This window comes from Triturus cristatus, chromosome 1_1 (assembly GCF_964204655.1).
Source record: "Triturus cristatus chromosome 1_1, aTriCri1.1, whole genome shotgun sequence".
NCBI lineage: Eukaryota > Metazoa > Chordata > Amphibia > Caudata > Salamandridae > Triturus > Triturus cristatus.
Window position 1 is genome coordinate 107598837 of NC_140579.1, and position 144179 is coordinate 107743015.

Sequence of the window (144179 nt, forward strand, 5' to 3'; positions counted from 1 at the left end):
CTCCTGCCGCACATCGCCTCTCTGGTCCACCCGGATCAGGCGGAGTTTATGCCCTCGCAGGCCACGCGGCATAATATCCGGCGCGCCCAAGTGGTGATTGCTGAGGTGCGGCGGTTGGAGGTCCCGGCGGCCCTTCTGTTGGCGGACATGGATCGGGCATTTGACTCCCTTAGCTGGCGCTAGTTGTTTCTGCTGTTGCAGCGCTTAAGTTTCGGGCCGCGGTTCCTGTCGTACGTGCGGCTCCTTTACACGGAGATTACAGCCTCGGTCAGGGTGGCGGGGGCGTCCTCGCGGCCGTTCCCCGTACAGCGTGGGACGCGCCAGGGGTGCCCCCTGTCCCCGTATCTGTTCGCCTTGGCCATGGAGCCGCTGGTGGTGTGGGTGCGAATGGACGCGCAGGTCTCCGGATTTGAGTGGGAAACTGGCCTGGCCGACCGGATAGCCCTATACGCTGATGATGTCCTCTTCTTCCCGACGAATCTCGATCATACGGGGCCTAGGTTGCTCTGGATCATGCAGATATTCGGTGAAACGTCGGGTCTTTTTATGAACCCCCGGAAGTCCACGCTGTGGGTGCTTGGGGGCCCGACTCCGGTGCAGGGGTGCGTGTCCTCGGTGCGGATGGCGGAGGGGGGGCTTCAGTATCTGGGGGTATTCCTGTCACCTTCCCCGGTGATCTCCTGGGGGCGAAACGTGGTGCCTGTGTGGGAGCAGGTCTGTCGGGATATCAAGCTGTGGGCTCGCATGCCGCTCAATATCTATGGCCGATCTGCGATTTTCAAAATGGTGGCTCTTCCCCGCCTGTTGTATCAGCTGCAGAATCATCCTTATACGATTCCGCTGGAATGGTTCAGTAGGGTGAACTCGGCCTTGGGCCAGTTTCTGTGGGAGGGAGGTGTAGTGCGGGTGGCCCCTACGAACTTGCTTCCTTTCACCTTATACCGGGGGTCTGGCTGCTTCAGATTTGCTCTCGTATTACCAGGCCTCCCATCTGCTGGTGTTGAACGAGTGGTGGTATGGGAGGGGGGGGACCCTGCGTATGCGGTGGAGCGGCGGCTCATGGCCCCACACACACTTCACACCTTGCTTTACTCCGCTGTTCATCGGGCGCGGTTGCCACCGGCGACGCAGGTAGTCTTCCACATTTGGCGCCAGGCGCTATGACGCATTGGGTGGTGGGGTGTCCTCACGTGCGAGACCCCCCTGTGGTATAATGGGCGGTTGCCGCAGCTGGCGACCCTGTCGGGATTTGAGGGGTGGGATCGGATAGGTATTTCCACCATAGGCGACGTTGTGCGTGGGTGTGTGCTGAAGTCCTTCCGGGAACTCCAGCAGGAGTTCGACATGCCGCAGACGCAGTTCTATCGATATTTGCAATTTCGCCACGCATTTTCCCCTAGTCTGGTGGGGTTGGACTCCATAGCTGATTTTAGTCCACTCGAGGTGAAGTTGTTTATGGGAGACCTGCAGGATAAGAATATCTCCAAGATATACAGATCCCTAGTCATCCATAGCGCCCCTTCACTTCAACAGCTTAAAGGGAAATGGGAGGATGACGTTGGGCCCCTAGATGAGAAGGATTGGACAGATGCACTAGCTTCGCCCCGGGGTGCGGCTATAGCCATGCGACTCCGTCTTATACAGTTTAAGTACCTCCATACCCGGTGGAGGTTGTGGCGGGCGGGCTTAATTGACTCTCCGGAGTGCCTGCGCTGTAGACAGGAGGAGGGTTCCTTCTTTCATACTGTGTGGCTTTGTGGGTCCCCGTCTCGATTTTGGCGAGGGGTTTTGGCTTGCTTATCCGAGGTGTTGGGGTGGGATCTCCCCGCGGACCCCAAGCTGACGCTCCTACACATCATGGAGGACATTGGTGGCAACATATATAAGCGGCATCTCCTGTTACTGGGGCTTACGTTGGCCAAGAGGGATATTGCCAGGGCATGGAAAGCGCTGAATGCCCCTTCGCTGAATGTGTGGAAGAGGGGCTTAGGCTTTAGTATGGGCCTGGAGCTCCCTATCTTTTTTGCTCGAGGGAGTCCTCGCAAACATTATAAGATCTGGAAGAGGTGGGCAAACTATAGGGGTCTCCCCCTGGAGCCAGCCCCGGAGGAGCGGGAGGAGGGAATCGCCTAATTGCCCCCGGGTGGGGGGTTACAGGTATGGAGGGGGAACTGACCTGTTAGACCTGCGCCTACACGCATCACGGATAGCTGAATATAGTAGGGTGCGTTCCGGGGGTGGGAGTTGGGGAGTGGGGGGCAAGTTTTGGGGTTTTTGCTTTCATCTGAAATGCATTTCAATTATCCTATTCTGATTAAAATATCAATGGCAGGATTGTTCATTGCTTGGGCCGATACCTCTGGACTACAGGGGCCGGCATCATATGTGTCTGTTGGCAAATAAATAAAGTTTTCAAAAAGAAAATGTTTTCATTATGAAATGTTTTAAGGTTTTCAGAGAATTATGCAGAGGTGACGAACATGTAGTTACTCGAGGGGGAGAAGAAGCCCCTCCCAAAGATACTCCAGCGCATTATATGGCAAAGAATGTGGGATTGCATACTATAATTTGGCTTGAAAATTGGCATAAAATGACTTATGGCGAGGTAGAGCTGACTTTTCCACGATATGGTACTTTCTGGTTGGAGTTGTTGTATCAGTTGAAATCTGTGATGTCTTCCTTGCAACCTTTGCCGAGACCAACTCAGTTTGAGGCATTGCATGCATGGATCAGAGCAGCATATGACAGGAAAAGAGATCAAAGTCAAGAAAGAGTGAAGAAGTCTATCAGGGCATTCCAGGGTGCAAGGTGGGATGCGCTAGAGCAGAGGTGGAGAGCAGAAACAATTGAGGGAGATAGATTGTACCCACTACTAGAGAAAACGGACAGTGCTAAAGTAAAGAGTGTAGATGAGGATGATAGTGATACAGAGGACAGCTTTGTAGAGAGGTTGTTATCCGAAAGACCGCCTCCGTTCAATCCAGATTCTCATGAAAGACAGTCGCCTCTAGCGGAAGGGACTAGTGGATCACAGACTCAGTCAGAGGTGAGAGTAGTAGGGAAAATCTCGACAGGAACAGAGGACACGAAAATTCAGTCTGTAACAAGCACGGAGGTTGGGAGGGTGTGAGGTTACCGGATGCTTTAAAAGTTTTGGTTACCATTGGACGCATTATTTGAGTTTACGATCCAGACCAAGAGAGAGTTAGTAGCCTAGCACAGTCAGCTGCAGGATCAAGGAGTATGGTTGAGCGAAATGGATCAGTGAGTGGGATGGAGCAGACTCAGAGACCTATAGAATGGAGCACACCATTGCCAGCCACCGCAGATTCCTCTAGAGAACAGGTGGATGCAAGATCCATAAAATCAAGATAGTTGGCCGAGTCGAGATCAGATTTGGGAATGTGGGTACCGCCTGCGAGGAATCAGTGCGAGAGAACTACAGAAAGTGAGAAGCAAGGTAGCTCAGGAAACCGAACAGTCTCTAGGAACGTGACAGAAGAGTGTAGATCTCGAGATCAGAGCAGCGAGTATGACGAACGGAATGGGGCAGCTTGTCGAGAGGTATTGAAGGGTGCCCTGAAAGGGAGAATGTTAGATGTAGTGAGATTGAAAGCAGAAGTAGATGAAATAATAAGTGGAAATTTGCCCCTCGAAAGGATATACATGTATGAATATATATATATATATACACATGTGCAATCTTATATTATGTGTCTTTTTAATAGTATTTTTCATGAGCGGAATTTTACTGTTAATGATATTTATGATTGTTTACATATTTATTATACTGAAATTGGTTTCACTTTGTATATTTTCTATTGCACTGTATATTGATATATTTTGCACATCTTGCACCATTTTGCACACTAACATTAATCAAATTTTTCCTTGCTGCTATTGCACATATGCACTTTATTCTGTTGTTGCACTGGACTTATGCAGTAAATGAGCCTCTTTTTTATTATGATTTGCTGCTATACTTTATGCTTTGATGGATTTATCCTGAGAATACATTTATTACATAGGACAAATGTAAAATATGTGTACAGACACATAAGAGTAAAACATTAAGGTATCTGTATTTTAACAATATTTATGTTGAACACGATGAGGGTTTTTTTTACTGATAATATTGTATATGAAAAAACCCCAATCACACATTTAAGTGTACTTTGCAATGGACCTCGCATAATTCATTGTATATCGCAAGTCTTTTTTTCATGACTATTATCATGTGACGCAGAAGGGTGGACGTAGGCGGACACTAAGCAAACACATAAAAATTGTAATGGCGATTTAGAATTCGTATGTGATCAAGGGCTCCTGAAGCCCGAAACGCGTCATGCGGGGGTTGTAAATCGTAATAAATACTTTACCTGAAGTTCAGCGGGGTCTGAGTCTCCTTCTTCGCTGCCGCCGCTGTGTGGAGGTCGGAATTGGTGGGAGTTGGAACTTTTCGATATATATATATATATATCCACATTTGTAAAGCGCGAACACTCACCCGTAAGGGTCTCTAGGCGCTATGGGCCGTCGGGAAGATTAAGAAGATTAAGCAAGCTATTGCCCAGAGTCACATGGTGCTGGGTTAATCCGCCGCCAGCACCGGGGATCAAACCGTGATCCCCAGATTCCGGAGTCAGTCGCCCTGGCTGCAGCGCCACACCTCTTCCCATGATGAGTTACTTTTTGTAGCGAAGAATGTGACTCGCAAAGCAAGAACTGCACATGAGAAATTGTCAGTTGGCCAAAAAGTATGTGGTGGATCTGTCTAAAATGAAGTCATTGCAGAGAAACCATAGGTTGTAGTATAGCAACCAAGAACTGGAAGAGAAAAGTGTCATGGGATTGAGGACCCATATAAAAGATTTGATTATAGCAATGCGTGCATGAATCATGCTTGATAAATGGGAAGAAACGTGGTCCAAGAAGAAAAGTTCTAAATAGATGGTAGGAGAGACGCCACCTCCGGGTGGAGGGATGGTAGATGTAGGGAATTTACGAGAGGTACAGAATGGAGGGTACGTGCATGTGCCTTGGAGTAGGGGGGATTTGGCTGCATTCACAAACGATTTCCCTCGGTTGAGGGAGAAGCCATTTGAGTGGTACAAGCAGGTTGATCGTTTTGTTAAGATCTCAAAAGTGTTGTGGATTGTTTTGAACACGTTGTTTGACATTGTGGTTCCAGGCAATTTATGGTCTGCATGTAAAATTGCTGTTGAATGACCGACTTCAGAGCCCGAAAGAAATCCTATCACGAATGGTCCGTCACCCATAGTTATGAAGAAGTTTGAGCAAGTGAATACGTAGTTAAAATCGAACATTTCACCCCAAGACATTGATTGGGTTAAGATTGATCGGACAGTCCAAGAACCACAAGAAACGGTGCATGAGTACTATGAAAGACTCTTGCAGGCCTTCAAACAGTACAGTGGATTAGATGCCTTAGATACAAAATACATAGGACAGTTTGTTTCGACGTTTGTGTTGGGATTGAGACCAGAGGTTAGTCTCATGATAAAGCAACATCTTATTTGCTGGCAGAACAAGCCGGTGGATGAGATCTTGCGGTATGCCAGATACTGCAGTGATGATAGATTCGAAGCACAGGAAGTTGAAAGATAAATTGATGCTTGTTCAGATGCAAACGGCTCAAGTTCAGCCTAGCGGAGGGACGTTAGTAAGGAAGCAGGGAAATAACCACAGAGGAAATCAGAATGTCCAAGGTCAGGGAAGACTAAAACCAGTTGATCCTAAGACAGGAATGGATGTGGCGACATTGAAGAAGACCACTGCGTGTCATCTTTGTCACCAGATTGGACATTGGAAACGCAAGTGTCCCTTGAATCCAATCAACCAAGTGCAGCAAGAAGTGGAGATAGCTTAGGTACCCGTACCTGAAGCAGTCCCTACTGTGACTAGACCAAGGTCGATGAAAGGGGGGACTTTTAGTCTGCAGGTACAAGTTCCCCAGCCACCTAGAGTTCAATATGTTCAGCAAGGAGCTCGGACTTATCAACAGAAGCCATTGTTCAAAGGGTATGAGGAGTTCAGCCCAGACCCGTTGGCATGACGGTGCCTGAGAGGGGAGGAACACTGCACCCTTGGAGCAGTCTTGGAGGTAGACCAGAGGGGACCATTTGTAGAAGCAGACATTGGTGGTCACCCTACCACCTTTTTGGTTGACACTGGTGCTACCCGGTCTACTGTGAGATCAGCAGTAGTCCCTAACCTAACCCTCTCGGGACAATCAATCCAAGTTGTTGGAGTAGCAAATAAGAGAATGACCAGCCCACTGACACAGCCAATTCCTGTGAGAATAGGAACTTTCCAAGATCGATACCAGTTCGTGGTGTGTGGCTCGAGTCCAGTTTGTCTGTTGGCAAGAGATCTGTTGTGCAAACTAAATTGCACCATCTACTGCACCCCGAAGGGAGTTGAAGTACAGACAAAGGATGATGATGCAACCTTTAATGTTGCTAATCAGCACCTGTGCATAGAAATGAACCCAGCGCTGACAGTAAAGGAACTTCCACTTGACTTGAGGGATTCTGTGTCACCCAAGGTGTGGGACTTCACCGGAGAGGATATTGGGTTGATTAAAGGTGCAGAGCCAGTGAAGATTCAGGTCAAACTGAACATAGAATTCCCTAGGACGCCCCAGTATAATTTGTCGACTGAGACTATTGCAGGGATCAAAACTGTAATCGAATCTATGATTAATTGGGGAATTCTGAAGGAGATCATGGGTAGCCCATGTAATTCACCTATCATGGGACTACAGAAACCGAGTGGGAAATTCAGGATTGTGCAGGACCTGCGAAAGGTCAACACGATAGTTGTCCCATGCTGTCCGGTGGTACTGAATCCATCTGTGATCCTGTTTCAGATTCCCTGTGAAGCTGAGTGGTTTACAGTGATTGATCTGTGTCAAGCATTCTTCTCGATCCCACTCCATGAGGAAAGCCAATTTCTTTTTGCTTTCCGGCTGGAAAACCATGTGTTAACATGGTGTATTATCCCCCAGGGGTACACAGAGAGTCCATCGATCTTTAATCAGATCTTGAAGAAGAATCTTGAGAGTCTTGTGTTGCCACATAACTCAGTTCTGGTGCAATACATCGATGACTTGCTCATTGCCTCAGAAACAGAAGACGCTTGCAGAATTGATACCATTGCTTTACTGAATCATTTGGCAGAGAATGGACACAAGGTGTCCCCAAATAAATTGCAGTACTGTCTGAGTGAAGTGCAGTATTTGGGTCACAGAATTAAGAAGGGCAAGAGGAAGGTGCCACCGGATCGCATTGAGGCAATTATGAACATGCCTGTGTGTGACGCAAAGAGAAGTCAGAATGTTTTTGGGGATGGTTGGCTACTGTCGCCAATGGATTCCCAATTTTTCCTTTGAAGCAAAGCCTTTACAGAGGCTGACACACAAGGATGTGAGTGATCCGGTACCATGGGACGACTGTTTGATGTCATATTTAAGGCTGAGAGAGGCTATGTGTCGCGCTCCAGCTTTGGGAATGCCTGATTACAACAAGGCTTTCACGTTGTTCTGTTGTGAAAGAGAAGGTTGCGCATTGTCAGTTTTGACATGGAGGTGTCCGTAAACTAGTTGCTCACTTTCAGCTACTTTAGATCCAGTAGCTTCTGCATTGCCCGGATGTCTCAGATCCGTTGCTGCAACAGGTGTCAGTATCGAAAGATGTGAGAGCATTGTGATGGGGCATCCGCTTACTGTTCATGTGCCACATTCTGTTGAATTGTTGATGACTAGGACTAAAACCCAGCACCTCACGAATAACAGATTAACACGCTATAAGCAAGTTATACTTGCTGCAGAAAATTTGACTTTGAAGAGGTGTTCTGTTTTGAATCCTGCGACATTGATGCCTATTCCAAATGCAGATGGTGAAGATTGTGAGGACCATGATTGTCTTGATGTGACTGAACTATGCACCAAACCGAGACCAGACATTATTGATGAACCTCTCCCTGACCCTGAGGAAACTTTCTTCGTGGACGGTTCATGCTTAAGAGACGATGTTGGTCGATTAAGAGCAGCGTTTGCTGTATGTACCATCACTGGAGTGGTTGAAGCTGCTTGTTTAGAGGGAGTACACTCCGCACAGGTAGCTGAAATCATTGCTTTGACCCGTGCCTGTTTGGCTGCTGATCAGATCCGGATAACAATCTACACTGACAGTCAGTACGGGTTTGGTGTGGTTCATGACTTCGGACAGATTTGGTCACAGAGAGGATTCATGACATCTTCAGGTTTGTCCATTAGAAATGGGGAATATGTGAGACAATTGTTGGAAGCATTACTATGTCCCAAGGAAATTGTGGTTCCCAAATGTTCTGCTCACAGTAGAGGGAGTGACTTTGTTTCACTGGGAAATTACTATGCAGATGAGGTTGCCCGTTTCTGTGCAGAACAAGGATGCATATTTACAGGAGGTTATACTGGAGAAACCCAAGAAAAAAACAAGCTCTGCATGATGTTAGCCATGGCCGATACTTGGGAGGAACTAAAACGATTGCAGGATGAGGTTACCAACCAAGAACGAGATGGCTGGATGAGATCAGGATGTGAGAAGGGAGACGTAGATGTGTGGGTCTCGAGTGATGGTCGAGCTGTGCTGCCGGAAAGTCTGTTGAGCCCAATGGCAAGATTGATACATGGTGCAGTACATCTTGGCAGGGATGCAAAGGTGCGAGTGATAAGACAAACGTGGTATAATCCGAAGTTTCGTGCGGTTGCTGAAGCTGTATGTCAGAGGTGTGTCACATGTCAACAGATGAATGCAGGAAAGAAAACTGCTGTAACTTTGAGTCACATTGGGAGGTCAGGAGGACCTTTCAATAGAATGCAGCTGGATTTCATTGAGATGCCGAAGTGTAATGGGCTGAGGTACATCTTAGTTGTGGTGTGTGTCTTTTCAAGGTGGGTGGAGGCTTACCCAACACGTACATGTGACACACTCACTGTAGCTAAGCTGTTGTTGAGGGAGCTTATCCCTAGGTTCGGTTTTCCGACCTCTTTGGAGTCGGATAGAGGGAAACACTTTCACAGTGAGATCATGAAATTGCTCTGTCCTGCCTTGAATGTGGATCAGAGGTTACATTGCAGCTACCGACCAGAGGCTTCTGGGATTGTGGAGCAGGTTAATGGAACTTTGAAAGCACGGATGGCAAAAGTGTGTCTTCGACATCTCTGAAATGGTCTGATGCACTGCCCTTGGTCCTCATGAGCCTTCGTAGTGTTCCAGATAGGAGAACGGGGTCATCACCTCACGAGATCCTGATGGGGAGGGCAATGCGATTACCAACGATACCTGCTACTGCTCTCATTAGCATCACAGATGACTTAATTCTCGACTACCGTAAGGAACTGGATGACGTAGTCTGTTCTGTGTCTCAGCAGGTACAAGCAGCAACTGTTCCAGCCGCAAGTGACCTGTGCCCGGAAGATTGGGTGCTTGACGCAAACACGTGAGTAAGAGTTGCCTGGATGTTCGTTGGTGTGGCCCGTACCAGGTAATACTGGTCACGAACATGGCAGTGAAGTGTGGAGGGTTGCCGAACTGGGTGCATGCCTCCCATACCCGCAGAGTTCCAGCACCCTTGGAAGAAACAGCCCCTCTCGTAAATGAAAATCCAGCTGAGGTGGCAGGGCCATCTGAGAGGGCAAGTCAAGCTGTGAGGGTTGCTGATGCAGTTGGTTGTGCACTGAATCGAGCTGAAAGGGGTTGTGTAAATCAAAGCCCTAATTTTGACTTGGACGGAGAAAGTATTGCTGTGGGTGGAGTAGAGTCAAATTCAGCCGAAGAAGGAAGTAGTGCACAGGGTACCCAGAGGGAGAGCAGAAGTGCCACAGAAGCAGAAGAGGTTTGGCCCGTGAGCCAGAGGCGGCTGAACCTGATATTAGCACCCGAAAGAGATCTTGCCCCAGTCTCTCAAATGTCTTAATCTGAACAGAGTGACGAAGAGCAAGCTCGAGGTGGTCTGAGAAGATCCAGGAGAACAAGAGTACCGTGTCAAAGATACGCCTCACCAGAGGGAACGTACGCTGTGACTGATGCCAGGAGTGGTGACCTTGGGGAGGCTGAAGTCCTTGACACTGGTCAATGATTTTCCGAACCTGAAAGTGGATGAGCTGCTGTTGGTTCCGGGAGTGGAGATCGAAGGAATACTGACTCTCACTATTCCGAATTCACCACTTCTAAGCAGAATCCGTGAACTAATTCTGGAGACGCTGGTTTTCCCAACCTTTTATTATGTACCACCGCATCAGGAACTAGTGTTGCTTCGTCTTGAACTTTTGCAGCGTGTTTTAGAGATTTTGGGAGCTGATCTTATTTTGGACTGAAGGTAAACTTGGTTATATATAAAAGTCTATAAAGAAGAAAACCTATAACGAACTGAAATTGCAGGGGGATTTCCAGCTCTTGAAGTATCATTCGAACTGGTTAGCAAGTGACATCCGGAGGAGAAAGAGACTCTTAATTGCTGCTGCTGAAACCAAGAACTTTGAGAACTTTGCAAAATCATGGATGCTGGAAATGCTTACCGTAGATCTAAGTTAGTAATAGGTACAGTTATAGGGTTAGTGTTAGGTCCTATAATCGTGATAGTTGTAGCCTCATATATCGTTTCACATGAGCAGGAAGAGAAGGTACAGGGAACACCTACACCTACCCATTCTAGCCAAAAGGAGGTCACTATAGGAGCTAAAAGAGCTTTACTAATCAAAGAGAGTAGTAGATTTCACATAGATCTGTCTAGAAGTGATTTTAAGCTTAATGCATATGCGAAGCTGCTATATGAGTATGTGGATGCGATGGATGCAAAGGATTGCTATGTGTGCATGCAGTTACCTTCCTCAGTGGACGAAGGTATCAGATACCATCATCTTCCACTGACGTATGGAATTTCTTGTAGTTTGTTGCTTAGTATCTTTTACGAAAGAGGCAAGTTTGAGTATTTCTTTTCCAATTACGATGCAGTACTTGCTGAAGTTCCGGCTTACAAGCATTTGAATAAGTACGATTACTACAAGTCAGAAGATAGACTCGGAAGTATTTCATACCATCTTTGGAACTGGATACAGCTTATGCTCATTGGCATAATTTGACCTGTTCATGGTCAGATATAGAGAAGAAATTTGTAGATCAGGTAGAAGATAGATATAGAAAACTCACTGAAACACGAGATACAGGAGATAGTCCAGTAGATTGGACTGATGAGGAAAGATTACACAGATCCAAGGGGAGTTATGGTCCCATAGCATTTGACAAGGAGCAGAGAGGGAAGCTGTGTGTGAGAAGTTATCAGACCTACTATTAAAAGGTTTCTGTAGGACAGAGTACGTGTGATCATGTCTACACTATGGAAGATATGGCTAAGAACTTTTTGCAAGGCTCAGTGCAAGTGATTCCAACCGTTTAATATGTGTGTGGAAGGAATGCTTATGTGAGGTTGCCTGCGAATTGGTATGGTACATGCTATTTGGGAATTATTTTTCCGAAAATCTACCATGCTGAAGATTTGGAGCTTTTGGAAACTGGACAGCATTCTAGAGCAAAAAGAGCTGCGAGTGCAGGGATGGTGATTGGAGATATCTTTGGAGCAATGATACCAGGTTTGGGTGTGGTCTTGAATGATGTGAAGATCAGAAGACTGGCGACTGTGGTTGATGAGTTGTCAATGAATACAGCAAAGTCTTTGATACTGGTGGATGGAGAGATGTTATCGATAAGGACAATGGTTTTGCAGAACCGCCTTGCTTTAGATGTATTATTAGCAAAAGAGGGCGGAGTCTATAAATTATTGAAAGTTCAGGAATGTTGTACGTATATTCCAGGCAACAGCAAGGATCTGGAGAGATATATAGACAACATTACCACGATCCATCAAGAGATAGAGGATTTGACCGAAGAGGGTGTGTGGGAAAAAATCGGTAAAGGATTTGGTCACGTGGGAAGTTGGTTTGCGAATTTGGGAAAGGGCTTCCTTGGCTTTGTGTTAAAACCCCAAATCATTATTGTGGTTTGTGTGGTTTGCTTGTGGGGATTCATTAGACCTTATAAATGGTACAGTGGAAACAGAGTTGAAAGAGCTCTCAGAGCGAGTGAAATGCGAATGGCCAGACTGCAGGACAGTCAATATCATAACCTTAAGAATACAGCAAGACTCCAGCGGGGAAGGATGGCGACAAGTACTGTTTAGGTCGGTTCTTTCTCCAAGCGAATTGTGAAATGGTGTGATGACATGTCATCAAAGGGGGGGAACAGATAGAGCACCGCGTTATTCTGAGATTTTTAGGGGTGCATCATATTCACTGTTAGTCCGCACCCACATATTAATCGAAGTAGTGTTAAGGTGTGACTTAGAAACGTATCACTAGAATCTGCTTAACATAAGTGTGATTAGAAATGAAATCATGCTTTTCATGAAGAGTAATGTCGTAGTTCACTGCAAATGTATTTTAGTCCATGCATGATTGGGTTTCATGTAATGTGATGTATTAGGTTTAACGTGCACCATATTAAAGTTTGCACGTGTAGTCTACTTACTCACGTATAAAGAGTCACGAAGTAAATGCTTATAGTATGATTATAGAATTGTGTGTTTAAACAATGTAGAGGCCTGATCGCATAAACGTTTAAGAGAAAGGCCTGTTCGTTTCTTATGTTAGCTAAATGTTGTAGGCCGAAAATGATTTCCCTTGGTAAAGGCTTTGGGTTTCAGGATGTTAGAAAATCTTAGAGAAGTTAAAAGTTTCTCGTTCTCATGTTTCTGTTACAAGTGCAAAGACACTTAGCTCGTTAGAGAGACTAGGCTTTTGTTTTAGGAGTTAGGATGGTACGAGAAGCCAATATGGGAGCACACCGGAATTTAGGGATGATAATTTCAGCAGAGATGGTGTCTGGGACCCAAGGTCAAGCTAACCGTTGTTGGATGGGATACAAGTTTCACTGGAAAAGTACTGGAAGAAGACCTGTGTCGCGGTTTTCGTGATCTTCTCCTCGGGATGGCACTGATGCTAGGTATGGGTCCCCCTCCCATCCGTCCCCAGCCCGGAGAATGTGGAATACCCTCTGACTAGGGAGACGGGTGAGCGAGGGAAAACGGGATAGGAACAGCCGAGAGAGGGAGACCTGGAAGAAAGAAGCACTGGGTGAGAAGAGGAGCGAGGACCCCTGCACCCCTCCCAATCACCCCCTTGGAGTGTTAAGACCCTAGTACCTGGCTCTCCTGTCTCTCCGAGACCGAGGGTCGTTGAGCTGAACAGGGAGGCTTCGTGGATCACCACGACGAGTCGAACCAAGGTTTTGGGGTGGCGCTACCACTTGAACGCTCGGAACTCCGTAAGCGGAGGAGCGCCAAACAGGGAAGGGTCTCTTCCCTCCCTTCATGAAGTGTGGGCTTGGCGGGTTCCGCTCGTGTCCCTCCCGACAGTCTGGGGAGACACGACCAGAAAACAGTGGAGAGATGGCGGGAGATCCCGTCGGAGATGTCCGCGCTTCCACTCTATGCTCCCTGATCCGCCGGGAGCAGAGGAGCGCACTCCGAGGGACGGTACGCCCGGAACTCCGAGGGCTGACTTGAAGAGTCGTTCGCCTGGGAATCCGAGGGCGGTGCTGGGTTGAGGTGTGCCCGGAAATCCGTGGGCCGTGATGGGGAGAAGTATGCCCGGAAATCCGTGGGCCGTGATGGGGAGAAGTATGCCCGGAAATCCGTGGGCCGAGGTGGAACTCCGGGGTTCCGTCGAGGGGATGGCTGCGAGGGTTCAGGCGAGCCGGGGGACTGGTCTTGCGGCGTTAGCGTGGTCCACGGCGAGCACAGAGACACTCACCGAGCGGTCCGGGCTTCGGCAACGTCACTGGCACTGGATGGAGGAAGCTCCGAGGGCCGCTGGAAGTTCCGACGATCCGCTGATGCTGGCGGGCTGGAAACCGCGAAGATGTCGCACTGGGGGCCGTTGCAATGATTGTGAGAATCATAGGCAACGGCCCCGTGGTGGCTGTGGGCTTTTATGCGCGGAGGGGAGGTGCCGTGATCGCGCGGCCTCCGCGCCTCTGGGGCTTGTAGTTCTTCGCGCTGGCGCCGGCGATCACGGATCATGACAACCTGGCTGAAGAGGTGTGCCGTAGTGAGTGTTCTATGTTTTGGGGATTTTGTATTAGGGACAGTGCCCCGAGGGTTGGGCAGTTGAGGCTTAGATGGGAAGCTAGAAGGAGCATCTTAGAGTGAGCTCTGACTAAGTGAGTGCGCTTCTAAGGAAGTCTTCACTTCTGACACCTTTTTACTCTCTTGCCTGGGATGGAAAAATGTTAAGTAGGGATGTCACCTTAGACCTAGAGTAGGGATAGACTAACTGCTTTTCCTTTTAGGCTTATGACTTCTAATTTAGAGAATGGACTAATTACGCATTTCTGATGTTATTGGAATTGATTATTCTTGTTATTCTGAGTCGAATGAGCCTCCTGCATAGGATCTCTTTTGTATTAGTGCCCATTTATTTCCTTCACCTTGTATTGAGGTGCTTGTATGTGCAGTTATTCTTGATTGTGATAAAATCCTAAAAATTGAGATTCGGAGTCAGTGGTCCTTTAGACATTGAATTCAACTTGGCGATTATGTACTAAGAAATTAATTTCCTCCCCTCTACACTATTTAGCAGATAAAATGATCCTGGCGACCTGAGAGGATTCTTGGTGATGGTAAGGTAGATAATAATCCGGCATCATAATTATCCTATGAGGAAAAATGAGTTATCGGTTTTGAGGTAAGTAATAGGTCTTTTGAGTTAGGGTTCTGGGGTTAGACTCAGGGGTCTCCCAGGGTCAGTGATGCACTGTTGCAACCTCAGCGGCACTGGGGAGGCCGGGTGCAGACTGTTGAGGCCTAATGTTATCCTATGGAGGATAGGGGGGTTCCGGTTGGTGGCTGCTGGCAAGCAGGCCACAGGGTTGTGGGAGCAAAGCTCCTAGGGTTAAGTTCAGGGCACGTTGGGGACCAAGTTATCACCGAAGGGGCACTCTCAGCGGCACTCGTGCGGCCGGGTGCAGGGTGCTGTTTTGAGGTCCGATGCTCTGTTGTTTTCAATGGGAATTCTCTGGGACAAAGGAACACTGCAGGCTCGGGGATGAGGATCTTCCTTGTGTGACCACCACTTGGAGGGGTAAGTTGGCATGTAGAGGGTTGGAGGCACTGCTGGGTTGGGCACACAAGGCCGTGGGGCATCGGGTGCAGGGGTGCCTTGGGACGTCGGATTTTCTGACCCGCTCTGGTCACGGTAGGGGGGGTCCTCTGGATTGAGGCTGCAGGTGCCGTCAGGAGGCTTGAGGCAGGTCAGGGGTCACCGGATCTCGGGTCAGAATCGCCGGGGGGACCTCCTCGGGGTATTTGTTCACTCGAGCTCAGGCCGGATTCGGCAGGTGCAGAGTGTGCTGGATTTGTGGTCTCTGGCTGGCACCAGGAGCTGCAGTTCAAACACGTCCGGTGTTTACGGGAGAAACAGCTTGGTCCTCCGGGGTTTGTGAGGTTGCAGGCTGCTGAACACACCGGGATTTCGCAGGAGCAGGTTCGAGGGGAGACAGGCCTGTAGGGCTGGGGCCAAGTCAGTGGGCGTCGTCCTCTAGTTAGCTCTGCACGGCTCTTCGTCTTCTCTTGTAGGTAGGCTGGATCTGAGGCAGGAAGGTTCAGGGTGCCCAAATACTAAATTTAGGGGCGTTACAGGTAGGTAAAGGACAGGGACCAATGGGTCACTTCCCTGGGGTGGGTACACCCCCTATTCTGCCACTCTCCAGTGGGAGGGGGGCAGGTGCCTGTCCCTGGTTGGCTGGTTCCCCCGATCCTCCAGATGGTGGGGACTCGAGGTTGTGCTTCACCTCACCATGACGGTGGAGTTGGCAGAGGTGGGCACACCTCTCTTCCTCACTTGTTTTTCCCGCCGGTTCTCTCACCCAAAGTGGGGGGTAGAACCAGTGGGGACCAGTTGCTGAGTACAGCAAGTGGTCTGGAGAAGCTCACAAAGGCGGCAGGCCTTTGAAGCTTCTCCTTTGTGAACTATATGTCCATCCTGGGGGAGGAGGCTTGGCACCTCGTCCCAGGCCCCCTAGAGCAGTAAGCTCTCGACCCAGGGGTGCAGAAACATGTCTGGTGGTGGCAGCCTGTGCAGCCACTCAGTCAGGTCACTGAGAGTTGGTCGGGTTTCAGGGGGCATCTATAAGGTGCCCTCTGTCATGCATTTTACATTAAATCCCAAAATGTGCTGAGAAGTTTGATACCAAACTTCCCAGTCTTCAGTGTAGCGATTATGGTGCTGTGGAGTTCGTAATGACAAACTCCCCGCACCATATACTCTTAATGGTAACACTGCACTTACAATGCCCAAGAATGGACTTGGGCACTGTAGGGGCACAGGGCTCATGCTCTTGTGCCCTCACCACTGGCGCAGTGCACCCAGCTGGAGGGGTAGCTGATTCTATGCCTGGGCAGTGGTTTGTGGGCATGGCACAGAGGGATGTGTGTCATGTTGACTCCTTGTTTTGTTCTGCACCAAGACAAGCAGCCTGCAAAGGCAGTGTGTGTGTGTCAGGGCATAGGGCCTCTAGGTGTGGCACGATAAGCACTGGAGCCGTTAAAGGCCTTCTCTGGTCACAGTGCCCTGGGTACCTGTGGTACCATTTACCAGGGGCTGACCTGTGGCCAGAGAGGCCAATTGGGTTTAGGCTTCAATGCAGTTTTAAGGAAGGAACACCGGCCCTGGGTTCCTGATAGGCAGGAGCCCAGGGCACACTCAGTCAAAGTACATCAGCAATTCAGCAAAAAGTGGGGTCATACCATGCAAGAAAGAGGGCACTTTCTCACACTAGAGCCAACATGATGAATTACAGCTAATGAGACATATTGATGGCAGTGCCTGCAAAGGCTAGCCATTATACATTGCAGTAATTTTTCAAATACATGTGTTATTTATTAAATGTGCATTGTAAAGCTTGCCAGGGACCCTGAAAAGAATTATGCATTTGGTCCATGTTAAAGATCAGATCGCTGCTAGGTAGGTCATGGAGAGGAAAGTCAGGGGAAGCGAACGGAACTCCTAACCAATGCAAATAGCAGACACCGTTCGACCAGTAGGGTGGGAAGACCATCAGTTTGTGTTTTACATAACAATTCACCTCATTTTCAAATAAAGACACAAGACTGTACAAGACTGGTTTGTTTTTAATAAAAGTTGTGTAGCTTTGCTCCATAGAATTGCACATTATCACAACCACGCATCATGTAGAAAGAAGGGGGTGGGACTACCAATAAGGCTGAATATACACACATTTCTTCTCAACAACAAATTGTCTCCACAAGACTCAAACTGATACGCCTCTAAAAAAATATATCGCACCCTACAGAGATACAGTGCTCCAAGTATAAGCATGACACACACTCCTGCAGGTGATTTGACGTAACTGTATCGTGGTCAGGGATACATCAATTTGGGATTTTACCTCTGAAATGAAGGAGGCACTTTGTGTGCTCAGCTTAGATTTTTGACGGTAGAAAACTTTCGAACATTGGATGTAAATTTCTAAAACCGTACCATGATGTGGTGTTGGTCAGTTTCATACCACTTACCACAAACTAGCACAGTGTTGGGGAAACCCCAAAAAGGTCCAGTCTCCTAAATCCCCTACTACCTTCTTTCCAAATATTAGCACTTCTTTTACAGACATCAAGACTCACCTACTACATGCCTACTGCAGTGCAAGCAATACACATCTTAGGGCTAAATGTGATTGCTTCATTTGTTGGAGATAAAAATTAATTGAAACACCTGTAAACGTGGGAATCAGAGAGACTTTGAGATCTTGGGTTGTCCTTGCTCTTTAAATCTTGCAGCAAAGCCAGGTATTTCCAGTTCTGCACATAAAACTGAGAGGAGTGCATGACCTGCACCTCAGATTGTATGACACGTTTGCATACATGTACAGTTTTCCATTGCAAAGAATGTTAAGCAATCTGCATTTCAGCCTCACAACAGGGAAGGATTCAATCATGTGAATCTGTCAAATATAAGCTGGAGAAATGTAGCTACAAATCAGTAACTTTTCTTCTCTTATTTCAACATGGCATGGCCTAGGTGTGGCATGTGTCCCTCGTCTCTCTTTCCCTGACACTGATGGGCGAAACAGAGAGCCTTTTCAGTACATTGCCTAATTTTCACACTCTTAAGAGAATTCTGTGTTCAGAATGTGGCAGAGTAGCAAAGTAGAAATCCTGCCTCAACTATATTTCTCATCTGTGCTGAATCAACCATCTGCAAGAAAAGCGGCTATCCAAGATTTCCATGGCAGTTGTTCCTTAGGTGCTGTTGATGGAGGCATGCAGTGCCTTCTCATGGGTAGGTGACTGGGTAACCATGCACCTTGAGCACCAAAAGGTCCACGAAGTACAGAAGTATTGTTTCTAGGCTATGTTTCTCATTTCAACCAGATGCACCCATTGTTGCACTTTAGAAAAGTGTAGAAGTGCGCGATATAGGGCACTGCCTGGAAAAAATGCATAACCACATGTTCAGACAGCGCGTTTTTGGTCATGTTAGTGGTATAAAAAAAAACGAGCCTCGCCAGCACATTACATAGCATTTCAGTTTTCTTTTTCCAAGAAATTAATCATTAAGCAAATTTTGCTGGAAATGGGAGATCAGGCACTTGGGAGTTTAGTTGGTCTTTTAGAGCAGTGTGTGGCAAGATCATACCTCCTTCTGTAGGTGCACATCTCTCGGATGGGCTGAGGTGGGCAAGTTTTGGCTCCGGATGGTCACATTTTCCCATGGGGAATGAAAACCTTCCAGATCTGTTCCTTCCTTTGCTGCAACATCCCATTTTGGGATAATGAACCAACCCCCGTGCATTCACTGGAAGGCGATGCATGCCAACACTTTGTCCATGAGCAAACCAGCAATGTTGAGGGCTGCGGGCATATAACTGCTCGGAGACAAACCTGAAAGCATTCAGGCCCTACAGTGTAGCAACAGAGTCTTATCAGTCACAATCACCAATACCATTAATATTTTACCTTGGATTAACTCCATTTATTCTGGACTGAAAGTCAGACTCTTGGTAAGAATCTGCACTTAGGGGTATGAGCTTCTAAACTATTCTATTTGACAGCATAAAGAAAGGTGAAAGGAAAGTGATTTACTGTTCTGTTTTATTAGAAAAGTGTACCTTCACAAATGTAATTCAAACAAGAAGTAATTTGTTCTTATTTATCTTGAACTACATTTTCAGCTTGTAGTCCAAGTCAAAACTGTTTCTCTATAATTATCTCTGCTATGCACACATATTGTATACAACAGAGAGGCTTTGGCAATAGTCATTTTCTTCCATTTTGATCTACAGTCAAATGGAACAGCTAACCTTTTGTACTAAAGCCAATGTAGATACGAGATTTTGGTGCCACCCAAGAGCAAGTGTTTTTTTAATCTCTGGGCACTGAAGCGCTGTTTCAGGTGCACATGTACTGCATGAAAGGGGTATAACAAATGCCTTATCTGACACCCTAAAAAGGACTTTTAACTTGTTTAATATTAAAAAGCACCGCAATGTAGAGGAACTTGTTCCTTATTTAAAAAACAAAAAGAAAATAATTTGCCACCAAGTATGGCACACAAGCAGAAACTACTTCAATCAGACTGACCACAAGTAGATGTGAACACACCAATCGCACTAGATAATAAAAACACTGTCTATTAAGTAAGGCACTTAAGGGCTTATTTAAAGTTTGGCGAACAAGGTACCCTGACACCCACTTTGTGAGTACCCTGTCCACCAAACTGATGGTCTGCCCGCTCCATTAAGAATCGGGCAGACAGTTATGTTTCCATTGCTGGAAACCTTACACCGGTGGACTGACGGCATCTGAGCTGTTAGTCTAACACTTTTATGCCTATTTGAGCAGACGGCCCAAGGATCATCTCTATTTTCCTGGCAGCCCTAAACAGAACAAAAATTTAAAAAAATGTTGACCTCCACATCCTGGAACAATGGAGTTTTTAATTGCTTTTCGGCGCTGGGCTTATCAGATAAGATATTATAATTGAAAGCAATTATGCCGGCTTTGAAATTGCTTTATACTAGGCTGTATATATAGCTTTCTGGAAAATAATTCTATGCCACACGGTAAATTTGTCTGTGAAACACTTTTATGCAAAGGTTAAATTAAGTTTCTTTTTCCAGATAGTGTGCTAGGCTGCTCTATAATTTTAAGAATTAGGTGGCATGTTCCATCACTACCATTGCCAGGGTGAATGGTCGTAAATATAGGAATTCTTCTAGGAATAGGTCCACCGCTCTTTCCCATTCACAAAGAGGGAACACTCTTCGCACTTGTTTCGATTACTTATGGAATATTTCCAGTTCTACACATTTTGCCCATGGTGGGATTCTGCATACACATAACATTATCCAAGATAGTCTTTTTTTTAATAACTCTGTGTGAAGACACCTGTAATAGCTCCTAAACCTATTGTGATTTCAAACAGTAGCAGTGAAAGCTACATCTTTTCTCTACAAAAGGCAACCGTGTGGTGCGTGACTTTGAACATAAGACTACTTTCCCTCTCTTAGGCGGTTATCCTCACTCTGAAAAAACTCATTAGTTTTGACACGGAATTAAACTCAGCAGAACTACTCTGAGGAATCGCTTGACTGTTCTAACAGGATGTGCATCAGGTGGTCCATGTTTGGGCTTATGCCACTATGTGGGGACCATGCAAGAATCTAATTGTGACACTTCTTTTGCAAGATAGCACCATTTTCTCTAAATCAGAGTAGGATGGTCAGTCTCCTAACTAACCATCTTCAGGCGTTTGGCATATTCTTTAGTAACGTGACAAGCTATTTAAAAGGGTAAACAACGTTTACCACGAAACTTTTTCCCTGCAGGGAGTCACAACGCGGTTGTTACAACGAACGCGTTGTGATTTCGCATACCATTACTCCGCAAGTCGGAACAACGACTTGCGGAGGGGGGGTGGGGGAGGTGTTGGATGTAAAATCCAACACCTTCCCTAGTGTCCGCACAGACTGAGTTGGAATAGTAAATTATACTTCGAGGTACAGTATACCCTTCCCTGAGTGGGTCTCCTGCATGGGAAAATCAGTTCTGTGGATTGCTTTACTCCTTTTGTTTCTTTTTAGTGGGAAGGACCTTTGGCTGAGGGTGAGATATGAAAAAAGGTAGGCACTGCTGTCTCTTGGAAATGAAAGCTTTAAAGAACGGCAGCCTCAAAGCTCTTCGTGTATCCGCTCCTTGTCTTCGTCGCTCTTCAGCTTCAGCTCCTCAGGAGTTATCTTGCCATCTTGGTTGCGGTCTTGGTTGCCAAACATGTCTGCGATGGACTTGTCATGATCGGCTCCAGGCATCAGGCGGCCTTTTCCTTCAGCCACTTGGTTCAAGATAAATGTGGAGAACTGCAAAGGAAGGAAAGCAGGTATTTAGGACAGGATTCAAGCCAAAGCTGATGCAGCACAATAATAATGTTTTCTTTTCTGGAGGCGAGTGCTGAATGTATCGGCTTTATTAACAGGCGGCTGTCTCAAGTTTTCAACAATGAGCATTAAAAGGTTTTTTTAAAGGTATCGCTGAATACTGATTATAGCTTCTGGAGGACTTCTAATGGTCTTTGTGTCTTGATTGAAATGTATTGTGTTATAAAACTCAATAAAAAGATATTTAAAGAAAAAGTTATAAGGGTTAAAGGTTGTGCAGTCACTTTATATGATAATGCAGAGAATGGACAGGAATAACCCTTCCCAGTCACCTCCTCAATGGGAATCTCTCCATTCTTGTCCAGATCCATGGCCTCGAAAAGGTTGGCAGCGGGATCTTCCAGCCAGACGAACATGTACCCATCGGGTACCCCTGCTTCGGTGTGGAGTAGTTCAACTTCGAAGTGGAGCACAGCGCTGCCGGGCACTCCGCGAGCTGTGGTGGTAGAGTCAGAGGAGGATACCACGTGATTAGACGGCAGTGCATATTACTTATCCTACGTCGTCTCTTACACTGTGCATCATTCCATCCAAACTTCTAGAAGTAGTATTTCTTTGCATTTATTAAGGCTTCATTGTCCTTATAAATTATTTTTAAAAATACAGCACTTCAGTTGAAATTGCATGAATTAAAAACAATATAAATACAAACAATAAAGCAATTAAGATGTACCCAACAGCCTTAAAACAGGCACAATGGAGACTCCTTCATATCAATGCATTTTACAAATTAATTTAATGGACAGCCCAACTGTAATAAAACAATAAAGAGACCCCACTTTATGTAAATATTCAAATACATAATTGACTGTACATAGGCCTGCTTCTTTAAACAAGGTTTTTAAAAATTTGTTTTCCTTTGGTGTAAGAGTAAAGGGATACAAAAGTGAAACACATACCAATTAATGTAGGGACCTTTTATCACATTATGAAGCCTGGCTATGTATTTAACATGTAAACCTTAAGTAAAAGGCCCAATCTAACAAGCATTGGCATAGCCAATAGGTCTCGCCTTTAAGTCCTTATACGTGTTCAGTTGAGGCTGGAGGCACTGCAAGTTTCTCACAGCGCCCTTCTGTGGGTCATAAAGGAGTTAAGAATACATGCTCCTCCAATGATAGGCCTCTCTGCAGATCACACACAGGAATGGTCATGTGGCCCAACTGGAAATGTGATACTATGCGAAAGCGTGGGAAAGAGGTACACAGCAGCTGAAACACTGACACTGCGAAAATAAGTGAGTGCCTGTGGTGTGTGGGGACGGTGAGGTGAAGAAGATAAAAGGAAGTACATGCCGGAGAGGGTGAAAAGAGGGTGCTGAAGAAGAAATAGAGGAGGTGTGAGCTATGCAAATGGAGCATTTCTCATAGATGTGGGGTGTAGGCAGGGCTTCAAGTGGGTCGGGTCCTTCTGTGTGTCTAACCCGGTAGTCATTTAAAACGGACATTAAAACGTTGATGATAAATTGGCTTTTTCGAGGCAGACTCAGAAATTAAAGCCAACTAAGTTCGTTGCAGAGGGTTGTTCCCGAGTCAGTGGAAGCTATACAGGTTCTGATTGGGGTAGCAGCTCAGTCAATGGCCTCCCTACTTTTTTAGATTTATAGTGAAAAGGTAGTGATTAGGTACGTCACTATGATCACTTGAGTGTACAGCTAAGACCATAAGTCTGTGATCTTCAAGAAAACTCAGTGATTTTCACAGTTTGCAAGCCGTGTATCCCATGTGGAGTGTATCACGTACTAACACTTTTACCAGCTGAGTAACAGCCCACCTCATAGTCGTCCAAGTAACATTCTACTTACATAGCTAACTAGAAAAGTTTCATGAGTATTTGTATATACCTCTTCTGTAAGCATCCCGGAACGGATTCTCTGTCCAAGGCTGACACGAAAGTAGGCTAAGCTTCAAAGGCCTCTAGAAACAAGGCCATACTCTGTATTCCAAGCAGACATATATGGGTCATCCAAGATAACATGAAGGAGTTCCTTTCCTATAGCACTGGTATATCTTCCTTTTAGTCACTGTGTGTTCTGCTCAAAGAAAACTTATCAGCATGATTGATATCGTAGTAGAACGTCCCAGGCTCTAGCTAGCAGCTCTGGGATAAGACCCCAGCTCACGGTTTAGCATTGCCAAGCTGCAACAAAAAGAACTGTTATAAACGCAAGTGGCTGTAGATCAGATTCAGCTAGCTCGCAGAGCATGCAAGGAAGCGATGAAGGCAAGCATGGTCAGTTGTAGAACGCAATGCTACCACTAGCATCGTCCAAAGTGCGGTTGCCAGAACCTTGGACTTCTGCGGGTGCGCTCCTTACAGCAGGAGCAGCTACAAAGAGGGACTGGCAGGTGGAGGGAGCCTGGGACTGGTCCTGGGGCTGATATTGCATGTATGCAGCATATACTTGTGAGCTGTGCTTGAGTGCTAGAAGTATATTCAGATCATTGCACAGTGAGCTTTGAGCAGAGGTAGGTGGGGGAGAAGAGCATGTGCATATCTATCAATGTGTCAAAGGCCGCGCTGACAACAGTTCATAACACAGATCAAGCAGTGCCCAATGCAATTAGCGGTTCACATAATGGGGCAGAAATGTTACTCCGGTGCATGGATGACCATTTCACAAGTCGCACCCAGATGTTCATAACGGACAGCCAGTCAGCAATTTAGGGACTAATAAAAAGGTGGCCTTCAGGTGCAGATAAGGAAAATGCTACTTACCAGTATGCATCTGTTCTTGGCATGTAGAGCTGCAGATCCACACACTTTTTTTTAATTTTTAATTGGCATTTTCAAAATACAAGAACGGTAACACAACCGAACAATCCAGCCCATCGGTACTACATAAAGCATGATAGCTCAATGACAATTTATACATGATAAAGCAGTCCCTAGCCCAATCCCGTCAAGCACGTGCCTGAAGTTTGTAACAGTGCCCAAGTCCTCACACGTGTAAATTTCACGATGGAATTCTGCAAGAACAAACTGACCAGTTCATCTAGTACTTCATGTAACAATTCTGCCATTTCTCCAGGCATATGGTCCCCAAAGTATTCACTATACATGTTGCAGGGGTCGAAGGGACCTGACCCACAGTGCTTTGCCCCAAGTTAAACCCGGCTAATGGTTATGACATGCATTCACACCCAGGGCTTCCCCAGCTGCTTCATCTTGTACCCTTAACCACGCCAAGAAGGGGTCCCAGATGTCACGAGGCCGTGAGGTAGTTGGCATCAACTCCCAAAATGTACTCAACTGCACATTACCATAGGTTACATCTGCGCAGATCCACACACTTAGCATTAGATCGCCATCTGGTGTTGGGCTCGGATGCTTGCACCTTGTTGTTGACTTGGAAGAAGTCTTTGTAGTCACAAGATAGGTGACTCCTCCCTTGGACGATAGTGCGCATGGGCATCGACTCCTTAGATTGTTTTTCACCATGATGGGAAATGATGGAGTTAGTAGAAAGAAAAAGATGTCCATGGGTGTATATCCAAGTATGATAGAACTGGAATAGATACAGGTCCCGGGAAGGTGTGTGGGCATGTGCGGATCTGCAGCTCTACATGCCAAAAACAGATGCATACTGGTAAGTAGCATTTTCCGTTCGAGGCATATGAGCTGCAGATCACACACTTGCATAGACTGTACAGCAGTATCTCCCCTAGCGGTGGTCACCTGTATCGGTTGCGGTAGTTTGAAAGAGAGTTTTAAGAGCAGCTTGGCCCACAGAAGCTTGCTGCTTGGCTTGCAAGTCAACACAATAGTGTTTAGTGAAGGTGTCTGCTGTAGACCATGTTGCTGCCTTACAAATGTCTTCTAGGGGAATGTTCCCTAAGAATGCCATGGAGGCCCCTAGTTTGCGTGTTGAGTGCGCTCTAGGGGGAATTGTCAGTGTGCGTTTTGCTTTCTGGTAGCATATTTGGATACATTTAACGATCCACCTTGCAATCCCAGCTTTGGAGATGGGGTTACCTTTATGCGGTGGGGAGAAAGCTACGAACAATTGTTTTGTTTTATGAAAGCATTTAGTTCTGTCAATGTAATAAAGCAGGTCTCTTTTTCATCTAGGGTGTGTAGAGCTCTCTCCGCCACGGAGTCCAGGTTTGGAAAAAACACTGGTAACTCCACAGATTGGTTAAGATGAAATGGAGAGATAACTTTAGGAAGGAATTTTGGATTTATTTCTGAGAACCACCTTGTAATGATGTAATTGTAAGAATGGTTCCTGTATGGTTAAAGCCTTAATCTCACTTACTCTTCTAAGAGAGGTGATGGCAATAAGGAAAGCTACTTTCCATGTGAGGAACTGCAGTTCGCATTTATGTAAAGGTTCAATGAGCCTGGTAAGAACAATATTTAGATTCCACACTGGAGAGGGTGGTAACATGGGAGGAATGATTGTTTTCAGGCCCTCCATAAAGGCTTTAATTGCAGGGACTCTAAAAATGGACAAGTGTTGTCTGTTTTGTAAATAAGGAGCAATTGCTGCTAGATGTAAACGTATGGATGAATATGCTAGTTACATCTTTGCAAGTTCAGTAAGTAGCAAATGATATTCTGGATGGAGGCATCCAGTGGATCAATATGGTTGTTGGTGCAGTAAATGGAAGATCTTTTCCATTTTGCAGCATAGCAAGCTCTAGTAGTAGGTCTTCTGGCTTCTTTTATAATGTTCATGAAGTCTAGTGGTAGGTTAAGGTAACCGAACTCTAGGACTTCAGGAGCCAGATCGCCAGATTCAGCTGACCTGGATCTGGATGTCTGATTTCTCCATGGTTCTGCGTTAACAAGGATGGGGACAGGTGTAGTTTTTGTTGTGGAACTAGTGAGAGGTCCAACCATGTTGTGAACCACGGTTGGCGAGCCCATGTGGGAGCTACTAAGATTAGTTTGAGAGACGGTTGTCGGAGCTTGCGTACCAATAGTGGAATCAGTTGGAGTGGCGGAAAAGCGTACGCAAATCTGCCTGACCAGTTCATCCATATCGCATTGCCCTTGGACAATGGCTGTGGAAACCTGGCGGCAAAGGTTGGGCATTTTGCGTTTTTGTGTGTGGCGAACAGATCTAATTCTGGTTGGCCCCACATCTGCAAAAAAAGGTAGAAGAACCTGGGGATGTAGTTCCCATTCGTGAATCTGTTGTGTCTGTCAACTTAACAGATCCGCAATTTGATTGTGAACTCCTGGAAGGTGTTCGGCAAGTAGATATATATTTTGTGGGACGGCCCATCTCCAAATGTTCTGTGCGAGCTGGGACAGCTGTAGAGAATGTGTGCCTCCTTGTTTTTGAATGTAGTACATGGCTGTATCAGGACAGCTTTGTTTTGTACATGTACTTGGAACGATTTTAATGCTAGAAATATTGCTAATAGTTCCAGGTGATTGATGTGGAGCACTTTTTGTTGAGTGGTCCACTTGCCTTGAGTTGTATGTCCGAGGAGATGCGCTCCCCATCCTGTAAGTGATGCGTCTGTCCTGAGTACTATCTGTGGAACAGGTTCGAGGAACAGCCGCCCATGTTTTTTGTGTTCCAGAACTGCAGAGAGCGATGTGTGCGGCTGTCTACCAACACCAACACCAGATCTGTAAGTTGTCCTTGAGCCGGATTCCACTGATGTGCTAGACATTCCTGTAAGGGGGGCATTTGAAGTCTTGCATAAGGTACAATAAAAATGCAAGATTCCATCATGCCTATGAGTTGCATGAACACTCTGGCTGGGAGAGAGTGTTGGGCTTGAAATTTTGTGATGAGGGTTTGTATGCTGGCTATCCTGGCTGGACTGGGATATGCTAGAGCTGTGGAAGTGTTTATTGTGGCCCCCAGATATTGGTGTATGTGAGAGGGCTGGAGATGCGACTTGGTGTAATTGACTGTGAACCCCAAGTTGTGTAATGTTTGGATGGTTTGGTGAGTGTGTTGAAAACATTGGTTGAATGACTTGGCTTTTATTAGCCAGTCGTCTAGATATGGGAAGGCATGGATCCAAGGAGATATTCAAGGTTCTTGCTGAGTTAACTTCAGACGCCAGGACACTCCCCAACCAGGCGCCTTCCGCTGACTCCTGCGAGGCTCTGAACTCCTTCTTTATTGACAAGATCTTGATAATCAAAAATTCTATTCCTCACTCTACCTCCCTGACCACTGTCGTAGCCCCCTCCATTAATGCTTCTACTCTGACCTGTTTCCCCTTCCTCGACTCCGAATCCCTAGAAAAACTGGCCACACGTGTGAAATCTGGCTCCCCCCAAGACTGCTGCCCTCCTTCAGTGCTTCGCCAGATTTGCCTCACTTTTCCACACAGTGTTCTTCCCCTACTCAATGCCTCTCTCAGCTCCGGAACAGTCCCCAGGTCACTCAAGGAGGCTATCCTGGTTCCTCTGTTGAAAAAGCCTGGCGCGGACCCATCGATTCTCGCAAATTATCGGCCCATCTCCCTCCTGCCTTACCTGTCTAAAATTCTAGAAGCACATGTCACTGCCTGCCTCTCGCAATTCATCGAGGAATCCAACTTTTTAGAATTAAATCAAGCCGGCTTTAGACCAGCCCACTCCACCGAGGCTGTTATTCTCGCCGTGATGGATAACCTCAGAATTAACGCCGACAGAGGTCTCTCCCAGGCCCTGGTCCTATTGGACTTGTCGGCGGCATTCGACACGGTGGACCATGCCATCTTACTCCACCGTGTCGAGTCAGCAGGAATCCATGGGCTTGCTCTGACCTGGGTTAGGTCTTTCCTTGAGGGAAGATCTCAAGCTGTCAAACTGGGCCCTTTTACAGCTTCCAGCACCCCGTTACTCTGTGGCGTCCCCCAAGGATCCTCTTTGTCCCCCCTCCTTTTTAATTTGTACCTTCAACCCCTTATTCACTCCCTGGGTAGGTGGGACGTCACTGTGTTCAACTATGCGGACGACTTACAAATTATTTTCCCACTCACCTCCCCTGACGCCACCACTAATTTCCAAATGGTCATGCTACACATCCAGCATTGGATGAACCAAAACCAACTGAAGCTCAATCCAGGTAAAACTGAGCTCCACCTTCCCGGGAGGAGCGCCGCCCACTGGGGCCCTCAGTATTGGCCTTCTGAGCTCGGCCCTCCGCCTTCACCAGCTGACTGTGTAAAGAGCCTCGGAGTCATCATTGACTCTCAGCTTACTCTCAAGGCCCAGGTGAGCGCTGTAACTTCCGCCTGTATGTTCCAGCTCTACCGGATACGGAAAGTTTCCTACCTTTTGACCCCGGAAGCCTTGCTACAGGTGATAATAGCCCTGGTGATGTCCCGTTTGGACTTCTCCAACTCCCTGTACCTCGGCCTCCCTAAATCCTTGCTATCTAGGCTCCAGCTCATTCAAAACCAGGCCGCAAGACTCGTTTTTAGAATCCCTAGATGGCAGCCAGCCAGACCCTTGTTACACCAACTACACTGGCTGCCCATCAGTGAAAGAATAGCCTTTAAGGTCTGTTGCCTGGCTTTTAAAGCTCGGTCAGGCCTCTGTCCTGCTTTCCTGAAATCTCTGGTCATCCCTTACTGTCCCTCCCGCACTCTGAGGTCCATTAATCTCCAGCTCCTAGTCATCCCTCGCTTCAAACTTTCTAGATTAGGCGGCCGCAGCTTTTCTCACTTGGCTCCCAAGCTGTGGAACTCTCTCCCTCCCCTCCTCAAGGCTGAGCCCTCTCTCCTGCCTTTCAGGAAATCGCTGAAAACTCTGCTCTTCTCACATTCCCGTTAAGCCTCTCTGCACATCCCCGTGGTCTATCAGCGCCAGGAAACTTAAGGTGACAGTGCGCTCAATAAATTCCCCTTAACATTAACATTAACATCTGTTGTCTTCTCAAATGTGCTGCTACCACCACAAGACATTTTGTGAATACCCTGGGTGCGGTGGTGACTCCGAATGGAAGGACTTTGAACTGATAGTTTTGTCCGTCCACTATAAACCTTAGGTACTTCCTGTGAGCAGGATGTATGGGAAAGTGGAAGTAAGCGTCCTTGAGATCTAGTGTGGCAAGGAAATCGCCTTGTTGCAGCAGCGGGATCACTTGTTGGAGAGTGATCATGTGAAAATGATCCGAGTGTATATACAGATTGAGGGGTCTGAGGTCGAGTATTAGTCTTTTTTGGGTATTAGGAAGTACAGCGAGTAAACCCCTGTTCTTTGATGCTGTAAGGGGACAGGCTCTATTGCGTGCTTTTGAAGCAGTGAGAGAACCTCTTGTTTGAGGAGGGTAAGATGGTCTGCGGACATTGGATGCCGTTTGGGTGGTATGTTTGGGGGGTAGTTTTAAGTTCCAGGCAGTAACCATACTGGATAATTTGTCTTGCCCACCTGTCTGTTGTGATGGAATTCCAGACAGGTAGGAACTGTGTTAATCTGCCCCCGACCGAAGTGGATGGAAGTCACTGTTTTGTAGTGGTGGAGGTGCGAGTGTTGTTGTTACCTCGACCTCTCCCTTTGTTATTCCCTCTGTATCCACCTCTAAAATATCCTCTATTGGGAGATGTTTGTGTAGTGGATGAGGTGTCTGTGCCCATGTTCTTGGAGGCTCCTCTATAAAAGGAGCGACGAAAGGAGCCACGTGTTTGCGAAGACTGTAATGCTCCCATGGACTTAGCAGTCTCTTTTTTCATCTTTTCAAGGGCAGTGTCTACAGCCGGGACAAAAAGTTGTTCTTGGTTGAACAGCTGGTTGAGGATAATAGTCTGGACCTCCTGCTTAAAGCCCAAGATGCGCAGCCAGGCATGTCGTCTGAGGAGTACACTGGTATTGATGGATCTAGAGGCAGTGTCTGCCGCGTCAAGTGCGCATTTAATTGACGCGTTTGATATTAGCTTGCCCTCTTGGATGAGATCATTTGCTTGAGTTTTATATTGTTCCGACAAATGTTGTAGTAGGGTTTCCAGTTGGTCATAGTGGGCCTTATCATATCTAGCCAGCAATGCTTGTGTGTTGGCTATGCGCCAGTGATTGGCTGCCTGCGCAGCTAACCTTTTGCCAGATGTGTCCAGTAATTTGGATTCTTTATCCGGGGGTGGTGCGTCCCCGGTGATTTGTGAGTTGGACCCGCTTTCTAGCATTGGAAACTACTAGAGAATCCAAAGGCAGTTGTCCCTTAATGTAAGCAGGGTCTTCAGGGGCAGGTCTATATTTTTGATCGATTCTAGGGTTAATAATCCTGGGATGTACGGGATCTTTGAACGCTTCTCAGGGGCATGCTTAATGACTCCCTTGATCATTGGTAATATTTGCACTGTCTTTTGGGACTGTTTGAATGTATCTAAAAGGAAGTCCTCCTCTGCTGTGTCGGAGTGCATTGTCATGCCGTGATAAACGGCAGCCCTATTAAGCAATTGTCCAAAACCAATATTATCGTCTGGGGGAGATGGTTTTGAGGGGTATGGCTGGGGGCTTGGGAGGTCTGGTAGATCTGTTGGGACAAGGTACTCCCAATCATCTTGTGGTGGGTCGTCTGGGTCTGTGAACGGGTCATTAGGGTCACCCCCCACCCCTAGGTCATCATCATCATCATCATCATCATCATCTGGAGGTGGTGTATGTGGTGGAGTAGTCACAGGCAGAGGTGGTGTAACAGATTTAGGGAGAGGAAGTGTGTTAGACGGAAGTACAGGAGAAGAAGGAGGCATATGAGATTTAGCAGAGTCCTTCTTCTTCACAGGCACTGGAGGGGCATGTGCGGTGTCTAACTTCCTCTTCTTGCATAGCACTGCTGTGACATGTCCTGTTTCAGGATTAATATAGATCTTTTTCTGCCTAGGATCGATAGGATCTGGATGAAAAAGTTCCTCTTCCTCGGTGACCGCTTTCGGTGTCGATTTTTTCGGTTCCGAGCGGGGCTGGAGTTGAGTTTTATGGTCTTTGGCCTTGGGAGGCGTGGTAGAGTCCTTAGGCTTGTCTTTCGGTTCCGAGGATCTTGGTTTTGGAGCCGAAGCGGGATCTTTAGGCTTAGAAGCGTCCGAAGCCGGTTTATCCACAGGCCTCGAGGTTTTCAGGGCTGGTTTGTCTTTCGATGTGGAAGGCGTCTGAACCGATTTCGGAGCCGAGTGTTCCTTTGGCTTCGGTGCCAAAGGTGCCAGCGGGACGATTATGTGAGGTTTGCTCGGTCCCGAGCTACCGGAAGGCTTATCTTTTTTCTTCGGAGCCGGGCCCGGAAGCGGGGCTTCTGAAGTGTGTTTTCGGTCACGACTGGGCCAACAGGCGAAGTCTTGACCAGTGCCTTCGGTTTTGGTGGTGGGGTTGGGCATGGGGCAGTAGTACTCACTCGTTGACCAGGAGTGATGGGGTCGTCTGAGTCTTCTGCCTCTGACACGATTTCGAGTTCTTCAGAATCTTTTTGTGGGACATCCGGGCCTTCGTCGAAGATGTCCTCTGGTTCCAAAGCTGATCTCTGCGCCATGATGTGTCGTCGAGCCATTCGATCTCGAATAGTCTTCTTCGATCGAAAGGATGCGCAGGCTGGACAGCTTGACTCGTAGTGTTCTGGTGAGAGACACAGGTTGCAGATCTTATGATGGTCACTGTACGGGAACTTTGCTCCACACTGGGGGCATTTCTTGAATGGCGTCCTTTCCATGAGCCGTAGGCCTTACGGCGTTGATAGGCCCAGCAGCCTGCGTTGATGACCGGAATCGAGCCGATGAAAGGCGCGTCAAAGATAAAGATGTTCGAAGTCAATCCGAAAAGTTTGTGGAATTTTTACGCGTCGAAAAAGTTTGAAATGGAAATTTCAAACCGGAGCGCAAAAGTTGCATCCGAACCCAATGGAGGAAAAAACAATCTAAGGATGACGTCGATGCCCATGCGCACTATCGTCCAAGGGAGGAGTCACCTATCTTGTGACTACAAAGACTTCTTCCAAAACAACAACAAGGTACAAGCATCCGAGCCCAAACCAGATGGTGATTTAATGCAATTTTGTGATCTGCCGCTCATATGCCTCGAACAGTTGATTTGCATACTGCACACAGACCCCCAAAACAGAAGCAAGTTGTAGCTCACGGGATGATAAGTAAACAGTACCCACGTGTGCAGTGAGGAAAATCACAGGCTGAACCCAGATGCGTGTAACCGACTGCTATGGAAGCAGCAAATTAATTTACAGGGCGGTAGCCATTCACAAAAACAACAAGCAGTGCCAAGTGCAACTGAGTTCATAAACTGAAGAAGGTGGGGCCAGGTTTGTAGGGTAAAAGCTCAAAATGTACAATCAGATTCTTGAGATATTCTGTAGCATTACTGGCCAGGATCTCAAGCGGACGAGCACACAAAGGCAAAACCCGATGCAGAGTCTTGTGGGGGTTACACAGGATGACTGGTGCCAGAGTGCGGGGTAAGGGAGTTGCAAATGAGAAGGCGGGCTGAGATGAGAACCTGTGGCTTGCAGGTAAGACACCACATATACTTCTATGCCATTGGCACATTCACTAACTGAACTCCACTGCCACTGCTGACTGACTGAGATGAGGGCCTGCGACAACTTCCACTTACCCCCATACTCATCTCTGCAGCAGGCGCAGTTCTCAACCGAGCCATTTTACTGAAATGGGAACCGATCGTTGGTAAGAAACAAACTCTCGCTCACTACATACATGTATGCAGGTGCTGTCACCCACCAAGCTGTCTTGCTGACAGGTGGGGTACCTTCGGCCGCCACCCCGAAGCCCATCGCCCACCACACAATAGTATGCACACACACCACAAATGAATGCTAGTCCAATTCACGCTTTTGCTGAGATGTGAACGCCTGGCCAGCAGACTACACAGATTCGGGGCAGGCGCAGTAATGGGCATGCCCTGTGACGCCACCCGTATGATCTGTAGGGCTACACAAGCACATAAATACATCAATCCATTCATTAAAAACGATTACGATTATCAGGATAATAATGGAGGGGTGACAGATTGTAGGTATAGGGAGTGAGCGGTCAAGGGATCGAAAAGAACAGGAGGAAACAAGGGAGCGATAAAGAGGCGGGGAAGGTGGGGGCATAGGAGAGCATGTGGACACCGCTCCCGCTGCCTCAGCAGAGCTCCAGACGCTGTTACTGGTCCCTTCAGCACGCCTACGGGAGACGGCCGTGACAGCGCTGAGCTAAGGCTAGGCGGCGCAGGTGGGACCTATATCTGGATGGCGGACCCTAATGGGCATCGCGGCAAAGTGTGTCAGGCGTGATGATAAATTATAAAAAGTTGACTCCTAAGCGCTAGAGTCAAGCGGCAAGTGCCTTGACGCAGGACAGCTCCTAGAGCACGCACAGGGACTCCAAACTACGAGCGGGTGAGTATGACAGTCTGTAAAGAACCTACATATGCTTTGTAGGAGCAGTTTGGGATCACCGCGTGACTGTACAAGCTCCCGTCATATACCTGTTCAGCGCCTCGTCATCGATATGAACGCTAAACTAAACAACGTCATCCAATAAATAACACCAAGCGAACGGTGCATCTGAGAGCGTCACTGCAGAAATCTAGGGGGCACGTCTTTCCAAGGGAACCTGAGCTGCAAGCATCCCGCAGCGGAAGTTTGGGACGGAGTTCTGTCAGTACTCACCTGGGAGACAGAGAGCGGGGAAAGGGAAGAGCGGCAGTTTTATAAGGAAAGCTTTAACTGCTTAAGGAACAAGTGCGGCCACGCGGCCGCTGAAGGAATGCGAGGTATGCAGCTGGCACCCGGCTGCGCTGCTGTCAGTGCAACATGGACGTCACGCTGTCAATCAAAACAAGCGCGGCCCAGCGGCCGCGAAAGTTAATAATGAGCCCTTGTGCATGTACGGCATTTACCTTACGGGAGCGAGCAGCGGCGGGTGCAATAATTGCAAACAGATGGCGCCGCTGCTCGCTCCCGCAAGGCAAATGCCATACATGCGCGAGGGGTCATTGGAAACAGTGCAGAACATGCACGAGTTTCCACAAAGCCCCGGAGTGATTTCAAGATGTCACTCCAAAGCAGTGTTTGCGTGCTACGTAGGCGAGACCTAAAAACAATAAATGTCTTAATATTGAGTTTGCTATATATAATAAATAATCAGCAATCCCTTATTTATCCTAAAGTGTAGCCAAAAACCTCAATTTGTTTGTACTCCATATTCTCTGTAAACCGAGCATAAATGAACACTCCTACATTTTCTCCTCCAAATACACCATGTTTATTGATAGTTGATGGCTTGGTAGTTCAATTATGCGAAACACAAAATAATAATAAAGACAATCAGCTTGTGTGAGCCTCCTATACTGCCATTCACTAAACTGACACCCCTATAGATAATATTTCACAACCACCCTGCACCTGTGACACTGGCTGCAGCTAAGAGGCCTGTGTAGGGCAACCCATGCAATGCAGCAGGCCTCGTTTAAACAGCCACCGCTTTCCAGTCCTATCTGCCCTATAATCATCTCAGAGGCAAGTGACGTTGCACTACAGAAAGGGTTTACACTACTATATGGTAGTTTTCATATTGACTTGTCTAGTATTCATGCCAACATATCCTCACGGTTCGTAGATGTAGAGTACATCTATGCTTCCCTACACATACTTACTGTGACGATATGTTCTTAGTTGGTATGGTGAAATTAAAAAACACACAATATTGTGACACCTTGCCTTCAGAGCAGTCACTCAGTGTGAACTCTGTAGTGGTGTGAAGCTCTCCTTTACCATGAGGCACTTAGGGTCTTCAACCTGACCTCCAAGCAGTCAGGGTGTTCTGGTGTTACACTATGCAGGACAGCCCGCGAGGAAGCCTGACTCTTCACAAACTGGCTGTCTTAGGAGCCTGTGATTCATTTCAAGAAACAGAAATTGTAGCTCCAACCTTTGACGAGATTGGGGAGGGAGGGGGTGCACACTTTCAGATTAAAGCTCCACTCTTTTCTTATACCACAGTAGAAGAGTCTTTATCACCCAGTTAGAAACCTTCATTTTTGCACAAAGTATCTCCCATAACAAATTCATTCAACACCTTCCTGAAAAGGCTTCCAGCTCCCCAAACCCCTTCAAAGTGTTTTCCATCTACACCAACCCTTCTTAAGCAGCCTCTTACCTCGCAAGGTAATGGTTTGTTGTTTCAAGTATTTTGCGGCATCAGGGATCATGTCCTCACCTACTTCGGTCAATGTGTTCAGTATATCTGAACTTTATAAAACACTGAGCCACTTTGTGGTAGAACGCAATAAAGATTTACAGGCAAAGAAAATGACAAGCCTGGTCCCCACTTTCTAAATCCAATTTGACGGTTTTCAGTATTATTTCAAAATTGGCTTACATGAGAATTGTACAAAATGAACTCGAGCTAGTGCTTTAAAGCATGAATTACCCAATGAATTGATGGAAGTGAAGAATTCAGATTTTTCACAGAAATCACGAAGACGGACATGCTAGAAGTGGAAAACGTGTTTTGATAAGAAAGCCAAGAATCTGCTAGATCAGATGTATGGGCGAATATATTATTCGACAGCTAATGGACGAGCAAGTGACTCATACAGGTATTTTTTATTTAAGATATTAAAGTGAGGAAGAAAGTTGGGGGCATGTGTGTTCTTATGTACAGAATGATGCTTATGAGTATTATGGGTCCAGTGTTTAGATATCTTCGGGCTTGATGTATCTAAGGGTTTTACCCACTCCGTCTGTGTGAAGAAATGCGTTGAGACACTAGTCTGTTAATCAAATGATGAACTTCTTTCTTCCGTCTGTGAATTTCTTTGAATTTATAATTGCCTTTTTAACAACAACAAACTCTCAATTAAAAAAAAGAAATTCTGCAATCCTTGGATAGATTCTCATCTTAGAATGCAGTCTCAGGCCTGGCTGCTTTCCACATCTCACAGTTGGTGACAGAGTTGGTACATTGCTTCTAGACAAAGGTACCTGCCTAGCTAGTGTATAGACTGTAATTCGGCCTAATGTCCTGAATGATTGTGTGTAAATAAAAATAACTGTGTTCCAAAAAGATCAAACTGTGGACCTACAAGCCCCTGAAAATCCCCATGAGGGAAGGATCCTCCAACAAGTTCCTTTAGAACATCTCTTTTCTTGAACTGTTTCTTCATAAATTGTTCGTTCTCTACAGCACTACCCCTTATCTCACAAAAAATAGCCTCCAGTTACCACCGTAATAATTCGCCGGTGGAGCATTATATTACGCAAGCAGCTGTGCAAACTTTAGTGAATCTAGGCCTAAGTTTATCTACTGGACATTTGTAACCGGAAACCAAAATGAACCGGAAAGATCTTACCTCCATTCTCGCCATGGCCCAGATGTGGTGGGATGATGACGGTGCGTCGCTCCCCTACACACATGTCCATCAACGCAGTGTCCAGGCCTTCAATCACTTTATTTGCCCCTAGAGTCACTTGCTGAGCGTTTTCATAATCGTGACTGCAACCAAAAGAAGGAATACTTTTAAGACCATTCTTCCACCCACTTTTATCCAATTATTTTTCTATCACTGTCTCCCAAATTAGCTGTTTGGAATGGAATACTGAATTGGATTAAAACAAATGTGGCGAAGAAGACTGTTTGGCGCATTCTCTACCATCTCGGCAGGAAGTACTTGTTTGTTTTGTAAAGGAGTGTGTGGTGATTCAAGACTACATTAGTCGCAGCAATGCCCCAAATGTGCACTGAATTGAGATGTTGCAATTCAATCCTCCTACATTGACTTGGTCTGCACTATAAACCTTTCGTAACTCAACCAATTCGCGACAAGAAGTGCAGGGGCACTGCCCGTGATAAATACTTTTTCTTCAGAGATATGAACGTATTGATACAAAGATTTGTGTGGCTAAAACGTGCAGTTTGAGAATGTTTCAAACTGTGTGCGAATACTAACTTAATATAAAGTCAGGGCAATGTGGGCCGTCATTTGACTGCATTTTTGCAACTCAAACAGCCCCCAGCATATCATTGTTATATATGATGGTGGATTCTTGTTCCTTGACAAATGCTTCCCTGGACCACCACAAAGGCCTGAGGAAGAGCAACAAGGATATAAAGAAAGAAAGAGCCTGGAGGGAGTAAAGAACAAGCATTGGCATAACCCATAACTCTCGCCTTTGGGACCTTATAAGTGTTTAGCCATGCAACACTTGATGTTGTTGCACCAAGGATATTGTGCTGGATAACTAAACACTTATAGGGTCCCAAAGGCGAGACCTATTGGCTATGCCAATGCTTGTTAATGGGGTTACAAACCAGGACTAGAAATCCCATTACACAAATAAAAATACCTGGAATAGATGACCCGGTCGAGCATGTAAGTGGGAAACCTGAGATCTCAGGAAGTGGGAGATGGAGAGGACGTGGGGAGGCTAAGCGCGATGTAGAAGGGGATGAGAGAAGAATGTGGCGGGTGACCAGGGGTCCTGTATTTGCCAGGACGGCCCCGGTTTCTCACCATCTGTCCCGGCAGATTTCAGGAAATTTAGCTCATGTTTTTAAAGAGGGTCAACTGAAAACGGTGGGAAGTGCTTTTTTTTATATTTTACAAACCAGGGATAGTTAGCAGTTGTTTCAAGAAAGCCATTTAATTAACAGGCAAGCTGCTGGGTTTAAAAATTGCATTTTATGTATGTTCTTACTGCCTGTTATGTAATTTTCTGCTGAGGAGAGCGGTTATATTGTGTTCGCAGGCTTGAAGTAAAATTGTAGTCCTTCCTCTATTTTTGTGAAATGTCGCCGATTTTTGGCTGCAAAATTCTGGTCACCCTAGAATGTGGGGGCATTGAGAGGTATGAAAGATAAGAGATGGAGGGGGGGGAGGGGGGGAGTCGGAGATGGGGAGCAAGAGATGGTTAGGGGAACTGAATGATGAAGTGGGGGAGTGACAGATGGGCAAAATGACAGATGTGCAGAGACAGAGAAGGAACTGAGGGCTGAGAGTCGAAAGAGGGCGAGGAGGGACTGAGATGTGGAAATGCAGTGACAGGAGGAGGGACAGTGCATGGCAGAAGGGGGAAGGGAGGAAGACTGGTACTCTATAGAGAGGCAGAAGGGAGTTGAGCGAGGGAGAAAGGGAAAGTGTGAGCTGGACTGAAGGTCATGAGTAGCCGAGAGGGTGCAAGAGAAGGAGACCGAGACGCGTGGTTATAAAGTGTGGCGGCCTCGGGGAGCTGCGCATCTATAATAGGCCTGCGTGGCTGCAGACAGAATACAATTAGCCATGCACTGTGCAGGTGAAGTCCGGGGGCGGGGGCGCTCTAATTACCTGGCCCGTGTACACCGGCACCATAGCTGCTATCGAGCCCTACGAGGGGCTCCAGTTCCGAGGCAGTTAATGAGGCCGCAGCGGATAGAGCCGCGTGTGTGTAAAGAGTGGCACTCCAGGGAGGACACTGTGCAGACATCCTCGGGGGCACCCAGTGTGGCTGGGAAATGGTTTGGGGCAAGGAACCAGGCACTGTAGGGCTTCAAGGGCAAACAGAATACGGATAATTTGAACGCAAAGTGACGTAGTGGCAGTGCTACTCGGGTAAAAGCGTCAAGGGGTCCAGCGGGTACACGGACCAGAAGCATAAGGCACGAAGGAAGGTGATTGTTGGCTTTTAAGGACTCGGGTGTATAAGGTGTTGAGCCCAGTTACAAATACGCAGATGCAGTAGGGAGCATAGTGTTAAGGGACAGGAGCGCGCTGGAGGGAGGGAGGGAGGGAAGGGCGGGGGGGCAGGGAATACAGGAGCTGGAGAGACAAGAACCAAGGGCTGCAGATACCAGGGAGCACGAGGAACAAGCACGATGTGGTCACGAAAGTGAAAGAGGATCTCTTATCTTTATGGGGCCATGTGTTTAAACACATGGCCCCATAAAGATAAGAATCCTTTTACGACGCAAGGAAGGCAGACAAGCCTGTCCAAATGGGACGGCTCAAAAAGCCAAACGAAAACATCACAAACAGCTCTTTTCCAATGGCTGGTCACCATTTAGCATAAACGGTGATGCCAGTCAATGGAAAAGAGGGGCGGGGCTTAATGCCCTTTACAGAAAATACCCCAAATCATTAAATCTCGCCAGCGAAACTGCGCATGTGCGCAGCCCACGCCAGGCGAGACCTAAAAAGCGAGAGGGAATGAGGAAGCGGGTTGGACTAGCCTTTCTGGCAACCAGACAGTGCCCGAGGGACTGGTCTCAGAGGTTTGTGTTAAGCCTGTTTTTTTGGCTGTTTATGATCCGCTGGGCCGGTTTTTACTAGTGATTTTCCTGATATTTGAGCAAACATTGTCTGCAACAGGCTCAAATCCTAGTAGTATTTAACACCTTGCACAACACCTATACAGCGTGTCTTTACAAGTTCAAAACAGCACTGACTTACAGCCATTTAGCTGTCTAATTCACTAATGGGGACCACTTTTATTTTGGTGGCTGGGCCTATTTTCTGTCCTCTCAGTCCGACCCTGTGAGGAAGGAACCTTGTGAATCGCACCATCCTCTTCAAAAGGTTTCGATGTCATCCTTCCGGGCAGCAGTGTCTTGTGGTTAGCTATAGCTAACTTCAGGCATCTGGTTGGCGGTTGGGAAATGGGGAGCAGGATAATTAAATTTTTGGGGACAAACTCCAGACCAGCCTAGGAGAACAGAGCCCCTCGACACCCGCAGATTGTAGGAGGCCAAACACACCTTGGACGGCCAACTTACGAAGAGAAGAGCCGCGTGCCGTCCAGCAGGCTGCAGTTGTAATGGTACTTGACAAAGTCGCCCTTCTGGCTGGTGACGTTGCAATCCTCCGGTTTGTTGGTGACGGTGATCTCAACTTTGTCCGTTGGGTTGTGGAAATCGATGACGTCAATGTCGAAAATGAGGACGGCGGAGTGGGGGATCTTCTCGCCTAATACAGGAAGAAGAAAAATCAATAGATACTTGAACATGTTTGTTTTCCTATGAAGATTTATGCATGGCTGTTTATTCGCTAGTCCCAGCAGTACACAAACAACAATGTGCCATGAAAACAACTAGGCCCTCCCTCTACGTTCACATGAGCGTGCACCAAGGAAAACACATGCCTCTTGATAGATCAGGGGTGTCCAAATTTCACTCCGGAGCAGGCTTGGCAGAAATGTTTGAGGGGTCCCGAGCACAAACTGTCACGGGGCTCCTTTCCGATTTACAATCCAAGAAACACCTAATTACATAAAACGGATCACTTGGGAAGGACACAAGACGCGCCACCTGGTGATGTGGCTGCATGAAGACACAGAGAAGGAATAGGTGAAGTGTCACTTTTTTGTAATTATTATTAATAAATGTTTGTTGTAACAGAAGCACACAGGTCATAACTAAAGGGGGGCGGAGTGAAGAGCCCGGCTGCCCTGTGCCCTCCCTTGTGACTGTCTAGTCCAGGAGATCCGCAGCTTGACAGAAATTCAGGATACCCACAAAAGATACATGCACCTACAATTAATCTAATGGTGATTGTGCTTAAATACTGGCACAGCGCTGGTCTTTTGGGCTAAGAGTGACACGTCTGCTGTCAACGGCCGATTTCCCATCTCTCTCGTAAACATAGTTACAACGGAAACAGCTCATGATGGCTGGTCATGGTGTGTCGCTGCTGCACCATGTCTTTCAACTCTCTCGAAGGACCAAGGGACAGGGACGGGGCAAAAACTCTCTCAAATTCAGGAAACAATGTGGCCCTGGTGATCGGAAGCGCTCTCGGCTTTACTCATAATGTAGCATTTACTCCAGCAGTTTCATTAAGTTTTAGCAGTGTTAATGTCAGGTGCTGCCGTTTCCAAATCCAGTGGTACTCAACACTGGGGATATGAAGTGGTGTGTGGCCATGCCAAAAATCCCACCAGTGACCAGTAGTTCTCATAGATGTCAGCAGCGAGCGCTTATCCAGCTGTGACATCTAACTGGCTAACACAGTACAGACAGAAGAAACTGATTTTAGTATTGTGCATATTAGTGGCAGCCAGACCAAAAGGTCTGACATCATAGCGCTAATACTGACAATGAGGCCCCAAGAACATGATCTTTACTGGGCCTCCATCCTGCCCATCACTGTGTCCCTGGACACCTTTACGTCTGAAGGACACTGGGGCAACGTGCACTAATATAGCACTTCTGGGCACTCTGGTGCCCTTCCCTGTGAGTTTTGGTGATGTCCTGTTGCACAGCCTTGGAGTCCTCGTGGGGTAATGCTCCAAAGCCCTTTGACTCTCCGGTCATGGAGGCAACAAGCTGCCCATCCCTCAGGGTCATGGAGGCAACAAGCTGTCCATCCCACAAGGTCATGGAGGCAACAAGCTGCCCATCCCACAGGGTCATGGAGGCAACAAGCTGCCCATCCCACAGGGTTATGTTGGCAACATGGAAGCAACAAGCTGCCCATCCCACAGGGTCACTGGTGGGTTCATGTTGCCAAGTGCTCGTGGTTATACTGGCGTCACGCTCTCCAGCCAGCTGGGTATTTCCTTGCTGGCCATATCTATCAACTACAGACAAACTCCAACCCCAGCTGGCCACCAGTCCGTCCTAGCTACTTTCTCTTACTACCTGTGTTGGTGATGAGCGGAAACATTGAGCGCTAATAAGGGTCGCAAGGGTACCATGCTGCCCAGTCCCTGGGACACAGTGGTACGATGCCGCCTTGAGCTCTAGGTCTGGCAACAGGCTGCCTACCTTTCTAGGGAATGTCATCCATTCTGATCATGGGCCACCAAAGGGGCCAGCCCTGTGGACGTTGGTGGCCCGTGCTGTTCGGCTAGTCATGATAGCAAACCCATGCTACTGCTTCTTTCGAAGGAATTGACCAACCAACCGACCAACCCAAACCAACCCAGCCCACCCCAACCTACCTACACACACACCCATGCACCCATCCATCCCACCCTTACCTGCGCCTTCCTCTCCGTAGCCAAGATGTGGAGGGATAACGATCCGCCTCTTCTCGCCTATGCACACGCCCTGCAGACCTTGGTCCATGCCTGGGATAATGTACCCCATTCCGATGTAGGTGTTGTACGTGGTGTTCCTCGAGTAGCTGTGGAGTACAACAGATGTCACCACATTAGATCACTTACTGCAGAACAAGGAAACTATTACTTACCTGTAACCAGCCTTAAGCCAGGTTCCCTCCAGACCGGTTGTAGCATGGGTAAAAAAAATGCACTGGAATGTAGCCCTAATTGACTACCTTTGGCTGTGTTTAATTGAAGCAGTCCATCCATTACTTTTGTTTTTTAAGTGAGGCACCTTAAGTACAATTGGATGCCCAGGGCAGTATTATACATTTTGCCTTAGGGCCGCATCAGGCATGTGCCCTCGCTCTGTGCGTCCCTAGGACACAATGGTATTACAGAAGGGGCCGCAGACACTTGTATGTCCCCTTCTGCAATACTAATAGCTCTTGTGCACATGTAAACTCAGAGCTATCATGAGAGGGTGTTGCCTCATTTGAATGGGGGCATGGCCCCATGTAAGTGAGGGAATCACTTTGCCTCTGAGCCCGTGCTGTATTACAGACGTGGGCGCAGATGCAAAGATACCTATAGGAGACGTACTGAAAGTGTGCCACAAAAAGGTGGCACACTTTCAGTGAGCCTCCTATAGGCAGCCCTGCTGAAGGATAATAGGTCCCATGACCCCCCACCCCAGATATTCCCCTGCATGCGGGTGAAGTCACTCACTGCATCCGCCTGCAAGGGGATTTCTCTCCCCTCTTGAAAGTGTGGGTGGCATGCTGCCGGCACTGTAAAACACAGAGCGGCTGTGAAGCAGCTGCTCCGTATTTCACTTGGATGTGCTGCCTCCAGGGAAGCTCAAGTTCGCTGCTGCCCTGAGGGCAGTGCGTGATCCATAATAGGAACACTTTGCCTGTTTGCGCCAGGTGCATCTTTTGAAAGATGCACCACGGCACAAACAGAGAAAGTGCACCAATATATATGTATATATATATATATACTGCCCCAGATGTGGGCCTCCCTGTTTGCTTGACCTCCTTGAGGTGGTCTAAGTCGGCTGGAGCCGGTCTCGAGTTGCCCGTTTATCCAGTCTGGACAGATCCTGGCCTACCTTCTCGGTCTATACTATTCCAATTGGAGCATGACTTAAGCGAATTTGCATATGGCTGGTCTCTGAATAGAGTGGCACAGTGGGCAAAGAATGAAGGCCTGCAATGTGTGCCTCTGAGATCTATCGCCAGTGGGAGAGATTAATCCATGCCTTCGCTCCTTTCACTGACCTGATTTACACCCCTCTCGCCCTCACTCCTGGACAATTTAAAAAAAACGTAAACAAGAAGAGAAATTGCTGTGATGACCAGATATCTGTAGTGGTCAAACACACTGCTAGACCAGAACTGTGATTGGAAAAAAAGGAATATGCTACTTACCAGTATGCATCTGTTCTTGGCATGTAGAGCTGCAGATCTATACACTGTGCATAGATCGCCATCTGGTGTTGGGCCCGGATGTTTGCAGTTTGTTTTTCTTCTTGGACAGTGTTTGGAAGTCACGAGTTCGGTGACTCCTCCTTCGGTCCGTACTGCGCATGGGCTTCGGCTCCATCCTCAGATTGTTTTTCGCCAGCAGAGAAAAGATGGAGCGTAGTGATAATAGTAAAGAAACCCATGTGTGTTGTATCTAAATAAGATAGACTGGAACGGATACAGGTAGCCGGGGAGGCGGGTGGGCGTGTATAGATCTGCAGCTCTACATGCCAAGAACAGATGCATACTGGTAAGTAGCATATTTCGTTCGAGGCATATGAGCTGCAGATTATACACTGTGCATAGATTATATAGCAGTACCCAACCCTAGCGGCGACCACCGGTATCCGTTGCAGTGGTTTCAAACAGTGTCTTTAATACAGCCTGGCCCACACTAGCTTGTTGTTTGGTGTGCAGATCTACACAGTAATGTTTTGTGAAGGTGTGCGGTGTTGACCATGTGGCTGCTTTGCAGATGTCATCTAAGGGTATGTTCCCTAGAAACGCCATAGAAGCCCCTATCTTTCTTGTAGAGTGGGCTTTAGGGGGAACAGATAGCGTGCGTTTTGCCTTGTGGTAGCAAATCTGTATGCATTTTACAATCCACCTAGCTATCCCTGATTTTGAGATGGGGTTGCCTTTATGTGGTGGAGAGAACGAGACAAACAGCTGTTTAGTCTTTCTAAAAGATTGCGTTCTTTGTATATAGTAAAGTAAAGCCCTTTTAACATCAAGTGTATGTAGAGCCCTTTCTGCAACAGATTGAGGTTGCGAGAAAAAAAACGGTAATTCCACCGATTAATTGAGATGGAAGGGGGAAATGACTTTGGGCAGAAATTTTGGATTTGTGCGAAGTATCACCTTATTGTGATGTATCTGTAGAAAAGGTTCTTGTGTAGTGAACGCTTGTATTTCACTAACCCTTCTAAGGAGAAGTGATAGCTACAAGAAAAGCTGTTTTCCAAGTAAGGAACTGTAGCTCACATTTATGCATTGGTTCGAAAGGCGGTCCCATCAGCCTTGTAAGAACTACGTTTAGATTCCACACAGGTGAGGGTGGTGCTCTGGGTGGAATTACTCTTTTAAGGCCTTCCATGAAAGCTTTAATGGCAGGCACTCTGAAAAGTGATAAATGCTGTCTGTTTTGCAGGTAAGCAGCAATTGCTGCTAGGTGTAAACAGATGGATGTGTATGCCAGGTTACACCTTTGTAGATGGAGCAGGTAACATATGATGTGCTGTATGGATACATCTAAAGGGTTGATTGTATTGTTACGGCAGTAAATAACAAATCCTTTCCACTTTGCGGCATAGCATGCTCGAGTGGTAGGACGTCTGGCTTCCCTGATAATGTTCATGCAATCAGGGGGAAGGTTAAGGTATCCAAATTCTAAGATTTCAGGAGCCAGATCGCAAGGTTGAGCTGAGCTGGGTCCGGGTGCCTGATCTCTCCATGGTTCTGGGTTAGGAGGCATGGGGACAGGTGTAATTTTTGGTGTGGTACCACTGAGAGCTGTAGTAGTGTGGTGTACCACGGCTGCCTGGCCCATGTTGGAGCTACCAGAATGAGTGTGAGGGAGTGCTGTTGTAGCTTCCTTACCACTAATGGAATTAGCGGGAGAGGCGGAAAGGCGTATGCAAATTTGCCTGACCAGTTCATCCATATTGCATTGCCTTTGGACAATGGGTGTGGGTATCTGGCGGCGAAGCTTGGGCATTTTTTGTTTTCGTGGGTGGCGGAGAGGTCTACCCCCACTTGTGAAAGAATGGGTGAAGAACTTGTGGATGCAGTTCCCATTCGTGCATTTGCTGCGTTTGTCTGCTGAGCAGATCTGCCATGGTGTTTTGTATCCCTGGGACATGTTGTGCCAGGAGAAAGACTTTTTGCAGGATTTCCCATCTCCATATGCTCTGTGCTAATCGAGAGAGCTGTGGAGAGTGTGTCCCCCCCTGTTTTTGAATGTAGTACATTGCAGTCATATTGTCTGTGCGAATGAGGACTGCTTTGGCTGAGATTTGTTTCTGAAATGATTTCAGGGCTAGAAAGATCGCCAATAACTCCAGATGGTTTATGTGGAGTAACTTTTGTTGTGGCGTCCATATACCTCGCACTGTGAGGTGTAATAGATGCGCTCCCCAACCGGAGAGCGATGTGTCCGTTGTTAGAGTTACCTGAGGAACCGGGTCCAGGAACGGTCGCCCTTTGGAAAGATTTGTGGTGTTCCACCACTGCAGAGAGCGATGGGTGCGACCGTCCACCAACACCAGATCCGTCAGTTGTCCCTGGGCCTGGTTCCACTGGCGTGCTAGGCACTCTTGGAGTGGACGCATGTGGAGTCTTGCATGAGGCACTATGAAAATGCAAGATGCCATCATCCCTATTAGCTTCATAAACACTCTTGCTGGGAGAGAGTGCCGAGGAATGAATCTTCGACGCAAGGCTTGTATGCTTGCGATTCTGGCTGGATTGGGATAGGCTATAGCTTTTGAGGTGTCTATAGTGGCACCGAGGTATTGTTTTGTGTGAGACGGTATCAGCTGGGGCTTTTGGTGGTTCACCGTGAAACCTAGCTGGTGAAGTAGTTGGATGGTAGTGTTTGTATGTTGCACACATTGGTTGTAGGACGTGGCTTTTATTAGCCAGTCGTCCAAGTAAGGGAAGACGTGAATGTGTTGTCTTCTGAGGTGTGCCGTCACTACTGCTAGGCATTTGGTAAACACTCTTGGTGCAGTTGTGACCACGAAGGGGAGAACCTTGAACTGATAATGTTGGCCGTCCACTACAAATCTGAGGTACTTTCTGTGAGAAGGGTGTATTGGAATATGAAAGTATGCATCTTTCAAGTCCAGTGTGGTGAGAAGATCGTTCTGGCAGAGGAGTGGGAGAACTTAATGAAGAGTTACCATGTGAAAATGGTCTGAATGTATGTATGTGTTGAGAGGCCGGAGGTCTAGAATGGGTCGTAGAGTCTCGTCTCTTTTTGGTATCAGAAGGTACAGAGAGTAGACCCCTAAATTTTGTTGATTGATGGGGACCTGCTCTATAGCCTGTTTTTGCAGGAGGGAGATTACCTCTTGCTTGAGCAATGTGGTGTGTTCTTGCGACATTGTACGGTGCCTTGGTAGAATATTTGGGGGGGTGGATGTTAATTCGAGACAGTACCCTGACCGAATAATTTGGGTCACCCATTTGTCTGATGTTATGGTCTCCCAGGAGTGAAAGAAGTTTTGTAGTCTGCCCCCGACTGAAGTGGAATGGTCTGGGGGGAGCGGGGGAAAGTCATTGTGTGGGCGGTGTGGCAGAACGGGCGGTGTTGGTTTTGCCCCTGCCCTTATTATTGTTTCCTCTATATCCACCTCTTTGATAGCCCTTTGTGAAGGTAGTCTGAGGAGGGGACTTGTAGGATGTGGAGGCGTTATCGGCAGAGTAGCCCCTGCCAGTGCCTCGAAAGGAGGAGCGGCGAAAAGAGCGTCTAGGAGGGTGGGACTGTAATGCTCCCATAGACTTCGCCGTATCTGTATCTTTTTTCATTTTTTCCAGGGCTTTGTCTACTTTTGGGCCAAATAAGTGTTGCTGGTCAACAGGGTGGTTTAGTATAGATGCTTGTACCTCTGGCTTAAAACCTGAGATTCTGAGCCAGGCGTGGCGGCGAAGCAGAACACTGGTGTTTATAGCCCGGGAAGCTGTGTCTGCTGCATCAAGTGCACATTTAATAGAGGTGTTGGTAATGGTATTTCCCTCTTGTATTAGTTCATGAGCCCTATTTTTATATTTTTCTGGGAGATGTTGCATGATATCTCCAGCTCATCATAGTGCGCTCTGTCGTACAGCGCCAACAGCGCTTGCGTGTTGGCGATACGCCACATATTGGCAGCTTGCGAGGCAGTGCATTTGCCTGACGCGTCTAGGAGCTTGGACTCCTTATCGGGTGGTGGAGCTTCACCCGATGACTGAGAATTGGACCGCTTACTAGCTGTGGATACCACTAATGAGTCTAAGGGTGAAGGTCCTTTAATATAGGCAGGATCTGTGGGGGCGGCCTTATATTTTTTCTCTATTCTGGGGTTTAAGACCCTATCCCTGACTGGGTCTTTGAAAACCTCTGCCGCATGTTTGGTCACGCCTTAAGCATGGGTAGTATGACAGTAGATTTATCTGCGATGCCAAAGGTATCAAGTAGGAAGTCTTCCTCAACTGGATCAGTGTGTAACTCCACCCCATGATAATGTGCCGCCCGTTGTAACAAGTGGTGGAACCCCAAGGAGTCCTCTGGTGGAGATGGCCTGGATGGATAAAGATCATCCTGAGGTACATCTGGGACATCTGGATTATGATAATCCTCCCATGGGTCTGGTGTTCCCGGAGGGGTGGGGTCTTGTGGGGCATCTGTTGGATCGTAGTATGGATCCCCTTGGTCATCAGGGTCTGGAGACGGGGTTGGAGAGCGATGAGGCAAGGGTGGAGAAGGTGGAGGGGGCGGAGATGGAGAGGGTGGAGGAGGTGGAGGTGGTTGGGAAGGTACTCTGAAAGGGGATGTGGCAGAGTCCTTCCATTTTGGCGGTGGAGAAGGAGCTGGTTTGTCTAAATGTCTTTTCTTTGAAGACAAAGTCAAATGTCCAGTCTTTGGATCCTTTGTTAAAGTCTTTTGTAGAGGATCTGGCGTGAATAGTTCCTCCGACACCGATTGATCTGTTGGCGCCGATGTTTTCGGGGCCGACGGCTTCTTTGGTTTATCTGTGCCATGCTTTTTCGGGGCCTCCGATTTTTTGTTCGGTGCCGAGGCAGGTTTCGGCGCCGAGGGATTTATGTTTGGTCGGCACCGAGAGGCCAGCTTTTGACACCGATGGCTTCGGAACGGAGCTTGGTGTGGTTTTCTTCGGTGCCGAAGGGTGTTTTTCGGCACCGCTAGTAGGCTGGCTCGAGCCCGAGCCGCCGGAAGACTTATGATGCTTCTTCACCGGGCCCGAAAGTGGGGTGATGGAAGCAGTATGTTTGGTTTTGCCTAGGCCCGGAGGCGAAGGTGTAACCGGAGTCTCTTTCGGTGTGGGCGCGGGAGGGGGTAGAGTACTCACGACCCTCTGCACCGGTGTGATCTCCTCCACGTCGGAGTCGTCGGCCTCGGAAGCGCTGACGAGGTCGTCTTCCTGTTCGTTGTGCTGCTGTCCCGAAGCTTCGATGTCTTCTCCGAAGATGTCAGGTGGAGCCGAGGTCGAGGAGTGCGCCATGGTGCGTCTAGCTCTTCGATCGATAAGACTTGCAGGCGGGGCAGTCTCGGGCCTCGTGTTCGGCAGAGAGGCAGAGGTTGCACACCTGATGTAAATCGGTGTGGGGAAATTTAGACCCACATTTAGGGCACTTCTTAAAGGGAGTCCTTTCCATCGGCCGAGACCGGAGTCGAGATAGGCCCGAAGGCCGCCGCCGATGCCTGGAATCGAAGAAGTGCCGAAGAGAGAGATAAAGAAGGGTGGTTAGTCTAAATATCGAGTTTTAAATTTCGACCTACAAGTATATCGAGTTGTTAATATCGTAGGTAAAGAATATCGAAGTCAAGAATATCGATGGACAGAATATCGACCCCAAGGTAAGTATTATCGAAGTTAATAATTTCGAAGTCATTAATATAGATGTAAGTAATATCGTAATCAAAAATTTGGATGTCAATAATATCGATATTTTATTAGTGTAATGTATTTTATTATGTATTTTATTTGTATGTTAAAGATTATTGTAATGTATTTTAATACATTTAAAAATAAATGTTTAGAGATTAATAATTATTTTAAATATAATTTAACGTTTTAGTATCAGAGCGGGTTGTGGGTTTATATGGGAATAGGGTGGGAAGTAACTTATTTTTAATTAATTAATTTGTATTGTTTAATTGGTATTTATGATTAATTAATTGTTAATTAATTACTAATTGTAAATTAAATATATTAATTGATTAATTAATTGTTAATTAATTATTAATTGTAAATTAATTTTATTAATTGGTTAATTATATAAGTTATAATTAGTTTAATATTAATATTTATTTATTGGTATTGTTAATTAATTGGTAATTACTAATTAATTGGTGATTTAATTTTATTAAGTGATTAATTGATGATTAAATTAATTATGTGAATTTTTCTGTGTAGTGGGTTGTAGGTTTATAGGGGAATAGGGTGGGATGTAATTAAATTCAAATAATTACTGATAATTTTTATTTATTTGTAATTAATAATAATTAATTGTTAATTAATTATTAATTGGTAATTAATTGTTATTAGTACGTTAAATATAGTAAATATAAATAATTTATTATTTCATGTTATTTGTTGTTATTGCTAATTAATGTATTGTTAATTAATAATTAATTTGTGAATAATTGTAATTTGGTAGTTAATATGTATAAATTAGTAAATAATAAGTATATTAATTATAAAGAATGTATTATTAATTGTAAATAATAGATAAACTGATATTTAAATGTATTGTGTATTTTGTATGTGTAGTGTGTTGTGTGTTAAAGGGGGAATAGTGTGGGATGTAATTTAAAGTTATTTATATAAATATTTATTTTAAATAATTGGTATTTAATAATAATTATTTTGTAAATTAATTATTAATATGCTATTTTTTTATAACTAACTATTTAATTGGTTATTATGTTTATAGAATCCCTATGCTATCCAGTGCTTTCACAACTGTTTTACTATCTGGAGTGGGAATAGTAATTTTTACCCCTACGCTATCCAGCGCTTTTCCTACTGTTGCATTCTCTGTAGTTGGAATAGTAATTTTTTTCCCTACGCTATCCAACACTTTCCCTACTGTTTCACTTACTGGAGTGGGAATAGTAATTTTTACCCCTACGCTATCCAGCGTTTTCACTGCTGTTGCACTCTCTGGTGTTGGAATAGTAATTTTTACCCCTACGCTATGCAATGTTTTCCCTACTGTTGCACTCATTGGAGTGGGAATAGTAATTTTTACTCCTAAGCTATCCAGCGTTTTCACTACTGTTGCACTCTCTGGAGTGGGAATAGTAATTTTTACCCCTACGCTATCCAACGCTTTCCCTACTGTTGGACTCACTGGAGTGGGAATATTAATTTTTACCACTATGCTATCCAGTGGTTTCCCTACTGTTGCATTCTCTGTAGTTGGAATAGTAATTTTTTTCCCTACGCTATCCAACACTTTCCCTACTGTTGCACTCTCTGGAATGGGAATAGTAATTTTTACCCTTACGCTATCCAACGCTTTCCCTACTATTGCACTCTCTGGAGTTGGAATAGTAATTTCTACCCCTACGCTATCCAACGCTTTTCCCTACTGTTGCACTCTTTGGAGTTGGAATAGTAATTTTTACCCCTACGCTATCCAACGTTTTCCCTACTGTTGCACTCTCTGGAGTGAGAATAGTAATTTTTACCTTTACGCTATCCAACATTTTTCTTACTGTTGTTTTTGTTGGAGTTGGACTAGTAGTTTTATTGTGTCTGATATTTAATATGTTTTGTATTATTTTAGCTATTGTAATATATCGTTAATAATAACAATTATTCACATTAAAAATATTGATTATTATTTGCTATATGTAATTATTAAATATTTATTAATGTTATTGTTTTATGTGTATAGATGTATTGGTCATTTTTAAAAACATGTAATAATTTATACGTTACAGAAATTATTATTGAAATTAATTATTAAGTAAGTATATATATTATATATTATATGTATATGTTTAATTAAAGTTTTATTAAATTATATATATTAATTATACATTTTAAATATTATACAATATATTTAATTATGTTTATTTAATTTCTAAGTATAATTTGGTTTATTTTACATATATTTTTAAAGTAAAAGAAAAACGATATTTTTAATAACGATATTTTTGACATCGATATTTAATTTTCGATATTTTTGTACTTACCATGTTGTAGATAGGATGTCGATATTCTTGACATCGATATTTTTGTTGCGATATATTTGTAGGTCGATTTTCTGTCTGTCGAAATTATGTCATACAACCATAAAGAAGATGATTTTGTCTGAAGAATCTTGATGGACGAGGATTTTTCGTCGAAGGTCGAACTGGAAAGGTTCGAAGCCGGAGCACGAAGTATTACATCCGAGCCCGATGGCGGAAAAAAACAATCTGAGGATGGAGCCGAAGCCCATGCGCAGTACGGACCGAAGGAGGAGTCACCGAACTCGTGACTTCCAAACACTGTCCAAGAAGAAAAGCAAACTGCAAACATCCGGGCCCAACACCAGATGGCGATCTATGCACAGTGTATAATCTGCAGCTCATATGCCTCGAACACTGTATTTTTATTTGCATTTGCTTTGGGGGCATTTAATGCAGGGAGCCATGTTTTGAGAAAGCACTTTTCAATTGTACCTGGTGATGTTGGTTGGGTACATAGGTTTCCATGAAGGGATTATTTTTGAGAAGTAAAGCTCTACTCTGTTTCTATACCTAACAGTTTGTCAAGTTGAGTTGCTCAGCAGCAGTTTTCCCACAATTATGTCTGTTCCTGCTCAGATTGAGTGTTGCTAAAATTCTAATTGCAGAAGTACTACAAAGGAAAGTACGGCCAAGAAATGCGAAATAATTTTGAAAACACAAGACACTGAAAAAATATTGCCTCAAAAGCCTCAAACACTGGGAACCACTAAACAAGTGCCTTGATAACCATTTATGGAAATGTGTATACCTGTGGAGAGGGTTGCATATTTATACAGGAACACACTTCCAGTTTACACATTTGTTCTAAACATATACTTAAATAATGCAAAAGAACATTGTATGTGTGCGAAGCAGGGATATCCCATCACCATTTTATATTCTTAGAAATGGGTCTCCATTACAGAAGTGCATCCCTGCTCTGAGCATCTATACCGGCGACACCTCATCCCTGCACTGAGCACTATAATGTTGACACTTCATCCCTGTGCCAAACATCTATACCATTGACACTTAATCCCTGAGTGGAACATCCATACAGTCAACACTTCATCCCTGCGCCAAGCATCTATACTGTCTACACTTCATCGCTGCAGGGAGTATCTCTACTGTCAACATATCATACCTGCACTGAGCATCATACGGTCGAGTCTTCATCCCTGTACCGAGCATCTCTACTGTCGATCCTTCATCCCTGCACCGAGCATCATACTTTCGATCCTTCTTCCCTGCACCAAGCATCTATACCGTCGACACTTCATCCCTGCACCGAGCATCTATACTGTCAACATATCATACCTGCACTGAGCATCATACGGTCGAGCCTTCATCCCTGTACCGAGCATCTCTACTCTCAACAATTCATCCCTGCACCGAGCGCCATACTGTCGATCCTTCATCCCTGCACGAGCATCTATACCGTCGACACTTCATCCCTGCATGGAGCATCTATACTGTCAACATATCATACCTGGACTGAGCACCATACGGTCGAGCCTTCATCCCTGTACCGAGCATCTCTACGGTTGATCCTTCATCCCTGCACAGAGCGTCATACTGTCGATCCTACATCCTTGCACCGAGCATCTATACCATCCACACTTCATCCCTGCATGGAGCATATATACTGTCAACATATCATACCTGCACTGAGCATCATACCGTCGAGCCTTCGTCCCTGTACCGGGCATCTCTACTGTCAACACTTCATCCCTACACCGAGCGTCATACTGTCGATCCTTCATCCCTGCACCGAGCATCTATACCGTCTACACTTCATCCCTGCATGGAGCATCTATACTGTCAACATATCATACCTGCACTGAGCATCATACGGTCGAGCCTTCATCCCTGTACCGAGCATCTCTACTGTCGATCCTTCATCCCTGCACCGAGAGTCATTCTGTCGATCCTACATCCGTGCATCGAGCATCTATACCGTCGACACTTCATCCCTGCACCGAGCATTATGATGTCGACACTTCATCCCTGCGCCAAACATCTATACCATTGACACTTAATCCCTCCATGGAGCATCTATACTGTCAACATATCATACCTGCACTGAGCATCATACGGTCGAGCCTTCATCCCTGTACCGAGCATCTCTACTGTCAACAGTTCATCCCTGCACCGAGCGTCATACTGTCGATCCTTCATCCCTGCACGAGCATCTATACCGTCGACACTTCATCCCTGCATGGAGCATCTATACTGTCGACATATCATACCTGCACTGAGCATCATACGGTCGAGCCTTCATCCCTGTACCGAGCATCTCTAGTGTCGATCCTTCATCCCTGCACCGAGAGTCATACTGTCGATCCTTCATCCCTGCGCCAAGCATCTATACCGTTGACACTTCATCCCTGCACCGAGTATCTATACTGTCAACATATCATACCTGCACTGAGCATCATACGGTCGAGCCTTCATCCCTGTACCGAGCATCTCTACTGTCAACAGTTCATCCCTGCACCGAGCGTCATACTGTCGATCCTTCATCCCTGCACCGAGCATCTCTACCGTTGACACTTCATCCCTGCACCGAGCATCTATACTGTCAACATATCATACCTGCACTGAGCATCATACTGTTGAGCCTTCATCCCTGTACCGAGCATCTCTACTGTCAACACTTCATCCCTACACCGAGCGTCATACTGTCGATCCTTCATCCCTGCACCGAGCATCTATACCGTCTACACTTCATCCCTGCATGGAGCATCTATACTGTCAACATATCATACCTGCACTGAGCATCATACGGTCGAGCCTTCATCCCTGTACCGAGCATCTCTACTGTCGATCCTTCATCCCTGCACCGAGAGTCATTCTGTCGATCCTACATCCGTGCATCGAGCATCTATACCGTCGACACTTCATCCCTGCACCGAGCATTATGATGTCGACACTTCATCCCTGCGCCAAACATCTATACCATTGACACTTAATCCCTCCATGGAGCATCTATACTGTCAACATATCATACCTGCACTGAGCATCATACGGTTGAGCCTTCATCCCTGTACCGAGCATCTCTACTGTCAACAGTTCATCCCTGCACCGAGCGTCATACTGTCGATCCTTCATCCCTGCACGAGCATCTATACCGTTGACACTTCATCCCTGCATGGAGCATCTATACTGTCGACATATCATACCTGCACTGAGCATCATACGGTCGAGCCTTCATCCCTGTACCGAGCATCTCTAGTGTCGATCCTTCATCCCTGCACCGAGAGTCATACTGTCGATCCTTCATCCCTGCGCCAAGCATCTATACCGTTGACACTTCATCCCTGCACCGAGTATCTATACTGTCAACATATCATACCTGCACTGAGCATCATACGGTCGAGCCTTCATCCCTGTACCGAGCATCTCTACTGTCAACAGTTCATCCCTGCACCGAGCGTCATACTGTCGATCCTTCATCCCTGCACCGAGCATCTCTACCGTTGACACTTCATCCCTGCACCGAGCATCTATACTGTCAACATATCATACCTGCACTGAGCATCATACTGTTGAGCCTTCATCCCTGTACCGAGCATCTCTACTGTCAACACTTCATCCCTACACCGAGCGTCATACTGTCGATCCTTCATCCCTGCACCGAGCATCTATACCGTCTACACTTCATCCCTGCATGGAGCATCTATACTGTCAACATATCATACCTGCACTGAGCATCATACGGTCGAGCCTTCATCCCTGTACCGAGCATCTCTACTGTCGATCCTTCATCCCTGCACCGAGAGTCATTCTGTCGATCCTACATCCGTGCATCGAGCATCTATACCGTCGACACTTCATCCCTGCACCGAGCATTATGATGTCGACACTTCATCCCTGCGCCAAACATCTATACCATTGACACTTAATCCCTCCATGGAGCATCTATACTGTCAACATATCATACCTGCACTGAGCATCATACGGTCGAGCCTTTATCCCTGTACCGAGCATCTCTACTGTCAACAGTTCATCCCTGCACCGAGCGTCATACTGTCGATCCTTCATCCCTGCACGAGCATCTATACCGTTGACACTTCATCCCTGCATGGAGCATCTATACTGTAAACATATCATACCTGCACTGAGCATCATACGGTCGAGCCTTCATCCCTGTACCGAGCATCTCTAGTGTTGATCCTTCATCCCTGCACCGAGAGTCATACTGTCGATCCTTCATCCCTGTGCCAAGCATCTATACCGTTGACACTTCATCCCTGCACCGAGTATCTATACTGTCAACATATCATACCTGCACTGAGCATCATACCGTCGAGCCTTCGTCCCTGTACCGGGCATCTCTACTGTCAACACTTCATCCCTACACCGAGCGTCATACTGTCGATCCTTCATCCCTGCACGAGCATCTATACCGTCGACACTTCATCCCTGCACCGAGCATCTATACTGTCAACATATCATACCTGCACTGAGCATCATACTGTTGAGCCTTCATCCCTGTACCGAGCATCTCTACTGTCAACACTTCATCCCTACACCGAGCGTCATACTGTCGATCCTTCATCCCTGCACCGAGCATCTATACCGTCTACACTTCATCCCTGCATGGAGCATCTATACTGTCAACATATCATACCTGCACTGAGCATCATACGGTCGAGCCTTCATCCCTGCACCGAGCATCTATACTGTCAACATATCATCCCTGCACCGAGAGTCATACTGTCGATCCTTCATCCCTGCACAAGCATCTATACCGTCGACACTTCATCCCTGCACCGAGCATCTCTACTGTCGATCCTTCATCCCTGCACCGAGCGTCATACTGTCGATCCTTCATCGATGCACCGAGCAGCTCCGCCGTCAATGATTCATCCCTGTGTTGAGCAGCTACAGTGTCAACGCTTCATCCCTGCGCCGAGCAGCTACACTGTCAATGATTCATCCCTGTGTTGAGCAGCTACAGTGTCAACGCTTCATCCCTGCGACGAGCAGCTACACTGTCAAAACTTCATCCCTGCACCGAGCAGCTACACTGTCGACACTTCATCCCTGCACCGAGCAGCTACACTGTCAATGATTCATCCTTGCGTTGAGCAGGTAGTGTCAACGCTTCATCACTGGGCCTAGCAGCTACACTGTCAACACTTTATCCCTGTGCCGAGCAGCTACTGTCAATCCTTGCGCCGAGCATTTATACTGTCGACACTTCGTCCCTGCGCTGAGCATCTTTACTGTCGACACTTCATCCCTGCACAGAGTATTTATACTGTAAACCCTTCACAACTTTCCACGAATGATAATCAAGCTGAACCATAGCATGCATTGTTCCTTCTAGTGGATATTCAGTTCTCATCACCCTGTAGTGTTACAGCAATTACAACCGACGTATTTGTGCATCTCAGATATGAAGGCATTCCGGGAAAGTGTGTTCAAAATAGATGGCATGACCAACCTTCTATGAGATACAGAAGCATTTCAAAAAATGAAACCTCAATTAGTTTTAATCTTCATCTTTCAAAATACGCTTCCCCATTACTTCTGCTTGTACGTTGAATCTGTAAGCGTGGGAGATGGTTATATGCTCATCGCCCGGTTTTATATTTCATTCACACTATATTCATCTGTATTTATGTGCTGCTAATCTTAGCGCTATGGATCCACATTTATTTTTTGATCCATGTTAAAACAAAGTTGCGACTTTTTCACCCTTGTTTAGCAGGTTGCCATGTAATCTGTATTAGCACACCAGGCTAGCAATACGGGTTACTCTTTCTTGCTTCGATTTACTTCTGTTTTACCAATTTTACAAACAAATGCAGACTGGGAAGAAACTCGCTTCAGCCTGGTTTGTCTGTAGTGAACTATAAAAACGGCAACTACGATTGTATTATTTTTCCTTTGACATGAGCAAATTGATCAACGCAGCAGAGATTGCATGAAAAGCATTTGTTGTAGCAAAAAGTAAAACATAAGCAGTGCGCATCTTTAACGCCGTCTTGTAAGGCTTAGATACTTGTGTAATGTGCAAGAGACAAAGTTGTGTTGTAAATGCGGAACTACCAGCTGAGGTGTAATAGGTTTTCCAAATTGGTCGAGCCCTGTACCTGGAGTCAAACAGAGAACCATCCATTAGGGTCCCATTGTAGTGATATCGGACAAAGTCTCCGGTGACTGAGGTGCGCTTGCAGGATTCCGGAATCACCTGGTTCTCGATAGAAATCCCATCTTTGGGGTTGTGAAGGTCCACCAGGAGCACATCAAAGACCAGGGAGGCTTGAGGAGGGATGATAGTACCTGAGAACAACGTGTAAGAGATTAGGATGCAAAAATCAACAAGGTGAAACCAATCTTCTCCCAAGCCTTTCCCTTATCAGGACTCCCGTCCCTTCTTATGGGCCTCCACACCACACAACCTTACATCAACTACCTTTTCTGGCAGCAGGTGATTCCACTAAAGAGAGGTTTGTGATCGCGAAAATCCCAAATCAATAATTCCCAATGTTCAAAGGCCTGCACTAAAGCAGTTGTATAAAGGGAAGGTTACTTGATTTCGGTCTATAAGCAGCTTTAGGCTCACACATTAGACATTGCCATTCCTGCTCAACCAATCACCTTCTACAGCAGCTGCGATGAGGACCAGGCGCAACCAAGCAAAACTGGAGAGCGCTCTTCGATCAAATTAAGTGTGTAGATCACAAATCACTAAGCAACATAATAGGCTTTTTGGGTACAACTCAGCCAAATATTTCTGAGATAGATGAGTACTTTTCCAGAATGGAGCCTGCCACATGCGCCCCATCACCTCGCCCCGCCCACCCCCACAGCACCCTGCCCACTCCCAAGTCAACAGAAGTCACAAAATCTGAGCTTATTGGTCTTTCTTTGGCTAAAATGTCTGGAACAAATCTAGGGTTAAAGTAGAGATCTAAATTTGTCTAATGTCATCTGTAGATATCACCCAGTTCTAGTGTTTGGCCTAGAGACAGCTTTAGAAGTCTCAGAAACCTCATTTAAGCAAAGATCATTTATGAACAAAAAAAATAATGCATAAATACATATATCCTACATACAGCCCTCTTCATCTATTGATCTGGTTAACTGTAATTTCAATTTTGCTTCCACCTATCATATGGCCCAGCAGGGGGAAATGGGCAGCCCACATCATAATTTTTTCCTGATCAAAAATATCCATCTAAATAGAATGCCACTTCTGTCCCAGTGAGTAGGGAGCCAATACCTTACCATTGCTTTTTTCTATCCAATCTTGATCATTTTTTATTTGTATATTGTCATTCTTGTCTTTGTTAAAGTCTATTCAGTTTACAGAAATTCAAAGCCTAGGATGGCTTTTTTGTGCCAATAAGAATGATATTTTCCTGTGCAGTCAAAACTAAAAAAAATAAATGTCAGGTATCCATATAATAGAGTTGCAGTGCTATTACAATTGAAGGTTATTATTTTTTTGTTATTTATTATGTTTTTGTTTCAAGCATGTGGCTGCCACGTTTAATTGATAGCAATGTTTCTTTTTTATTTGTATGGCACACGCTTGAAATACACAAATTAAAATGGATGTAACCATCAAACCAGCTTGCCAAGATCAGATCAATTAGCACGGCCAGTGCTTTTTTAAATTTCTACTCAAGTACTTGTAGTCCTGCACTTAGAAAACTACAAATCAAAAAATCGGTGTGATGAAATAAAAAAAAAAAACAGGATTTGATCGAAATTTGATTTGAAACAACATGAACTTGTTAGGTAACATCCTGCGATTACGCTAAATATATAACATATGCATTTTGTGGATAGGCAAAACATATGTACTCAACTATTCTTAGTGGCCAAGATTTCCATCTATTCTCTGAAGAAGAAAAAAGTCTCTTAAAAGTAGGTTTTATTAGTTTTTTGTCCGGGAGGCCGAATTATTTTTTTTTTTTCATGCTCTTTTTAAAGTTTGCATTATTTGTAAAGTATTCTAACATCTGTTGTTGTGATGTTGGAGCAGGCAAAGTTTGCATAGTGCCAACCCACTCTTATGTCTTACCGTAGCCCTTCTCGCCATAGCCCAGGAAGGGGGGCACGATGATCTTCCGTTGCTCTCCCACGCACATCCCCAGAAGACCTTCATCCATGCCTTTAATCAACCAGCCAGACCCAACATAGGTGTCATAGGTGCTTGAACGGCTGTAGCTGCGAAGAGAGAGCAGAAATTACACGTCTCTGCCAGTCCCCTCGATACATTTAAAAGCAAAGTCTAAATTGGGCAGACAATAAATAGAAAGATGGGATAAAGCTGGAGACATGTGTGGATTTGCGCTGTTATAGTTAAGAAAATGGGCTGAATTCATAGGCATGCCAGGATTGGCGCGTCAACTTTTTGAAGAGTAAAGCAATTTAACAACGTGCCTCCAACATCTATAGGAAATCTGAACAACCACATGGCTAAGATTTTGGGACTATATATAGTTAGGTGAGAGCCCAGGTGGAATCCTCTTGCTTTGCATTTTTAAAATACAATGAGCAAATCTGGGGAAAACCAGTAAAAAGGAACTGGAAGAGGCCCTCAGTGAGAGGAGGCAAAGATATTGTATAGGAAAAGAAAATGTACATTAGCTTCTGATGCTTCAAAGCTCCATGTCGTATTTTTTTTTTTAATGCATCAACTTACTGGCTTATTTTGCAGGGTTTTTTTCCAGTGTTGAGCCTAAAAGATCCAAAACTGGTTAAGCTGGTGCATTAATCACGTGGCATCAAATGGCATGTTTCTAGATCCTGTGCTCACCACAAGGTGATTTTATTTTGCATAAGAGAAATGCATACTATTTTAACATGTAAACTATTATGAACAATACATGTGCTGTAAGTGTCAAGTCATAGCATTTCCACAAATCACTAGCCACGTAGTGCTAGATTTATCAAAACTTTGCAGCAGTTTGATTTCCTTTTGGTGACTGCACCGGCTCAAAGTGTTGATTTCACATTTAATTTCCAGAGAGAGTGCCCTGAAATATTGCCTAAAAGGACCACAAAGCAGGGCTGCTTTGCTTGAGTTTGCTTCATGGGGATGTCCTAAAGGCAGGGCCGGACTGGGAACTACAACCGGCCCTGGCAAAGTGCTCAGCTATGCTGCAAAATCGGCCCTGTTACAAAACCTGCCCCCAGGAGCCCAAAACCGGCCCCCACCCGTGCGGCGCACCGGGGAATTGCCCGGTGCCCGCTACGGCCAGTCCGCCCCTGCCTAAAGGGAGGTACATGGGGGTTTCTAGGCATCCACAAGCCTTTTGAGTCAAAGGTCCTGCTACTAACAATGGGAGACAGGGCTTTGTGTCAAAAAACAACGCCACCTCGAGGCAAACGCTTAGTAGGGAAAATGTTTTTAATTCTCCACACTTTTAAACTGTCCTTGTGTGTTGCATTGTACAATATACATACAAAATAGGAAACGTTTTGAAGTTAGCTTAAGCCTAGTATTTTGTACTAGAAAGCTAACCTTCCAGTACAAAACCTATGTAACACTTGTGCACACACCTTCGGATAATGGTGCAATGGGCTATGTGTGGTGCTAAACAGCCTGATTGTGTGACAGAATTTGGGAAAAGTGTGGGGCTGTCCTGCTCTCTCCCTTTCACACAACAAAGCAACTTTGGTTGCAAAAAAAAAATAGTACATTTGCCCAGCAATATCTCCACCTATAAGTCGATGTCACAGAAGGGCGCCAAATGGTACTATGTCGACGCCCACCAGCAACAAACAAAAACAAGCATTGGCATAGCCAATAGATCTCGCTTTTGGGACCTTATAAGAGTTTAGCCATGCAACAGTTGCATAACTAAATACTTATAAGGTCCCAAAAGCGAGACCTATTGGCTATGCCAAGCGGGCGTGTGGCCGCGAAAGTGAAAGTGATCGCGATAGCGATCACGATCAAACATCAAAGCGGCCAAAAGTGAATGTAATTGCGGAAAAGCACGGCACGCGCGCCCGCGCACAGGCACTGTAGCTCTAGGCTGGCCTGGTAGCACTTTTTGGAGCCTTCTCAATAAGTCTCGCCAGACCAGCGCATGCGCTGGGTCAGGCGAGACCTAAAAAGAGAGAGAACAAATACTACAAGTCCGGACCCAACCACTCAATGGCAGAATAATGCACAGCATAGTGGATCCAGAAAAGATTCACGCTGCAAAATTAGGTTTAAAGAAGCTCTCCTTTATTAATGGCCTATTTTCAGGCCCGTTTATGGAACGGGACGTGCAATCAGTTCAGGATGGTAAGATGGCTCACAAAGTTAAGTACTTGCACGTGTGATCCTGAGGTCATAACTTCGAGCCCAGGCAAGGCAGCATTTAATTATTTTGAGGTTGGTAAATTGAGTGCTATCAAATTTGGCAATATTAAGATCTGTGCTATTTAACCCTTCAAGGCAATGTTCTGCTGGCAGAGAACAATCAGAAGTGAGGTGGTGAGAATCAACATGCTGGGAGAACTTTTTCATGAACTAGGTACAACTCCTTTGTCGCACCTCACCCAACCAGAGGAAATCCTCAGGCCATACCTGGAGTCGAAGTAGGTTCCATCGAGCAAGGTGCCGTTGTAATGGTACCGCACGTAGTCACTGTTTTGCACTGTGCGGTTGCAGTTCTCGGGCTTGTGAATTGTTGCGACCTGCAACTTGTCATCCTTGTTCCAAATGTCAACCAGGATGACGTCAAAATACAGGGTGACATCTGGGGGGATTAGGTCCGCTGGAAGAAGAGACAGATGGGACAGAGAGGTTACACACTGAGCCCTCACCGTTGTCTGAAACAGTTGCCATCCCAAAACATAAACGGTGCCTGCCCCACTTCTTGAAGAATTGTGTCCACTTCTAAAAGCCACATCTGGAGAACAGAGTCCAGTTCTAGAGGCTCTAAGTGGAGCATCATGCCTAATTCTGAAGGTATTGTTTCCATTTCTGCCTTTCAAGAGGAGGAAAGGGGCATGCAGAATAGACAGGAAAACAAAAGGGCACCCAATTTTAACTTCCGTCGCTGCTGGGAAAAAATTGAAGTAAATAAATGTGTACACTGGAAGAAAGGAGATATATAGCAGATGCAATAAAACGTTGAAGTTACCACTTAGAATAACATCAGGTGTCTGTATGTGTATTCCACTGGCCCTAGTCTGAAATTTATAATCCAGCATTTTATACTTGCTAACTACCCACCTAGTTGTCAAACAGAAAAAAAAAGACTCCAAATGATGACGAGATTTTATCCACAGACGGTTAGGTGCAAAGATTTGCTAGTTTGCATGAGCAATAGAGTGAATTAGGAAAAAAGGATTAACAGCATTGTTACCACCACATCATCTGTACATTACCAGCTGTCAAGATAGGCATGTGGTTATCAAATCAAATGTATGATGGACAATCTATGAACACTGTTGTACATGCTTACTTATCTTAATATGGTCTCTTGTTTGTAGCCCTTCCTTTGTGTCCTCTCCTTCCTATCCTTCCAGAATACCTGTAAGGTTCTTTGTGCATTACGTGTAACCTAGCTGCATTCCAGACTAGGCAGTCGGTGGTCTGGTCAGCTGGGGAGGTGTACGCTTATCCTGTGCTCCCTGAATAAACCTCTGTTTACCCTGTGAAGATTCCTTGCATCATTATAGTCTTTGCTTACATCAAACACCAAGAACATGCACAACTAAAAAGTGGCCACACGACATGGGCGACACGGTTTGTGAGGCCAGAATATCAAGTCAACGGCGCCTTGCACACAGGGACTTACAGTTTCACAGCTTGCATGAGTATAAGCATACAATTCCCACTGTGCAATTAATCTAAAAATTCAGGGCAAGTCGCTTAACAGAAGCAGTAATAATTAATAGGTTTCTACCAGTCTGGCTTCCTTCCTCATGGTCAATGTACAACCTCCTCCCAGTCTACCATTAGTAAATCAACATTAATAATTGGCTCAAAGTAATGAAGGACTTGTGTAGTATCCGTCATAGTTGCATTTCACATTGGTGCACACGCCAAGGCCACTGGGTCTACGTGCGCGATACGCGTGTACTTACGGACTCCAATGCTGCCATAGCCCAGGTGAGGGGGTACAACGAGGTGACGCCTCTCGTTCACACACATTCCTTGAAGGCCTCGGTCCATGCCGGTGATAAGGCGACCTACTCCCACAAAGCCGGCCACTGCGTTGCCACGGTCATAGCTGGAACAAAAGACAAGCTTTTACAATGCAACAGGTCTCGCACTGACATTATTACTGACACAATTGTAAATGACATTGTTTTTTGGTTTCGTTTTTCTTTTGTAAAACAAATAAAATGCATTGTAATTTAATATGATTTAATTAACAATGCCAATTGCTCAAAGTCTCGATACACGCCTGCCAACTCACAGCATTTCTTCATAGAAGCATAAAAAACAAAAATAAAATAAAAATCACCTTAAAGATATTGTGAGCCTGTCAACACGTGCTCACAATTCATTATCCCAATATTAGAACTTATTGAACAAGCATTGTGAAAGCAGTGGGAACTATTAAATAAAACCCACACAACCGTTATATTTGGCACCCTTGAGCCACGTGATTTTCGCTGTAGTGTATACCATAAGATTTGGCATGTCAGTCAGAAGTTAACCTGAGAAAAACTGACATTTTAGAACGGATTTTCTTTCTGTATTTCTTCATAAATAATATCGGTCTAATCTATTTTAGTATGGCTGTTGCTCAACAGTACAGAGAAAGATCCTGTAACGAAGCGTCTACTACTTGAAAATAAAATATTAACTGAAACCCTAGAGACAAAAAAACGCTAGACATAGAATACAGGTACAAAAATAGTTCTGTCAAAACCATAGCACCTGAAAGCTAACCTCCGATACTAAAGGCATGAAGAAAACCTCTGACGTCAAAGTCCATTCCTATGAAGCCCATTTGTCGCTTTGCCGCGCCTCATAGCCCTAGGGCGCGCTCAGCTCCTACTCACGATGCGCGCATTAGCACAACCACTGCAGAGAGTCGACAGCACCGGCCACAGTACGCACTGAGTACACACAGACACTTCTCACTGTCCCAACACTGGCCTCAGCACAGCTGCCGCTCCCAGCACGGCCAGGACTGCCCAGACTCCGCTCTCAGCACAGGCCTCTGAGGCCGGTACCTCTGCAGGAGCACAGAGCCCCGCACCCTCACTTTTAATCGCATGTATACTGCTGGAAGCACAGACGATACCCACAGCAGCAACTTACAGCACTTACGCATGCACTGATCTCTTGTTGTGTACATACAGAATCTCACCACAGACCGCACGAGCATCTTTCCTGGGTGTGTGCCGACTCCTCTGTATGCACAGACACCTACCTACCTCTCCGGGCACAGACTCATCTCTCAGCAGAGACGTCTTACTGCGTGGATCCCTCGGTCTCTCTCCCTCTTGCCCTCTCTCCAGACGCCTTTACACGCACAGACACCAACCCCAGAACAGGATTATGCTCACACCTCTCTGTCTGCACGGACACCACTGTGCACATATCCTTCTCGCTGCACGGACGCCATCTCTGCACTAACCCTCCGTCATGGACACCTCTCCGTGCACGGATATCTCTCCCAACTCTGGAGCACAGCGCTCTGGTTGGTTCGCCGGGTCCAATGGCCAGCAGGAAAAAATCCAAATTAAAATCTATTGCAATATTGAACGAGTAACGACGCCCCCCCTTCCGTGTGCGCCCCCACCCTTCTGCCACCAAACCAACTTTGGGAAAACTCGGTACAAATGTCCCATCCTACTTTGAGGCTTGGTGTGTTAACTTGTGGCTATCAGAAAAATAAACAGAGAAACAAACCATTTTTGAAATAAAAAATAAACTAAAAACACATTATGTTTGCCTATGAATGTCAACATCTGTGTATGAATAATGAGAAAAGAAATTAACTTCTGCGCACGAGCATCTTTCCTGGGTGTGTGCCGACTCCTCTGTGTGCACAGACACCTACCTACCTCTCCGGGCACAGACTTGTCTCTCAGCAGAGACGTCTTACTGCGTGGATCCCTCTGCCTCTCTCCCGCTCACCCTCTCTCCAGACGCCTTTACACGCACAGACACCAACCCCAGAACAGGATTATGCTCACACCTCTCTGTCTGCACGGACACCACTGTGCACATATCCTTCTCGCTGCACGGACGCCGTCTCTGCACTAACCCTCCGTGCTTGGACACCTCTCCGTGCACGGATATCTCTCCCACCTCCGGAGCACAGTGCTCTGGTTGGGTCGCAGGTGGATGGCAGGAAGAAATCCAAATTGAAATCTAATGCGATATTGAACAAGTAACAACGCCCCCGCGCCGTGTGCGCCCCACCCTTATGCCACCAAACCACCTTTGGGAAAACTCGGTAGAAATGTCCCATCCTTCTTTGAGGCTTGGTGTGTTAACTTGTGGATATCAGAAAAATAAACAGAGAAACAAACTATTTTTGAAATAAAAAATAAAAAACGAAAAACACATTATGTTTGGCTACGAATGCCTATGCATGTTACATCAATATATGAATAGAGAGAAAGGAAATTACAGATTACCAAATCCGAATTTAAATAAATGCAAACCTTTGATAGAAAACAGACAAGCGCATTACCGAAAGTGAAAGAGGACCGCGCTGCAGCCAGAGCATGGGGATCTCTTGTTGTTCTTGTTTCTAATTATAAACACATGGCCCCATAAAGATAAGAAAGTGCTTTGCGACAGCAGCAAAGCAGGCCACCGAGTCCGGATCGTAGGCTAAAGGGCGTGAACCTAAAACCCTCATTTCCAATGGCAGGCCACCGTTTAGCATAAACGGTGACGCCAGCCAATGGAAATGAGGGGCGGGGCTTCAACCCCTCTTCTCAAACTCCTCTTTAACAATAAATCTCGCCGAGCGAGCTGCGCATGTGCGCAGCATCGCTAGGCGAGACCTAAAAAACAGTATTGGTTTACCCAGGTTTTCCTGATATAGGCGGGCCTTCGGCTCTATAGACAGCGGTCCTGGATCAAAGGAAAAAGAGACAACTAGGAGATTAGGTTTTCCTGTGCAAGCGCATAACATGGTAGTGTCATGTTGAGGTAATCCAGCTCCATCTGATCCGCTGTGCGTGACCATGAATGAAAATGGGTTATCTCCTCGGGTGCGAGATGCATACCTGCCAACTCACATGGTGCCAATGTGCAACACACGATAACAGCTCCCTTCACACAGTCTCCTGGTGAGGAGCTGATATATGGTGGCAGGGAAAAGAACCTGAAAACCACTGTAAATAGTGGTTTTCCAGCTCGTTTGACATTCATTAATGAGTGTGAAAACACCCTAGGACACCGGCCTAATCAAGCCTTTTTTTTAAGGGGGGAGGGGGAGGGTACTTGGGGGCAGGGTGGGCTTCAAAAGTGCCTCGTAGGTAGTTCTCGGCACAAGGCACTGCCCTTTCCTCACACGGTGAGATTGTTCTTCAAGTTGGCAGGTATGGAGATGTGTCCTCAACAGATGCAGACAAAAATCAAGCACAACTCCAGTCCTTAAGAGCGGTGCACAGATCTACTTTTCATCATAGTGAACATGAATATTTATGCAATAAATGTACATATTATTGATCAAAATGAGAATCATTTGAAAATTTGAATGTTTAGCCTGGAAACCTGATAGGTGGTACACGTTCTCCGTTCCAGTGCTTGCACTTAACTCCCTGGGGACTGCTTTGTAACTATATGACTTGGTGTCCTTGGTATGCGTCAGCACATTACACCCAGATATTTTGGTTTTGACAATGCTTATTTTTAGTATGTTCACGTTTTTTTCTCTACTGCATGTTTTTCTTTAGCGCATATTTTGTGTGCTTTGCATCCACCAGAGACTGGGACTACAGGAAGAGTTGCATAAACATCACTGTACTGAATATAATACAAGTCCTTAATGTTGTGCTAGGGCTGCCAACAGGCGAGTATTTCACCAACATGGCTGGTATTTTTATGTCAAGTCCAGGGGGAAAAAATTCAAACAAATAGAAAATAGCATAAGCAGCTGTTTTCTCCGCTGAAATATAAAATGTGAAAAAGTCCCCCAAAAAGGTACCTTTTAAAGTGTTTGAGATGTCTAAACTAGTCTGAAATGATGATCAAATTAAAATAAGGCAGAATAGTTATTATTAAAAAAAGATCATTAACCAACATTGGCCCCTGGTGGCTCACGAGATTGGCATCACAGAACCACCCATGCATGCATTCAAAAAAGGCAGGAATGTGAGGGATTACATTGCTCCCTAGCAAACCAAGGGAGAGCCAGACTGCACTCTGCAACATTCCACCCGTCCTAGGGCATTTCAAATGTGGACTGTGCAAAGCTTGCCCTCTGACCAGAGAACTTAAAACATGTACCTAGAACAACTACACTCTTACTATGCAACAACACACAAAGTAAAAGCACGTATCCTACAGCACTGCAGTAGGATACGCTGTAAGGTCCGGGGTGCACCCCTAGTGGAACATTTTGAAACCTTTGGGCTCGTCGGTAACAGGAGACAGGCTCAGCTACTGCGGGGACATGTAGGAGATATGCAAATGCCGGAGTAGTGCAGTTAGAACTCACAGGATATGAACATGGTTAAATATAACTAACAATAACCAAACGATCTGTTTGTAGTATGAGCAATGTCACATTTTGGACAGATTGCTAGCGCTCGTGATCTCTACATATGGTGATCACAGATTAAATTACACTGTGCATCTTACCGAAGAATAACTATTGAAACGTGTATTGAAATTTAATTTGGGGGCAGGCCCACTACAGTAGGGTTACTGGCCATATTAGGATCCATCACATATCCGTGGTTTTAAATTGCTCGCTTTCAAACATGTCTGATGACTTCCATCTTGATCCTTTCATTCTCACATGAGCACCAACTTCCACTTCCTTCTCCTTCCTTGGAAGTAACCGCTGGAACATTTTATGTTGGACACTATGCCCCTTCGTTTATATATGTTTTTTATTTATTGAATATAATTTAAAAAACAATGTTTAATGACTAAATTGCCTCTTGGGTGCCTTCTCAGAAAAGAGTTACCATTGTGGAATGTGCAAAACGCAGCACCATTTCTCTTGCCCTCGGCTCAGGCCACCTTCCTGAGGAGAGAATGGAAGCGGAAAGCCCTGCCCCGGGGCCCTGCGCAGGTGCACCTCTACGACGCCCGATTATAAGTATTACAAAAAGGATAACAGACAGTTAGTGAAAAGGATGTGATACGGAGGGACATAGGAAATGGTGGATTCACCACAACTCTGGAGCTGTGAACAGCCAGTCTGAGCACAAGGTGTAAATCCTGGAAGCGTACCTAAATACTCCAGTGGCGACAGTACATTTTGTGGGGGGAAATCTCACTTACATGTCCATTGGCAGCCCCCGAACTCCAAGAATCGGAGGGACGGTACCCTCAATGTAGTTGCAATTTGAGGAAAGGCACCAGAAGCAATAGTTTTCAACCCCCTGCGAGAAAGTGAGGGGGAGAACTAACACTTAGAACATGCGTGTAAGACCATGAGCTTACTTCCTTTTGTTGAAGGTACAAGGTTTCAGAAATCTTTCGGAAAGTACAGAGTTTCTCAGACTTGTCGTTGACGTGAAGTTTTCCACATTCTAGGTCAGTTGTTCTGCGGAAGTAATTGAATCCTCTACTAGGCGACACCATTGGGTGGCGGCCTATCAGGTTTACAAAACTCTGCCCTATTGAACGTACAGCCTGTGCCTTTCATGTAGGTACAATGGTGATTCCCAGAGGAAGGAAGCGGTGAAGAAGAAAGCTAAAGCTATTGGGACTCACATCACTTATTTGTGGCAGACACTTAAAACCGGGGCCTAGCTTGATCTACATTGTCTACCGCGTGCTCATAGAGCAATCGCCACATCTGGGTCTGATAAAGCAGTGAACTAGAGGATGCTGGGATATTTACATCAGGTTGTATGCATTAGAGTATGATGCACGGAGAGGAAAGACAGAAATGTGGCGCCAATGGTTTATAATGATAATGCCCCTTGTGGCAAGTACAGAGGGCCTTGAATACAAGGCGTGTGGGCGCTAGCAGCCAACGCAGGGACTTTGAATGGCGAGTCATGTGTACCTGTGCAGTTACCAAAGCCGAGACAGGCTAGCCTGCTCTGTAATGTAGGGCCCGATTCACAGAACTAACTTAAGACAAAATCCTAAACTTACTACTTTTGGTATTCACAGAAGGCATTTAGTAGTAGTAAAGTTAGGATTTTGTCTTAAGAAAGACTTAAGACAGACTTAAGACAAAATTCTAACTTTACTACTACTAAATGCTTTCTGTGAATACCAAAAGTAGTAAGTTTGGAATTTGTCTTGAAGTTAGTTCTGTGAATCGGGCCCGTAGTAATTACATCCACTCTTTGAGGAACCCAAGGTAGAGTGCATTCCTGTGTTATAGGCAAGAAAATATGAGCACAAGTGACTGTTTCTGTACATATTATACAGAGAAGCGAAAGTATTGCGGTGCCTGTGAGCAGCCGTGTGCGGTGCTTAACTGTGGCAAAAACTCCGCACAGAAAAGATCGGCGCCGTCGAAGGTCTCCACCCGCAGGTCTGGGAACAGTATTGCGTGGTAGGAGAATTGCACTGCTTTACATACTACAAAATGCGTGGTGAATACCCCCAATTAAATGTGCTCGGACCCTGCCACTTTCAACTATTGGCTCTCTTTACTCGGCCCCTTTCAGCCCTTGGCTTGAGACCTGTCAATCATGTCTTGGCTCAGCCCGCGGGAGTGTCCATCTTTCACCAATGTCTGATGGCTGTCGGGGTGCATCCTTCTGCCCCCTGTCCAGCACCGGCATTCACTTGCATGAGACACTACTATACAAGTGTAGCGCTCTCCGGCCACACCTCGCAATGTCTGTGCATGTGCCGAGGCTGCAGACAAATGGGTTGGGTGGGATCAGTGATGAGTCTGGCAAGAAGATGGCAGTAGCAGACAGCCCAGCGCGCCCACTGACTGGCCCCAAGGATGCACACTGCTGAAGACAAATGGGTTGGGTGGGATCAGTGATGAGTCTGGCAAGAAGATGGCAGTGGCAGACAGCCCAGCGCGCCCACTGACTGGCCCCAAGGATGCACACTGCTGAAGACAAATGGGTTGGGTGGGATCAGTGATGAGTCTGGCAAGAAGATGGCAGTGGCAGACAGCCCAGCGCGCCCACTGACTGGCCCCAAGGATGCACACTGCTGAAGACAAATGGGTTGGGTGGGATCAGTGATGAGTCTGGCAAGAAGATGGCAGTGGCAGACAGCCCAGCGCGCCCACTGACTGGCCCCCAAGGATGCACACTGCTGAAGAACCAAGGGAGCGCTCAAACGTCCCATTAATGTACCTCAGAAAATCATCCAGTCCGCTTTGTTCCTTTGCATTATGGTACTTGTAGTCCTGATTGTGCCGTATTCGGGATACAAGTAAATTACAAAGAAAAAAAAAACTTGGACTGGAAGCTACTTAAGTGGAGTAGGGAACCTTGAAAGCTCCGCCCCCTTCTGCATAGACAGACTGCACGGCCAGACGCACGCCATCTTAAGAAGGTGTCTTTGAATGTGAATGCAAACAAAGACTGCTCGGGCACGCGCGTTGCATACCGGCCAAAGGTCACGCACTCTTAGCATTCTTAGCCGCTGAGAAACCAACACGCTATCTAGAGATCGTCCACACTGGCCGCTTGGAAAAACCAATCTTCCCGCGCCCAGAGGTCAGCTTTCCTCACGGCAGGACTCTGCAGGTCGGGGCGCGCCTACTTCCCGACAGATGTTTGCCTGGGGGACACATGTTTTAATCCGGCATTTTCATCAGCACTCACAAGAGGAAAGGAGGACTGGGCATGTCTGTGTTTGCATGTGTGGCTTTGAAAGATTCCTGTCCCAACAAGGCTTCTTCTGTGAGAAAAAAATGGAAGCCTTGAAGCCAGGATACAGGCCCAATCCCAGAGGCCTCTGCGGTGTTATGTTTGGTCTGGCGTTAGCCAAGATCTTTTCATTTTATTAAAAGTACATTTGTATAATATACTCTCTTATAAGGGCTTTAAGCCAGCGCTCTTCATCCATTGGTCTGTTATTGTGTCACTCACATCTTTCTTCTGCACTCCAGCATAGGACAGTGGGTCTGTCCACTTCAGACATTGACTTCAATGGGAGCGAAGGCGCTCTGCCCCAGGAGCACATCTGCACAAAATATAGTTCCCTTTAGTGCCAGGGATTAGGACGATTATATCAAGGTGTTCTTTTTGAAACCCAAAATATTGTTTGCTTTTAGCCAATGTTTTGTGTTTAGAATATGATCGATTGTCAAACAGCTCTCTCAGCAAGAGCATTTTACAAAAACAAAACCAAAAAAGCATTGGCAAATCCAAATGGCTGGCAGTCAACACCAGACCTGTTAGCTTTTTCAATGGTGTTTAATATATGGGATGCAGCACACCCACCCAACATTAGAAGAATATTGGTAGTTACCAAGACGTTTCTGATCATTTCGAGAAACAAGGCCACAAGTTCGATTAGGCATGGAACTTCAAAGCGTCTTGAACACTGTGCAGTGTATAACATATGAAAAACTTGTCATCTCCCACACCCACTTTTAATTCGGGACTCTCTTAATCCTTCTGATGAGAGGAGTGCTCCGGTTGCAGATATGTAGAATGAATGTGGATTCTATACTGTGAAAGCAAACACGCCAATATGCAGCTCTAATTGCTTGCAAACACACATTTGCTTCTTAATGCAAATTTCTGTCAAAGATAACTTTATGCAAAGTATTGTACTGAGCAGGCGGATTCCAGCTCTTCCCTCGACAGTACACCAGCTCTGCAATAAATAAAAATAATATTTAAAAAAAAATCTTAATATTGGGATTTGACTATCTTCATGGAAAGAAATGTATACAGAAAGTGTATTGCAAACCTAATCTCTCCTCAATCTGTTGAAGTGACCATTGGTTTTCAACTCTGGAAGCTGCTTTCAGTGTGTTAGCTCAGGTGGGTTGATAGTGATGCCACAACTAACTTGTAATACCTTATTACATTAGAGTAGTGATGCCACTTTCATATTACAGGTGAGCAGTGATGTCAGACTGTAAGAAAGATAAAGGTATACAGGTACCGTATACTTCTATGAATTAAATAATGCTTAATGTTGGCTTTAAGCTATATCTAAGAACACTCCATGTACATGCAAATAAGGACACTTCACTGGGGGTTTGCCATGGTGTACTTTTTGGGACCAAGAGAGGAAACTAGTTTAGACCTTTGTCCCGCCTACTTTCTCCCACCCTACTACTTCTGTTGACGGCACAAAAAATACCTGTTCATCTTTACCTGATATTTTGCTGTAACTTTCTTTTCCTTTCAAGCACATACCACAAAAAGAAAAAAAGATGCTGACATCTGAATGCGGAAAACAAAAATGTGCACATGCTCTGTTCAGTGAACGAAAGTGAAGGGGGCCTATGCGTAAAGTGGGCTGATGCAATGTCTCATGTAGTGGTGGGCGGAGGCAGAAAGTGAATGATAGTTTAACAGACCAATAGATGAAGCCATTGACCAAAACCCCCTCCAAGTATGAAGATTATACATTATTTGGGGGATAGAGGGTGAATAGTAAGGCTATACAGTTAATGGTGTCTCAAAGGACACACCTTAACACACAATGCTCTAAACCTGGTCTTCAGCTATTCAGGCATCAGGTAAGGCGATGGGGTCTGAAAGGGTTGCAAACCTCACGAGAGAAATACCGTAATGTTGTTAATATCAGCACGACACTGCTAGAGATACCCAGTTTCAGAGAATCCTGGACTGCTGAGTATTCACTTAGGAGCGCTGCCAGCCAGTGCCCCCCCCCCCCCCCGCCCAAGGCTGTACTGTGAATACAGCCAGCAGCTGGCTATCGGCCGTCTAGAGAACTAGGGCCCGACAGGGACCCCCGAAGCTACAAACAGCACTGGTAGACGCCTCCCGGAGCATCCTGTCTCCTTGGGGTACAGTCGCATTACTACAGGGTTCTGCGTGAAGAACACGGCAACAGCTGCCCTTCTGGGACACCCACCCCAACAGCTGCGGCGAGTTTGGTGGAGAATAGAAACTAGAGGTCAATCCGAGACTCTTCGGGGAGCACTGCCCCCACAGGTGAACTCTGGGCACTGCATACAGCAGCCTTTCCAAGAGTGAACACACGAACAACATCAGTCTGGGTGAGAGAAACGAATGGATGATGACTGTCACTGAACAAAACTCCCCATCACGGAAGCAGGTACGTGGTCAGAACTCTCCCCCCCAAATCACAGCCATGCATATGAGACTGCAGCCCGCAGGTGGCTCAGAGATCCCCTGGCGAACAGCGCCCCCACCGGCACAGTCAACAAATGCAGGAGTTTCTAATGAGAAGAGAGGCTTGAAGCCCATCACAGGCCCGCGCATAGCTCCTTTTCCAGGAGAGAGGGGCTGGGGCAGCACACACAGGCTCTGCGCACACAGGGTATACTTTCATGAAGAGTGCAGCGCCCCCACCGGCACAGTCAACAAATGCAGGAGTTTCTAATGAGAACAGAGGTTTGAAGCCTATCACAGGCCCGCGCATAGCTCCTTTTCCAGGAAAGTGAGGCTGGGGAGCACACACAGTCTCTGCGCACACAGTGTTTACTTTCATGAAGAGTGCAGCGCCCCCACCGGCACAGTCAACAAATGCAGGAGTTTCTAATGAGAATAGAGGTTTGAAGCCCATCACAGGCCCGCATAGCTCCTTGCCCAGGAGAGCGGTGCTGGGGAGCACACAGAGGCTCTGCGCACACAGGGTTTACTTTCATGAAGAGTGCTGCAGACAAAGCCCTCTTTCCGAGGTAAGGTGCTGCTGTAAGGTGTGAATACTGCAGTCCGCCCGGACACTTCGGTTAGAGTTCACTCCCCGCTGACCTTTCCTGAAAACTCTTTAATAGACTTTTGCCAGCCCCACGAGCGTGTCTGGCCACGCCCATACCGTCTCTGGCCACGCCCCCAGTGCCAGCACTTTTGTTCTCTCAAGCCCACAGTCGATCCAGCTAGATTCTCTCTCTGTCCTATCCTCAAGGTGCATTACGAACAGCTCTATGAGTGCCGCAAGTCATGTAAAACCTTGCTTCTAAGCGCTATGAACTTCTCTCTCTGCTGAACCACAGGGACAAGGCAAGGACAAATACACTGCTCCAAGCATAGGTGGTGGGTAGGCCCTCCTATGTAAACTGTGCTGCCAAAGAGAATGACTACACTCCCCTCTAACACTATGCACTCCATGTGCCCTGTGAAAGTGATAGGCTCTGGAGTCTGCATAGAGCCCTATGCTACTTACAGAGTATCTGCTGCACAGGCCCGTCAATAGACTGTGAAGTCTGCATAGAGCCCTATCCTACTTACAGAGTATCTGCTGCACAGGCCCGTCAATAGACTGTGAAGTCTGCATAGAGCCCTATGCTACTTACAGAGTATCTGCTGCACAGGCCCGTCAATAGACTGTGAAGTCTGCATAGAGCCCTATGCTACTTACAGAGTATCTGCTGCACAGGCCCGTCAATAGGCTCTGGAGTCTGCATAGAGCCCTATGCTACTTACAGAGTATCTGCTGCACAGGCCCGTCAATAGACTCTGAAGTCTGCATAGAGCCCTATGCTACTTACAGAGTATCTGCTGCACAGGCCCGTCAATAGACTCTGAAGTCTGCATAGAACCCTATGCTACTTACAGAGTATCTGCTGCCCAGGCCCGTCAATAGACTCTGAAGTCTGCATAGAGCCCTATGCTACTTACAGAGTATCTGCTGCACAGGCCCATCAATAGACTCTGAAGTCTGCATAGAGCCCTATGCTACTTACAGAGTATCTGCTGCACAGGCCCGTCAATAGACTCTGAAGTCTGCATAGAACCCTATGCTACTTACAGAGTATCTGCTGCCCAGGCCCGTCAATAGACTCTGAAGTCTGCATAGAGCCCTATGCTACTTACAGAGTATCTGCTGCACAGGCCCGTCAATAGACTCTGAAGTCTGCATAGAGCCCTATGCTACTTACAGAATATCTGCTGCACAGGCCCGTCAATAGACTCTGAAGTCTGCATAGAGCCCTATGCGACTTACAGAGTACCTGCTGCACAGGCCCGTCAAACCTAAAGATTCCACTCCTGCATTGGCCATTATGTTTCTGCATAAGACTTCAGTTCTGCACAGGACCCTATGTCATTGAGGGTGTAGCTACTTCATAGATAGATTCTGTGACCCACCCAGACACGGTTTCTGCATAGGTCCTTAGGTTACTGAGGGACTGTCTACTGCATAGACCCCGTGAGAGTGGAAAAACTACACCACTGCATAAGGTCTTATTTCCCTGAAAGACATTATTTCTGCACAAACCATGTGACATCCCTTCACTTCTGCACAGGGCTCTAGGTCACTGAGAGGCTATGCACTGCATTGACCCCACAAAGCTGACGGACTCCACTTCGGCACGGTGCCCTATGCTACTTAGGACCGATCACAGCCCCTTTGAAAACAAACTCCCTTCTGCATAGGCTCCTATACCACTGAGAGACTACCTATTGCAGGGACACAATGACGCTGAAAAACTCATATTCTACATAGAACCCCTATGCCACTAAGAGACTTTATCTCTGCATAGACCCGTGACACAGAAAGTCTCCATTTCTGCATAACGCACCATGTCACCTTGGAGCATCTGCTGCATGGCCACCTCGCCGCGGACACAAATTAGCATAATGCAGAGCTCCATTAGACTGAGACAAACGTACACAATGCTGGGGTCACCACAAGAAACAAAAAAATAGCTGATACCTTAGATATTCTGATAAAACATGCATTTGCAAGCAGATTGCAAACGCTTAAAATTAAAAGGTCCAGCTATTCTAATAAACGTGCACGGTCTCCTAAATAAACGTAGATGCATATAGGCGGTTTGACGCACACAGCTGACGAGTGTATCATCCAATCAAAAAGGGCGCTTTTGGTTCAGGGAAATAAAATGGTGCTCTTGTGACATCGCTTCAAAAAGATCCATATATCACCCTTTCTTAGTTCAACGCTCATCTACGTGTCCTTTTGGTGTTTCAAGACAACGCCGCTCGCGGAGTCAAGCTGCAACTTCCAAGCCCATCATAAAATTCAAAACTTGGAAGGAAACCACTGGCTATGAAACATAAAGCGCACGCGCGCTACAGAAACAGGCCTTTTGAAGAGGTGGGATCTGTTCAGCAGCCGGAGCCGCCTCCGGGCCGGGGTCCCCCGAGGCTTGACGCCGTGGAGGCTGCTGGGGTGACACGTCTACAGATCTGGCCCCATAGCAACTCGAACCCCACCCGCCCCATCTTATCCCGGCATACCCTCATCCTGCAAACCGGAAACTGTTGTGCAGAGCTCGCAGAACGCGTGCAACACCCCATGTACTGCAGGCAACGTGTAGCGCTGTATTGTATACGTCACATTTAGAGCATATAGATCTCTTACAGAAGAGAGACCCATCGAACTATTTCACATTGTGGCATTAACCTTGCAAAAAAAATCAATGCATTGGAACGCAGGTCGAACGTCACATTTCAGCAACTTCAAAGTGAGAAACCGAAGGTGGGACCAGTTCTGAGAGTTTTAAAGTTCGGCCTGAGAGCCTGGGCAGGTTCATCCCCTGATAACGGATTTAGTTGCCATGCAGAAACTTTGACGGTTTCTCTTCCAAAGCTCGCGTGAATTCCTACAGAAGGCCTTTTCTTGCTCCAGTCGGATATCTCACGGTGCCATTTTATTTGAGGGGGTGCCGTGCCACGCTCCTCCGCCTCGTCTATAAACCGCTTGAGCATCCAATGGCGCTCTGTTCTTGAATTGGTCGCATTGTCTGTCCTAGCATCCGACATGCGATGTCTGTGCGGGTCTAGCTTCACCATCAACTTCGGCTGCCGTGCACTAAGGCCCCAGAGTAGTCGGGTTTAGCTGCCACGTATGGTGTCGTGTGTGTTTTTTTTTATCAAACCGCAGTGATGCCCTTAACAGGACGCCCTTCCATATAACGCTTTAGTAGCCAGACAACAAGTCTGCAGCACTTGTATACACTGCTTTATCCTAAAAGTCTGATCACCTATAAACCGCTAAATCTTGTCTCATACACACTGCATCTGCCATCTGTAACCCCATAGTTTTCCTGTTTTACGCCTCCTTTTACAAGTCGCATGCCTGCGGTTTTCTAAAATATGCTTTTAGTTTTAGAAACCGCCTTCATCCGTTTTGCGAGAAGTTTGCCCGCTTGGAGACCTCTTTGCATCCGTGCGGCGTTTGCTTTTCTCTGAGTTGCTCTGGTCGCCATCGCGTATATCCTCCATGGCTATAAAGCGCTTTGCAGCCGCGCACTAGGCGCGTTCCTATAGTCCGCGCGCGGAGCGCCTGGGACAGAGGCTCTTACCTGGAGTCGAACTTCTTGCCGTCCTTGAAGGTGCCGTTGTAGTGGTAGCGGATGAAGTCTCCGATCTGCACCTCCCGCGGGCAGACCTTGGGCACGTCGTAGCGGTCTATGATCACGTCCTCCAGGGCTCCGGGGTCCCCCAGCGCGTGCAGGGCGGCCAGGCTGAGGAGCAGCGGCAGCAGCGGGGCGCACGGCATTGGGGCAGTGGTGGCTGGGGTGGGGGGCAGTACTGAAAGGTTCCGGGTCTGGAGGGGCTGCGAGCTCTTGTGGAGAGTGGGAGGGTGGCCTGTGCGCTGCTCCTCTGCCCTGCTGCTGTGGCTCCTCCAGTCTCACTCCCACCCTGGAGCATATCTAGGAATTCTGCATACGTGTAAAGTGGGCGTCGGGCTGCCGGTGATGCAGCCATTTAGCTGCCCTGCGTGTTTGGAGGGGGGAGGACCAGAAAAGCAAACACAGTCTGTAAAGTTCAGCCCATCTCGTCTCGCGCGGGTCGAGAGCCTTACAAATTCCAAGATTTCAGGATGTCCAGTTTATTATTTATTGCCACAATTAAAGAAAGGATTTGTGGTAGGAAACTATGACAGCCTGAGAGGTGCTCTCGAGCTGGAAGGGGGTTTTAAATAGCTCTGCTCCCGGGTCCTAAATCCCCAAAAGGTATGCCATTCGCGGATTCATTTTGGAGAAACCTTAAATAGTTCCCCATCCTTTGAATGAAGCCCAGACCTCACCCTTCTGTGTGACTCGAGCTTTGAAACGTAGACTCACTCCTGCGAAGCTTCAATGGGCCCTTTAGTGTCGCAGACATACAATTCGTACTTTTTCTCCCAATAGAACATATTTTATCGCCAAAATCTCAAATATCGTCACATATGTTAAGATATGGTCAGTTAGCGCCCTCCTCCAACCGTATTAAAAATACAACCTCACAAAAATGACACTGATTTTGCAGAGCGGTACAAAAGGGGGTGGTGTTGGACGGAGCGTCAGAACCAATCAAACACTCACACCCAGTCAAGAGATCTGGGTTTGATCCATCACCGTTCTTTAGCCCACTCTGCCACCCCAGTTCAGACATGGCCATATGCAAATCAGTCTGACCCTGTGCCTCATGGGAACAGTCCAGCCCTGAACTGCCAAGCCATGTCTTCCCTGGACCGGAAACAAGCTTCCTAGGACCAGTTTCTGGCATTTCAGCCGTCTTCAGCCAGGCTTGCTTGAATCCAGTGGCAAAGTGAGCAAGGGACTCACGTCTGAGCATACCCTGCCAACTTATGGCGAACAAAGCGGTACAAAAGGGGGTGGTGATGGACGGATTCAAGCAAGCCTGGCTGAAGACAGCTGAAATGCCAGAAACCGGTCCTAGGAAGCTTGTTTCCGGTCCAGGGAAGACATGGCTTGGCAGTTCGGGCTGGACTGTTCCCATGAGGCACAGGGTCAGACTGATTTGCATATGGCCATGTCTGAACTGGGGTGGCAGAGTGGGCTAAAGTACGGTGATGGATTAAACCCAGATCAGTTGACTGGGGGTGAGTGCTTGCAATGTTCACCACTCCGTCCATCATTACCTTTGGTTTTTGCATGCCAGAAACCGGTCCTAGGAAACTTGTTTCCGGTCCAGGTAAGACATGGCTTGGCAGTTCGGGCTGGACTGTTCCCATGAGGCACAGGGTCAGACTGATTTGCATATGGCCATGTCTGAACTGGGGTGGCAGAGTGGGCTAAAGAACGGTGATGGATTAAACCCAGATCAGTTGACTGGGGGTGAGTGCTTGCAATGTTCAACACTCTGTCCGTCATTTCCTTTGGTTTTTGCAGATTTTGCAGAGGCGCCCACAAAGCGCTAAGCGGCGCAAACAGAGGTGTCCGTCAACTGTCTGGAGCTGAGCTGTTGTTTATAGAGCGCAAAGTTAATGCAAACGCAGCGTCAAAACTCTGCATCACACTATCCGCAAACAAGGGGCACACGGATACTGCACGATATTCTTAGGAGTAAGAAACATAATTACTACAGGAGTACACCTTGTGTGTGACTTACTCTTTTCCTGTTGCAATTACGCTGAAATGTGTCTCACCAATGCTTCACTGTGTTGTTCTCTTTTGCTCCTCCGCTGTGCCAGATACAAGTTGCAGCCCTGCTTCTCAATACCGCTTCATCCACTTGATTGTCATTGCTGCTGTCCACTGCCTCAGGTTCCAAATATTGCCCTTTCACCTCTTGACACATCTCTCTAGACCACCACAGTCATTTGTCACAATGCCACTCTCACACTTACTCCATATCAAGTCCATGGATCCTGCTGCACCCGCCCGTCTGACCAGAATTTCGCCTGCTTCCCTCCTATCCACTAAACTCCCATGTACTAATCTTTCATCCCTCAGGGTCCCACTGCGGCAGCTCATCCTCCACTCATCCTCCTGACTACCCTCCTGCGGCCGCTCATCCTCCTGACCACCCTCCTGCGGCTGCTCATCCTCCTGACCACCCTCCTGTGGCCGTTCATCCTCCTCACCACCCTCCTGCGGCCGCTCATCCTCCTCACCACCCTCCTGCTGCCGCTCATCCTCCTGAACACCCTCCTGCGGCCGCTCATCCTCCTGACCACCCTCCTGCGGCTGCTCATCCTCCTGACCACCCTCCTGCGGCCGCTCATCCTCTTGACCACCCTCCTGCGGCCGCTCATCCTCCTCACGACCCTCCTACGGCCGCTCATCCTCCTGACCACTCTCCTGCGGCCGCTCATCCTCCTGACCACCATCCTGCGGCTGCTTGTCCTCCTGACCACCCCTGCGGCTGCTCGTCCTCCTGACCACCCTCTTGCGGCCGCTCATCCTCCTGACCACCCTCCTGCAGCCGCTCGTCTTCCTGACCACCCTCCTGCAGCCGCTCGTCCTCCTGACCACCCTCCTGCAGCCGCTCGTCCTCCTGACCACCCTCCTGTGGCCGCTCGTCCTCCTGACCACTCTCCTGTGTGTGCACATTGTAAGAGTCCAGACAGTATTTCGGTCAGCATTCGGGATAACATTCTGGAGTATACAATCACAAATAAAAGCCAAGCTATAATAATATTAACATCTACATCAACATCAATTTGTGAAACGAACATGACTCAACCAATGGATCAATCAGGGGTAGCAAATCACCATTCTTGTGATAATCAAGACTTAATGCGTGAGATAGGTACACAAGCCTATAGTGACACGGACGCCACTTGTAAAGAAAAACCCAAAAATCATTCCAACATATAAAGCAATTCAATAAAAATGAAGAATTCTGTAACACAGATGATTTTTGCGACTCATGGATGGAGTCACAATCAATATTGAATAATAAAGAGATATTACATGTAATAAGGACAACATCTAAACCTATTAAACAAAGAATGAATATCTCAACATCAATGCATCAATCAGGAACACAGAAAACAACAGAAGTCTTATCAGGCACCTCAGCACAGGTAACATCAAGTGGAAGAAACCAAGTAAGCAGCTATGTTAAACAAATAAACAACCCATTTAGTAATGAAGCAACGAAACTGAAAGGAGAAATAAAATCCGAGCAAATCAAAGCTACTCATAACATCTTAGTACCACGAAATGGTTTATTGGATAAAAACCCAACAGAGTGCTATCAAAGGAAAAAACTGACAACTGTACTAAAAGACAAACAGCAGCCAATAATTGAGATATCAAGTTCTTCTGAACAGACGGAGCAAGAACACAATGAATCATCCGTCAAAACACACAATAAAAAGAAATTAAATCCGGAACAGAGGGCACACACGGACATGGGTAATACCGTGGAAGAAAAAAAAAAGTACTGCTAACCCGGAAAATTATAACATCGAGTGGAGCCATCCGGTAGATAACAAAGTCACTCAACATCTAATAGAGGGAAATCAGGATTCCGATCACAATCTGGAATCCCTCACAAATCTACATGCTGCTCTAGTGGAAACATTAAAAACGTCAATAAAAACCCTGAATATGCAGTCAGATAAACTCGATATCCAAATAGACTTAATGAATATAATTGCCGAATACATTTCAGGTATAAATAATAAACTTGACAACATGACGAGTTTATTAGTAAATACTCAGGACGGAAATGAAATGCGGGCATCAGGCTTCAACTGCCCTTGTTGTCCCGTATTGGAAAAATTAAGGGACTTACCAATTATACTAACAAGCATCTTAAACGAATGCAAACGTGCGAATTGTCTGCTCGAAAATAATGTACCAAACGGCAAAACCTGTACAATTGGAGGAAAAAATACCCAAAACATTGCCTCAAATAATAACATAAACAAAACAGAAAACGATAATGAGAAGAAGACAAGAGAAAGAACCCCTCAAAACGCTGCACAAAGCAAAACAGAACAGATTAACCTACAGCAAATTGGAAAAAAGCCAAAATCAGGAGACTTAAATGTGGATTTTATTACAGTAGACCACCTTATGTTAGAACCGACTCCTTGTACTGCAGTATACCAACAACGCTATTAGCAGAGGAATACAACAAACAACCTTCCAGTCGCATTAACAAAACGACAAAAAAAACGAGCGAGGAAAGCAAGAAACCGTCTGCACAACAGTAAAACATTAAATAAATATGCACTGGATAACTACCCAATTTTTTATTTCCGCGACGGTAAACAGAGATCACCATTGTCAGCAGGGAAACATCGAAAACAAAATTAGGAAGCAGAAGAAAATCTATCAGACCAGTCAGGATCAACTGTAACATCATACCGAACGAACAAAGCTTCGCTGATAGTAAATGGTCTAGCGGTGACAAATAGGAGTCTCGAGTGTAGTGCCCTTGATTCAACCACAATACATACACTCAAGGGGAGAAGTATAAATCTAAGCCTCAAGATTAGTGACTTCCACTTAACCACAACAAATAAACCCAAGGGGAGCACAATGGAACAACAAGAGGTCATTGGAAATAAAATAAAACAACCCGTTAAGTCATCAAGGCTCCCCCAGAGTCAGATTTTGATCGCACAAGCACATGGGGATCTTCTAAATAGAAAAATTAAAAAAGATCCTAAACTAGGGGTATGCAGACAAGGACCCCCAAGGGAAACGATAAATAACTCCAAAAATGTTAGAGGAACAACAAGCCTCGACCAGAAACTGACCACTCAATCACAAGAAAATGACTTCCCTTATAGGAACTCTAGCTCCAATATACAAGGTGATAATGGCAACACCAAACAAGATAGGCAAGTCGTTGTGAAGATAGATCAGAGTTTAGGAAACCCTAAGGAAGATCTGCTATTGATTAACATAAAAACGGAGTGTGATGATCTAAATAGGAATAAAATAACAGAAACGGAAAGAAACTTAAGGCCCTGTCAGTCGACAACATCCTATTCGCGAGGCCAAAATAGCGTTAAGAAAAGCGTTAAGAGAGGAGATAGAAAAGTCAACTCGAAGATAGATCACTCTTTAGATAACAGCAAGAAAGATCTGCGACTGATTATCACAAAAAGGCAGTGTGATGACGCAAATGGGGGGGGGACATCAAAGAACCAGGAAGAAATCAAACAAATGAGCAGACATTACCTTCTCATACGCAAAAAAGAGAATAAATTAAATTTAACAAATAGGATTCTATTTATGCCACAAGATCATTCACAGGGCCCTCAAGATTATCTGAACAGAGGAAACATCTTACGCTTAATGGCAGAAATTCCAACATTACAGCATTTAACGTCTGCAGACTTAATAGCAATAGAATTTGTTAATCCTGGAAATAACTTAGGAAATGAAGGCACCTTAGCAATATGGAGGACCGAGGGAATAGTAACAGACATTTTACAAGAAATTACAAAATTTGAGGACTGGGGAATATCGCTCTCCATCTCATTAACACAACGTTATCCGTCTCCATTTCTAACGTTAAGCACTGCCCAGACCAAAAATGTAATGAACAACATAGTCCCTTCGGTATTGCGTGGTGCCAAAGGTGCTGATGGCATAAACCCACATCAACAGAGAAAAATAAACTTAAGGTTGCCCACTCCCGGGTGGAATGGACGATGAAGCTATTGTACAACAGGCAAAACAGAGCTTTCCCCTATAAAAATCCTATCATGGAACATCGCAGGAGCAAAAGGAGTCCTACAGGACAAAGGAAAAACAGAGTCCTGGGATAACTATGAAATAATTGTGCTCCAAGAAACTTGGTTGACAGCCCCAGTAGATGTCCTAGGTAGGATAGGCCACCATGTGAATGCAACGAGAACACAGCAATACGGTTGAGCTAAGGGGGGCCTCGCCATTTACATCTCAACAGCATTAAAAATCCTGTCAACACAGCTGTCATTAACTACCTCAGCCATGCAAATAATAAAAATGGACCTGGGCACACATTCAGGGGTAAGCACCATCATCCTAATCAACATCTATGTGCATCCGAAATCTGAGATAAAAAAAGATCTTTTTAAGAAAGTTACTGACGCCATCACGGAATTCCGTCTCACACAGCCAACTTGGGAGATAATCCTCACGGGAGATTTCAATGCAAATCTACTACATCCTCAAAAAGACGAAGATAATATCATTGCAGCAAATGAGATCTGGGCTGTAGAAACGCAGTCGTTTCCCGTCCAAAACCGAAACGATAAACTAGGCCAGCGATTTATAAGAAACCTTGAGCATCTAGGCATGCGTACATTAAATGGGAGGATAAAACAGGACAAACCGGCCACCTGCACGTATATTGGCCCCCGCTCGAGTTCAATCCTGGACTACACAATAGTAACCCTTCCCCTTCTAGAGCATATAAATAGTTTTCAAATCAAATGCTCCATCGATAGTGATCATTCGGGTCAGCATATCGAACTTAAAATAACATCTCTTAAACCACCAGGAGCTCCAGCACTAGAGGGGGTCATATCAACAATCAATCTGAAGTGTCTGAGGTGGACATGTACCACACTACCGCAACTAGCTTTAAAAGCCAAAAATTTAATGACAATTCTTGAGACAGAAAACAAAACGACTATAGAAACATGGACCACCTTTTTGGCAAGCCTACCCGATGCAGGAGCGTCCACTAAACAGACAAATAAAAACCGTGCAGATAACAACAGTCATCTCAGATACACATTACGAAGCTTAAGAAAGCTCCTGAGAAAGGCACTTAGAAAGGCTCAACAGCATAGCCCACGCTCTAAAGCATGGGAGGAGGTACGTCTTTTAAAGATAAAATATAAAAACCAAATTTGGATCGCTAAAAAAAAAAAATGAAGACACAACTTTTGGACAAAACTATTACATAATGCAAAGAAATCTGACACTAGAGCTTTCTGGGGGCAGGTGAACACTATGAACAGAACCTCCAAAATCATAAACATGACCTGTGTTGCTGAGCAACCATGGGTACAGCACTTAATATCCACATTTTCGATAAACAATGCGGATCAGCCGCCCTCCGCTGCAATTATCACATATGAAAAGCAAAAAGAAGATACATTACAATCTACTCTCGCCCATTCTGAAGTAGAAATCTTACAAATTATAAGAAAAAGTCGGCTTGATAGTGCACCAGGTCCGAATGGTGTGCCACAGGCAATCTACAAACAAGATCCTAATTACTGGGCAAGTAAGATCTGCAGGCTGTTCCAGGTGATTGGCACTACCTGTCGTATCCCAGAAAGCTGGAGAGGCGCAATTATTAATCCGATATACAAGGGTTGGGAGCGCGCGGATCCAGCAAACTATCACCTGATTGCACTGATAGATGCAGAGGCCAAATATTACGCATCTCCGATCTTAACCGATTTGATTAATTGGTCCGATGAAAATAAAAACATCCTGTTAAATCAGTCAGGCTTTCGACGTGGCACGGGCACAATCGCAAATGTACTAGCAATGGGGCTAATCGCCGACAAAAGTCTACGAAAGCGACAGCCATTACATCTATGCTTCGTGGACTTTAAAGCGGACTTTGACCGTGTTAGCCGACACATATTATGGGCTAAACTGAAGCACCAGGGCTTACCAGACTCAATGTTAAATCCAGTTATAGATCTCTATACTAATACCTGGATGCAGGTCAAAATTGCCGATGGCCAGAGGCTCACAAGGAAGATCTATACTAACGAAGGGCTAAAACAAAGTTGTGTATTGGCCCGCATTTGTTTAATTTATTCATGGCCGATTTAACACCAAGGCTAGACGGGGTCAATTCACATCCACCTCGGCTGGGCATACTGCCTTTAACACACTTGTCCTATGCAGATGACATCGTACTTCTAAGCCAGACGAGAATCGGACTGCAACGATCAATCAATGAGTTAGCTGACTTCGCTAAAACAAACCAGATGGAAATAAATATAAAAAAAACCAAGGTCATGATCATAACACATTGCCTGCCTAAAAAGCCAAAATTTTTAATCGACAATACAAAGTTGGAAGTAGTCGATAGCTACAAATACGTGGGCATATACCTGGACCGAAGGTTTTCATTTGCCACGCATTACGAAGCAATTCAAAAAAAGGGAACCGCTTTACTGTTTGCATTCGGCAGCATATCAAAACAGTTAAAAGGCCCATTGTTTACTCCACTACTTGCAGTCATGAAAGCAAAACTACTACCAACTATTGCCTATGGAAGCGTGATCCACCATGGAAATAGTGCACCAATTCTAGACAAAATTCAAACACGAGTGTACAAAAGAGTATTTTGCTTGCCATGTGATGCCTCACCAGCTCAGGTACGTCTAGAGTTCGGATTACAACACCAAACACTCTACAAAAGGTACGAGACTATCACATTTTGGTACAAAATATGGCTAAATCGTGACCTAGAAATCAACTCGGCACTCTGGGAAGCCTTGCAAAACGACCAAACATCACAGTACGCAAAGTACCTAAATGCTTCTTTGAAAGTAACACAGTTGGCTGATCTCTGGCAACGGAGGCTACCTCTGGCATCATTCCAGATGATCATGAAAAAAGCGGCAAAATCGCATTCACTAATTGAAGACAAAGCAACCTTAAGTCGGCGTGCGCACACATGGATGGTTTTACAATCCTACATGAGGTCTGAGCCAGCGGCATACCTGGGCCTTGCTTTCCCCCTCATTTAAAAACCAAGTACCTGGAGCTGCGCATGGGGAAATTGCCTTCCAATGCTGATCAACCTATCTGGAGGACCCCCGGCCCAAAAGACTGTAACCTATGTGGAGCATTAGCACAGGATTTTACACATATAATATGCATTTGCCCGGCGTTAGAATGCCACCGCCGGGATTTGCTTAGGAGGAAGTTCAACGAAAGTGGCATCCGCACCTGCAGATCAGCAATACTAAAAAGTCTGGACTCAAAGGACCCACAATTAATTTGTCAACTAATTAAGTTTTTATCCTATTTAGGGAATTTAACAAAAGAATAATATGTTTCAACCATAATTTAACAATTCCTCCCTGTTTTTAAATCTTTAAAAAAAAAAAAAATTGTACTAATTGTTTATATATATTCTATTATAGCACGTGAAGGAAATATATTTTTATGTTTTGGTATATTGTAAAGGTTTTAATTAACTATACAATAAAGAACTTCTTCTTCTTAACACTCTCCTGTGGCCGCTCATCCTCCTGACCACCCTCCTGTGGCCGCTCGTCCTCCTGACCACCCTTCTGCGGCCGCTCATCCTCCTGACCACCCTCCTGTGGCCACTCATCCTCCTGACCACCCACCTGCGGCCATCCTGACCACCCTCCTGCGGCCGCTCATCCTCCTGACCACCCTCCTGCAGCCGCTCATCCTCCTGACCACCCTCCTGCGGCCGCTCATCCTCCTGACCACCCTCCTGCAGCCGCTCATCCTCCTGACCACCCTCCTGCAGCCGCTCATCCTCCTGACCACCCTCCTGCGGCCGCTCATCCTCCTGACCACCCTCCTGCGGCCGCTCATCCTCCTGACCACCCTCCTGTGGCCGCTCGTCCTCCTGATCACCCTCTTGCAGCCGCTCATCCTCCTGACCACCCTCCTGTGGCCGCTCATCCTCCTGACCGTCCTCCTGAGCAGCCTCCTGCGGCCGCTCATCCTCCTGACCACCCTCCTGCGGCCACTCATCCTCCTGACCACCCACCTGCGGCCAATCTGACCACCCTCCTGCGGCCGCTCATCCTCTTGACCACCCTCCTGCGGCCGCTCATCCTCCTGACCACCCTCCTGCGGCCACTCATCCTCCTGACCACCCACCTGCGGCCAATCTGACCACCCTCCTGCGGCCGCTCATCCTCCTGACCACCCTCCTGTGGCCACTTTGGCCGATATTACCCACCCCCTTTTCTCCCAAGTTTCTCATTTCATGGTACCTCGTATTAGCCACTACGTTGTTTACTGTTTCACCCCTTGACCTTCCCCGCCCCAAATCACTTCTTTCCTGATTTCACTCATAGTGCCAATATCGGCAACAGTTATCACAAAACACATAAGTACATAAATAAAACACACGACACTGAATGTAAGTGGAGAAATATTGCTGCAGGTTTATTAGCATAAGCAATATGCAAACATGGTGGGTTATTCTTTTTCCCTCCTGTTCCCCGTTTCTGTTATCACTGTTTATGTTCTTGCTGCCTTTAATCAGATTTTTTAACATATTTTGGACAATGTGTTCAAGACATACATAAAACATCAAGCGTAGCAGTCCTAAATGCGGATATCACGCTTAATTGAATTATGCAAATATGTCGTAAACATTAAACTGAGAGTTGGAAGATTGAGGCCGGGCCCTTCGGACATTCCCCTCTTCTGCGAGATCATTTGTTGGGGACTAAAGGTCAGCGGAAAGGAAGTTTCTGTGTGTGCGGTCTTTGCCGCAATTGCCATTTGAAACTGGACACATTGCTATTGTGTTGTGTAGCATCTCTATGGCTTTTCCTATATTGTTATGGGGCCCATTTGCGCATGTGCAGACCACTGGGGTGTGCAGGGTTGGTGCAGTGCGTTGTATTTGTTGTGATTCTTGGTGTCTTGACTGAGTGACGGGAGAGATGCTTTTATCGTGTCATGGGGTGCGTGCATAACATTGTGATGGAGGTGGTAGTGTGAGAGCACACACAACACAATTAGAATTTGTTGAGGTGTATAATTTACTTTTTCATGCTTGGCTTCATGCTTCCGGTTACTAAATAGGCAGCCATTTACCTGGGTGATCTTTGGTCTAGGTGTCCAGTCCTAGGACAGGGGGACACAGCCCTTACCCAGCTTTCATCAGTGATTCAAAATATCCATTAAAAGAAGTAATACAAAATGATCATTAAAAAACATTCAAATCTTACAATATGTAGAACTGACGCTCTCTCAATTTTTATCATCTTTCATTTTGCGGTTATTATCAACACTTGTTTTCTTTTACAAATGTACAATGCAATTAGGACTTCTGCAATTTTTATATGCATGTAATTACACAGGACCACCTCCACATCAGTGCACCTCAGCACCAGCGCAGCCCCACCTCAGCACCAGTGCAGCCCCACCTCAGCAATTCAGCACCAACGCAGCACCACTTCAGCATCAGCGCAGCATCACCTTAGCACAGCACCAACTCAGCATCGCTCAGCACCACCTCAGCATGACTCAGCACCACCCCAGCATCACTTGAGCACCACCACGGCATCAGCACAGCACCAGCACAGATAATGCCATCAAACACGTTGACGCCATAGAACCATAATCCGCACAGTGGGCTGCCACACTAGATATTGATTGTACATCAGGTTCCACCCCAACATTACCTCATACGGATATAGTCACTTTATGACAAAGTGTAGTGTCTTTTTAAAACTCTCGTCTAATAGTATTTGTTATTGAGTTTGTTCATTTGTTTATTTATAGTGTGATTTTTTTTAATTTGAACATAAATATACTATGGGGACGCGCTACACTAGTATCAGCACACGCCGTGAGGGGAACGGCTGGAACTCTCCTTTGCTGCCATAGTTTTCCTTCCTCCTGCAGTGCTGTTAAAACCTTCGCACATCCCGTGCCAGCACCGTGAGGGGAACGGCTCGGAGACGAACTCCACTTCCCAGGGAGCTGTGCGCCGAACGCGCCAAGCGTCATCAGTGGGCATCAGAGGCCCATAAAAGCGACGAGCGCCTCCCGCTGTACAGGACGCGCTACACTAGTATCAGCACACGCCGTGAGGGGAACGGCTGGAACTCTCCTTTGCTGCCATAGTTTTCCTTCCTCCTGCAGTGCTGTTAAAACCTTCGCACATCAGCAAGGTTGGGTGTCAGAGGCCCATAAAAGCGACGAGCGCCTCCCACTGTGCGGGACGCGCTACACTAGTATCAGCACACGCCGTGAGGGGAACAGCTGGAACTCTCCTTTGCTGCCATAGTTTTCCTTCCTCCTGCAGTGCTGTTAAAACCTTCGCACATCCCGTGCCAGCGACGTGAGGGGGACGGCTCGGAGACGAACTCCACTTCCCATGGGGCTGTGCGCCGAACGCGCCGAGCGTCATCAGTGGGCGTCAGAGGCCCATAAAAGCGACGAGCGCCTCCCGCAGCGCGGGACGCGCGCGGGCTCGCCCGGGCCAAGGGCGGGCCCGTCCTTGCCCGTCACTGCCCGGAGGAGCCTGGGCTGGGCCACCCCTCCAATCCCTGCATTTCCGGTCATACTTCTGCTCACCACGCTTAAGGTACTGATTCCTTTTTCGAACAGGTATTGTTGCATTTTGGTTGTGATGGCCTCCAAAGCCCCTCCCTCCCGTATAGAGGGGAAACGTGCATGTGCAGCAAAGCGCTCTGGCCTAAAGTTGCATCCTCCCTTACCGGCTCTCCCTACTTCCATTGACCTAATGCTCCAGAAGGCGATTGGAGTTGTTACCTCCGAAATTGAACAGACTGAGAGGCGTCTTTCTATTACTCCAGAATGTTTCCATCTTAACCAGTCTCCCTCGAACGACTGTGCAAATTCTATTGACTTGAACTGTGGCCAAAATGAGGTTTTTGCTGTTTCTGATTCGCTCACATCTTTAAATCCCGCGTCTATAACTGAGGGGTCTATTACTAAACTAAGGAAGGAAAAACCAGCTACTCGGGGGGTTCTAAAGGAAAGAAACACAGAGGGAGACCTGCCCAAGGTTCTACGTCCACCTTCTCCAAATCTCCCCAATCTCAGTCCTATCCCCCCTGGGCTCACGCCCTCCTTGCGGACCTACTTGCCCAGTGTCGATTGATGGCGAGGGAAGAGATTGCCCCCGTTTTACTCAAACTCCAAAACTGCACGTCCATTAATAACACATCACACAGGTTCATCCTAACCAGGTACTCAGGCCTACCCACCCAGACTCCACCCCAAATCTTGGCCTTTGCCTACACAGAACTTAATTCCGCCTCACGTAGTCCCTAACTTGATCCAAGATCGACCTTTTCTAAATCCTGTAGCCCTCAGTAATAATCACGATGCTACTTCAACTGATGGCCAGGGAACGGTCGGTTCATCCTCTCATATTTTACATAATAATATCCATCCTATTGTACCTCAAACAGTAAGGCAAGACGCAATACCAATCAGACATGCAGTTGATAATTCTAATAGCCTTTTGTCATCTTTTCTAGGGAATGCAGGGGGGGTCAGTCACTTGCTCCCACAAACCCGTCTTCCCACAATCAATCTACCCCCGGAAGCTGCTCCTTATGTATTAATACTGGCAGGCTTGCCCGAATTGAAGCATGGCAATAGAGAATCTCATCTGGAACTACGTAACAAGAGTTTGTTCTGGCTGGCGAAAAACAAGCAATTCCCATACAGCAAGGCTGATGATATTCTGATGGTCAGGCGGGTTGCTTGGGTGGGTCCCCCACACAAGTCTATTCCTGGGGATTGTGTGATTATAAATTTTAGATCCCCAGCACTCATTCGAAGAATATTAATGCAACATCCAACAATAAGGGATTCTTCTTCGAAAATTTGTGCTCTCACTCTTGATTTCTTCTATCCTTGTCCCTGGAGGACGGGTGCCCCCTTTCCCCTATTTAATCCTGAAGGTCGCGTTCCGCCCTCACAGCCCCTACCTGCTAATCTGCAACACCATACTACTCTCTTTAACTTACCCGTATCAAATCGATATGCTCCACTGGAAGACGTGGATTGACTCATCAGGCCAGTCGATCTGTTCCCAGATAGCCACTCTCTAGGCACATTGGCTAATGACGGGGACTCTATTGCTATTTCTCCAAATTCAGACACAAGTAGGCCCGATGCTCTCGGGGGTCATCCTTATTTTCTATCTTCCTCTGTTGCAGGCTCCCAATTGGTGAAGGGTATTATAAAATTAGTGAACGATAAGGCTAGCACTCCTCCTCCCCCCGCACCTGTGGAGTTAAGTTCCTCAAATACCAGTGGCCTTGAACCATCGGTAATTGCTAACAAACTCTCCCTTTTGTCATGGAATGTAGCGGGGCTCCGCAACAAGATGGATTTACCAGACTGGGGTTCCTTCATTGATCAGTTTGATGTTTGCTTGCTCCAGGAGACTTGGCTCAGGGAGCACTTTTACAGGTTTGGTTTTCTTTCTGTTAACAACCTGGCTTCAACCGCCGAAAGGGGTAGACCTTTTGGGGGCATGTCTATCCTAATCGGTTCTCACTTAGGCTGTACTGTGTCTCATGTAGATGTTTTTTCCCCTGACATACAGTGCGTTAGACTCTCGTTTTCCTCCAAAATTACTCTGACCCTTATCAACGTATACTCTCGGCCTACTCATTCTGGCAAAGAATCGCCATTATTGGATACCTTAGACAAATTCATTTCAACAGTACAGGGCGAGACTATTTTGATTATTGCTGGAGACTTCAACTGCCAGTACGAACCCTTGCCCGGTCTTGCAGAGTCTATCACCTCTGAGGAGGACTCACTCTGGTCTATTCCTGACCTCCAAGTTCCACCGATTAAGTCCTGGTCACCTCTTGCCCTCCAGTTGAACTCTATTACTCTGGCACACTCTCTGAGAGCTTGTAATGGCCTCTCCCTATCAGACTTGGAGGGTAGACCAACTTTTAATCGTCCCGGCCAGTCCTCTCGTATTGATTATGTTCTGGTAGAGACTAGGACCTGGCCGAGGGTAATAGACTTCAAGGTCCTTCCCTGCCATGACAGTGACCACGATGCCCTTGCTCTTGATCTAAGTCTTCCCGTGATGGGCTTAATCACAGAGGAAAGAGCTATTACCCGTGGCACCCCTCTTCTTTCAAATGACAGAAGAAGGCTTAAATGGCCAATGGTCAAAAGATCTCCCGACAAAATGACTATTTTATATCAAGCTGTTTACCAGGCACTTTCAGAACTAATTGCCTACTCAGATCAGTGCTATGATTTGTACACTCAACAGATATATTACATCCACTTGGGCTTAGTGTCCGCCCTTGCTGATACACTAAATCCTCCATTGGTCAAACCAGGAAAGCCCAAGCAACTCCTTACCTGGTTTGATCATAATTGTAAGACTGCAAAGGGGGCACTTTTGGTTGCTATCAAATCTAAGAACAGATCACTGATAAGGCAAGAGAGATTGCACTATAAGTCAGTGCTAAATGAGGCTAAACAGAATTGGGACAACAGTAAATGGGATGCTATAAAATCTGCACTTGGGAACCGGGACATGAGGGAATTCTGGTTAATAATCAGAAATGGAAGTGAGGTAGGCCGTAAAGCAGACAACCCTAATATTGCCCCTGAGAAATGGATTGAGCATTACCAACTCTTGTATTCCTCTCCAATTGTCCCTAACCCTACTCCCAATTACTCCTCTCATCCTCTGTCCCAGAAAGTTGAGACTTTATCAGTACGCTCTTTACCTAGCCCCACTCACACACTTACTGAATCCTCCTACTTTAGAGTCACTCTACTAGAGGTTGAATCTGCTATAAAAAGGCTTCCAGCTGGCAAGGCGCCTGGGCTTGACAACATCCCTGGCGACCTCTACAAGGACCAAGTGGCGATTTGGGTCCCATATCTCTGCTACCTATTTAATGCTATAATTATGGGAGCCAAAATTCCGGACACCTGGGTGGGAGCTGAGATCATTCCAGTTTTTAAAAAGGGTTCTCCCTTACTCCCGGTCAACTACCGTCCGATCAGCCTGATCGATGTAAGCCAGAAACTCTTTTCACGTATAATACTCGATCGGCTACAGATCTGGATGGATGACCATTCGATTCTTAGTTGTTATCAGGCAGGTTTTAGGGATAAGATATCTACGATAGACCAGCTACTTAGGCTTCTACTTCTATATTAGAAAACCGTTAGAGTAGAGGGTGGCAGCCTCTACTTAATTTTTGTAGATCTCAAATCTGCCTTCGACCTGGTACCTCGTCATATTCTAAGGGCAGTGATGGAGGATATGGGGGTCCCCGCTAATCTCCTCAACATCATTAGGCGACTCCACTTTGACAACTTTGCACAAGTTAGGAGCGGCAAATGGGGTGCTTTAACATCTAGATTCCCAGTCTCGAGAGGAGTAAGACAGGGCTGTGTTTTGGCATCCTACTCTGTTCTGTCTCTTTGTGAATGCACTCATTACCCACCTCAAAGAGGTCAAAGACATCGATGCCCCAAAATTACTTAATGATCAGGTGGTTGCATTAATGTTTGCAGATGATACCCTCCTGCTATCTAAATCGCCTATGGGTATCCAACGTGCCCTGGACAGTTTTGCCAACTTTTGCCACATAAGGGGATTGGAGATTAACACACAAAAAACTAAATGTATGGTCTGCAATCCTCCTAAGACCAGATGTTCCAATCCCTCCTTGAATGGTAGAGTTCTGGACAGGGTCACTGTGTTTGAATATTTGGGCATCACCTTGACTGACAGAATTGAATGGGGTCCACAACTGGCCAAAGCCAAATTAAGACTGGCACAATCCACAGGTGGTATACTAAGGCTCCACAGAGAGTCCTCCACAAAGCCAGTCGCTCCTATCGTGGAAATATATAGTTGCCAAGCACGTGGTGCTATTTTGTACGGCGCTGAATTGTGGGGCCACTCCTCGATTTCTGACATCTGCAGGACAGAAAACGCATTTTTTAGATCATTGCTGGCTCTACCTTCTAGCACCCCTCTTATCCCTATCAGAATGGACTTGGGCATTAGATATATTGAAGAACTTGTCTCCTTACGACCTTTATTGTATTGGCGAAGACTCTGGGTAACCCCTGAACTATTGCATTTTAGACTCGAAACCCAAGAGCTGTTGTCACTCGTGGGAACCCATAAATTGCCCTGGTTTGCTTTTATAAAGAATGCAAGTGTGGAACTGGGCATCCCAGGTTTTTGGTCCAATCCAGCCTCATTTTGTGCCGAGATGTCTCGTGCCGACTTGGTCAACTTACATCGTAGGCATAGCATCTCGACCATTCTTTGTAATCCTGGGCTGGGTCCACTCACACTCGACTATCTTAATCAAAAAACCTATTACAGAGTAGAGCCATTTCTCGAAGAGATTGTGCCGTTCACAGCGAGAAAACTGTATCTACAGTTTAGATACGGTACACTCCCATTAAGGGCTTTCTCTTATAAATGGTTGAATGATAAATCCATGGAATGTCCGGCTTGTGGGGGCAAGGAAGAGTCTGTCGCCCATGTATTTTTCTTCTGTAAAGGGTACAAATTAATACGACATCGCTGGCTTGTTCCACCTTGTAGAAATCTTGGGGTTAGCAATTACAAACAGGCACTCAGTATTTTACAAACTAACACCTCCACGCCCATAGTTTTCTCGGTCTCACGTTTCATTAATGCCATGTGGCGTAGCAGGAAAGCCTTTCTATAAATTCATGAGACCCCTTTTCTTCGTTGTCAACTCAGGAAAATTTATTTTTCTCTATCTTTTTTAATTTTTTAATTGTAAATAATCTGCATAACTCAATTTTAAATTCTGTTTTTATCTTTGTGTATTTGTCATTGACTTGTCTGAAATTTTGTATCTTTGATGGTCTTTGACCGAAATAAAGATTATGTGACTGACTGACTGACTATGTATGAATAACTGTTTTTTAATTTGTTACAATTGTTTTATATGCTTTAAATAAATTGCTACATACCATTTCCAATATTTTTCTTGTGTACTGGCGCACTGCTTTTTCAATTGGTACTGTATCCCCCATGATTGAATGTGTGTGATATAGGTGAGTGAATGAGTAAGAGTTCTCTCAATATTTGCCAACCAAAGGATATGTTGCTATTATTGAACCCTTGTCCTTTGGTGCACAAAGGGTCCCTCTCATTTTTTCAAGAGCCTCATCGGAACAGTCCAGCCTGAACAGCCAAGCCAGGTCTTCCCTGGACTGTAAACAAGTATCTTGGGACCGGTTTCGGGTTAACACCCCTCATCAGCCAGGCCAGCTTGAATCCAGTGGCAAAGTGAGCAAGGGACTCACATCTGGGCATACCCTACCAACTTAGGGTGAACAAAGCAAACACAAGGAGATGGCTGAAACTTTTCAGACACTCGCCCCCAGTCACAGATCTGGGTTTCATCCATCATTGTTCTTTAGCTCACTTCGCCACCCCAGTTCAGACACAGCTATATACAAATCAGTCTTGACCCTGTTCCTCATGAGAACAGTCCAGCCTGAACTGCCATTAACACCCCTGCACCTTTCCATACACACATGGAGCCTGTTCCACGAGACAGCTTTCTGCCCTCCTGGAGAGACGTCCTAACAACTAAAAGGAAGGAGAAAAATGAGGGATTGCAGGCCAAGGAGGTGTCACCTCCTTCTTGTAGGAAGCCACTTAGGTGTTAGCCCCAAAAAGCTGGCTTTAAAGGTGAAGACGCCTTTGGATAGCAGATGCGGGACACCAAGTGGGAGGGCTGGCCCATTGTTGGCTCGGGAGCAGAGAGTGAATACAAGTTGCCAAACCGGTTTACCCAAGGGCATGTAGCCCTGAGGTAGCCACACCCCAAGGGTGGGCTTAAAAGGTCTGTTCACCAGGAAAGGGGTCTTGTCGTCCTGGGAGTGAAAAGAATGATGCATCTTGGGATAGGCAGATACCACACTCCCCAGGAAGTGGGCACCAGATGGGACAGAACCTGGTAGCCCATGGGCTACCAACCTCATCCTGCCCTGAGGGCACTTTCCAAGCATAAAGGGGGCACCCCTGGCACCCAGACCTCAGATTTCTACTGACTTGGAAGAAGGAACGAAGAAGGACTGCTATGCTGCACCAAAGGACCAACAAAGAGAGGCTGCACTGGCGAGGACTGCACCTGCTGCACCTGGTGGCTAGTGAATAGAGACTGTCTGCCGTGTCCTGCTTAAGGATAAGTCCTCTCCAGAGCTCAGTCAAGCCAAGAGAACGCCAAGGGCCAGATGACTGGCCTCCTGTTTGCAGCACAGGAACACAGCAGCTGAAGAAGCCTGCTGGGGCAAGTTGGTAGACCAAAGTCTTCAAGTTGCTACCACCACTACCGTGCAGCACCAGGGATCAAGACCCGATGCACAGAGTTGCAACCAAGTTCGTTGAATGCAAAAATGCTGCCGGAGAGCTGCTGGGACCCTCAGAAGGTGAGTTATCAAGACAGAAAGGATTGGCCTGTGACCGGGACAACAGGTCACCGGTAGTCTAGTGGCAACTGGATTTCGACCAGACCATTGATTACTTTTTGGGACGACGAGCCTATAAACAGGATTCCCTCACCATCTTCATGGACTGAGTAATCCCTGCAGGAAGACCGCCTGTCTACCGCGTCGCATCAGCAAACATCCTTAGAGCATCTTCAGCATCCTTCATCCCTTGCATCAGGACCACTCCATAAGAATCCATTCTAACACGGATAAAGTGCCTGAGACTACTGAAGGACCGCTTCACCTGTGAAGGTAACTGTTCTTGAGGAATTTGCTGGTTCTCCTGTCCAGCTCCCTGCTGGAGTTGGTCACCCCAAGTACTTCTAACTGACCGCAGTTACACTTGCCTAAGTTTTCCTTGAAAACATTTCTATGTGTCCAATTAGTTGACTTTGCGGTTGAGAGAAATTACACTGATTTATTACTGCTTGTAAAATCTGTTGGCCAGATTTATCAAGCTTTTGAGTCACCCTTGAGCCATGCAAGGGGGCGCAAGACTGAAGCAAAACCTAAGTGAGATTTATCAAGCAGCGCAAGCCCACCTAGTGTGGTCCTGCGTTGATTGATACATCTAGAATAATGCAAGTCAGCGCAAATCGCAGTCTAGCATTACTCTGCCCCAGAAAGGCGTTACATGGGTGAAGTGCGGGTGTTATCATGCATTCATCCATTGATTTTGGTTCATTCCCAGATTTACCATTAGTGGTAGACCTGGGAATGCGTCTAAATTCTACTCCTCACCAGGTAAGGCGTAATGAGGAGAAATATCTTTACTTCTCCGTGTATTTTCCTCTTTCCACGTGTGCTGCATTCTGCAGCACACGTAGAAAGAGGAAACTGTCTCTCTCAGGATATTTTCTTGTCGGGCAAGTGTCCCTTCCTCCACAAAATCAAACCTACCTACAACGCAGGCACCCTTGCACCATGACGCAAGGGTGCCTGTTTTGGCGCTTGGAAGCCAAAAGTGGCCCAGCACTAGGAAAGGACAGGAAAGCACTGTATAATGGTGAATGCGGAGCATTCCTGCCCTTTCGCACAGTGCAGCAAGGTGGCTTGCTGCATTGCACTGCGTGAAAGAATGATAAATCAGCCCCTATGTTTCGGAAACCTTCGGTGGTTCTTTTTTATTCTAGTGTAATTCTTATAAAAACACAACCTATGTTTATAAATTGGTGTCTGATTTCTAGAGTGTTTTGTAGTGTAGTTCCTATTTCCCTTATAGGCTCTGCGCATTGGAATAATATACACTATAGTTTTTGCATAGGACTAAGGTGAGTTTGCCTCTATTGAGTACATTAAACTTAATTACTTAGTGTGTGCCAGCTAACTCAGAGGTCACTAGAAACTCCTTGAATAAACAAGAAGGGATTAGATTCTGACAACCGCATAAACATGACAACTTTGTTTCCTTTAGAATCGGAATGCGTCGCAGAATCGTGGAAACAATAGATAATAGTTTCACTCAGTCAAACGTGCATGCTTAGTTTCTCCAGAGTTACCCAGAAATAGATAGACGGGCGTTTCAATAAAAGGATTTATTGAACAGTCTTGTTTCTGGTGTAAGAGATATGAGCTGGTACAATCATTAGACAGTAAGCAAGATATAATACACACAGCGTAAGCAGTAAGAAGAAATAATACTGCAATAGCATTGTCTTTTAGCTATGACATATATTCATATATACATACATAAATAACACAGGCTAAAAAGTGAATACTCATCTGAAGCTTCTAAATAGTCCTACCCCAGTGTACCTAACCTAAGTATAGTACGAGGTAAGACGTAGGTGCTGTTTTTTTTTAGTATGGTATTACTAAATTTAGTCCCTCTAGAATGAGCGAGGTGGGAATCTCTATCCGGATCTCAAACTCTAACACCCCGCAAATGGAATCAAAACACTGGAAGCTGGATTCTCTGCGAGCAGGGATGACAGCGTCTGGTCAGTGCATCAGGCCGGGATATGGTCTCTATCGAACTTGTCGTGGCGAACCGTGCAGTCAAGTCGTGCTGAGTCGTGCCATGGTTTGCCATGGTAAGGGAAGCATATATAAACCTGGAAGGTGCTTAGGAATGCTAGCATTGACGTAAAGTCGGGCAGAGGAAGACGTCCTGGATGAACCCCTAAGGAATAGTAGTTCATGCATAATAAATGAGTTCTTGGAGAAATCAATAATCCTAGCTATTTCCAAGATTATCCTAGCCAAACTTGAAGAATGGGCCACCAAAACTAAGAGAATGCCACTAGAACAAGGGGGCTTTCGGGAGGGTCATTCCACTATAGACCACTGTTTTGCTTTGTGGGCTATTACTCGAAAGGCTCTGGAGGAAAATCCTAGATTGCGCAGTTGTTTTGCAGATTTCAGGACAGCCTTCGATTCTTTTGACAGGGATATTTTGTGGGAAAAACTTGCTGCTTGGAATCTACCACCATACCTTCTTGGGGCTCTTCAATCCTTGCACTCTGGCAATTGGGCTCAGGTGGAGTTAGACAAGTCAGGACGGTTGTCCCAAAGAATCTCTATCGACAATGGCCTGTCCCAGGGGTGCGTTTTAGCACCCTTACTCTTTAGTCTATTTTTGGCCGACCACCCAACTGTTATTTCCCAATCAAAGTCTTTCTCGCCTAAAATTGGGGACCAGCATATCGCTTGTCTGCTTTATGCAGATGATTTGGTATTATTGGACTATACTCCAATTGGTCTGCAGAGGAAACTTCATGCATTGGCCTCCTATAGTAAGCAGAACAAGCTCTGCATTAATCTGGAAAAGACTAAAATTATGATTTTCGGGGAAAAAGTGCAGAGTTTTTCCTGGTATCTAGATTCACAGGTGGTGGAACAAGTGGATCAATATAAATACCTGTGTTTAACTTTTAGGAGAAATCTGAATTGATGCACGCATTGGGATGCCATTAAGCAAAAAGTCCTATTGCAGGCAAGCTATCTATCGGAATTCAATGGTAGATTCGGGGGGCTATCCCATATCCCATTACTAAAGGCCTATGAAGGGAAGATTCCACCGTTAGGCCTGTATGGAGGAGAGGTATTTTCTCTTGATTCAACCTATGAATGGAACAGACTGGATGGGGTAGTGCTTAAAAGACTTCTATCACTCCCCCAAGGTACCATGGTCCAGGCTATAAGGATAGAGTGCAGTCTAGTTTCTTGGAACATGGCGGCCGCTACTCGGGCTCTAAGATACTTTAACACTCTGTTGGAGGATGATGAGGTGGTTAAAGTCTCCAAATTGTGTTGGGAAGAGATCCAAAGCAGTGAAAGGATGTGGGCAAAGGCAGTTTGAACCAGAATAACTGTAATGAAGAACCTCCATTTGGATAGTTCCTTCCAGGTAACGAGTTACAACCAGGTATCTGTTACATACGTAAACATTCTGTGACAAACAAGTGGTGTGTCTTTTTAAGGGTTTAAAAAGACTAATTGGGGTAATAACATCACAAGAAAGGACAACACTGGACCTTTGGGCCAATAATACGATCAACGTAAGTCTCATTAAAAAGAAAAGAAAATCAGAGGCAGGGTGTGGCGGGGTAGCAGGGACAGAGTCGACAACCAGACCAGGATGGTGTAAAGAGGGTTTTATTTTGGATAATGTTTTCTTTTGTCTTGCGGCCCGTCGCGCTACTGCAGAAGAAGGGGAGTCCGGCTTGTTCTTTCTTGGTGACTCCAGACTGAGGGAAGGTGGTAGTGTTGTCTCCGCTGACTTCTCTGTAAAGGTTCCAGCCCTCGAGAAGGGGTTCCGGAGTTGTTATGCCAGAGGGGAGAAAATAAAAATAGCAAGAAAGCAAGGATTAGGACAATCGTCCTGTTCGGCTGTCGTCAGGGACCGGGAGTGAAGGAAACCGAGTGCTCTTGTGCTCTTAGCTCTCCGGTCTGTGCACAGGGGTTTGGTGCGTGGTGAGGGTACGGGGATTATTCTGATCGTGCGTGCGGTACACCGCTAACTCGGTGCGGGTGCTTAGAGGGTAGGCGGTGTCTTTCTACCCACCCAGCCCGCTACCTTCCCCCGTACCTGTTCGAGCCACGCTCCTCCCGTGGGAACGTGGCGGGGCGGCTCGTGGAGTCGTTGGCCTCCTGGCTTGTAGCAGTCGTCTCTCCTCGGCTCAGGTCTCGTTGCGTTGCTCTCTCCTCTTCTTCGCTCTTCCTCCCAACTCCTCGCACTCCTCCACTCCAACTCTCCTTCTGCCTCCAGGGAAACGCCGTCCGTCGTCTTCCGGGTTTCCACGATCTTTATCCCGCCCTCCACCGCGGCCTCATCAGGGGGCGGGGTTTCGTCAGACTGGAAGGCCGAATTAAAGGCACCTCGCTACGGCACTGGTGTCCAGTCCTGTGAGGGATACGGGTCCCACCCGTCCGTTGCATATGGTACTGCTGGTTGCTGTAGGGGAAGAGAAGGTGGTACATGTTCGCCTTGTGAGCGTGATACGCAAGGACCGATGTCCGCCTTGGTAGTGTTCTCTTCCCCCGTCACACAGGGACAACTAGGATTTTATTCCAGATGACAGCATGAGAAATGCAGGTCATGGCATAAATGGGTGACCTCTGTGCACAGTGGCGGGTTTTAACCTCAACATCAAATCTCACCATCAGCAAACGGGCCTACAGGTGTTGTGGAGTCAGTAACTCCAGAAGTAGCTGCGAAGCATGCATTTCAAAAGACATTCTTTCAGGCGTTTTGTTAACACCTGGTCCTGGGCAGGTTACACCTCTTAACGGGTAAAACCCCCAGGTTCCCCCCAAGCACTGGAACAGTTCTCTGACATCTACAGGCTGTAGATTTGCAGAAACCCGTCTACATCAGAAGGGTTGGTTTTTATGCTGGGAGTAGCATGGAGGGGTCTTTACATTTTGCACGGTGAAGGCTCAGGAATCGCTTTGTGGGAGGGAGCGCTGCCTCCGACCAACACACCATGCAAGTTGAAAGCGTGCAGGACTCACTCGGGCGGTGAAGTCTCCCAGCTGGAGTGCGCAAGGCAGGTCCTCCGCCAGCCCCCAACTCCCCCCGGCAGTGAGCTCAGCAGCGCTGACATCACCCACTTCAACACACATCGCATCTGAATCAGGACAAACGTTACAAGTCTGCTGGCGGGAAGGACGGAGATGGGCATGTGCGCGGGTGCCGAGGATGGCTCCCCACACAGTTGGAAAACACATATAATAACCATATTTAAAATAAAAACACACCAAGCGGCTACAAACACAAGCGTCCGAGAGCTCCCTGACCTGGAAGTAGCCCCCGTGCCCCGCTGGATATCTCCAGTGTCCTAAAATGGGCCATTACAAATGCCAGACAACACTTTCTATATTTACAACATGCCAAACGGCCTCACAAGGTACATGGAAAGGTGGTCAAAGACGAAACAGCGCCTGACCTGAAACTCTCCCCGATCACACCACCGGCTTTTGCCAACTACTGTCACTCCAACATAAGGGAAGAATCGAGCTTCTACCGAGAAAATAAACAAACGCAGGTTCCTTTAAAGCAACGTATGAACCTAATGAAAAATGTTAAACCTGAGTATTTACCCAGGTGCTGTAAACATTGTTACGAGTATGTCACCCTTTCTACTTGCCGTTGGACACACACTGCTTCTTCTAGTGTTACAATGACACCAGACCTGACCTGTGTTCTTCACTTTCAGGAGCGTCGCAGCTTATAAAAGCCCCGGCTCTGGAGGGAGGCGGCAGCGCACGCACATTCCTTTGAAAGCGGTGGAGCAGAGCCTGTTACAAATCCCAGATTCAGTAGCTCTGCCTGACCTTTCACCCAGCTCATTAAGAAGCAGCCTGCGTTCACTTTGCTGTCCCGAGGCCATACAGGGGGTCCCGCTTATTTTTAACCTGAAGTGCGTACAATGAGGTGTGCAGCAAGAAAGAAAGGGAGAACAGCAGCTGACTGAGATAGCCGCACGCAACATTTAGTACACCAAGCACATTTGTTTATATAAGTCAAATGAAGCGCGGCCGCGAAAGTGAAAGCGACCGCGCTGGGTTATAATTAGTAACATGATCCACCGTTGCTGCTCGCTCCCGAGACCCAAAGGGCATAGGAGTGAGCATTTAGTGAAAAGGCGGGACATGCACCCGCCTTTGGCCAATTGCGTGCTTTCATTTTTGAAAGCCACACGCAAAGGCCAATAGACTGTGCCAACCACATGCACGAACTTGCACTAGCTGGTGCCTTGTGTCTGAAGTGATTCCAAGAGGCCCTCTCCTAGACTAGCGCATGCGCGCTTAGCTAGGCGAGACCTAAAAATGAGGGTAAAAGTGGGTCATTTGCAGCATTCGCTGGAATCAGATTGGACTGTGGCAACCCTCTGTATCTGAGCATTATGAATGGTGAGCTCAAATGCCTTAAATGTTTTCAAAAGCCTGCATCTTAATTTGTGTTCATGGCTTTTGGGGTTTGTCACACCAGTACATTATTGAAGGTATGACACTGGCTTAGTGTGAAAGTTGTAATTTCTTTCAAAGTACTTTGTTTAGTGCATGAAGTATTGTGATTGTGCGCTGCTAGAAGAAGTCTGGATGAAAGTTATAGAGGGCCATACTAAGATGACCGGTCCCTGAGTTACACACCAAATGGAGATCTGAGTTCTGGGGTTATTTCCGGGACCAAAACAGGCAAGGTAGCATCATGATTTATCGATCTAGCATTTGTGTCAGCCAAGGTAGCCATTGCCTTATTATGAAAGTCCCTCAGACCTCCCCTTTCAGTAGGCTGGAAAAAATAGTGATCCACTGGGCTTAATAAGAGGTCAGAGGAAGAGTTAGGGAGGCAAAGAGAGGAGTCAGAAAGCAGCCCATAGTGCAGCATTGGTTTGAAATAGTACGGCTACTCAAATATAAGCTACTGAAATTATGTGATTCTGCAGCACAGCTTTCCCCCCGCATAATTATGGATTTGCCGCATTTGCCACATAATCCATCATTCTCTGCCTAATCTGCAGAATTTAACAACAAAAAAAATGTTCTAGCTCAAACTGATTAAAAGTTACTAAAAACTAGGTGATGTATGTTCGTACGTAGTGGAAGGCCCTTCGCAAAGGTTAACTGGTAATCTTTCTTTTGCTTATTTCTCAATTTAGTTGTTAAACTGACACTAATAAAGTGAAACATTTGCTCAGACAGTATTACCATGTGTAACAAGCACTGGCAAAGCCAATAGGTCTCGCCTGTGCATGAGCTTTTGGCTTTGGCAATGAGCATCAGCTATGTTGTACACCAGCGTGGCTGTGTTTCAGCATGGCAAAAATGTTGTGGCGTACAGGAGAGTGGCGTGGAGTGTCGTAGATTGGAATAGCAAAGAGTGGAGTGTTGTGTTGTAGAGTGGAGCGGCATATAGTGTTGTGTATTGGAGTGGCATAGAGTGGAATCACAGTGAGTGGTGTACAGTGTAGTGGCGCATAGTAGAGTGGACTGGTATAGAGTGCATTGGTGGAGAGTGTTGCAGAGAATAGTGGCGCAGAGTACAGCGGGACAGAATTCAGCGGCGTGCAATGCAGCGTCATAGAATGTAGTGTCATAGATTAAAGTGGAGTGGTGTAGAGTGGCATAGAGTGCAGTGGTGCAGAGTAGAATAGAGTGGCATAGAGTGGTGCAGAGTAGACTACAGTCCTGTAGAGTGCAGTGATATAAAGTGCAGTGGCGTAGAGTAGAGTTTAGTGATGCAGAGTTGAGTGCATTGGCAAAGAATGCAATAGTGTAGAGTAGATGGCAAAGCGTGCAGTGTTGCAGAGTAGAGTGTCATAGAGTGCAGTGGTGTAGAGTGCCGTAGAGTGCATTGGACTACAGTGCACTGACACAGACTGCAATGACATAGAGTAGAGTGGTGTTGAGTTGAGTGTCGTAGAGTGCAGTGGCACTGAGTACCATGGTGCAGAGTAGAGGGCAGTGGCATAGAGTGCAATGGTGTAGTGTGCAGTGGCGTTGAGTACTGTGGAGCAGAGTAGATTGCAGTGGTGTAGAATAGAGTGGATTGCAGCAACATAAAATGGTGTGGAGTGGCGTAGAATAGAGTGGACTGGTGTATAATAAATTGGCATAGAGTATTGCAGAGTCTAGTGGCGTAGAGTGCAGCTGCAAAGCATTGAGTGTCATACAATGCAGCACCGTAAAATGCAGTGGCGTAGATTAGAGTAGTGCATAGTAGAGTGCAATTGAGTAGAGTGCAGTGATGCAGAGTGGAGTGGTGCAGAGTAGAGTGGCTTAGAGTGCAGTGGCATAGAATACATCGACGTAGAGTACAGTAGTGTAGAGTAGAGTGGTGTACACTAGAATGGCATACAGTGGAGTAATGCAGACTGCAGTTACTTAGAGTGCAGTGATGCAGAGTTGAGGGGCGTAAAGTGCATTGGCAAGGAATGCAATAGTGTAGAGTATATGGCACAGAGTGCAGTGTTGCAGAGTAGAGTGGCGTAGAGTGCATTGGAGTAGAGTGCGCTGACACAGACTGCAATGACGTAGAGTGGTGTTGAGTTGAGTGTCGTAGAGTGTTGTAGAGTGCTGTGGCGCTGAGTACCATGGTGCAGAGTATAGGGCAGTGGCATAGAGTGCAATGGTGTAGTGTGCAGTGGCTTTGAGTACCGTGGTGCAGAGTAGAGTGCAGTGGTGTAGAATAGAGTGAATTGCAGCGACATAGAGTGGTGTGGAGTTGCATAGAATAGAGTGGACTGGTGTAGAATAAATTGGCATAGAGTATTGTAGAGTATAGTGGCGTAGAGTACAGTGGCATAGAGTGCAGCTGCAAAGCATTCAGTAGCATACAATGCAGCATTGTAAAATGCAGTGGCATAGATTAAAGTGGTGCATAGTAGAGTGCAGTGGGGTAGAGTGCACTGATGCAGAGTGTAGAGGTGTAGAGTAGAGTGGTGTACAGTAGAGTGGCATAGAGTGCAGAGGCATAGAATTGAGTGATGCAGACTGCAATCGCATAGAGTGCAGTGATGCAGAGTAGAGTGGCATAGAGTGCAGTGGCATAGATTACAGTGATGTAGAGTGCAGTGGTGCAGAGTATAGTAGAGTGGTGTACAGTAGAGTGGCATAGAGTGAAGAGGCATAGAGTGGAGTGATGCAGACTGCAATTGGATAGAGTGCAGTGATGCAGAGTAGAGTGGCATAGAGTGCACTGGCATAGATTACAGTGATTTAGAGTGCAGTGGTGCAGAGTATAGTGTATTGGTGTACAGTAGAGTGGCATAGAGTGCAGAGTCATAGATTACAGTGATGTAGAGTGCAGTGGTGCAGAGTATAGTAGAGTGGTGTACAGTAGAGTGCATAGAGTGTAGAGGCATAGAGTGGAGTGATGCAGACTGCAATGGCATAGAGTGCAGTGATGCAGAGTAGAGTGGCATAGAGTGCAGTGGCATAGATTACAGTGATTTAGAGTGCAGTGGTGCAGAGTATAGTAGAGTGGTGTACAGTAGAGTGGCATAGAGTGCAGAGCCATAGAGTGGAAGGATGCAGACTACAATGGCATAGAGTGCAGTGATGCAGAGTAGAGTGGCAGAGAGTGCAATGGCATAGATTACAGTGATGTAGAGTGCAGTGGTGCACAGTATAGTAGAGTGGTGTACAGTAGAGTGGCATAGAGTGCAGTGGCATAGATTACAGTGATGTAGAGTGCAGTGGTGCAGAGTATGTTAGAGTGGTGTACGGTAGAGTGGCATAGATTGCAGAGGCATAGAGTGGAGTGATGCAGACTGCAATGGCATAGAGTGCAGTGATGCAGAGTAGAGTGGCATAGAGTGCATTGGCATTGAGTGCAGTAGTGTAAAGTTCAGGGGCAGAGAGTGCAGTGTTGTAGAGTGTTGTAGAACACAGTGGTGTAGAGTACATTGCAAAGAGTGGAGTGGCATAGAGAACAGTTGCATAGAGTACAGTGGAATGGCGTAGAGAGCAGTGGTATAGAGCACAGTGGTGAAAAGTAGAGTGCAGTGGCATAAAGTAGAGTGGCATAGAGTGGAGTGGTGCAGAGTGAAGTAGAGTGGCATAGAGTGCAGTGGCACAGAGTAGATTGTTTCAGAGTAGAGTTAAGTGGCGTACAGTGGAGTGAGACACCAAGGCCCTGATTATGAGTCAGACGTAGTGGCAATTACCACATTCTAGGGTTAAAGTCCACTTGCCTGCAGGGATAGACCTGTATATGGGGGCAGAAAAGGTGACCTATAAGACGAGAGGATGTCCAAAGCAATGTTCTAAGATCTGGGACCCATGATTAAGATGCTATGGATTAGAGATGGGGAGGGGGAGCCAATGATACTCAATTACTGCTTATTAAACAGGGGTAAAAGGGGAGGGGAACTCTACACTCACGCTGAGGCTATGGATGTGACTGGTACTATACAAGTGACCTACGGGTGGTGGATAATGTCAACAGCAATCTATGAACGCACCATTTAGGATTTGTCTATGTGTATTGATCTCCGCATAATGCCTATGGTTCGCAATGTCAAAATGTGTACTGTTCAAAATATATATTTATCAAAAATATTTTAAAAAAATATCCACCTGACTTTAATGAATTGACAGATAATGAATTTAAAAAATGCATGTGCTAATTTGCACATACCGCATGTCTGTAGTCCACGTGCGCTATTCAACGCATGTGCTATTTATCGCGTGTGATATTTACCACATGAGAAAAATAACGCCTGCAGTAAATAACACCCAATTACAAGTATGACAGGTCATTAACCCGTGGACGGCGGTGCAAATTCCGCCGCGGTGCGGGCGAAATAATGAGTGGGTGGGGTTCGGACGGCCTCCGGCAGTCCTCCGCTCATGCCCTTTGACGTTGGACGGCCGGGGGCCGTCCGACGCATGCAAAGGGTTAAAAACAGTAGATAACACCACCTTAATATTTATTTATTTGTATTTTTAAAGTTTTGTATAGCGTGAACAAGACCCTTGAGGGTATCAGAGCGCTTTACAATAGGGAGAGAAAGAGGAGGCATATAAATCAAACAACAAGGTAAACGAAAAGGTACAGCAGGAGAAAAGCTTTAGGCCAACAGAACTAGGGTTAATCATAAAGAGTTAAGTAATATACAAGGGTGAGGGAAAAGTGTCAGAGCTGGCCTGGAGATTTACGGATCAAGAATAAGCGAAGCAATTCACAAATCCTCAGGATCGCACAACATGGCAAATCCGAATAAATACAAGAAGTAACTTTCTGAACCCACATACCTAAATACTATCATAAAAGTCAGGTAATAAACAAGGGTGAGGAGGGCGAGTCTTAGAGTGCTTGTAGGTCGGGGGGTTCTAGGACAAGAATTTTTCATCAATGGCACTTTCACCTTCTTTTTGAAGGCTGCTGTTGAAGGGTTCATCCTTATTTCAGGAGGAAGGGAGTTCCAAATTCTCGGGGCGATATCCGAGAAAATTTGATTGTAAGTTTTCTTTTTATGGAATTTCTGATGCTTTAACAGTAAAGTGCTGGAACTTCTGGAGGGTCTAGAACCACCAGATAGCACAAGTGTTGTGCAAGGTAAAGTGGGGTGTTGAAGTGTAAGGATTTATAGGTCATGCTGGCAAATTTTAGTTGTGTCCTTGCTTCATATGGTAGCCAGATTAGGGATTTCAACTCCGGCATGATATGGAACCTGTGATGAGTCTTCCAACGGAGTTAAGAGAGGCCTTCAGTGGAGCCATCCTAGATCTGGGGAGGCCATAGAAGGTTGCACTTCCATGGTCCAACTTGGAAATCACTAGTGTTTGAACAGCAGTTTTGAAGTCATTGAGGGGGAGAAAAGGTTTAATTTTCCTTAAGATGTTCATTTGGAAGTTTTCACCTTTGGTGAGAGCACTAATGTGCTTCTGCATGTTCAAACTGATGTCTAGCCTTATGCCTAGTGAACTCATGGAGTCTTTGATGGCTGGTGACTGTTTAGGTAGAGCGATTAAGAGGACTTCCATTTTAAGAGTGTTTAATTTAAGGTGATTGAGAGTCATCCAGTTTTGAGCATTCAGTAGAGGGGCATTGAGGGACCTGATATCTTCGGGGAGCAGATTTTCGGGTAGAGTTGGGTGTCATCAGCATACATGTTATAGTGGATGTTAGATAGGTTGAAAACTTCAGTTGTGGCTACAAGAACAAGTTGAAGAGAGTTGGTGAGAGCGTGGAACATCGTGGTACCCCTTGGGTGACCGGTGAGGGATTAGATAGGGACTGATTAACCTTCAACCTTTGAGTTCTATTGTGGAGTAAGAGGTGAACCAGTTTAGGATGGCCCTGAGAGCCCCATCCTGTGTTCCAAAAGGTCGAGTAAGCGGTCATGTTTAAACACTTTGAAAGCTGACGATAGGTCGTGGAGGATCAGAAGGCAGGAATCATTCTGATGCAGCATTTTGAGCGCATCATCCACAATGTGAGCAAGAGTGGATTCGCCACAGTGACTGTAACGGAATCCAGATTGAAAATGGTCAAGTAGTTGGAATTGTTCTATGTGGTTACATAGCTGGACGTGGACGCATTTCACTATGAGCTTTACCAGAATCGGAATGTTAGAGAATATACCTCCAGTCAAAAGCAGGTGGTAAAAATTGATGAAAGTGTAGGGGATGAAAAAAATGCTGTCCTCGAAATTTTATATAGCGCAAACTTGACCCAAAATCAGGTATCAGAGCACCAGTTGAGTTACATGAGGGCACATTAATTTTTGTTAGGCACGGGGAGATTAAGTGATTTGCCCAGAATCACAGGATGTTGAGCGTCGTTGCCAAGACTCAAACCTGGTTCCCCAGATTTGAAGTCCACCACCCTAAAACATTCAAAGACCAATACAATAATGCAAAGAAAAAACCCCACAGTACATTCGCTATTTGAGATGAAAATATTAAAATCTCACACACACCTGCACAAAGGAACAGACCTACATTAACAGCCATGGACAGGTAAAGCTCTCACAGGTAGATTGCAGCAGCTCACACTTCCATTCTGCAGTACACAACCATGAATGCAGCAATGTTAGCCCACTACATCATGCAAGATCCATGTTCTGCTACAACAAGTCATGCAGCATGAGGATGGAAAGCAGGCCACCAATCAATGACCTCAAATGACGCAGCAACACAGGATAAGGTAATTGGTCATGGGTAGCAATATTCATTTCGGGGTACAGAGACCGTCTGAACAATTAGGTGCCTCAACCATCTGTGCAAACTCTGCTGTGCGAGGGGCTTCCCATGGGGGCAACAAGCCCATCTGTTCCCGGGCGTGGTGTGGGGAGAGCTCCTCTCATACGAGGGGATCCTTTACTTTAGTAAGTCAGAGATCATTAGGTGCCACGCCCTTACGGCGTCCTCCAATCTATCATCCCTCCTGGTGTATGTAACTATAGTTTGTAGTCAACATACACATTAATTAACACAACAAGAACATCATATATTTCTGGGCATAAATCACATTTGGAAATATCACTAGCAGTACTAGGCCCAACCATGTTAAAATGATATCAGCAATATGCACCGTTGAGAAATATCCTACTTTACTCCCCAGCACCCTCATGCAGCGCGAAACATTCTCAGAATGAGGCCCACACTGGCAATTATTATAATTCAATACCACACAGTTATAGGATGCACTCCAGACACAATGATATCAGAAACGTGTACACACAGACAATCACAACACTTTCATACAGCACCGTGGGCCGAGGCCACATGGGTAAAAACCCATGTCAAATGTAGTATTCTTTTTGCAGGGAATCAATGTGTAAAGCAACACAACCGTGTTGTGTAATTAATAACAGGCAGTCAGTCCCACACACTCACTCAGCACCGATACATGATGTCACGGATATAAGGCAGGTCCCTATGGAGTGCACTAAAACACATGCAACAGCACCGTAATGTGGTGCAACTGATATCCGGCAGGTCAGTTGATAATGCACATGGAGACCCTATGGCCCAAGACCTCTTCCGCCATTCAGCTAATCCTGACTACCCTATACCCACGGGCAGGAGATAAAGAAAACCTTTCCCCTGTTACTAGGCCAATCGCTGCCGGAGTCACACTTAGTCAGGCTCCCAGGGTAGAAGGTGGGGATAGATAGCAGGGCTAATTAGGAGGTTGTTGACAAATGGGGGTTTGGCCACTACTCGGGAGGTTCACCCGCGGAACACGGAGAAAAATCAGGCTGAGGACGATATTTGTTCAATCGAAGAATTCCACACTGTGCCTTCCGGCACCAGCCTAGTTCTGCGAAGCACAGGGGGGGGTTCTGCAGTCTCTTGACCCACTTCCGATCACTCCCAGAAGCGTTGCTCAGCCCAATCAATTACTCTCACCACCCAGGCCCAATTCGGGCAATACTACCTGGCAACACAAGGTCATCGGGCCAGGCGAGCAGAGGGCAGTTGGTCCACCGCACTGAAGGCACAAAACGAACAATCGATGAATGAGAGATGAAGCAGGGGAGCCTCTCAGAAGAAGGAGGCACCCTGTCAGACACATGTTGATCAAAGTAGCACCCAGGCAAACTGGGCACTACGGAACACGATTCGCTCCAGCCCACCTCCCTGGAAATGAAGCACAACATCTGGTGTGTGTTGATATGAGTCACACTAGACAGTTCCGGTCCCACACAATGAAGAATCACAAACTCAGTGCCTCCCAGGAAATGAGGCATAACGTCTGGTGTGCATTGACAAGGGTCACATCAGACTATTCCGGTCACACACAATGAAGGGTTGCAAATTTTGTACCTCCCTGGAAATAAGGCATGTCTGTTGTGCATTGATACGGGTCACACTGGACAATTCCTGTCACACACAAAGAAGTGTTGCATATTCCATACCTCCCTGGAAATGAGGCACCACGTCTAGTATGTGTTGATATGGGTTGCACCAGACAATTCTGGTCAAACACACAGGCGCAAGTTCAGCAGTGCCACACGAGGTACAATGAGGCACTACTATGGGTAAGCCCCCTCCTCCGAGGGTCACAACCTGTGAATTAGACACCACACAAAATGAGCATGCTTTCGGTGTGTCGCATGAGAAAGATGCGGCACGATCGACAAAGCGGGCCACCTGGTGTCCCACAACCGGTGAATCCGCTCACCACCAACAAGACGCTTATGCGTGTTGAGGCGCTAGGATGCAGGGTCACACTCCTTAGATGCGAGCACTTACTTTTGGGGCTCTGCACAAGGCAATTTGGTCTCCAGGCACAATACTTAGCTCCACACTCACGCCGCGTTACCAGTTGGGATCCAGCAGAAAATAAGGGAACATAAGAGGGCACTACTCTCCAGGTGTCACAAGTTGACTGAGTGGATCCCTCATGGGAGGTGTTTGATGTCCCTGAGACCTCCACAAGAGAACAGGTGGCAAGCCAACTAGCCCTTGAAGAGAACCCTTCAGGGTCCCGCAAAGCACCTGGTAGTCAGCCCAGGCCAGCCACTATTCACGAAGAGTACACGGTCCCTTCCGATGGCAGAAATCCTCTTTGTGCACAACAGATTCATCTGGCGTAAGGCAAAGAAAAAAGAATCATCACAAACCAGATGGAGAAAAATGAAAACATTTTAGGGAAATCCCCTAAGAAGCGCCATGTCCAACAGTAGGTTTAGTGTACAGCATTCCTCATTTAACCCTTAGCAAAACGCTCTCATGATAAGGGTCTGATTACGAGTTGAGGAATTATGTATCACCCCTGATAAATAACAATACCGCGAGGTATGTCATTTATCGTCTGCGATCAATAACTTCTATTATGAGTTTCTGGGAAATAGGGTGTTTAGTGCACCTAAATGTGCGTGATACGGCACTTACCCTGTCATACTCTGGTAACACCTCAACTTCAAGGTACCGGGCAGACAAATCAACCCTTATTCATCATGATTACAATGCATTATGGTTATTGTAGTCCAGTCTCTTTCCATGTCAGCAGTGCCATTCGTCGGTTGTTAGCCACTATGACACATATATGGATGAATATGGATATGTGTAACAAATTACACCGGCCACTCTTCACAGCGATGCTGATTCTTAGCCATGTCAACTTTTTAACTACCACTTGTACTTGCATTACAACTCTCGTGACTGTTCCGTGGATTCCTCGGGCACTGAGTCCTTCTGTCATGTCTTCCACTCCAGTCATCTTGTGGATGGTCGTGATTGTTTCTACCCACAGCTTGAGGTAGAGCAGAGGTGGTGAAATACCAACAGTTGCCAGGCTGCAGTGCTGAGCTTGTGCTTGGCAACTCGCTTGAGTACCTAGAATTTCAATGTTTAGAACCCGTTTTTAATGTTCTCAACATCATGTAGATATGTTATTTCTGTGATGATTTTTGCCATTATCTCCTTCCACAAGCATGTTTATGTTTTTTTGGTGGCATCTTTAGCATGAGATAATACATTAGATGATCCTACCACCTCTTTGGCCATGGCCTCCAGTTCAAGATCTGTAAACCTGTACTACCTTTCTCCACCTTGGTCCATAATGGAAGTATTTGACAGGTTTCTACTTGTGGTGACTGAAAGACATCAAATGATGTTTGTCTTGTTTCAAGGGGCTTTTGCAGGGAATCAATGTGTAAAGCAACACAACCGTGTTGTGTAATTAATAACAGGCAGTCAGTCCCACACACTCACTCAGCACCGATACATGATGTCACGGATATAAGGCAGGTCCCTATGGAGTGCACTAAAACACATGCAACAGCACCGTAATGTGGTGCAACTGATATCCGGCAGGTCAGTTGATAATGCACATGGAGACCCTATGGCCCAAGACCTCTTCCGCCATTCAGCTAATCCTGACTACCCTATACCCACGGGCAGGAGATAAAGAAAACCTTTCCCCTGTTACTAGGCCAATCGCTGCCGGAGTCACACTTAGTCAGGCTCCCAGGGTAGAAGGTGGGGATAGATAGCAGGGCTAATTAGGAGGTTGTTGACAAATGGGGGTTTGGCCACTACTCGGGAGGATCACCCGCGGAACACGGAGAAAAATCAGGCTGAGGACGATATTTGTTCAATCGAAGAATTCCACACTGTGCCTTCCGGCACCAGCCTAGTTCTGCGAAGCACAGGGGGGGGTTCTGCAGTCTCTTGACCCACTTCCGATCACTCCCAGAAGCGTTGCTCAGCCCAATCAATTACTCTCACCACCCAGGCCCAATTCGGGCAATACTACCTGGCAACACAAGGTCATCGGGCCAGGCGAGCAGAGGGCAGTTGGTCCACCGCACTGAAGGCACAAAACGAACAATCGATGAATGAGAGATGAAGCAGGGGAGCCTCTCAGAAGAAGGAGGCACCCTGTCAGACACATGTTGATCAAAGTAGCACCCAGGCAAACTGGGCACTACGGAACACGATTCGCTCCAGCCCACCTCCCTGGAAATGAAGCACAACATCTGGTGTGTGTTGATATGAGTCACACTAGACAGTTCCGGTCCCACACAATGAAGAATCACAAACTCAGTGCCTCCCAGGAAATGAGGCATAACGTCTGGTGTGCATTGACAAGGGTCACATCAGACTATTCCGGTCACACACAATGAAGGGTTGCAAATTTTGTACCTCCCTGGAAATAAGGCATGTCTGTTGTGCATTGATACGGGTCACACTGGACAATTCCTGTCACACACAAAGAAGTGTTGCATATTCCATACCTCCCTGGAAATGAGGCACCACGTCTAGTATGTGTTGATATGGGTTGCACCAGACAATTCTGGTCAAACACACAGGCGCAAGTTCAGCAGTGCCACACGAGGTACAATGAGGCACTACTATGGGTAAGCCCCCTCCTCCGAGGGTCACAACCTGTGAATTAGACACCACACAAAATGAGCATGCTTTCGGTGTGTCGCATGAGAAAGATGCGGCACGATCGACAAAGCGGGCCACCTGGTGTCCCACAACCGGTGAATCCGCTCACCACCAACAAGACGCTTATGCGTGTTGAGGCGCTAGGATGCAGGGTCACACTCCTTAGATGCGAGCACTTACTTTTGGGGCTCTGCACAAGGCAATTTGGTCTCCAGGCACAATACTTAGCTCCACACTCACGCCGCGTTACCAGTTGGGATCCAGCAGAAAATAAGGGAACATAAGAGGGCACTACTCTCCAGGTGTCACAAGTTGACTGAGTGGATCCCTCATGGGAGGTGTTTGATGTCCCTGAGACCTCCACAAGAGAACAGGTGGCAAGCCAACTAGCCCTTGAAGAGAACCCTTCAGGGTCCCGCAAAGCACCTGGTAGTCAGCCCAGGCCAGCCACTATTCACGAAGAGTACACGGTCCCTTCCGATGGCAGAAATCCTCTTTGTGCACAACAGATTCATCTGGCGTAAGGCAAAGAAAAAAGAATCATCACAAACCAGATGGAGAAAAATGAAAACATTTTAGGGAAATCCCCTAAGAAGCGCCATGTCCAACAGTAGGTTTAGTGTACAGCATTCCTCATTTAACCCTTAGCAAAACGCTCTCATGATAAGGGTCTGATTACGAGTTGAGGAATTATGTATCACCCCTGATAAATAACAATACCGCGAGGTATGTCATTTATCGTCTGCGATCAATAACTTCTATTATGAGTTTCTGGGAAATAGGGTGTTTAGTGCACCTAAATGTGCGTGATACGGCACTTACCCTGTCATACTCTGGTAACACCTCAACTTCAAGGTACCGGGCAGACAAATCAACCCTTATTCATCATGATTACAATGCATTATGGTTATTGTAGTCCAGTCTCTTTCCATGTCAGCAGTGCCATTCGTCGGTTGTTAGCCACTATGACACATATATGGATGAATATGGATATGTGTAACAAATTACACCGGCCACTCTTCACAGCGATGCTGATTCTTAGCCATGTCAACTTTTTAACTACCACTTGTACTTGCATTACAACTCTCGTGACTGTTCCGTGGATTCCTCGGGCACTGAGTCCTTCTGTCATGTCTTCCACTCCAGTCATCTTGTGGATGGTCGTGATTGTTTCTACCCACAGCTTGAGGTAGAGCAGAGGTGGTGAAATACCAACAGTTGCCAGGCTGCAGTGCTGAGCTTGTGCTTGGCAACTCGCTTGAGTACCTAGAATTTCAATGTTTAGAACCCGTTTTTAATGTTCTCAACATCATGTAGATATGTTATTTCTGTGATGATTTTTGCCATTATCTCCTTCCACAAGCATGTTTATGTTTTTTTGGTGGCATCTTTAGCATGAGATAATACATTAGATGATCCTACCACCTCTTTGGCCATGGCCTCCAGTTCAAGATCTGTAAACCTGTACTACCTTTCTCCACCTTGGTCCATAATGGAAGTATTTGACAGGTTTCTACTTGTGGTGACTGAAAGACATCAAATGATGTTTGTCTTGTTTCAAGGGGCTTTGTCCACACAAAATGAATGTTTGCACACTCCCACACAGGAAGGAGTTGTTGGCGTACATTTTGGGTGTCCTAAGGTCCTTTTATGTGTTGCTATGGCTGTTTCTGTTCTTTGGGGATTCATTTCCACACTCCAGGAACATCCAGGGCCTGGAAAGGGCCACACCCTGATGTTTTTTGCATGTGCTCTTCATCGGCTGAGATATTTAGCACATTCGCTAAAATTACATTTGGTATTTACCACATGCGCTAAATAACACCCAATCAGTATTCAATACATGCACTAAATAACTATTCAACGGTGCATGATAATAACTCATAAGCAATGTTATTTAACACATGTTATTTACTGAAGCCCGTGGAATCAGTATTTATGTGCAAGCTTGGTGGTTTCTGCCTCCAAACTCATTATTGAGGCCCAATCTTGTATTCCTAATTGTGTCACACTCATATATACATCACCAATAAGATATTGATATTTTATTAACAAATATGGATGTTGTTTTGCATAGGTTTAAAACAGGTAGCTCTGAGTATGCTTGCTAATTTTCGTGGTACAAGTATCCCCGGAAGCCATGTTATTCACGGTTGTAAATTTGCACATTTCCAAGAAGCGCAACCTTTCTTTCAAACCTAAGAAATAGAAAAAGGGTTTTAGGAGAAAAGTGAGCCTTGTATTATATATATGAATTATATCTGCCCCTCAAGGATGTCTAGCGCTTCCTCAGGGAGATCCTAAAACTTGCTCATTGGATATGTTCTTGCTGAAAGGAAAAAGGTTTCTGTCAGACAGTCAGTCAGTCAGTCAGTCACATACTTTTAATCGATAATTTAAAATCATAAAAAGACACAAATACAATATTTATCACATTTGTGCAAATCCAACATTAAAATACATTAAAATTTCCTAAAAAATCCATTCTAGAAACTACACATAAAAATAGCGAACAATTCCATATACAGTAAACTAAAAATAAATCACTTCAGCAATCATAAACAAACTGCAGCTCCCAAAGGGCCTACTCTATTCTTTGTTTTATTGATCCGCACGGCTGCCACTAGGAAATTTGCAACATGAAAAATAATCCGGGTACTACTCAACAGTTGCAGATAAATAAGTGCTGGCCTAACCTGGACAAACCCTGCATCCCTTAACACTGGTAACAGATACTTTTTCCTAATGTCTGAGTAATACTCGCAGAACATGACAAAATGCAAAGTATTTTGTAATGAAGAATTGTCACACTTGCAGGGCTCAGCATTATCCGGTAATCCCCATTTAGGAAAATCTCCCAAAGAGAGATGAATTAAGTTAAATCTGAATCTGGTTAGTAGATACCTATGAAAAGGGCGTGTAACTGTCTTCAGATAATGCTCCAAACCTGGTGAGCTCACTAGCCCAAAATGCAATCTTGCCATAGGTTTTTTCAGCTCTAATTCCTCCCTTTTAGTTGATAGGAGGTTTGCCATGGCAGTTTTTACAAAATTTACATCTGCTTTCTTAATAGTTTCCGGGGCCGTAAAAAGCCCAGAACATCCAAGTTTTTTAAAAGTAGATTCGATATATGCTAACCAGGGAATTTTACCAGCCTTGTCAAGAGTTAAACAGTCTTTTAGAATCATACGGTTCAATGTGATCTCCTGGTTTAAGCCAGGTCTTAAGCCAGCAAATTAGCGGGGCTGTTTTCAATATATCAGAGACATAACCCAGCCCCATCTCTGCATGAATCGAAAAGGTTGGGGTAGACTGTGGTACGGATAACAAGGTTCTTAGAAATATATTCTCTACCACTTGAATTTAATGATCTTGTGAGCTATACCCCCAAATCTCAGAGCCATAAGTAGCAATTGCTAGGCACTTAGCCTTATACACCTTTAAAATGGCTTCCATGGGTCTAGCCCCAAGACGTTTTGAGAAGCCCATAAGGGCTGAGGTAGATCTGGCAAATACATTTCTTTTGTGTTTCATTTGGGGACCCCAGGACCCCAGTTCATCAAATAAGAGCCCTAAATAAGTAAAAACAGGGACCATTTTAACCTCATCACTCCCACAGAAAAAAGACATCATTCTTTTCTTTCTACTTTGTTCCCCCACAATCATTACATGTGATTTTTTAGCATTTATTTTCAGGTCTAATGACTCCATAAATTTGCCAAACTTATCCAGCAGGTTATTTAGACTGACACCAGTGCGTGCCAATAAAACCGCGTCATCCGCGTAAAGGAGAACTGGTATAATTGTCTCTCCTACATGCGGGACGTCTAATGTTGTTCCCTTCAAGGCAGGTTCCAATGCATTTATATAAAGTGTAAAAAGAAGGGGTGCCAATATGCACCCCTGCCTGACCCCTCTTTCTGAGTTAAAATACCGTGTGCATCTCCCTTCCTGGGTTACTCGGATAGTGGCTAATAAGCCACAATGAAGGTCAGCCAGGAATTTAACTAGAGCATGGTCTATGCCAATATTCAATAGAATTTGCCACAGCTTTGATCTGTTTACTAGATCGAATGCCGTTGAGAGGTCCATGAACCCCATATAAAGGGAACCCTTTTTAGCTATGGTGTATTTACTGATAAGGAGCTGTAAATGTAAACATTGATTTAATGTGCTCCTTTTGGATCTAAAACCATACTGAGCATTGGACAAGATTCCTCTCCCCTCAATATAGTCTGTCAACCTCGCCAAAATAACTCTGCCTAGAATTTTCACCGCAGAGTCTATCAGGGAGATAGGCCTGTAGCATGATGGGTCATCTCTTTGGCCTTTTTTAAAAACCGGGATAATAATGGAGTTAGACCAAGAAGCGGGAATAGAATTCGACCCTGAGGCATTAAAGACATTTGTCAATATCCTTGCCCATAATCTAGGGAAACTTTTAAATAGGTCCGCTGGCACCCCATCTGGTCCTAGCGCCTTATTTTTTCTGGTCTCCTCAATTGCTCTTACCACTTCAGTCTCCTGGAAACCACTGATGGGGCTAATTCTAGGTTAAAAATTGCATCTTGCGAACCCACTGCTATCTGACTTCCATAAATCTTCTCAAAGTGAGCTATCCACTGGTCATCAGGAATAATACAGTCTAGAGGGCAATTATCTTCTCCAGAAAAAAAGGGCTCATTAATAATAAGCCAAAATTTCCCACTGTCCCTCAAAGTCTCTGGTAACAAAAGTTTATCCCATGCCTCTTCTTTGATCTGATTTTTCCTAACCCTGTTGGCCTGTTTATAGGACTTCCTTAACTCCTTGACTAGCTCCCTGTTTCTGGGGCACTCTTTTAATGCTTTAAGGAGAGCTGAGTGTGCCCTAGAACAGGCGCTATCAAACCATCTTTTTCCTTTACCTAATGCATGATGACTATTCATGGTCACAGAGCTATTAATTTGGTTACAGATAGCATGAAAGGCCCCCATAATCAGTGTACTAGGTGCAGCAGGGTCCAGGCAAATGGTAACCTCACTCCCTACTTTGGACAGGACTTCCCCCATAAAAGATTCTGGGATTACTTTTGTCCATTTTAATCTCCTGCCCTGGTCAGTTGGTATCATCTCATGCCTAGTACCCGTGGTCTCTGTTCCACTAAAACGTTAATAGTCCCCTGGAGCCATTTCTAAAATCACAGGGTTATGATCACTAAATACAGAGGTCCCCACCTTGTAAACTAGCACTCTAGTCAAGACGAGCGTTGACACAAATATATAATCTATAACTGTGCCCCGATCCGTACCTTTATAAGTAGGAGCCCTTGCACCTCCCACGACACACCCGGATTCATAGAGATTCGTAGTGGCCAGGAGGTTCTCCAGGGCCTCCCCTTGCTTAGTATGTTCAAAATGCAGTTGAACTGAATATTGGGGGCCATCAGGGTTATTAAAAACACACGCTTGAGCGCAAGGATGAATATTGAAGTCACCCATGAGAATAACCTCAGAGCTTGGATATTTGACTTTATATTTTACTAAAAAGTCCTCTAAACAGGTTAAGAATTGATTTGGGCACTCACTCCCAGGAGAATTGTAAAAATTAACCAGTAGCAGTTTCTCCAATGGAGTCAGTGATAGTTCTACTACCAGACAATTATGGCAGCCCACGTCAAGCTGTTTTAATGAGCCATTTAATTTCAGGGAGAAAAATATTACTAGACCTCCCTTCGCTCTTCCGCACTGGGCCTGTTTTGCAGGAATGGAAAAATGCGAATATCCATCTAAAGTAAAATTATTACTTATGTCCCAGGTTTCTTGGAATGCCATTATATCATAAGTCTTTATCTCGGCCAACCATATCCTATCCCTGCACTTGCTTCTCAGCCCAGCTATATTCCAGCTCAGAATTTTACATAAAGACACTTGGGGAGCAATGTTAACGTCAGAGCATTCCGTTACATTTACAGTCTTGACGTCATTGCCCACAATATGGTCAGCAATACTAGCCCTCTGATCACAATTAACGACTTGCAGTCAGTCGCAGTCTTCCAGACCAGATAGCCCTTCAAACCTATTGGAAAGCATTATATTCCCCGCCACAGTCCATTCCAGTTAGGTATTTTTTCCCCCGCCATGAATCCTTAGTTACATAAAAATAAGACAGGGGAAAAGAATGGATTCCTGATACAGAGTCTCTTTGGTGCCAATTACAGATGTATTCCACTGCCCTCCTGTTCCTGAAATTGATAACTATGCAGTCCCCCTCCACAGACTTTGGCTTATTCCCCACCCAGCCCACTCTTCTAGCAAAAATAATTTCTGCAGATTCGTGGGATGGAAGTGGGCGGTTCTTGTTAAGCCAGAAAATATATTTATTCTTTAGCTTCAAATATGATTCCTTCTTACCCTGGCTTAGTGAAGAAATCCCCACCAGAACCACCACGTAAGGAGAAGACTCCGGGGGGAGCTGAATATTCGGAAGGGTAGCTTCGCTGTAGCCAGAAGACTTTTTATTCATAGCTTGATGATAGGTTACAGACCTAATGATCTCTCTTTGCTGCGACCTCTCCCTTTCTCTAGTTTGCTCAGCAATTAGCTGGTGATTGAGGGCCGGTGCAGGGCATTGTATCCGGGCATCAGCCAAGTTGCCACTGTCACCCTCTAGACTCAATACTTTGGGGGGACTATCTATTACTGATACAGTGGTAACATTTGACCCCAAGACACCTACTTGATTACTGCTTGGCCCTTTGACTTGCTTTCCCTCCCTGACCCGAGATGAAGCAAGCAACAATTCAAGACACACTAGCCTAGTTTCAATTGAGTCCAGCCTCTCTCTTAATGGGGCACAAGCCTTCTTAAGCAGGCTTTCCATCTTTGACCAAAATGATGGGCCCATCTCATTCAATCCTTTTTCTTCGTCCCCAGGATGAATAATCCTTCCATCACTAACAGGCTGTGAGTTTCCAAACGTTTGATATGGGCTTTGAGCTAAGGGCTTATTAGACATCAAAGTTTTTCCAGATTTTAACTTCTTCCTGGGAGCCTGTTTTTTAGCACCAGTTTGGTGCCGTTTTACTGGCAGACCCTGTACACATTGGGCTGACCCCACCTTTGCACTACTAGCTGATCGGGTTTTTATATTAGGCGAGCGTATAACGCCTGTCAGTGCAATTGTATTATTATCCAGCCTTTTGTCCAATGTACTGACGGCACAGGGTGGCCGATTACTCGATAGACCAGCTATTTCAGGTGACCGGCTCCTACCTCCCCCCTCCGTAGAAATCATTGTGTCGCCGGTATTAGTCCGTTGCAAATCTGGGGACCGGACTTCGGCTAGCCCACCCATAGAAGATCTTTTATCAAAGGCAATGTCCAAGGAGAGTCTTTTTTCTGTTAGCTCAATGTCCTTTGCTAAAGCCGAGGAAACTCTAACTAAAAAGCTGTCCAAAGTGCCCATTAACGCTCCTCCCGTTAGTTTACTGGTGTCCCTACCAGACATTGAGGAAGCAGACATAGTAGTAATAATAGACACAAAAGGGTATAAGTATAAACAGCCACTCACTGACCTTGGCTAGTGAGGTTTGATGTTAGGGTGGTGACCCGTCCCGGTCTTTACCGGACTATAACGGGCTAAAACGGGCCCGCCCTTGGCCCGGTCTTCGCCCGGCTCGTCCCGCACGCGTCCCGCTCTTTAATCTGCTTAACCTGCTTTAATGCGCCTCCGGGCGCTGGCGTGGCGTGGACAGAGCGCGCCGCCGCTGAGGACTTCGGGAATTGTAGTCCCGTGGCGGCGGCGCTGTTTGCGGTGAGCAAAGACTCCTGGCGGTGTCGGCGTTTGTACGGTAATGTTCCCCCGCTCCGCCGGCCTCAGCGATGCTTTAATGCGCCTCCGGGCGCTGGCGTGGCGTGGACAGAGTGCGCCGCCGCTGAGGACTTTGGGAATTGTAGTCCCGTGGCGGCGGCGCTGTTTGTGGTGAGCAAAGACTCCTGGCGGTGTCGGCGTTTGTACGGTAATGTTCCCCCGCTCCGCCGGCCTCAGCGATGCTTTAATGCGCCTCCGGGCGCTGGTGTGGCGTGGACAGAGCGTGCCGCCGCTGAGGACTTCGGGAATTGTAGTCCCGTGGTGGCAGCGCTGTTTGCGGTGAGCAAAGACTCCTGGCGGTGTCGGCGTTTGTACGGTAATGTCATGTGATGGGGTTCCATAGACTTGCATTGAGCGAAAGCATACATTTGTTGGTCTAAAATTTTAGTATTCTTAGCATTATGCTCCAAACTGAATTTTTTTCTAGCTAGTAGTAGTGGAAGCTTATCAGTCAGAGGGGCAATAATTGAGTTCTCGTATGGGCTTCTTCCATGTATGTATGTATAGAATGTATGTATGTATGTATGCATGTATGTATGCATGTATGTGTATGCATGTGTGTATGTGTGTATGTATGTATGTGTGTATGTATGTATGTATTTATGTTAAGAGGTGAATTAAATGCTACCAGTAGGATATGCCGGTAAGGCTACTTGTACAATGAAGTATCCATGGTGAAGGATGGAAGGCTACATACAAGAGAAGGCATTAATGCCAGAGCGCTGGGAGTTTCTCAGCAGGATGAGTTGTGGATGGAGCAATAGGAGATGCGATGACAGTGATGAGGGATGTAGAGAGAGCAGTAGATAAGGGTATAGAGGTGGAATGGGATAGTTTAAGTTGAGTCACTCAGAGAGGCAGGTGGCATGCTATCAATAGATGAGATATCATTGGCGGACCAGTGAGAGGCTATCAGTCGGTGAATAGAAGCACAATCCTTTCATAACAAAAGGTATTTTTATGGCCGGGTCAGGTGGATTAGTGGACTAATGTGTCCAGTGTAGGGCCTTGTGTTTGATCTCATGGTCATTGGTTCAAATCCTGGCGGATCCACTCAGCCTTTCAACCTTCTGAGATCGATAAAATGAGTACCATTGAGTTGGGTAACAGTACACATCTGTTATTCAGCGGTAACATACCCTTGTGGGTAAACATGCGCTTTACAAATACACGTTTGTTATGTATTAATAAAGGGAGACTGGGAGGCTACTGGTAGCACGAGGTATGGATGGAAACATAGGAAAAGCCCTCAGTAGGGTGAAGAATGTAGAGCCAGCAGTGAGACTGAGATGCATCTTGAACTATAAAGTTCAGCCTGCCATGAGAAGCAACGGTTGGAGATCGTGAACTCGCATCCGTATTGTTCTTATACCCGTGAGATAGCCCAGACTTGGGGGAACACCATAGGACCGGGGAAGGGAGCTCTAGATGCGATGGAGCACCTAGCAGGGACCCGTAGGGGTGAATACCGAACACCCTACGTTGAACCCTATTTGCTAGGTTGTTGGGTTCTCAGTTATTGACTCCACCCGCACTACCACCTTTTGAAGACTTTTTATGTGCTTCCCCTGACCATCCTGAGAGCCAAGGGTGAAAGGTGTGTTCTTGTAGAGCCATAGAAGGACAGACACCAGGACACCTGAGGAAATCCGCCCGGAACACCATGGCAGAAGTCCTGTTGACTCTGTGTGCAACCACTAATCCCAGTCCGACAAATGACATGCAAAGACTGGAAATTAGCAGTTGCATGGAGTGCCATAAAAATGTTCCCATCTTTATTGTAACAAATCAGAACAGTTTCAAAGAAAGTGCTGGGGACAGGATTCAGGAAAACATACCAAGAAAACATACCTGTCGGTCCATTTTGAAACCGTTTTGAGGCTTAAACTGTTAACACACTGTTTTCCATGGAAGTGTTGGCTATTGTTTTTTGGCATTTTTACGGTATGTTCTGTACTTTGAAAAGGTCCAAAGGGGGTTTAATGGAAGCACTGATTGTGGGTGGAGAGTGGGTGGGTGTAATACATGATGTGGAGCTGGGATATGTGATGGGCGTGGCTGCGAACCATGCATGAGTAAATTGTGGAAAGGACCAGTAACAGCAGACACCGGGCTGTGACGCTGCAAAGCACAGACTGGCCCCAACAGGCACCAGCACAGACCGGCCCCAACAGGCACGAGCACAGACCGGCCCAAACAGGCACGAGCACAGACCGGCCCCAACAGACACGAGCACAGACCGGCCCCAACAGGCACGAGCACAGACCGGCCCCAACAGGCACGAGCACAGACCGGCCACAAACTGGCCCCAACAGGCACGAGCACAGACTGGCCCCAACAGGCACGAGGACAGACCGGCCCAAACAGGCACGAGCACAGACCGGCCCCAACAGACACGAGCACAGACCGGTCCCAACAGGCACGAGCACAGACCGGCCCCAACAGGCACCAGGACAGACAGGCCCCAACAGGCACGAGCACAGACCGGCCCCAACAGGCACGAGCACAGACCGGCCACAAACTGGCCCCAACAGGCACGAGCACAGACTGGCCCCAACAGGCACGAGGACAGACCGGCCCCAACAGGCAGAGCACAGACCGGCCCCAACAGGCACGAGCACAGACCGGCCCCAACAGGCACGAGCACAGACCGGCCACAACAGGCACGAGCACAAGGTTTGCTTACATGCCTCTGTTCGTCATTTTTTGTCAGACTCTATATAATAATAAAAATTATCCAGTGAAAGGGGCTGTTGTTGTTGAGGTGGGGGTCTAGGGCTGCCGACTTCGCCAGTTTGGTAACTCGAAATGCGGACCTGACCCGTCCACGGACGTTTGGCCTCAAATCTCTCCTCTTCCAAAGACACTTTCAGAACTAATACCTCCCTTCTCAGACCCTCTAGGAAGTCCGTTCATCACTGTAAATGTGCTATATTTTCTTGTACATTCCCCACCCTTGCTTGATATTGTGTTCTTGCCTTCTATGGTTTTACCCTCCCTCTTCTAGTTTCCTGTTTATTTTTGTAACGTTCTATTTTGTAACTTTTCTCTCATGTAACGTAACTGGTTCTATTGTACCGCGCTCTGACACCTTAAGGGTAAAGTCCGCGCTATATAAAAATGCATGAAATAAATAAATAAATACGTTTGTGGGAGCTCCATAAAGTTTGGCTCGCTCTGGCTGGCCCCCTAACCATGGATGTCGAGCTGGAGGTGGGGTGGGAGCAGGCGCGCAACACCCATTGGACTCAAAGGGCTTCAGCCAACTGCCCCCCCCCCCCTCGCGTGTGGCAGCCTGGGATGAGACACCTTCCCGGGCAAAAAAGCAGCCGCACCCGAGCACTTCACAGGTCTTTAAAATACCATTTGCATGTTAATGAGGCCTCGCTGTTTCACCCCTTGTAAGAGCCCCTGCAGCTCCACTCTGCCTATTGCTTAAAGTTCAGCCCCCCCCCCGAAATTTTTGCTCAGCCCCCCCCCCCCCCCGAAATTTGGTTCTAGTTGCGCCTCTGGGTGGGAGAGTACAACAGATTTCCTTGAGATTGCCCCGGGGAGGGCTTGGCCTCCCCCTCGCAGCTGCAGGGACTTTCTGCTGCTCCCCTGTTATGTTTAGCTGCCACACAAAACTCCCATGCTGCCTGTTTGGATAGCTCGCCCCCCTCAGTACACTGCACAGCTGTGTTCACAGAGGATGGGTCCTTTACAGTCAACCATACCCTGTAGGTGTCATGTCGCATGCTGAAGCAGTCCAGGTTTAGGCAGCCAACTCACCAATTTTAGAAGGGCGGGTTTGGAGGGGGGGGCTGGGTGGTGTGCTGTCAGATGAAAGGAACTGAGGGGCATATTAACAAGGCGGCGCTATAAAATTATCGTCGCTTTTGCGGCAGTTTTTGGCAGAAAAGCGGTGAAAATTTTATCGCCTTATAAGCAAAGACACGCTATTGCGTGTTTTGTTGACTTAGTGCCCGTTTCCAGCGCACCTAACTTTGTTTCGCTAATGAGATGCAAAGTAGGCGTGGCTGTGAAACCAACCAGGGAAAATATCGCGACGGCAGCTTCGCAATATTAACAAGGAAGGGTAGCGATAATTTAAATCTCGTTAAGTATGCCTTAACGTCTGTTAAGTTCCTGACTGAGGCCTACTTAACATGGGGGGTGGATTGTGCGGCTAAGACCACAGGCCCTATCTTCTAGGATATCGCCGTTTTCCACCATGGAAAACGGCGATATCCACACTATCTCTGGAATTTTTATGGCCTCGGCAATACGCGTTGTTGATAACGCGCTAACCGGGTGATAAATTCCACAGATAGCCGGCGATAAATATGCAAGCGCTACGCGCGCTTTGCGATATTTATCGCAGGCCCTTGATAATATGCCCCTGAACACTTTAGAAGCCGCACATGCGGCTCCCCTCACCCCACGAAAATGTTGAAATAATGAGAACTATGGTGCACGTTGAGACGGTCTCATCAGGGGCGCAAGTAGGCCCTGTCACTGTGTCACCAGTTTACACTCCATGCTATTTGTGGCTTAAAGGCCAGAGCGATCGACCTCGAAGCTGGGGACGCGTTCCAGTCTCGGCAGGGATGCTCAACATCCTGTGGTTCTGGGCATATCGCTCAACCTTCCTGTGCCCAACAAAATCAATGTGTCTGTCTGTACCCCAACGGGGGCTCTTGTGAAGCCCTATGACACTTTCGGGTTCAGTTCCCGCCATTCAAAACTAAAAAAAATTGCAAAAACAATGACGAGGAAATTCTTTCTTTACATTATATGGGCAGGGTAGAACAGTTCATTCATTGCCCTTTCCATCAGAAAACATCAATTCCGTCATAAAACATTCATTGACTTGACAACCCCAATAGTCATGCTAAAGCATGTACGAATACACACAGGCTATTTGTGTTGTGTCTGTGTGTAGTCTGACCTGTTCTGTGCCCTGTGTTTGGTTCCTCCAGCTTGCTGGAAGGCATCGTCACTAAACATTTAGGCCTTATTACGTTTATTGCACCTGACAAATAACACACCATGGGGTACTTTAGTGAAGGCCATAAACAGCACATTGTATCGGTTTCCCCCTAAACGTAGGGCATGGTATGCAGATCTGGTCCTACAATGACAGCGCATTTCTCTCCCTTTAAATCCCAGAAGATTTAACCTGTATAAATTGAATGAGGGATGTGATTTTGTTGATCCCACCAGATATATATCAGATTAAATGAAAAAAAAAATACAAAACGCTTAATTCCATTATGTGCAGTAATAGAAAGTAGGGCGCATATAGGTAATTGTCAGTCATCTTGTAGTGAGGGGCACTAAATATAGCAGCAGCATAAGCTTGAAGAATACATACAAAGCACAGACACAGTAAGCACTGAAAGAGGTAGGTTGCAGAGATATTGGTGCATAGCTGTGTTAGCATCCAAAAGCACATTAAAGCCAGACCTATTGGTTTTCCAATGCTTGTTGTCACTGGGTCGAAGGACCAGGGGACTTACGACCAGTAGACCGACAGACTTCTGTCCATGTCGTCACAGGACGCATTTCACTGGATGGGATGACACTTATAAATTGTCACTCTCGTAGGAGTGTGATGGTTGGTAGTCGTGTTATTGGTATTACTGGAAGCATTGGCAGGGACAGTACAAGCTGCAGTGGCCTCCTGACAGGAGCCTTGACCCTTATAAATTGTCACACTTGTAGGAGTGTGATGGTTGGTAGTTGTGTTGTTGGTATCACTGGCAGCAATGGCAGGGACAGTACAAGCTGCAGTGGCCTTCTGACAGGAGCCTTGACATTTATACATTGTCACACTTGTAGGACTGTGATGGTTGGTAGTTGTGTTGTTGGTATTACTGGCAGCACTGGCAGGGACAGTACAAGCTGCAGTGGCCTCCTGACGAGAGCCTTGACACTTATAAATTGTCACACTTGTAGGAGTGTGATGGTTGGTAGTTGTGTTGTTGGTATTAGTTGCAGCACTGGCAGGGACAGTACAAGCTGCAGTGGCCTCCTGACGAGAGCCTTGACACTTATAAATTGTCACACTTGTAGGAGTGTGATGGTTGGTAGTAGTGTTGTTGGTATTAGTGGCAGCGGTGGCAGGGACAGTACAAGCTGCAGTTGCCTGCTGACGAGAGCCTTGACACTTATAAATTGCACACTTGTAGGAGTGTGATGGTTGGTAGTTGTGTTGTTGGTATTACTGGCAGCACTGGCAGGGACAGTACAAGCTGCAGTGGCCTTCTGACAGTATGTGACACATATTGGCATGAAAATATTTTGGTGAAATGTATTGGATACTGAATCATGGCCAATTAAAGGATTTTACACACTATTTCCTGCTTATTTATATCCAAAATATTATATATTTCTAAATGAAACTTTGCAGCAAACTGCATACCTGAATTTTGTTTCACTAAAAGATTTGAAAGCCTGTGTAACTTCACAGGCTAATTATGCACACTTGTGTATGTTTTTTAGAATGGAAATGGGGAAGGGCATTAGCTAATGATAAAAGGATTCAACTGGAAGATTTAATATGCCATCATATGCTTCAACTGGAATCACATTATGGCCAGTCCATACTAACCAGTACGCAAAGATGTTTTAAAAAAAAACCTTTGGTTCATTTGTTAATAGGCCAGATCATTGGTATTCTGCCTTTGGAAAACTGTGCCCACATTGGTTATCTAAATTCAATCTTAATTTAGTGATAAAAACAGGACCATGTTAATTTGACCGCATTTCTTTCAGGTTTAACAAAAGACAGTACTGCCTCTTCTGGAAAAGAAGCTGATATGGGTATTAGAGATATTGATAAAGAACTGCTTTGACAAGACTTCAAAGGAATTGGATTTTAGCAAAAGGCGATGCTGTGCCTTGTTAATGTAAATACAGTTGAATTAGTCACGAAAACAAGTGAAAATGCTATCAAGAGACCTTTTAGTCAGACTGGTACTTGGGTTATGGAAGTGAGAATGATGGTTGATTCAGGCTCGCCATTCACTTTAACAGGTATGAAAGAATGGGCCATGTTCCAAGATGTGACTTTGATGCAAACTAAAGCGAGGCCTGTTGCTTATGGGAAAAGCCTATTGCCTTATTGTGGAAGTTTGAAATTAACATTCAAAGGGAATTCTACCCCCGGTCTATGAGGCTGAAGATGCTTTGTGTCTTTTTGGGTGGTTGGAAAAGAAGAACCACTGACTCTGAACACGAGATAATGAAGACAAAATAGCTAGGAAAGGAATGTGCAAAAGTATGCTCTTTGAATGAGTAGGAATTGCAGAGTTTTTCTGATGCATTTATTGACAAACTGGGAAAGCTGAAGGTTTTCCCAAATCAACAGATAAAATCTGATGCGCAACCTGTTGTGCATAAAGTGCAAATAATCCCATTGGTGGTGTGGACAGGGTTGAAGGGTGAATTGGACAACCCGTGCAAGCAGGATATCATTGAGTCAATTGAAGCTTCTGAGTTTGTCTCTTGTGGTTGTCTCCAGTTGTTCTTGCCAATAAAACCAATGTGTCACTAAGGATGTGTGTCAACCTTCGAGACTTAAATGTTTGAATGCTGGCATTTTAGTGAACAAACATCCCCTCCCTAATATTATAGAGATGTTAACCCTGTTGAGGAATGCAAAGGTATTTACTGGATATGTCATCTGCCTACCACAAGGTAGTTCTCTATAAGGAAACCCACAGTCTTACTTAATTGGATACCACAAAAGAGGCATGTATGGCTTTTGAGTTGGTATAAGCTCCTGCTGTCTTTCAGTCAGTGAGTGAAGCTTTGTTCAACAATATGGATGGAGTTTCCGGGACTATGATTAGTTTATGCTGAGAGAGAGAGAGAGGACCATGAGCAGAAATTAGCATGTGTTCTTTGTATACTTGCGGAGAAAGGTATTATGTTACCAATCCAGCGTGGAGTATTTGAATCACAACCTTTCTTCTTAAGGGGTTGGACCAGAGTCGAATCTGATTGAGATCATAGCAGAGTCACCTACTCCAGAATGCAAGTAATAATTCAGGCCATTCTTAAGTTTACTAGAGTTCTATTTTATTTCATTCTGAATTGTGCTAAGAAGATGCAAGCTCATCCTAGCTCACATAAAAAGGAACCTGCCATCCTGCACAGCCCCATCCACATTCCACTGCCACAGCAAAACTAAATAGCCCCCAAACAATTACCACCTGCTCTAAGCATTAAGTAAGTGTTTGCAGAATTGCCCATTATTTCCCCTAGAAGGGGTGGGGGGGAGGGGGGACATGCAATACTGGATCCAGTATTCCAGGTTTTACATCGTATTTTTCTTACCAGGGGCAAATAACTTGTAATCCCCGTTATCCCATGGAGTGATACCAGCCATCATTGTTAATTCCTGTCCTGGTATCTCACTGCTGAGACAATGAGGAACGTGGTGTCCTTTAGAGAAAAGCAAGTAAGGCACTATGGAAATTAGGGATAACTCTGGCACACATTACACCAGGGAAAGCTAAGCCAGTTCAGAAAGTTTTATCAGCGGTTTTATACAATTAAGATCTCACAAGAGCAAGGCATTCAAAGCTTTCAGGGGAACACAATCCAACTGATGCAACTTAATGGTGTTGTGGCCATCTAATGTTATATAGCCATCAGTGAGTTCACACGTTTTTCTTCATCTGTTTTGGGGTTAGGTATGTTTGCATTGGCAGTTTTGGGTTCATCTTGGGGTTCAGGGGGATTGGATGTTACCAACCTCACTAGGCTGCACCAATATACCAAAGATTCTACCATTGTATGTTGCAAGACTAGGTGTTGTTAGAAAGGGTGGTGGGGTGGCATATAACCTCAATCCATTGGCATTGCGTGACAGGGTAGTTCATGGTCTGAAGTGCCACAAAGCCTGATCTTTATAACATGTTATGTGTTGGGCACTAAGTCACTCCATTAATGCCTGGAATATTGTAGTGTATCTCACCTGAAGAGACTTAAATCACTCCTGCTGTATCAGCAAAAAGTCACCTGTCCCAACAAAGGCTTGCAGCTGTTGCTAACAAAAACAGGGCTGTCACAGATACTTATCAACACAGAGTACACACTACCATGGAGGTATTACAATTAAACTAAACCAGATAGCTCTCAGGCCAGGCAAGCTACTTAGTTCTTTGGCTAGGAGTATAGTGTGCCCAGGAGTTTTGCAGACCAAAACGTGACGTTCATTAACATCTCTGACTGCAATGTTGATACTGCGTTGTTCTATTATGTGGTGGCAGAAAGGCTGGGAATTCTCCCAGCCATAGATAATATGTGCAAGAAGCTTTCTTTAATAACATCACCCAATTGGAATAGGATAGTCTAAAGGGCCTGAGCGAGGCATTTGACCCAGGCTGCTAGGTCTCTTGCTCGCTTCAAGATTTATTTTAGCTGCAAGAGACGTAGGGGCATATTTACAAGCACCTAATGCCATCAGAGCGTTCGTTTTTCTGACGCTCTGTTGGCGTTGCTCTCTACCCCATATTTACAAGGTGGCGATAAGCCACCTAACGTGGCTTAATGCCACCTTGTAAATGTGCCCCTTACCGCAGCAGTCCAGTGTGGCAAAGGGGCGGACAATGGGTGTTGCTGTGGGCTTTTCACTGCAACACCCATTGGTTTTTGATGCTGCCCCATATTTACAAGGATGGGGCAGCGCCAAAAACTGAGGTTAGGTAAAACCTAGTCTTTGGATGGCGATATGGGGAGAAAAATATTCGTTTCTCCTCATATTTTTCTCTTTCTGCAGCACACATAGAAACAGCAAATTGCCTTTAAAGATTGCTTATGTGCAGGAAGGTGTCCCTCCCTACACATAAACAATCGCCCCTGCAGCACAGGCACCCTTGCAACATGGTGCAAGAGTGCCTGCGCTAGGCAGCTTTTTTTGCGTCAGCGCTAGGGGAAACAGGTGTGCGCAGTATTTTTGGAAATACGGTGCATCCCTGTGTTTAAAAAAATGTCGGATTGCGGCATTACCAATTTTGGAGAAACACTGCGCTCTGACATATTATTGTAAATATCCCCCTTAGAATCAGAGACAGCAAGATGAGAGGTGGTTTACCTTCCACTCTGTGGTGCACCAAGAATCATTCAGAGTAGAGTGTGTCATAGGTCTTTGGCCTCCAAATCCACAGAGAGTGCATCCCTGGCATTTTTCTTGGCATTGACTACATCCATGCCAGAGACATGACAGTCTTTCTTTTTGTATGCTCAGTATAAGTAGCTCCATCCCTTTGAAAACGTTTTTCCAAGAAAACCTTGAGCATACCTCACGCGTCCTCGTTGATGAGGCCAAAGATGCGTGCGCCTCTTATGTGGTGCTCCAGGCACCAGATGGCAGGCTAAGTGATGCCCTGGATGTTGTCTCATAACACCTTCCTGTGCCTCTTGTTGGCCCCTTTGCAGAGAACATTCACTCCTTTGCTGCACACAAACAGTCTTCTCTTCCTCCTATCCAAAGTAAGAGTATGGAGTGGTATTACTTACAGAACTGTAACGTATGACTGAACACACTGTAATCCTGCCAAGAAAGCCCTCCAATCCTTCACCGCTCTTCATCAAAGGAAGAGCCTGGTGCTGGAAATTCACAGAGCTATTAGAATCAGTGTTATGTTCTGAGGTGGTGTGTAGTGCCAAAGGCACACCCATGTATTCGGACCATGTGAAGACCTTTGACTACCATTGTTTTAATTGATTTTAGTTGTTTTGATTTATTCTAGCTTGAATGTACGACATCCTTTTTCCTGCATGTCCACTCTGCTTTGTGCTTGCATTTCATGTGTCCTTGTAGCTTCAGAGGGGGAGTGTTTACCTTTTATGGCAATGCCAGGAACAGAACTTGTGGGATGTGCATTTGAAAGCATGAGAGAGAGAGATGTGTGGACAACCTTTGGAGCAGAATGTAACATGCGGCCATCCTGCCGCGGAGTGTGCACCACTCCGTAATGTTATGGGGGCCACCCGACATGGTAACTATCATGTCGGCAATGTGGGCCAGCAGCGGCAAACAGGATTGAGGACGAGTCCACTTGCAGGGTCCATACAGGACAAGATTTGTGTGCTATCCGGACCACATTTCCCACAATGCACATTCTCATTTGAGCTTCCCATTGGTGGGTGTGCAATATGAAAATGGCAAAGTGGGTTCAGCGTTTGCACACACCGTCTCCATTCAAGCCTCTGAAGAGAAGCATATGGAGCTTCAAAACGCGTCAAGCAATTCCATTATGAAGCGGCTTCTACAAACGGATCCTCGTCCCTGCCTATCATAAATAAAGCTGCTGATCGAGTGCTACTCACCTGGTGAACAACCTTTGAGGCAGAATGTAACACGCGGCCGTCCTGCCGCGGAGTGTGCACCACCACGTAATGTTATGGGGGCCACCCGACATGGTAACTATCATGTTGGCAATGTGGGCCAGCAGCGGCAAACAGGATTGAGGACAAGTCTACTTGCAGGGTCCATACAGGACAAGATTTGTGTGCTATCCGGACCACATTTCCCACAATGCACACTCTCATTTGAGCTTCCCATTGGTGGGTGTGCAATGTGAAAATGGTGCAGTGGGTTCAGCGTTCGCACACACCGTCTCCGTTCAAGCCTCTGAAGGGAAGCATATGGAGCTTCGAAACGCGTCAGGCAATTCCATTACGGAGCGACTTCAGCAAGTGGATCCTCGTCCCTGCCTATCATAAATAAAAGCTGCTGATCGAGTGCTACTCACCTGGTTGACAACCTTTGGAGCAGAATGAATATATATATATATATCTTTCACTGAAAAAACCATAGGTTTCACACATGTTATAGTTAGCGGAAATTTTACTGATAAAAAACCAATGAAATTCCCCCGTTATAGTTAGAGCAGGCAACTATAACTCACGCGACCGCAATCCTCTGCTGATGCTAATACTGTATTTAGACACTTATTTGCCCATGTCTTCTTCCATACATTTTTAGCTATACATATATTACAAATATTTTTTTTTCATAAAGGCACATATGTCATCAGCAGAAGATTGCGGTCGCGTGTTATTAATAGTTGCCTGCTCTAACTATAACGGGGGAATTTCATTGGTTTTTTATCAGTAAAATTTCCGCTAACTATAACATGTGTGAAACCTATGGTTTTTTCAGTGAATTTGCAAGGTTTTTTAAATGCTAATTCCTAACTATAACGTGTGTGAAACCTATGGTTTTTTCAGTGAATTTGTACGTTTTTTTAAATGCTAAGTTACTTTACGCCATTCGTGGCGTGCGCGCCCACTTAACGCAGTTCGTTCCGTGCGCGCACGGTGCGCTTCGCGCACCGTGCGCGCACAGTGAGCACGCGGTGCGCTTCGCGCACCGCGCGCCCACTTTACGCAGTTAGTGCCGTGCACGCACGGTGGGCACGCGGTGCGATGACAAAGCAAGAAAGCACGTCAACAAATCTGTTTCTGCTTTCCTCCGTGACTATGGTATGGGTGCCATTTACCACAACAACTTGCGTTATGACATGCAAGACATTTATAGAGGAGATGGTGTGCACTTCAATGATGAAGGGAACAGAGTCTTCCTCTTGAACCTTAGACTCTGCATCGGTACTTACTTGTAGGTACCACTAAAAAATCATTTCATAAACACAACGGCTCTTTTTAGAGCCCCCTAATATCTAAACACTTAAATCTGATTTTCGTTTTTTTTTTTTTTTCTACCGTACGCTTACCGTAAGCTTACCGTACGCGTACCCCGTGATTTTTTTTAAAATCAATAAATGTTTTTTTTGTACTTTTCTGTCCTTCTTTGACCCCCTTACAAATGTTAGGGGGTCTGTAACTCTCCTCATTCCCCCCTTTCCTTGTTTTCACTCTTTTTTTTCAGAGTGAAATACACAAAATGGCGGCCGCCGCTTCCTGGTTTCGGCCGATTCGAATGTTTACTAAGATCTAAGAGCCAATCAGAATCGCGCTCGCGCACGCCACCGTACGCTTACCGTAAGCGTACAGTAAGCGTACCGTAAGCGGGCTCAGATATATATATTGATTTAAAGGCTATTTTCTCAGAATCTACTGAACAGATTTACACCAAACCTACAAAAGGCACTTCCTTGACCTAGGGACTACCTCTCTGCCAAATTTTGAGTAATTCTGTTCAGCCGTTCGGGCTGTAGCTCGTTCTAAAGGTCCTATGGAAAAATGCATGGGAAAAACGCGTTTTGGGACCCCCCTTTTATCTCAGCCCCCGCTTGACGGATCCCCCCGAGACTTTCAGGGTAGGAGCGGAGTGTAGCGCCCCACCTATTTTGAGAAATTCGCGAGGATTCGTCGACCGGCGCCAAAGTTATTCAAAATAGAATGTTGAGGTTTTCCTATGGAAACGTGGTCCTAACTATAACTACCTACTGGCGACCGCCAGTAGGTAATATATATATATATATATATATATATATATATATATATATATATATATATATATATATATATATATATATATATATATATATTCAAAGTTCACAGTTGCCCCAAAGCAAGGCGCACTCACAGTCGGCATTACATAGGGTCAGGGAGGGGGAGCAGGCACGCCCAGCGTCTGCAGCACCTGACGCGTTTCGTGCTTCCGCCCTTCTTCATAGGTACGCTGCTGCATAAAGAAACCAGCAAACTGACTTTTCCAGATTTCTCCCTTTAATACAACTCAGGTGAGTATATAAACAAAGTGCATCCTGGGACTGGAAGTCACAAAACTAATACCCATGTGGGCTGCTGGCGTTCTTAAATGCAAAATATCAAAGTACTTTATAAACAGGAGTGCTGCCAACACCTTCCCGCATTCAGCCACTTTCCCGTTTGTCCCGCAATGCCATCCGATGAACAGCTGTGGAGCCGCTAGCATATGCGGCGGGGCGCTTCCCAGCTGGGCCGGCCGTCTATATTCAAAGTTCACAGTTGCCCCAAAGCAAGGCGCACTCACAGTTGGCATTACATAGGGTCAGGGAGGGGGAGCAGGCACGCCCAGCATCTGCAGCACCTGACGCGTTTTTTTGTGAACTTTGAATATTGATGGCCGGCCCGGCCGGGAGGCGCACCGCCGCACATGCTAGCGGCTCTGCAGCTGTTCATCGGATGGCACTGCGGGACAAACGGGCAAGTGGCTGAATGCGGGAAGGTGTTGGCAGCACTCCTGTTTATAAAGTACTTTGATATTTTGCATTTAAGAACGCCAGCAGCCCACATGGGTATTAGTTTTGTGACTTCCAGTCCCAGGATGCACTTTGTTTATATACTCACCTGAGTTGTATTAAAGGGAGAAATCTGGAAAAGTCAGTTTGCTGGTTTCTTTATGCAGCAGCGTACCTATGAAGAAGGGCGGAAGCCCGAAACGCGTCAGGTGCTGCAGACGCTGGACGTGCCTGCTCCCCCTCCCTGACCCTATGTAATGCCGACTGTGAGTGCGCCTTGCTTTGGGGCAACTGTGAACTTTGAATATTGACGGCCGGCCCGGCCGGGAGGTGCACCGCCGCATATGCTAGCGGCTCCGCAGATGTTCATCGGATGGCATTGCGGGACAAACGGGCAAGTGGCTGAATGTGGGAAGGTGTTGGCAGCACTCCTGTTTATAAAGTACTTTGATATTTTGCGTTTAAGAACGCCAGCAGCCCACATGGGTATTAGTTTTGTGACTTCCAGTCCCAGGATGCACTTTGTTTATATACTCACCTGAGTTGTATTAAAGGGAGAAATCTGGAAAAGTCAGTTTGCTGGTTTCTTTATGCAGCAGCGTACCTATGAAGAAGGGCGGAAGCCCGAAACGCGTCAGGTGCTGCAGACGCTGGACGTGCCTGCTCCCCCTCCCTGACCCTATGTAATGCCGACTGTGAGTGCGCCTTGCTTTGGGGCAACTGTGAACTTTGAATATGGATGGCCGGCTCGGCCGGGAGGCGCACCGCCGCATATGCTAGCGGCTCCGCAGCTGTTCATCGGATGGTGAGTGATTGTTATACTCCTTATTCTACAAAAGAACTTGAAAGATGAGTTATTTAATTGTGAGGGGATGTATGTGGACTATTTTGATTTTAATCAGACTAATGTATTTTTCCTGCTAAAGTGTAGGGAGTACTTTTTTCTCTACAATGTGTGTGCATGTAGAAACCATTCTGTGATTGGCATTTGTGTTTTTCATGTGTTTGTAGACAGATAACTGTGCAGTTTTTATATTTTGGTAGAATTCGAAACCAGTCATTGTTTATGAATTTGTGAAATGAGTTATGTTATGTTTCTATACTAAAATGTAGTACTACTTCTAGATGAAGAAATGTGCTTTGATATAGTGCAAGGGATAGTGTTGTTTGTCTAGAATCACACAGTGAGTCTGTGTGCATTTGGGAACCACTGTGAGAGAAGCATTTGGTAATATCGTGTATTTGCTGACAGATAAGTGTTTTAAAACCAGTCAGGTTGTCAAGTTTTAGTAGCATTAGAAGACAGTTATGGCTTATGCTTTCATTAAATGAGTGAGGCATTGACAGTAAATTGCAGTCGTGAAATATGTAGATTGTGTGCAGTTCCCTTACCACTTGCACTGTAGTGAATGAGTTTTGGTAAGCTCCTAGGGATAGTGGTGCTTGTCTAGAATCACACTGTCAGTTAGTGTGTATTTGGGATCAGTGTGAGAGAATCATTTGGTAACATCATGTATTTGCTGACAGATAACTGTTTTAAAATCTGTCATGTTGTGAAGTTTTAGTAGCAGTAGAATCCAGTCTTTGCTTATATGTTGATTAAATGAGTCATGCTTTGACACTGATGTGCTGTACTTAAATATGTAGATTGTGTGCAGTACCATTAACTCTTCCACACTAGTGAATGAGTTTTGGTAAACTCCTAGGATAGTGTTGCTTGTCTAAAATCACACTGTGAGTCTGTGTGCATTTGGGTAAGGATTGTGAGAGAAGCATTTGGTAACATCGTGTATTTGCTGACAGATAACTATTTTAAAACCTGTCATGTTGTCAAGTTTTAGTAGCATTAGAAGACAGTTATGGCTTATGCTTTCATTATATGAGTCAGGCATTGACAGTAAATTGCAGTCATAAAATATGTAGATTGTGTGCAGTTCCCTTATCACTTCCAGTGTAGTGAATGAGTTTTGGTAAACTCCTAGGGATACTGGTGCTTGTCTAGAATCACACTGTGAGTCTTTGTGCATTTGGGAACCACTGTGAAAGAAGCGTTTGGTAACATTGTGTATTTGCTGACAGAAAACTGTTATAAAACCTGTCATGTTGTTAAGTTTTAGTAGCATTAGAAGCCAGTCATTGCTTATGTGTTGATTAAATGAGTCAGGCATTAACACTAAAGAGCAGTCGTGAAATATGTAGATTGTGTGCAGTTCCCTTATCACTTCCAGTGTAGTGAATGAGTTTTGGTAAACTCCTAGGGATACTGGTGCTTGTCTAGAATCACACTGTGAGTCTTTGTGCATTTGGGAACCACTGTGAAAGAAGCGTTTGGTAACATTGTATATTTGCTGACAGAAAACTGTTTTAAAACTTGTCATGTTGTCAAGTTTTAGTAGCATTAGAAGCCAGTCATTGCTTATGCGTTGATTAAATGAGTCAGGCATTGCCCTGAGGGCATTGTTCATTTTCTGGCCAGGCTTTATGCCAATCTTAGATCGAGCGTACGTTACGGCTCGGCTGGCGAATGTACCCCTAAGTTCCCCACAAGACGTGGTATCAGGCAGGGTTGTGTACTGGCTCCCTTGCTTTTTACACTTTTTATTAACGAGGTTGATTCGGTCCTAAAGACCGTTGCGGCCGACACCCCCAAAACCCCTGATTTTCATATTCCTGTCCTACTTTATGCAGACGATGCTGTTATTTTATCTAGGACTCCCATCGGTCTGCAACGTCTAATGGACAGATTTTCTCTGTTCATCAAGGACAGGAAGTTAAAGATTAATAAATCTAAAACCTTTGTCATGGAGTGTGGCAAAAGTTGTAAAAAGCCACATTCCTTTTTTATTGAAGGACAAAAGGTTTTAACAGTGGACACTTTCAACTACCTAGGTATTACCTTTTCTAATTCTGGTAGTTGGACTAATGAGATTAATTATGTAAGGGGTAGAATGGCGAAAAGTGCCCATGGGGTTTTTCAGTTCGCCTCTAAATTAGGGGATAAACGGCTCATGGACATGTTAAAAATTTATCAAATGAGGTGTCTTTCTATTACTCTCTATGGTGCCGGTATCTGGGGGCATGCTTCGAGTAGCAGTCTTCAAGTGGAAGAAAACACCTTTCTCAAAAGACTTTTAAGTCTACCTACTTCGGCCTCCACTGATCTAGTGCATAGGGAGTTTGGGATCCAACATCTCTCAGACCATGTAGCCCTTAGACCGCTTATGCTTTGGCGTGCAATATGGATAAAGGAAGAGACATCTCTAAATAGAGCCATCATTGAAGATTGTCTCTCCACTGATAAGCATCTATTGATTCCATGGGTAAAATATGTCTCTGAAAGTTTTTCCAAAATTTTTGATCTCAATATATTAGAGGATCATCATGCAGCCTCTTGTTTTACCAAAAACGAGCTGAAATCTACTTATATGAATCACAGAAATGAGAAGCGTGGGAGGACCAGTGACAACTTAATAACCTGTCGTTTTTATGGAAGTTTTAGTGAAACGATAGGGTTTCAACCTTATCTGAGTTTTGTCTCTAGACCCTCCCATCGATTTGTATTGACAAGGCTCCGTTTTGGTATTGTTCATCATCTGGTCGCATTTCCAAGCATTAAGAAACACCCAACAGGTCCTTGCCCATGTGACCATATTACCGCACAAAGTACTGTACACTTCTTATTGTTCTGTTCATTTTATGGAAACCTCCGATCAGCTTTTTTAAAACCTGTTTTTAAGAAACATGGAGTCAGGACTGTAAAAGACACTATGAACCTGCTATTTAACATGCCACCTCATGTTTGTTTCTTTATTGCCACTTTCCTTCTGCGGGCTATCAAAGCAAGGCCTAATCTGTCATTTTGAATTGTTTTTAATGTATTTATATATCTAATTGTTAAAATGATGAAGTTTTTATGTATGTTTTGTGCTTTTATGGACTTTTGTTTTTAAGCTCCGAATAAAGCCTTATGAACTGAACTGACACTAAAGTGCAGTCGTGAAATATGTAGATTGTGTGCAGTTCCCTTACCACTTCCACTGTAGTGAATGAGTTTTGGTAAGCTACTAGGGATAGTGTTGTTTGTCTAGAATCACACTGTGAGCCTGTGTGTATTTGGGAACCACTGTGAGAGAAGTGTTTGGTAACATCGTGTATTTGCTGACAGATACGTGTTGTAAAACATGTCATGTTGTCAAGTTTTAGTAGCATTAGAAGACAGTTATGGCTTATGCTTTCATTATATGAGTCAGGCATTGACAGTAAATTGCAGTTGTGAAATATGTAGATTGTGTGCATCCCCCTTACCACTTGCACTGTTGTGAATGAGTTTTGGTAACCTCATAGGGATAGTGGTGCTTGTCTAGAATCACACTGTGAGTTAGTGTGTATTTGGGATCACTGTGAGAGAATCATTTGGTAACATCATGTATTTGCTGACAGATAACTGTTTTAAAATCTGTCCTGTTGAGAAGTTTTAGTAGCATTAGAATCCAGTCTTTGCTTATATGTTGATTAAATGAGTCATGCTTTGACACTGATGTGCTGTACTTAAATATGTAGATTGTGTGCAGTACCATTAACTCTTCCAGACTAGTGAATGAGTTTTGGTAAACTCCTAGGATAGTGTTGCTTGTCTAAAATCACACTGTGAGTCTGTGTGCATTTGGGTAAGGATTGTGAGAGAAGCATTTGGTAACATCGTGTATTTGCTGACAGATAACTGTTTTAAAACCTGTCATGTTGTCAAGTTTTAGTAGCATTAGAAGACAGTTATGGCTTATGCTTTCATTATATAAGTCAGGCATTGACACAAAAGTGCAGTCCTGAAATATGAAGATTGTGTGCAGTTCGCTTACCACTTCCACAGTAGTGAATGATTTTTGATAAACTCCTCGGTATAGTGGTTGTTGTCTAGAATTACACTGTGAGTCTGTGTGCATTTGAGAACCACTGTGAGAGAAGCATTTGGTAACATCGTGTATTTGCTGACAGATAACTAATTTAAAACCTCTCATGTTGTCAAGTTTTAGTAGCATTAGAAGCTAGTCTTTGCTTATGCATTGATAAAATGAGTCAGGGTTTGACACTAAGGTGCAGTACCATGTACTATTCTGTTCACTGTGGCAGAACTGAAAATTTAAAAGTTTTACCTAAGCACTGTCCTAGAAGTAGTCTGATTATTTAGTCAGTTTCTAAGTACCAAATAGATTGCTTCAAATAAAAGTGTTCTGACGTACTATACACTTGTCTTTTACACCTTCAATTCCCTAGTCAGTATCCATACACTTCCAGGAAACATCCTGTCACTTCCTTTGCAGTCCTCTAGAGACCCATTCAACAGCATGTACTAATCCATTGACTGTGCCAAAACTCAAACACTTATAAATTCACCTAGACACTCTCTTTCCAGTACTCTAATGATTCAGTCACTGCCTAAGTATTCATACACTGAGCCAGGTCTTAGCACATGGACTACATCAAACCCATATCCACTATGCATGCAGTCCTCTAACCACCTACACACTTGTCTTTCACACCTTCAATTCCCCAGTCAGTATCCGTTCACTTCCAGCAAACACCCTGTCACTGCCGTTGCACTCCTCTAGTGACCCATTCAGCATCATGTACTAATCCATTCACAGCGCCAAACCCTAATAAATTCACCCAGGCACTCTCCTTGCAGTACTCTAATCATTCAGTCATTACCCAAGTACTCATCCGGTGACCCAGGCCTTAGTATATGGACTGCTTCAAACCCTTATCCTCTATGTATGCAGTCCTCTAACCACCTACACAATTGTCTTTCACACCTTCAATTCCCTAGTCAGTATCCATACACTTCCAGGAAATACCCTGTGACTCTCTTTGTAGTCCTCTAGTGACCCATTCATCACCATGTACTAATCCATTCACTGTGCTAAAACCCAAACATTTATAAATTCACCAAGATACTATCTTTGCAGTACTCTCATCATTCAGTCAGTGCCTAAGTATTCATACACTGAGCCAGGCCTTAGCACATGGACTGCTTCGAACCCCTATGCACTATGCATGCAGTCTTCTAACCACCTAGACACTTGTCTTTCACACTTTCAATTTCCTAGTCAGTATCCATACAGTCCAGCACTTGTCACTGCCTTTGCACTCCTGTAGTGACCCATTCAATACCAAGTACTAATCTATTCCCTGTGCGAAAAACCTAGCACTTATAAATTCACCTAGGCACTCTCCTTGCTGTACGATAATCATTCAGTCAGTACCCAAGTAGTCATGCAGTGAG

At 45.9% G+C, this 144179-nt stretch overlaps 1 protein-coding gene across 1 annotated transcript; it reads right to left on the reverse strand.

Annotated features, from left to right (window-relative positions):
- Positions 1 to 17229: 17229 nt before the first annotated feature.
- LOC146869672 (peptidyl-prolyl cis-trans isomerase FKBP10-like) lies at positions 17230 to 78835 on the reverse strand. Its single transcript, XM_085609908.1, has 10 exons — positions 78459 to 78835; positions 64024 to 64169; positions 62516 to 62705; positions 60011 to 60156; positions 58071 to 58260; positions 42427 to 42572; positions 40223 to 40412; positions 36828 to 36970; positions 21845 to 22008; positions 17230 to 21494 (listed from the first exon to the last, which is right to left on the reverse strand). Exons 1-10 carry the CDS (start codon positions 78653 to 78655, stop codon positions 21309 to 21311), a joined length of 1698 nt encoding a protein of 565 aa, XP_085466034.1. The 5' UTR covers positions 78656 to 78835; the 3' UTR covers positions 17230 to 21308.
- Between the last annotated feature and the right edge of the window lie 65344 nt (positions 78836 to 144179).

What these genes read in the sequence shown, in the direction of transcription:
- LOC146869672 (XM_085609908.1), bottom strand. Translation starts at nt 78,655, where the DNA reads ATGCCGTGCGCCCCGCTGCTGCCGCTGCTCCTCAGCCTGGCCGCCCTG. An exon ending in GGAACCTACTTCGACTCCAG is followed by an intron (nt 60,157 to 62,515) that starts GTATGGCCTGAG and finishes CTCTCTTCGCAG; the next exon opens with CTACAGCCGTTCAAGCACCT. An exon ending in GAGAGATTCCCATTGAGGAG is followed by an intron (nt 21,495 to 21,844) that starts GTGACTGGGAAG and finishes CTTCCTTTGCAG; the next exon opens with TTCTCCACATTTATCTTGAA.